Here is a 129648-nt window from a genome sequence, read left to right as displayed (position 1 = left end):
CTTTTTCAATTGGCTGTGGCCTCCATGCACCCTCTCAGTGCTTTGGTCTGCTGGCCTTCTGGTTGAGTTAGTCCAAAGCAGTCTTACTGGCTAACACCATTGGACAAGCTGTCAGCACAACTTATCTCAATAACAACAAGTCTGGTCAGTCCTCCATGCATGATTGACTCCACTCTATCTGTCATATTATCAATGAACTATTACTTATCACTAGCATCAGCCAAATTATGCATAAACTGAAGTACACTCTAGTTAGTTTGCCTTATACCGTTTTCTGTAATCCAGAGCAACAAATACATTTGAAAATACATTTTTCAAATACATTTGAAAATACCTCATGAGTGATGATGGCCAAATTGGGTGCTGCAAGGATTAAACCTGTAAGTGGCCTTTGCGTTACAGGATGGTTTCTCCCACCACTAAAGCCACTCTGTCAGTTTTTCCTGTATGGGACAAACACGCTGAAGCTGTTGTGTACATCAGTGTTGCAGTCATGCGTGATTTAAGTTAAGCCCCACCGCTGTCAGATCTCTTCTGTTCTCCACAATAGCCAATGCGTAACATATGATCTGTATGAAGAAAAGCTGAACCACGTTGCCTGAACATTCTCAGCATTTCACATCTGTTGTTGGTTTCTGGAATGTGCAGGATTAACCTGTCCTGTACAACTATGATCCATACACTTTCGGTGCCCATGCTAATTCATTTCTTCTTCGATTGCAATTTGTGCAAAAGTCCTCCACTCTATCATCACTCTGTTTGGGCATCTGCATAATCCCCCTACCCCCTCACCCATCCTCCCCAACCAAATAGCATCACCGCCTCAAAGCCTCCCCCCTCACCCTCACAACCGCTCTAACGGCAATCTCTTGTCAACAGGGACAAATATTGACTTGTTCAGTAGCCCGATTTCTGCCAGGTTTAGAACCCCCCCCCCCCTCTCAGTCTCTATACCACCGTCACTACCGCTAAACAGTAATTATGTCCAACAGAGCTCATTACTGTTATATCAAAGAATCCCTCAGAAGAGTCACTCATTGGTAATGACCCCATTATTCATTGAACATGTGGGCGGTTGGCCCTGCCTCCTGTGGATAGATAAACCCGTCCAGATTCCAGAGGTAGGCCTACTGGTAATATTGGCTGCAATGCTGTTGAGGCAGAACTGACGATGGTACAGACAGTATTGTTTTTGTCGACCATTCCTCTCTGAAATCGTCTGAAGTATAGAGTTAGGTTCTTTTTTTAAGGACAAGTGTCCCTTAACTTGCTTTGATAACACCAGTCTGTTGTCATCTTATTTATTTTTCCACATTTTCTAACATTAAAACCTGAATTTTGATGAGAAACATTCTCAACCATCCAAAGGTAGACAGAGACCTATTGTGCCAGAAGGTAATAGGCAGGTCCAGGTGAGTTTTCAATACACACTCTTCCTGGGTGACTGACTGTTGGTTTGCATAATCCGGTTACAGTCTGGATGGTGGTTGTGAATGAATAGAGATTAGAGATCTATTAGTCTCTAGGTGTAAACCAAATGCAAGGCATTCATACCAAAGCTCTGGCCCCTCTGGGTGATCTTTATCACAGAAATAACAGGATGGAGCAATTAAACGCTCTCCAGTGAAACTGATGTAAACATGCTCCATGATGAATAAAAAGGGGCAAGACACTGCTGCAAATTGTTGTGAATTTCTAGAGCCACGTACAGACCTTTTCATAAATATTGAAATGGAGTTAGAGTTGCAACGCATTATTCTCACAATCCTATTTTCCCCCCAAACCTTGATAAATGCTTTTGAGATGTTTAAAACAACCTATGTTTTCATTTGTTTTTATTTGACTTGCTTTCTCTCTCTCTCTCTCACCCACACACACGAGAAACATACACATTTGGGTTCATAGAACACATCTTTAATACAGTAGTTAGTTACAACATTTTCATAAAAATAAAATATATACATCACACAGAAACAATTATTTAGTTCATTTCTTACTTTTAGTGTCAGGGCTACATTGTGAATCCCCCCCATCAGCCACCCACTCACCCCCAATCCCTTCTACTTCCCCGACAACATTTGTCAACAGCCATCTGCCTGTCTGCCCTCGTCTCCTCCACAAACTATATAATTAAGCTGCAACACCTTTACTCTTACACCCCCCCTCCCTCGCTCCCCAGCACCTCTACCTCACAAACAAGCTTAAGGAAGATACAGCCATTCACACAAGCAAGGCAGATCTTTTTTTGGGTGTATTTTTTAATCTGTTATTTAACAAGTGCTTCCAAAACAAAACAATAGATTTGAAAAAAAGCTATGGTATGAAAATACTGTACAACTTTATGGTTTACCCAGTGTAAACAGATTTACAGTTACGGTAATACAGGACCAATATGTGTCATCAACTCACAATTAAAAAATATGCATGTGTGTGGTTACAAACATAGTTCTGGTCACCCATAGTCCATCATAGTTCAAAGATAAGGTTTTGCAGAGTACATTTGAGGGGGTGAAAAGCAACCAAGGAGCTCAGCCAGCTGGCTCCCGGTTCAAAGTCCAGCAATTTGAGTCACACACGCAGAGCTCCCACCCATCTCATAGCTACATCAGCAATAAAGGAAAACATAAACAAACTCACAACGGTGAGCAGTGACATTTCATAGTTCATCATCTCATCATTCATGTCTTATCAGCTACACATAAAGTCTGTATTTTTTGTGTCTTTTAAATGTTCCAATAGTGCGAGAGACAGAAACCGTCCAGCGGGCTCTTACTCCACCTATCTCCACCATCCACTCCTACACCTTGGTGGCCAGAGACTGTATCTCTGACTTCTGAGTCTGGGCGCTGAGCGTGGATGAAATGGAGCTCATCTGACCATGCATTGCTTTCTTCAGGTTGAGCAGGCACAGACATTGGGAACGAAAGCGCAGGTCAAAGAAAGCATACAAGAATGGGTTGAGGCAGCTGTTGACGTAGGCCAAGCAGGTGGCGTAGGGGTGGGCGAGCAGGAGGAAGCGAAGGAACATGCAGGAGCTGGGGGCCAGATCGAGGTAGGACAGAGCATCCATGCTCTTCAGCACGTGAAAGGGTGTCCAGCAGAAGGCAAACACCACCACCAGGGTGGTGATGATCTTCAGCAGACGCTTCTTCTTCTGGTCCTCCTTGCGCAGGTTGTTGAAGTGGCGGGTGACAGTGCAGCCGATGAAGCAGTAGAAGATGGTCATTGCCAGGAAAGGCATCAGGAAGCCCAGGGCAGAGGAGGAGAGGCTGAGCCCTGCGATCCACCAGTACTCATGCCTCCGGTTCATAGTGACCAGACTGAAGTCCATGGCGCACATTGTGCGGTTGCTGTTTGGATCTGTGATCGTGGTGCGAAACAACAGCGTGGGCACAGCGAGCAGTCCAGACAGGAGCCAAATCGCTCCCAATGAGGCCAGCATGGTCCCCCTTGAACGAAGCCTGGTGCTGGACAGAGAGTGGACGATCGCCAGGTATCGGTCAAAGCTCAGGCAGGTGAGGCAGAACACACTGGCATACATGTTCACCAGAACAACGTAACTGCTGATCTTGCACAGAGCAATGCCAAAAGGCCAGTGGTAGCCCAGGGCGGTATACACGGCCCACAGAGGTAGGGTAATAACAAAGGTAAGATCAGCCAGAGCCAGGTTGCCAATGTAGACGTCTGCTGCCCTACGCTTGGATTTGGACCTCCAGACAGTGAAGATGACAACGCCGTTGCCTGAGAGGCCCAGGATGAAGATGAGCATGTAGAGAACAGGGATGAGGGAGTAGGAAGGTTCCCACTCAGAGAAGTCACATACAGTCTCGTTGTCGTCATAGTATTCATAGTTATCATATTCCATAGTTGTGGCTTCCATTGCTGGAGTTGAGTTGTAGCAGAAAAGGCACAACAAGCAGTTTCCTTTGTTTTCAGAGTAAAATCCCAAGGCTTCAGTTGTCCACGAGAAGAAGCAAACCAAATATCAGTGCAAACCGAGACTACAAAGCTGTTACAGTTGTGAGTTTTAATGGATTTACGTTGAGAGCACAGAATGCATGTGAGAGTGAGGACTGGTCGCTGCTGCCTGCCTTTTTAAACTCGGCCCTCCACACCCCCTAGTCCCCTCCCAGGACGACCCCCTCCCCCATTAAAACACTTTTGGTCTCACATCCCCCTCCTCCTCCTCCTCCTCTCTCACCTCTTTAGCACACACCATGGCTCACTGGCAGTGGCTGCTGGGATGACATACAGTCATGCAATAGCCGGCCCTATATGCTGTTCAGACCCTACCCACTGACTGACTGTATAATATACAGTTAGTCAGTCAGTATTATTTGCTGTCAATAGGCTCACATCAATCTAATGTCTAATTCAACCGTAGCTGAGTTGGCAACTAATTTATTTTTTGTCAAATAAGTTTTTTATTGAGAACAGGTTATAAATTGCTACACAAACATTATGATATGGTATACATTTGTTCTTTTATGGAAAACAAAAAAGAGGAACGGAAAAAAAGACAGGTTGGCAACTAATTTTGATACACCTTCTGAAAATCATCTGAAAAATATTTTTTTCTATTTTTTTATTATCACGTAAATATATTAATGTATTAATTTGTCAATCATTTAGGTAGATTTACAAGCAGATTTGCATTGCTGTACAATCATAAAAAGGTGTTAATGGTGCAAACTATACAATCTGCAGTGTGTTGTTCCACACTTTTTGTGTGTGTTCACTGTGTTGTGGAGGAGCTATACATTCAACTCTGTGTTGTGTTTTACACTTAAAAAAGCCAATGAAAGAAAATATTTAATATATTGGCCTGAAAAAAGATAACAATTGGCCTACATCAACAGTGAACTTTCAAACTGGTTCATGATTAGATTAATGTAAATGCTTGCTCAGGGGATGTGTGAAATCAATTGTCAAGTATGGGATTAATTTCCATGATAAAGGGACAAGCAAACAAACAGGTTTAAACAAAAACAAAAGGAAACTTGCATCGGTCATGTCTTTGTGAGGGACCTTACTTTACTGCTTATTGCTTAATGCTTATTCAAAGTTTATTCAGAGCTGACGCCTTAAGGCTTGCCGCTTGAGCATGCTGTTTTACAGGATAGACTCCTACCTCATTTCAATTTAGGCTATTTAAGACGTAGGCTATATTATTTACCGTAGAGGATTCTTTGTTTCGGTGAACATAATACGAGCTCAAAACAAGACAATTAACAAGACAATAAAGAGGAAATAAAACGTATTAGGCCTAGTTAAAGCTCCTCTGAATTGGCGACGGCAGTCGTGTGAGCTTGAGGTGATCAACAACAACTGAAACCATTAACCCCACACACTTTCAACCCTCCAGCAACCTTTTGATCACTGGATCAAGTTTCATAAATCCTTGTAGATAAAAAGGTGTTTGTATAGGCCCTACTTCAAATAATCTTGAATAGTTTGTTATGATAAATTATAGTTTACTTTGCACACATCATTTGGTAATTTGATTTGGCTATGCTTTCTTCACGCCACTTACCTAGCAGTTATAACCACTAATTTACCACAAGGAAATATAGCCTATATTTTTCATTTGCCATCACATAAGTTAAGTAGCGATTCACACTGTTTTCGTCTTTACCTAATGATTGATTTGTGGTGATTTATAGCTACATTTGTTTTCAGGATAATGAACGAGGGAAAGGCAACATTTCAAACAATTTGGAATAGGCTAGTGATTAGTGAATTACGATTATCTCATGATTGAGTAGGCCTATGTCTACTTTCAAATATACTGACACAAGGCAATTTATCTGCAATGAAGTGTGGAAAGGTAAAATTCTAAACGTGCCTCCTAGTGGTGACAGTGGGGAGTTGCTCAAATTAATTCCAGCAGTCACTGTGCTGTGTAAAGCTTGCTGAAAAAGCAGAGGTCTAGACCAGCCTAGTTCTGTGTGTGTGTGTGTGTGTGTGTGTGTGTGTGTGTGTGTGTGTGTGTGTGTGTGTGTGTGTGTGTGTGTGTGTGTGTGTGTGTGCGTGCGTGTGCGTGTGCGTGCGTGTGCGTGCGTGCGCGTGCTCGTGCAAGTGTATAACCACTCTAGTCACTCTGGACTTTTGAGTCCAGTGGTGGACAAAGTACTCTTTCCCAATACTTCTGCTTGACCCAGTGTCATCTATGTAAGCATATTGATATCCATGATACGATGCCATCAACAGCTGTATCAGAGAGACTGAACGTCTGTGCGCAACGATATGAGATACATGCTCTGCTCCTGTTCATTTTGTTCTTAACCTCGTTTTCATATCTGCTATAGGCACGTCATGTGTCCGCTGTCAGGGACCACTCCCTCATGAGTCTCTATCTAAACCAAAGGGGTGGTGGGTGAATATCAGCTGAGTCACACATGGCATGCAGAGAACATAATTATGTCAACACCAGGCCACATTGTACATACATTCTAGTTTATTAGACACAGAGAAATATATAGTATTGACAGCGGACACATGACGTGCCTATAGCAGATATGAAAACGAGGATAAGAACAAAATGAACAGGAGCAGAGCATGTATCTCATATCGTTGCGCACAGACGTTCAGTCTCTCTGATACAGCTGTTGATGGCATCGTATCATGGATATCAATATTATCTATCAATATTATATAGTACAAATTTGATTGAGTAACTTTCAATCAAATTTGTATTTGAGTTAAAGTACTGGTGTACTTGCTATATATAATTGTGATCGAGCAGATCTGAAATGTTGTTAATTACTGTCCACCACTGCTTAATTCTGAAGTACAACGTAGAGACCGCAGAAGAAGTTATTTCTCTAAGTAGAATAATGTTTCTCTCACTATCTCTCTCTCTCTCTCTCTCTCTCTCACACACACACACACACACACACACACACACACACACACACACACACACACACACACACACACACACACACACACACACACACACACACACACACACACACACACACACACACACACACGCACACACAGTGTACACACACACACACACACACGCACACGCACACACAGTGTACACACACACACACACACACACACACACACACACACACACACACACACACACACACACACACACACACACACACACACACACACACACACACACACACACACACACACACACACACACACACACACACACACACACACACACACACACCAGGTGGGTTGTGCCTCTATCTCAATCCCTATGGAGCGGATTGGGTGCCTGCTGCTTCGGAGCCCAGTATCCACAAGACAAATAACTTCACAAATTTAAAAAATAAAGGAGTGTAGATAAGAAACAGATGGCCAGATTACACCGTCTTTTAAGAGACCTCTTTTCTTATAACATTGCCTATAGTGGTTGCCAAGAGAAAATAATGCAGATGCATGCGTATAATAGTGCGTAGATGTGTGGGAAATGTCTTTGTAATCTTGTAATGCCTCATGTTAATTGTTCAAGTGTTATGTGTAGATTGAACACTGATGCAAATTTCACAATATTAATGTGAAGTCGATCCTCCATTTGTTGATTTTACAGTAAGATGCTGAGCATTTCTGACTGTCACTGATGAGTGTGAAAAGCAACAGTATAGGCTATATAAATTATAATCCCATGCCTGCTGTAGAGTCATTTGTATTGTTTGACGATTTTAATGTTATTTCTTTTTGTGGCTTTCACCTTTATTTTTATATTTTTTATAGAGGGACAGACAGTAGGCTCACAGGAAATGGGGAGAGAGATGGGGGAGTGACATGCAGTGAAGGCCGCCTGGACCACTGAGCCATGGCCCAGGCCTGTTTGACGATTTTAGTCTAAATAATAATAATAATTATTGTAACTCTCAGAGTAAAATCATCATCGATTTTACTGTGTGGCAGTGCTTTTGATCTTGCGTTGGAAATGACCCTGCTGTTGTAATATGACTGCTTCTACCGTTATGTCACTGTGGCCCCTAATGCTTGGAAACCTCAGTGAAACTGACCGAAACCAGCACCATGTTACGGTAATCCAATCACATATGTCAACCAATTTTCAGCTGAAGCATATCAGAGATGACATTACTCTGGTAGTGATACATACATACATATGGAATGCAGTTGCAGCAGTGTTTACATCTCTGCTGGCCTGGTATGCACAAAATGCAGCCCTCTAATTTAAATTATGGGTGTCATATGTTTGGCAGCTATAACTATCATATGCTTTGCACAGCTGGAGTTTTTTATTTATTTGCCCAATGCATCTGTAAGGCAGGGGACGGTGTAATTTGTGAGTTATGGCACACGGTTCCCTAGAGTCCATAACATAGGGAACCATAGTCATGTGTTATGGACACATGTCAGCCCTAGTATTGCCGAGGACTGACTGGAGGAGGAGATAAGTGTCTGAGAGTGTAATCTGTGACCTGGGAGGCTGTTTGAAGTGTAAAACCGCCGGCTACGCAGAGATTTTCCTACTTGATTTGTGGTCTAAATGCAGGGGTCTCCGGGCCCAACAAATCACGCCCAGGCGCACAGGGTCCAAGGGCCTCAAGGGGGGTCACAGCCGGGTGTCACCTGAGTCAGCCTAGGGACAAGGTTAATATGTCAGTTCAGTCTGACAGCTCATGCAGTTGTGGATAACAACCCTAAAGTTCAAAAACATCACAGGACACTCTTAAAATTATATGCATCTTATATGTTAGTCTGGAACAACTAATGGATACAACATCTGTAATATGTGTAGATTATTCTATAAATTAGCCTATCACTTTCACTTACCATCTCATACCTTTTGGTGGTGTTGGTATAATTTTTATCCTGGGTAGCCCAAGAGGAAAATAAAACCCCATTTGTTGCACTACTGAGCAGAAAAGGACAGAACCGTCACTTGCATGGAACCCCTCACCATGGCAGTGTTAATGATTTGACCGACCACTTGACCCAAACCATACCGCAGCTTTTTCAGCACCATTCACGGTCTATGTTTTTGGAGCAACTTTTAAACACGAGATGTCACCTGACGTCACCTAATCCTATCTCCCATTGTAGCCAGGAGATGTCAGGACAAGACAGTTTGGTGTGTAGAGGCTTTTCAGCCCTAATCCTAACCTGTGCTGAACTACAGCATCTGACCTTTCACATCAGGTTGCTAGGCACCGACTCTGCTGTCTCAGACAGCATCACACTGCAGTGCCGTGGAGCCGAAGACACACCGTCAGCCCCAAATGTGTGAGGAGCAGATCACCTGCTGGGCAGATTGATAACTGGCCGAGGGTCTGTGTGTCTCATGCATGCTGAGGTGAAGAGGTGTGTTTCGTATTTCATACATAATATGACAGCACACATTTTAAGTTATTGGTTGTCAAAGTGATAATAATTGTCCTGGCTACTCTGTATTTATTTATTTTGTTTGTTTTAGAAAAAGTAAAAATAAAGAAAATAATGTTTGACAAAAATGAAAAACAAGATCAAAGTTTGCCTTGTATTGTACCATTGAGCCTGAAATCACCATGTCTTTTAATACTGTTTAATATCCTGAGGACGTTGAATGCCTAATAATTAGCCATTCAAACATGAAGTCACGATGTTTCCCACAGCTGTCCTGTCTTGATATGACCTCACCTCAGCATTGAATTGAAAAGAGAACCGCACCTTACATTAAAAAAAAATGGCTGGGTCGATAAGGTTGGCCCATTGTTGTAGACCTTAATGAGCAAATACACTGCTATTAAAGCGACCATATTTTGGCATACGCTTTTCACTACTAGGCCTACTGAAGTAATTTTTTTCTTTATCTTGTTTTTAAAATACTGTGTGGTTAGATAGATATATATATTGCTTGATATCACTTAACCAACCACAAAAGTATATCTTTTTATGTAACCAGCTTCAAGTTGAACTAAATAATAACCAGGCATTTACATTATTTATTTTTTAGTTATGTATCATTTTGAATGGGATATTATAACTTTGACAAACTTTTAAATCAATATTCATCATTCCATGAAGACTTTTATGGCAATTGAGTTGTGAAGTCCATAAAAGTGACGATTTTCCCTGGGTGACTGAAAAAGAGCACAGAATTTATCTGCAGTAGGCCTTAGGCAGACTGTCTGCATCTCACAGACAAAGGCTGCAGCTGTGCATATCAAAACCTAAACAAAGGGTGGCCAGAGCAAAACTTAAGATGTTCCCAAGAACATTATTGTTGTTGCCACGAGAAACAAAGTTTTGTTTGTTTATTTATCACTTATCTACCTTCCTTATTGCATGTCTGTCCCCGGGGCCGGCAATTACCCCAAAACACACATGCACACACACGCACACACACGTACACACACACACACACACACACACACACACACACACACACACACACACACACACACACACACACACACACACACACACACACACACACACACACACACACACACACACACACACACACACACACACACACACACACACACACACAGTCGCACACACGTACATGCACACACATGTATCTGAGATTCTGAATAGAACCCTAGCTCCCATCGCCTCTAAAGGGTTCTTTACCCTTAGAGGGTGTGCTTTTTTTATAACACCACATTTGTGGCCCTGTATCCAGGAAAATAAATATGGGAAAACACCATTTAATATATCCACATGGAGGCAGCTGTCTCGCTGTATACTACAGCATCCTTGTTGTGTCCATGCCTCCAGAAGCTATGTCAGGAACAGGGGGGTCACAAGGTGTTTCCCCTCTTCTTACTCACCCCCGCACCCCATCCTATGTCCACTATGCTCCCTGTCAATGGACAAAACAGCAGGCCCCCACAGGATGTGCTATAATAGGACAGTTTGTCTTCTCCAACTGAGATACTTCTGTCAAACTTTTTGTTTTATAGCTGCTTAAGGTAAGCTATTTGTCTAAGAGACAGGATGATTGGCTGGTAACATAAATATTGTTCTTTTTGCAAGAATACATAAATAGCATCGGTTGTTTTTAGAGTGCAGTAAAAATAGGTCAAATCTGTGCCTACATAGATAATATGTCATGTGGAAGATTCTCCCGCCATTTCATTTTTGAGTGGTGCAACAACCACTCCAAAGAACAGCAATGTCCCTATGTCACTATGTGACTATGTCCCAATGCAGAGTACCAGTAGGGGCAAACGTGGCGCTGTTGTGCCAGAAACAGAGAGAGAGAAAGAGAGGGGCAATGTATCAAGATAAAGTCTGCAGGAGAGTAAATGTATGGAAATATCTGCACAGTGGAAAGCTGAGGAAGGAAACCTCAACTAAAATACAGGAAACAATACACAGGAGAAAAACGAAGAAAGAGAAGAGAAAAGGCAGATGAAAGAGGAGGTAGAAAGCAGTTAAACCTCCCACCCTTTAAGAGGAATAGACTGATGAGAGGCCAGTGGTTGGCAGTGTAATAGTGGGGATAATGACAGGGATTAGGAGAAGGACACTGCTGGCTTCCATGGGTCCTAGACCTCTCTCGTCCCAGGAGACCTGTGGGAATCTGACTCCATTTGGCTCAAAATATCCTGACAAAACAAAACCTTGTGGCTCAATTAGGAGCAAAATAAGTCTCTCCCTCCACACTCACAATTCCATCAATTCATTCTGAGGCCCCAGCATGCTTTCGATAGTCTTAGTTATTTGACAGTGTGGATATGATGACAAAAACAAAATGGTTGGCCAAAATGATTTGTTGCACAATGTTTTATACCGGTATACACTATATATATATATATATATATATATATATATATATACATCGTAGGGATGTGTTGTGAGCTGGCAATTTCTTCTTATTCTAATCTAAAAAGGCATTTTCTGCCTTTATTGATAGTAAAAGAGACAGGAAACGGGTAGCAAAGAGAGTAGCAAATGGTTCAGCCGGCCCGGGAATCAAACCAGGGACTCAGGCAGTCTTTACATCCCATAACCATTCAGCGATTGTTGTCAACCGTTAAATCTGCTATTTTCACTACTTTTGCACAAAACTGCCATATGACGAAGTAGACTAACTATTTATACAGTACTTACTGTACTGTACTTACATAAAAAGATGAACTATGGAAATAAAAGGTTTCTGCCCAACATCGACAATATGACGACAAAAAAGTAAAGGTATGACAACTAAGTAAATTGCAAAAAAATACATGTACTGCTCTAAATCTGTCTTAAAATAATATTGCTCTGTCTCAAGAGCATTTGGTCCATTCTTAACTGTTAGACCCAAAGAGAGGTGACAGGAAATGTCTGTTGATCCCATAATCAGCAAGTGTGCCATTCCCTCTCACACTGGTCCCAGTGTGGCTTTCCCCTGTTTTCTTTTACACCAGCCCATATAGGGTAGCCCTGCAATGAGGAGCCACAGAGGAAACCCAAACAGTGGTCCATGCAAAAACCAGGTGCTTTTCAGACTTTCAGCAAACATCTGACCGGAACTCCAGTCTGTCATGTGATACTCTGCTTGGATGGGAATGAGGTCCCTGGCACTGAGAAAAACCAGGATGGAATTATTGGTGAGCAAATACCAAATAGTCAAAAGCACAAACTAGTTTCAATCTGAGACAACCAATATATTTTAAGTTTTCAACTTTCAAAAGCAATTGTTTTGCAGAGAAAAGTCACATGCATGTTGTCAAAACATATTGAAGAAAGCATAATATGTCTATGGGAGAATTAAAGCATGTGCAATTTTATGGCATTTGAACAAACTGCTGACCAGAACTGGAACATTGCCAGTGAAAACCTAAAGGACCCCTCTATAAAACTTGCCAAAATGAGAGGTGTGTTGTTGTGTCCCACGCTATGGCATGCCAGAAATATCTTAGACCATTTATTTATATCTCACGAGACGGCTTGTCAAAATGACAACTACTACTGCTGTTTCTGGAGGGCTTGTGTAACATTTTAGCTCTTGTTTTAGTTTGGTGTGTGACACTGTTTTCTCAAGGGTTGAAAAAAGCCCTTTCACGTATACGAGCAGCCATGTTTATTCACCATATGGGTACACTTAAGAATACAGTGCCAACTGCTGCTAAATGTAGTTGAGCCTACGGCAGGTCTATTGGCCTGTCCGGTCCCCCCACGGTGAGCTCTGACTGGGACAAGATATTCTAGCTGTTTGAATGACAGGTGGCCCGCTAGACGATGCAGGTACCAAAACCATGCTTGTTGATATTCTACTATTAGAGTTTTATGGTTGCTATTAACCTTCCCTCCGAACTTATGGAAATGCCTGAAAGCATTCCAGCCCCGTCTGACCTCCGACCCCTGAAATGGTATCCTACAGCCCGCTTTTCTTTGTTCTCTGCCTGCCGCACGTGAGAAAATAAAATTATCTACTGTTCGTCTTATAGCTCCTGTTTCCTCAATTTATTGTCCAAACAGTTCTCTCTTATTATTCTATCTACAGTATGTGTGACTTCTCTCTGTCGATTTGTAATGCTACAAAGTTCTGGGAATTTAAGCTTATTCTGTTGCCAAGCTGAAAAAATATTATTTCACATGTATGTTTCATAATATGCTCAAAAATAATACTAATACTTTGGCACATTGTGGGGAATATACAGTACACGCACGCACGCACGCACGTACGCACGCACGCACGCACGCACACATACACAGTGTACAGTAGCTATATGAGAAGATTTAATATTTACCTTTTCTAAAAACAGTGAAATACTATAAATAAATAAATATGCCGTACACCGTAGGCTATACTGTATATATATATATACATACTGTTTATAGCTGTATGTTCAGCACCAGCAGAATTTTGTGAAGATGTCAATGTAAATAGTGAGACATTCAACAACAGTGTCATGGTCTCAGCCCTGCATGGCTGTGTGGTTGTGTGGGTCCCATCTGTCAGCTGCTTGACAGACAGCAACAAACTGTAAATCAGTCAGTTCTGAGGCCAGGCCAGCCCTCTCAGAGCAAACAAACCGTGGGGAGTGTGTGTATTCGCCGTGACTGTCCATTGTTCACTTCCTTTACCCATGTCATCCGCTCCTAACAGTAGGCTACATAACCATTAGGTAGATCAAGTCACTTAAAGTCGAAAGTCTGTATATGCCCATCACAAAGTTTACTGAGGACCAAAGACATTTACTCAAATGAAAATAAACATTACACATTTTAAGATGAGGGCAGACAATTGCACGTGTGTGTGCGTGCGTGTGTGTGTGTGTGTGTGTGTGTGTGTGTGTGTGTGTGTGTGTGTGTGTGTGTGCATGTGCGCACGTGTGTGTGTGTGCGTGCGTGTGTACATATGGACACATGCATGCACATGTGGGTGCCTTGACCATCCATCCGTTTACAGGCTGTTCAGATTCTAACCAATAAACTGGTCTAAACACTATCTGGTGCTATTCTGAGGCTGTCTGGACTATCACCTCAGTCTGCAACCAGAGGTCTCCTTTAAAAACTGACAACTGCTTTAAGCAGCCAAACAATAAAATCAATTACAGGCGCCTTTACACTTGGTTGACAACTTTGATGTGCAATCACAAGGCGAGGGGTGGGTAGGAGAGGAAGGAAAAAACACGTCCTCTAATTGTTTCTGCATCTGTTTTGGTGTTGCTATTGGCCAGAGAGTCTGAAAACAAAATTGAGTGGTTCTTGACATCCAGGGTTGTCAACTAGTACAGGGGAGGGCATGAATAATTTAAAAAACAAGCACACACGTCTTGCATATTACAGTTTCCACTCAGCCTATTTCCCTTTAATCAAGAACGCCCACACAGTGCCTGAGAGCCGGAGCAGAACTATCAGCCTTCTCCTTGTCTGTCCGTCTCTGCCTCTCGGTGCATATTATAGTCTACACCACACCTCAGATAAATAGAAGGTTTTCCTCTCAGCGACGCAGCTAACAATTGCATTAAACTCATTGGTCATTACCCTTTTTTTCGATTATTATCATGCAATCTGGCTGGACTACTTTCATCACCCTCTGGAGGACATAGCAGAACAGGCACAGGGGGATAGGGTTGGGTCTACAGGGATTGGGCACTGTGTTTTGAGTAGTAGCAGCGCCTGGCTTGAGCGTGTCAGTGAGACGAGGCCAACTGGTAGTGGAACGTGGCCTTCCCATTATACTCGTACTTCAGGGTTCTAAAAGAGGAAGCGGGACACTGTTAAAACACAAAAGGCCCAGATGTGAGGCCCCATGAAAACACATCTCCCTGTCTCCCCAGCGTTGAATGCTGACAAATTGGCCTTTAACGATGCCAAAACAGACACAAAGTCGATGTCAAAGCCATGTGTCAGTCTTCTGAGCCCGTGTGCGAAGGTTAACAACCTCCAATAAGAGCGCAGACTCTGAAAAAATATTTGGACAAAGCCATGTACTATTTCAGCTTCCCAAATGAGGTCCTTCCTTCGCATGCCCTGCACTCAGCACATGGTATAGTAGCACTTAATTGAATTCAACAGATTGAAAGATAGAAAATGAGGTCGTTAGTGTAGAAACTTTCATGAAACTTTCAATGAAGTGGAAAGCTCTGCATGGACCCCGTGAGAGCAATTCATTCTCAGATATTATGAGCATAGTAACTATATTACGAGATATTTGTTACCTTTGTCAAATTATAGTTAACACTGGATTTGCGAGGAGAGATACAAAAGGATCAGGCTGTAACTTATGTCATATTCACATTCAAATTAGTACATTACTGACTTATGACTTATGAGGATGCCTTAACATTTTAGAGATTTTTTCACAGCATCAGAGCTCTTCTTACAGTATCAGAGCTCTTCTTACAGGCTTGGCTTTCAGGGTGGTCACGATCTTGCCTTATGTCTTGGCTGGCTGAGGCCAATGCAGGTTTCCGTGCAGAGCTCAGTGTTTCCATGCCACTGCCATTCAGCTATGATCTAGCTGTCCTAACAGCTGCGCAACACACCCTGCACCCACTCACTGCCCATCCATTAGTTTGATCCACTGCTAACCTCTATTAAAAAAATCACACCCGTGTGAAGTGAGGAGCGCTCTAATAAATTATTGACCTTATACCAACCTTGAAACATACCGTAGTTACGTCACCAAAAATGGTGGTCCCTTATTGGCCAAGGGTTTACACCGACATATCGACAGACATACCGACAGCCGATTTGCTCAGACACATATGACGTAAATTCTCCATTCATTGTCAATGGCATTTAATGTTTGTGTTAAGACAGAATCTACACTATACTGTAGCTGTTTACAGCTGTAGCTGTTTGTAGCTGAGGGGCTAGCGCCCCTCAAAAATAACCTCCTCATCATTTTAGACAGTTAGCAATCAATCAATCAATCAATCAATCAATCAATCAATCAATCAATCAATCAATGTATCTCCTCTCAGCTGTCCTTCCAAATGTGGTTGTTCAATAGTCATCAGCCGTCAGTAGATTAATCTTTTTTTTTTTTTAAGATTTATTTATTGATAATGCAGATATTTACAACAATGAATTACAGAATCATGATTTTTTTTTTTTTTTTTTTAAACAAGACAAGACAAACTCAAAAAAGACAAATCAGTAGATTAATCTACCGGTAGTTGCGAATCTTGCGATGTCAACCATAAATACCGAAACTGTGAACCTATGGTTATGGTAAAATTGGTAAAATCCAGAGTGTTACAAAACTAACAGCTTTACTGCTTGTGTAGGAATATGGCTTGCATGTGGGAGGAATGGTGGGTAGATGAGAGCAGGTTGAGGTTATCTATACAGAATGTAATGTACAGTAGTGTACTGAATCATTAAAGATCAGGATGGTGATGGCGATCCATGGAGTTGTTAACCCAACTCACTCACTGGCAGCAGAACTGCCCAGTGAGTTGATGGACTGGAGACAGATCATTTGATCCTGTTCACCCGGCCCCATCCCTTTGTGGATAAGATGTTATGCAAGCATCTGTTCCATATGACTCCAATGCTGCTGCTGAGCCATCTAATAGACCCATCTTGAAGTAAGATATCTTCTCCATTCCAGTACAGAATTGATATTAGCTCTCTCAGTTCTGACAATGCAACGTGTTGAGAGGTTGTAGACCGGCTATTTTCGGCAAGCCCTATTTCGCCAGAAGCCAGTGCCTTACACCATATCCCTAAACTTCTTTGCCTTTTTTACTGTTTTGAAAAACATTTTAAAATTGTTCAACTAGCCGATCTACAATGACACGTTATGATCTTGTAGATTGGCTATTTGAACAGGAAGGGCCCTAGTATAGAGCCCTGGGGGAATCCGGTCAATAGCAGTGGTTCTCAACCAGTGGTCCGGGGACCATCAGTGTCAGTGGTTTCATATATATATATATATATATATATATATATATATATATATATATATATATATATATATATATATAGGGTCATGAATCACCAGGATATTGGATGGCTTGATTCTAGGTTTAAAATAATTTATATAAATATGGCCGATTTTTCAGTGTAACCAGAAAACCACGCCCACTGATGCTATGCCCTTACGGTAGCCACGCCCCCTCCTCACTGAGTCCACACACAGCTGCTGCAAACAGACAGGGAAATAAACAACTTATAACTTGTAACTTTGCACCTCATGGAAGTTGAGTAGAGTAGTCTGGGAAGTGAAAACGGCTCAGTCACAAGTGTGTGACAGTTTGACAGAGAAGTTAATTAATCTTCATAGCAAAGTAAGCAAACTGATAGCTTGGTCGTTTTGTTTTTGTTCTGCAGGTGAGTTAGCTATAATAGCTAAGCATTAACGTGCGCGTGCGTACGTGCGCGCGTGTGTATGTGTATGTGTGTGAGTGAGAGTGAGAGCCGAGTGAGGGTGAAATGAACAAAGGTGTTTGAAGTGCTCTCTGTGCATGGGTCCATTTATAGAATAAACACCGAATACAGACACAATGTTTTGTTTGGCAGAGCACCAAATCCTCGTATGAAACTTAATTCTTAACTCTTTACCAATGCTGGTTTTCAGTGGTTTAATTGAAAGTGATATTAATTGAACCAGGTGTTACAACCTGAATTGCACATCTAGTTTTCTATCTCTCAATTTATTTCAAACTCTGCCTGGTCCATAGTAGCTCAGTTTAAGGCTATGGACCAGAGCTATTTCAAGTCAAGACATATCCTAGACCTAGAATGCCTGTGATCATTTAATTATACTTCGTAAATTTTCATACTGTACATACTGTATGTAACCACAAGAGCCGTTCTAGGGCTAGACATATCCTAGTCCAGGCATGTGACATGTCCAAAGTCCCCACAGCTTCCTTCCTAAAAATGTATTATTTATCCGATAAAAAACTAACATTATGTATACATACTAGGGCTGCACGATGTGGACAAAATTCCATATCTCTGTATGTATGCCGACATATTTTGCGATATCGATACGATATACGATATTACCGTTAAAAATAAATGTCATATTCTATATAGTGTTGCAACATTGAACACTAAACATTATTTATATCAATCACGATATATCAATGATATATCGAAATATTGACGATATATTGAGTTTTGCCCTTTTTCGATATTACGCATGTTCATATACCTCGATAACGATACGATAACGATATATTGTATAGCCTTAATACATACACCTATCTATGTATATTATGCTGTGTATGTTGTGACAGGATATAATATAGGCTATATCTTCTGTATGCTATAATTGCTATTAGGCTGTATATGTTGTAACCAGAAGGATGCAGTATAGGCTATGTTTGTCTGCTGTTGCTAGTGAGTTTGACAGGGTACAGTGTACAGTATCTGTGTCTCTTGGTCAGCTCACTTTCTTTATTTCTACCTTATTTACTTACCGTATACTCAACGCTTATGGTGTCTCTCTCAGCTTGCTCCACACACAGGTACACGAGCCAGGGCGATGACCCCAGACTCTCTCCCAAGCTCAGCTTCTTCTCAGCCCCGAGTCCATTCTCCTGTGGAGTCCATTCTGTGAATGCTGAAGCATAGAGCCTGACCACTGCACTACACCAGAGTGCTATACATGTGCAGTGCCAGTACACAACATCCAAAGGCCTGAATGAGAGAAGATGCCAGCCAGGAGAATGAGGCTGGTCAGTGCCATAGATACTGGGAGGAAAGTAGTCTGACCAGCTAGCCAGATGTATGGAGGATGGAGATGATTGGAGATGCCGCTGGAGGGCTCATCATGAACTAGAGTGATCTCTCTATCCACTGGTTCCAAAGTTTGACCCTGGCGTCACTTACACAACTTATGAAGTCAAGTAGAAGATGGCTCAAGGTAGGAACTTTTTTGAGGGCCTCCTATGCCCAGCTTTGTGTGTTTGTGTGTACCCCATAGCGATGATTTGATTGACTGAGCAATGTGTGTATCCCATAGCGATGAATTGATTGACTGAGCAATGTGTGTATCCCATAGCGATGATTTGATTGGCTGAGCACGGAATTGAGGATAAAAAGTGAGGACAGAACTAAGTGAGGATGCCAATTGTGATTGGCCAAAATGTGATGATGTATGATGACTTATGTTAAGAGCGCCCCTCACTTCACACAAGTGTGATCCCCCCCCCCCCCTCTTTGCTGCTGCTGCTTGTGTATGCTGTGCACGTACCGGTATACTAGTGTGATTCAAGCTGACCCAATGATTGGGTGGCAATGAAACATGTTCAGTGACTGTTTCTGGCTCTGAAATTGAATGTTGATGTGAATCTGCACTCTGTATGCTGTGTTGTATCTGCTGTTGAAGGTTATGTGAGTTGTAACAGGACAGTAACATCTGGCTCTTATGCAGATCAGTTCAATCCTATGAGTGAATTTGCTATTTCCTTTTGGTTCGAGCTAGATGTTGTGTTGTGTTGTGTTGTGTTGTAACTTGTGTTGTGTTGTGGTTGCTCAGGTTCGTGACAGGGTGGCTGAATTGGTTCATGACTGGCATTCTGGCAAAGAATGTCTCTATGTAGGCCTTTTCTTTCTTTCGAGCCAGCCAAATCTATGGACTTTAATGTTTGTTTAGGGTGCTAACTCTAAGGCCTGACTCACACCTTCACAACAGATTGATGTATAGCTGATGCATGAGACTGGTGCAAGCTTGCAATGCATTTCCAATGGGAGTCACATGGTTTGACACAACATTTTTGTTGTATGAGGGGGAGGGGGGCAGTAGAAACACAGCCGAAAGCCATACAACAAAAATGTCCCAGCCTAAACTTTGAGAGACACATTAACACCTAGTTCATGCATTCTTTTTTTATCATGTGAGAAATATCTATGAACATATCATTTTGGGATTTTAAAGATTCCAAAATCACCATACATGATTTTGTTTCTTGACTAATGAATTGATGTTTTACATGCCTTAAGCAAAAACACTCAATAGGCTCCAAATTATACAGAACGCTGTGGGAAATTTTACTGATTACTTTTAAGGCACTTAGATTAGCCTGGCCCATAATTACAGTTTTGAGTTAAACCCCTTTATATAAGCCTGTGTGCAGCCTGGGGCCCTTGGGTGGGAAACTGCTAGTTGTTCCATCCTGAGTTAAAGACAAAGGGTGACAGGGCCTTGGCTGTCAGTGTCAGGGCTCGGGAACAAACTGGCAGAGGAGCTTAGGCTTGCTAAATCGGTGTCTTCTTTTAAGTCACTTCTTAAAATGTAGTTGTATAGAAAAAGGCCTTCCCAAGATTGAAATTGACTATAATTTTATCATTTGATTATCTTTATGTCTTACTGTACTTTATTGTGCCTCTGCATAAATCTAGCCATCTGTTCACCTCACTATCAAGGACCCCACCACAACTCAGAATGCTTTTAGTCACGCTTCTGAAGGCATTGTTGCCGCAACGCGTACATGATTTATTTTTAAATTCTAGCCATGCATTACAATTAAATGCTTTAAAAAATGTCCACAAGCCAATCAAGTTTGTCACCCATTTGTACCAAAGAACACCTTGTTGGGGATTTTTACTCTGCAAAAACAGATCCATTCCTTTCTCTATTTTACAACTCAGAATGTGTTTACGGAGTTTATTAAAGAAGAAAAGAAAGAAAAATGAATGAAACAAAACAAATGGAAGGCGAGAGACTTTGTCTGAGTCCTCGATGAACTGACTTGGGGAAGTTTAAGAGGGAGGAAAGAGTATATAGTAATGGGAGAGTAGCAGCATGGGATTTTAGAGGGCTAGGACGGTGTGACCCTGTTCCTGAACTCCTGCTAGGAGGACTCCAATAAGAAAGGTGTGTGTGTGTGTGTGTGTGTGTGTGTGTGTGAGAGTGTGAGCGAGCACTACATTTCCTGTGCATGCATGCGGTAGGCCACAAAAGTACGTCTTCTAATCTTGTTCACATTATTATTATTCTTTTTTTTTTATGTTCTGTTTATTCTTTTTTCGTGTAGAAGTGTAGAAGTGAATTGAGAAATACAAACAGAGTAACAAATACAAAGAACAAAACAACACAAATCAAGACAACCAAAGAACAGTTCACATTATGTTTTATACTGTTCCCAAATTTGGAGTCACACATCATGTCACACATCATGTTCATCAGGGACGATGTCCCTGTTGAACAGGGCTGAAACCTTGCTTAATATGGACTCATATACATCATATATGTCATATATACATGACTGACGTCATAATAGATTTTTCTTCTGTTTTATTGAAAGCACTGTTTAACGTTGTTCCGATAAGTGCTCTATAAATAATCTTTATTATCATCACATTCCACCACTGATTCCTTGAGTTTCAAAGAATGCATATTCATATAATAAATCGGTGTCCCGCTGTAAAAGAGCTCTGAAGTGAGAGTGTTTACATTATGCCGTAGGCCCCCAGTCAGCCTTCCTGTGCTCTCAAAGAGGACTCCTCCAACAGACAATGCCCAAACAGGAAAAACACTCCATATTGCCCATCACCGGGCTTTGCCAATATTCAGTGCATAGGATGGACGTGTGTACTGGGGCCAAGGTGGTGGTCTCCTGGCTCAGCCCTTCCTGCCTTTGTTGGTTTTTGTTTAGGGTGGTACCCCGTCATCAATGAGGGGTGCCCTTGAGCATGATTGCGATCCTTGCTCTACAGGTTCCTCCCGATAGATCTGACTATACATTAGAGGGGCCTCTTACAGTTCAAGGATTTCATTTGTAAATCGGCCAAAAAATAAATATCACAAGTATCGTGGAAAGTGGAAACCTTTTCTTTTGATCGAAAATAAAGTAGTGATAATAAACACGTCCTGAGATGCACATTCTTCTCATTTCTGCAGTTTTCACCCTGACAAATCCAACATAGTCCCAACGTAGTCCCCTGACAGGGAAACGAATATAATCATAATAATAATAATAATAATAATAATAATGATGAAATGTGAGTTTCTTGACTGAATTTTTCTAATTCTGGAAAACATCCTGGGGGTGTGGGCTGTACGGGATTAGGACTCAAGGGCGAGTCCACACCTGCTCTCTGTCATTCTATGCTTTCCTGTCCTCTATCCACTAAAGCCTGATATATTTGCAAACTATGGCAACAGGATTAATTTCAAAGAACTGGATATACTTACGGTAATAATCTTTCCTTAAAGGGACATATTGTGTGCTATATAGTGGACATATAATTGAAAACCATCTTGAAACTTTTGCCATAGTCATCCTGAAGTATTACAAGCCCCCCTCCCTCACACCTGTGCGCAACAATCACTGCATGGGAAGAGGGCAGAAGGTCAGGACAGCAAGATCAAGGTCAGAGACTTTGAGAAGAGGAGAAAGAAACAGGTTCCTTTTAGAGATCACTGCTTGAACCAGGAATGGCAAGGGACAGGCTTTTACGGGCCCAAAGCCAAACAACTCTCTGCATTCCAAAATTAAAAAAAAAAGCAGAGTGGAGCAGCGTGATTGTTCAATTTCAAAAGCAGTGCAAATAGTGGCTCATCACCTTGCTCATGCCAACATGCAGGAGGGAATTAGGGGGATTTGTCTCTCAGGAGAATGTCTCACCTGTCAAAGGTAGAAAAGCCCTTCGGCCAGGATACAAGGCCCGTAACACAATGTGACGAGACAGATGCTTCCTAATCCTATACAAACACAGAGGTAGAAAAAAAACCTGAGGAAAAAAACAAAAGAAACACGCTTATGATGCTTTCAGGGGATCATTCACACATCACCCATTCCAGACGAATTATTGTCATCCACCACCAATCTTTTGCCGGTCATGGAATATGCATGATGTCTGCTTGTACTTATTTTGTCTTTCATGGTCTGAGGATTGCAAAATCTGGGTACCATTTAATACATTATCTGTACCCCTAAAGGTTTGCTTCTGAATGTATTATGTACAGTAGCAAAAAATAGCTATAGTCTAAAGCAGGGTTAGGCAACCTTAGGCACGGGTGCCAACATTGGCACAGCAGAGGGTGGTCACTGGCACACTGGCACAAGTGTGAGAGAGATGATTTTTCTTTTAAATTTAAATGTATATAAAAATGTTTAAAGTTAAATTAAGTCCACTCACATCTGTATACAAATTACATCCTGCACATAATTCTACATTCATTTAAACTCACATTCATTGAACTCTGACTGGGGAGACAGTGGTACAGATACAAATTTAGTCTAAAACTCATACATGCTGATGTGAAAGAAAAAAAATTAAAGAAGGAGAAAAATTTAAGGTTGCTATGTGTGTATGAACAATCATGGGATGGAATAATTTGAATGTGGTGTCATAATTAAACGTAATGTCGATATGGCACGCTCACTATCGAGAAAATAAAGACACGGCACTTCATGTCGAAAAGGTTGCAGACCCCTGGTCTAAAGAACCTGGAAAGTTATACCGGCTTCATTCACTATCTTCCCTGCATCCATGATTCCATATCCTTATTCAACTCTCTAGTCTAGTGTTTCTCAAATGGGGGCACTAGTACCCCTAGGGGTTCTTTGGGGTACTCCTAGGTATTGTCTGTCCTGATGAAGGTCAGAAGGTCTAATGACCGAAACGTCAAATAAAGAGCAACATCTATTGGCGAGTTTCTGACAGTGTGCGGGTCATTCAGACTCCAGAGATCCCCTTTTGAGTACTCTTTTTATATTGCTATTGTTGGTTATGAACAGATGTAGTCCTTGTTCGTAAAATCAGTTCAATCATGATAACTATCACACGTTTGAAATTTCCTTTATAATGCCATAATTTTCAATTCAACCAATCGCAGATGTGTTGCCAGAGCTGTAGCTTGTTGCATGAAGTTTTGACCTGACCACAAATACTCAAAAATAAAAATAAAAGCCAAAACCAACGAACATCTGGAAAATAGAACATTCAACTGAAAGAAAAGAAAGGAAAAGGCTAACACGGAAACATCCCAAATGGGTCAATATCAGGACGAATATTTTGTGGTGGTGAAGTGGTTGTAGTGGTGTCTAGTCTATCTGTTTGTTGGTTGGTAGGACATTACACAAGGACCTATTTAAAAATGAACAACGTAATTTATTTTACAAAGAAAGCAGTGGGAAAAGCAACAGACCACATTTCCCAACATGATTTTCTTTAAAAATAAGTAATGGAGTTTTGCTTCCATTCCAGTCAACAGGCCATGGGGCTACTGTATTGTTCCATAAAGTCATTTGGCAGCAGGCCCTGTTGTGTGTAAATCATGTCCTAGTTGGCAAACTGCAGACATTCTGCTGATTTTCTTTGTTGAAATGAAGGAGAATCCAATTGTTTTTGCCTCTCCCTGCCCCCCGGCCTGTCCGCTCTCTCCACTGTGGCTATCAGTGGGTCTCTGGAGAAGGGCTGGCTTCCGCAGACGTGATGGGGAGATGTTTCCTGTGGCAGGTCTGTCTGCTGCTGATTAGAGTCCCTCCATCAGCTAGCTAGACCTCCACTGAGTACAGAGAGGAGGAGGGTGAGGTCGGAGCGGTCAGGGTTCCCTCTTACAGTGGTGGAAAAAGTACTCAATTGTTTTACTTAAGTAAAAGTATCGATACTGCAATGTAGAACTAGTCAAAGTCTGGAATTCAAATTGTTCTTGAGTAAAAGTACAAAAGTATTGGTATCAAAAGGTACTTAAAGTACTACAAGTAGAAAGTACTTACTGTTATGCTGAATGTCTCATTTTAAGTTTTCAAATGTATATATTTTTGGGGAAAATAGCAGATCTACAAGCTCACAATGCGTCGCATTGTGAGCTTGCAGATCGGCTATTTTCAAATGGCCGAAATGTATACAGGGTTGAAGTGATTACTGTATGTTTTGTCATAATAATCAAAATCTACAAAGTAACTAGTAACTAGTTAGTTTTCAAATAATTGGAAAAGTACAATATTTGGATCTGAGATGTAGTGGAAAGTAAAAGTACTGGCAATTGGAAATACTCATGTAAAGTACAAATATCTCAAAATTGTACTTAAGTAAATGCATTTAGTTCCACAACTGCAGAGAAGGAGGGTGAGGTCGGAGTGGTCGGAGTGGCTGTAAGCGTGCATGCTCACAGACACATGTACACAACTACACATGATGAGGCAGCATTTATATATATATGTTTCCGTGGCCTTGATCTGATACGATCATATAAGCAAAACTATAAAGCTCAGTGGCTATAATAAGATAACCTACATATTACTTATTTTAAGTAGCCTATGTTTGCATATAGTTTTATACATGGACACATATCAGCAGTGTCGATTACTACATGAAGGGTATAGCTTTCAAGGCGTCACAATAAATCAGTCAAATGACGATGCTATAGGACTTTTTCCAGTTGATTTGTTGTGATTTATGTTACATTGTTATATGTAATGTTACAGTCTAGAGAGGTTTCCTCCAGGGTCACACAAATCTCAAGGGTCCCTTTTTCCAATAACCGCTCATCAACACTGCCATATAGAAACTGATGGTTGCAGTACACTAGCAAGCTTTCTCTCTCTATGGGTCTATATATGCCACCCTTGGGTATTGCACCCACAATGACAGGATGATGACCGCATGCTCTAAAAAAGGCCCCTATATGTGTCTACTCTGCACCCCTTCGCTAAAGGGTTAGTTAGGTCTTTTCTCCATAGTTGCCATCTCTGGGAGCCATGTAAACAGGAGGTAGAGAAATAACCTCCCTACCCAGGCAGAGGAAACCACACAGGGGCCTAGAGGCTGAATGGTCAGCCGGTCAATTGGTCTGGTCACACAGCAAAGCTATTGAGTCTGAGAAAATGTGTTGCTGCTACTGTCCATTGTGTGAAACTGTGTTTGTAGAAAGCTGTCTGAGATGCATGAGCATGACCTTCTGCTGTTGACTCGGCCGGCTAGGGGAATTGTCGATGTTAAAAGAAAAGAAGGGAACATATGTTGACCAGCCACAAAAGAGAAGAGCAAAACCTTGAGTTGGGGGCAATGACTTTAATTTGACTTGTTTAAAGTGTTTAAAAAGGAAGACTCGGAACTCACTTTTTCCACTCTGTACAAAGCTTTATTAACAACGTTTCATTCCTCCCAGATCTTCCTGAAACGTATTTAATAAAGGTTTGTAATTTGTATGGAGCTGAAAAAGTGAGTTGTTAAAATAGCGTTTTACAGTTTGGCTCAGCACCAACATATAGGGGATGTGCGTGGAAACTGCTCACAGCACAAAAAATTAAGACGGCTCACAATATGGACCATCAACCATCAGGCTGTTATATCATCAGTTCCTTCAGCCACATGAAGTGGGAATTCAAGGCCTCCCTCCATAAACCCAATGGTGATAAATAACCAAATATCGAGCAGGCTCCTTATACTTAAAGGAATGTCTCACATATTGCATTATTCCCATTGCTCTCCTTTTCCGCTTATAATCTCAACACAAACCTCAATCCATTAAATCAAACTTAATCATTCTACATCCATGTTTATTTTTGAGGGGCGCTAAATTCCCATTGACAACTAGAAAAAGTGCCCTTCCGGGCACAGGTCTCCACCAGGTTATCCACAGATCCGTGCAGTTAGAGGTAAAAACACTTTTTGGCCAGTTATAGCGCCACCTTGAGGCTGAGTTGAAATTGTTCATGTGGCATTTCGTCCTCGGCCTAGTGGGAATGTGGGTGCACACTTTCACGGAAATCACGCGATGTGTTCATGATTTGCAGCATTTTGTTTGAAACTGAGCACTCCTGTGAACTTTGGAAGCCAATCTTAACCAATCAGGATGGAGTCTGATAAATCTGAAAGACCTGTTTCGTTGAATGGCTCTAGAGAGACTGTGTACCAATTTGCGTGATGTTTGGACAAAATCTGTAGGTGTACTGTGCAAAAACTGTTTTGCACAAAGCACAAAGCGGCCTCCTGGTGGCGCTATAACAGGCCGTTCTGGAAAGTTTGGGGCAGAGGTTCATCGTTGGCATCCAGGGAGTGTGTGTGCAAAATATGGCATCGACCGGGTTAACGGTGGCCGAGATTAGCTGTTCACGGACACACACACACACGGACACACACACACACACGCGGACGGACGGAGTGCAAAACATACTCTCCCCACATGCCTTCGGCCTGGTGGAGACAATTAATGGAGAATTTATGTCATATGTGTCTGAGCAAATCAGTATTTTTGTCCTACACAAAGAATAGAGAATAGTGTCTGAGCAAATAGACATGTTATGTCATGATGATGTAGGCCTACCATGATAAGAGCGCCCCTCACTTCATACGGGTGTGATATTTATTTATTTTTCATGAACCTCAATGTTGACTGTACATAACTTTCCACCTTTTCCCAATTATTTTATATAGAGCAATTATGTTTCACTGTTAGAGCTTTTTATTAATGACACGTCAGGAGAAGGAACTGAGAGAGAGAGAGAGTTATGGTCAATTATGTCTCAGGGCCCCTTCTGGGTATGTGGTTGTATGGAAGTTACATTCCTGAGAGAGCAGAAAGTGTCACTACTGACCATACCCACCTCTACTAGTCAGACTCAGGATATCTAACCTTAGGTTCACTGGGACAATGCCTGGGTCAATAGGTCTACACTGCAATCACTACAGGCAATGCATTCCATTACTCTGAGTTGACCCTTGCCCTTTGAGAGGGTTTCTAAATAAGATCAATGAAGGGAGTAGTGCTGCACAATTAATCGAAACAAGATCGAGATCTAGATTCAGACACCTATGAGATCTCGGGCTATATCTTGCACCACCCCTTAACCCTTATCCCTAAACGTAATTTGTTCAAATAGCTGATCTACAAGCTCACAACGTGTAGATGTCTAGATCGGCTAGTTGAAGTATTTTAAAATATTAAAATAGTAAAAAATGACAAATTAGTTTAGGGATAAGGGATAAGGGTGGCGCAAGATGGAGCTGAATCTGGAGATGAAGATTTCTAAATTTGAATCGTGCAGCACTATTTGGCTGTCCAGTTCATTTTAATTACTCTTATGTTTTTGCTACAAGAGAATGACTTTAGGAGTTTAAGTAAAGCACTTTGATGTTGTCTGTTTAAAGCCACAGTAGTTGGCTCCAGGTGCCACATTTTGAATGTAGTTGTACAGCAACTACAGACTAAAGACGATACATATTTTCATGGAAAAAAGAGAATCGTGATCTACATTTTTGTGGAGGATTCACATTTGAGAAGAATCGTGCAGCACTAGAAGGGAGGCAGAGACGATCCAATAGAAAACTGCCAAAACATCGGTTAGCTGCGAAGAGGGAGGATGAGATTATTTATATTACGTTTTTTTTATTTTTTTTATTATTCGATTTGATCATTATTCATCTTGAACAAATAAAACATTGTACAGAACACTCCATACATCATCAGCTCAAGAAAGCAGGGTTTTAACCAGATTGAACAAACCCATGAACCATATTTTGATGTTCAACTTCTTTCAATGTCATTCATGATCATTCTGTGGTCTGCATCTCTAAATATACGTATTGTCATCTCTGCAGCAAGTCTGTCTCACCATGGCTGGAAACGTTATTGTACCGATCCATTCATTTCGATAGATGTTGGATACTCAAAATGAGTGACACCATACCATTCATTCTACGAATACGTATGTGTATATCATCTCTGCAGACCATTATGCACAATGCATACTCGTACTGTACATGGAGTCTTGGTCAGTAAGGCTCTGTGAGCAGAACTTCCTTTTCTGTATCAATACAGTAGCCTGCACGGTCAGTATTTTACTGCTGCAACTGATGACGCTGGCACATTGGTACATCCACAAAAAAGTGCCAAAAGTTAATGTCTAGCAGCTTATCTACATCCAGTTTTTTGGATTAATTGCTAACTCTGCATACCGTACAGACAAAGCCAGCCAGTCCTTCCTCAGCCTTGGGCCAGTTGATTACAGTTTCCCCTCTGGCAGGAATTCAACCAGATATGGGTCAGTTTCAGTACATACTCTGCTGGGCAGGGCAGTGAGTGACCCCACACACTGAGGCAGCTCTGCAACTTTAGACTAGCTGTAAGTAAGCTGTGAGTAATTGAGAACAGCAATGACAGAAAGTGGGCATCAGAAAAGAGAGTTTTCAGGTCTGGCAGAGAGCAGAACGAAGAGCATGGGGTCTTCCCCGTCACATTGTAAAGCCAACGGGCAAGGAAGTGAGGCGCAGGCTCAGAAAGATTCATGGGTAATACATTTCAGAGGAAGGATTACACCATAAACAATGTAAGTGGGGGATATTGTGGATGAACACGCAGCACTTGGCCCCAGACAGGGACAGTGCTGTTAATAGCCTGGCTACTGCTGCTGCTGTTATTGTTTGAGAGAGAGGCAGCGCCGGGCAGGCTCCTCTGTAGATCTGATACATTAAAGTCTCAGAGGCAGAGGCAAGAGATTTCCTTCTGCAGCACAGCTGCTGCCTATCTACTGTCATTAGTAAGGGCCTCTGAAGTCACAGCCAGCTGCCCCTACAGATCAAATCTGTATAGCTTTCCATGCTGCCCATACTAGCACACATTGGACTGCACAACAATGGAATAAATGCACCGTTACATTGCAATCTCTTTTTGATATGAACTTTTAATGTTTGTTTAGAGCACTTTAAACAAACATTACCAGGTGCCCCTCACTTCACACAGGTGTGATTTGTATTTAACTTTACTGGTCTGGAGTAGTCCCAATTTTCAGTACTTTTACTTTTACTCCATCCACTACAGCTATTTGAAAACTTTAGTTACTTTGTAGATTTTGCCATAGTCTATATACATTTCCGCCATTTGAAAATTGCCTATCTACAAGCTCACTATGACACATTGCGAGCTTGTAGATCTGTTATTTTCTGTTTTTAACATTTTATACTTCATCGTTGACATTGACATTCAACGTGTGACACTGTTGAATGTACAATCCATATATGGGCATGTCTGCATGCGTAATGACAACTTAATAAAAACGTTAACATTAACAACAGGCTAGCAGCAGGCACGCTTATCTTTTGTCCTTTGTAGTGTTGAATACTAATCTTATTTATTATACTTTTACGTGCATCATTGTCAAGAGGACAGCACCTTCAAGACGAGGACGTGTGAATGAACTCACCATCTGTCCCTGCTGCATGTTGTCCCTTTTACCGTCACTACTGCTCAGTTGTTCTACTGACAGATACACAGATATCTACATGGTCAGATCTGATCAGATCAGACAAATACATTAAATACACTGTTAGATAGCCTACAATCTCATCCGAACTTGAACGAGATTGCTCCTGACAAAATGGCAATGAAGGACACGTTGTTCCACGCAGCTGGGGACCTGAAGAAGGACGCCCACGTCCCGGACTTCGACACGTACAAGGAACTCTACGCCAAGTCCATTGACAGCCCCGACGACTTCTGGGGAGACATCGCCAAGGACTTCTTCTGGAAGACGAGGCACACGGGCCGTGTGCTGGACCACAACTTTGACGTGACCAAGGGAGAGGTCTTTGTCAAGTGCATGGAGGGAGCCCGCACCAACATCTGCTACAACGTCCTGGACCGCAATGTCCACCACAGGAACCTGGGGGACAAAGTGGCCTTCTACTGGGAAGGAAACGAGCCGGGAGACGAACTGACGGTCACCTACGGAGAGCTGCTCCACAGGGTCTGCCGCTTCGCCAACGTCCTGAAGTCGCAGGGCGTGAAGAAGGGAGACCGCGTGTCCATCTACATGCCCATGGTGGTGGAACTGGCGGTGGCCATGCTGGCGTGCGCCCGCATCGGTGCCGTGCACTCCATAGTGTTTGCCGGCTTCTCCGCCGAGTCTCTGTGCGAAAGGATCACAGACTCCCGGTGTTCACTGCTGATCACCGCCGACAGTTTCTATCGAGGAGAGAAGCTGATCACCTTGAAGCTGATAGCTGATGAAGCGCTGCGGAAGTGCAAAGACAAGGGTTTCCCGGTGCAGAGGTGCATCATGTTGAAGCACCTCTCCAAAGATCCAGAGGAGATTCCACAGGGCTCCCAATCCCCCCTGCTCGCCAAGAGATCTCGCCCAGATCTGCAGGTTCCGTGGAACCCAGAGGTGGACCTGTGCTGGCGCTCCCTGGTTGCAGAGGCATCAGATGAGTGTGAGCCAGAGTGGTGTGACTCTGAAGACCCTCTATTCATCCTCTACACCAGCGGCTCCACCGGAAAACCCAAGGGCGTGCTCCACACGGTCAGCGGCTACATGCTCTACACGGCCACCACCTTCAAGCTGGTCTTTGACCACCAGCCTGACGACGTCTACTGGTGCACGGCCGACATCGGCTGGATCACCGGTCACTCCTACGTAGCCTACGGCCCGCTGGCCAACGGGGCCACCAGCGTCATGTTCGAGGGCCTGCCCAGCTACCCTGACGTGAGTCGCATGTGGGCGATCGTGGACAAATACCGCGTGAGCAAGCTCTACACCACTCCCACCGCCATCAGAATGCTGATGAAGTATGGCAGCGATCCCGTGCGCAAGTACAAACGTGAGTCTCTGAAGGTGCTGGGCACGGTGGGAGAGCCCATCAACCCCGAGGCGTGGCAGTGGTACCGCACCGTGGTGGGAGACGGCCGGTGCCCCATAGTGGACACCTTCTGGCAGACGGAAACCGGCGGACACGTGCTGACCCCTCTGCCCGCCGCGACGCCCACCAAGCCGGGCTCGGCCACTTTCCCGTTCTTCGGCGTGGTGCCCGCCGTCCTGAGCGAGTCGGGGGAGGAGCTGGAGGGCGCCAGCGAGGGTCACCTGGCGTTCAAGCGGCCGTGGCCCGGCATAGCGAGAACCGTGTACGGGGACCACGACAGGTTCGAGGCCACCTACTTCAGGAGGTTCCCCGGCTACTATCTCACCGGGGATGGCTGCCGCCGGGACGAGGACGGCTACTACTGGATCACGGGGCGGACGGACGACATGCTGAACGTGTCGGGTCACCTGCTCAGCACGGCCGAGGTGGAGTCTGCGCTGGTGGAGCACGAGAGCGTGGCGGAGGCGGCGGTGGTTGGCAAGCCCCACCCGGTCAAAGGAGAGAGCCTGTACTGCTTCGTGACGCTCACTGAGGGCGCGGCCTACGACGCCGCGCTGGAGGCGGAGCTGAAGAGGCGGGTGAGGGAGAGGATCGGCGCCATCGCCACGCCGGACCACATCCAGAGCGCAAAGGGCCTGCCCAAGACGAGGTCGGGGAAGATCATGCGCCGGGTGCTGCGGAAGATCGTGTGCGGTGAGCGGGACCTGGGGGACGTCTCCACGCTGGCCGACTCCTCCGTGGTGGAGCAGCTCTTCCAGTGCTGCTCCACCTGCACTTGACGACACGGTCACCGCGGGGCCACAGTGGCCACCAGGGGGGGGGGGGGAGCTGTTGACATGTTCGATATCCGCTCTTGTTGATCCCCCCTCCAGCTCCACTCCCCCCGTCCCCGTTGCTCGTCTATTTGTACAACCTTCACTACACTCAACAGCAAAAGAAAAATCACACTTGTGTGAAGTGAGGGGCGCCTGGTAATGTTTGTTTAAAGTGCTCTAAACAGACATTAGAACTAGTCCATAGACATGGCTGCCACGCTCCAGGCAAAAGGTGCTCTGAACAAACATTAGAAGCCATAGACATGGCGTAATTCCGAAAGCCAGACGTTGGAAGGGCTAGCGCCCCTCAAAAAAAGATGCATTGTATCTTGTTGCGAGTCCGAAACACTTTTGCCATGAAAATCCATCATGTACAGCAACTATGTTTCAAAACAGGTACGTTTAAAAATGTACTTAAGCATTGGATTTTTAATTAACAATAATAACAATAATAACTAGAACTGCACTCTGTCGAGTGCATACTTGCTTGTTGCACACTAGTAGGCCATAAATGGCCAACTAGTGCGCAAGCAGAGCGCGCAAGTCCTTTCGACCGCTGTAAACTGTCAAATCTCAGTATCTCTGTGAAGGAACGTTTGAAATGTATAATTTTTAGATGTAACTATTTGCTACCTACCTACTTTATGCATATAATCACCTAGTATTATTAAGTATGATTCAAGTTTCTATCTATATAAGTTTGGGTGAAGAGCTAGTCATACATATACACACCACGTACTCAGGCACAACTTGCTATTTTATTTTTACTGATTATGTATATAGTATACGTATGACTAGCTCTAAATGATGACGTAAGAGATATGGTCATTTGTGGTCGTTTGGTCCCAGCAAAGCAGGCATATACTATATAGGCATATACTATATATAGTATATATATAGTATATAGGCATATACTATATACGTATACATATATACTATATAGAGTGTGTAGTTGTAAGTTGATTAGCGGTATACTGTGGTTACTTTGCGCCAAAAACCGTGACAGCTGTCCCGCCATTTGATGTTTATGCAAGAAAACAGCAAATCTGTGCCTGGTTTGATGGGACCAAACGACCCCAAATGACCATATTTCTTACGTCATCATTAAGAGCTAGTCATACATATACACACCACGTACTCTGGTCCCAGCAGATCAGGCACAATTTTCTATTTTATTTTTACTGATTATGTATATAGTATACGTACAGTATGACTAGCTGTAAATGATGACGTAAGAAATATATATAGTATATAGGCATATACTATATACGTATACATATATACTATATAGAGTGTGTAGTTGTAAGTTGATTACCGGTATACTGTGGTTACTTTGCGCCAAAAACTGTGACAGCTGTCCCGCCATTTGATGTTTATGCAAGAAAACAGCAAATCAGTGCCTGGTTTGCTGGGACCAAACGACCACAAATGACCATATTTCTTATGTCATCATTAAGAGCTAGTCATACATATACACACCACGTACTCTGGTCCCAGCAGATCAGGCACAATTTGCTATTTTATTTTTTACTGATTATGTATATAGTATACGTATGACTAGCTCTAAATGATGACGTAAGAAATATATATAATATAGTATATAGGCATATACTATATACGTATACATATATACTCTATACTCTATACTGTATAAAGTGTGTAGTTGTAAGTTGATTAGCGGTATACTGTGGTTACTTTGCGCCAAAAACCGTGACAGCTGTCCCGCCATTTGATGTTTATGAAAAAAAACAGCAAATCTGTGCCTGGTTTGCTGGGACCAAATTACCACAAATGACCATATTTCTTACGTCATCATTAAGAGCTAGTCATACATATACACACCACGTACTCTGGTCCCAGCAGATCAGGCACAATTTGCTATTTTATTTTTTACTGATTATGTATATAGTATACGTATGACTAGCTCTAAATGATGACGTAAGAAATATGGTCATTTGTGGTAATTTGGTCCCAGCAAAACAGGCACAGATTTGATGTTTTTCTGCATAAACATCGAATGGCGGGACAGCTGTCACGGCGGAAGAGACCGGGCAAAAACATTACTTGCGCGCTCTGCTTACAATTTACAATTTACAATTTAGGCATTTAGCAGACGCTCTTAATCCAGAGCGACTTACATTTAAGCAAGAACAAAAGCATGGGAATACATCACATAAAAGCATTTATCAATATCATGAAACATGCGTAAGCTAAGAAAGTAACAGTGGAATATCTATATAATGAAACTATACATACACTATACATATTTACTACTATGCTATACACATGGCGTGCTATGACTATATACAATACAATTATAGTGCTGTCTACATAACATGCTATAAGTCTGTTTGCGCAAGTAATAATAGAAAAACTCATTCCGAGTTCTGCATCAACCTTTTTTGAGGGGCGCTAGCCCCTCCAACGCCTGGCTTTATGTGTGCCCCCCGTGACATCATGTTGCAGCCAAGTCTATGGACCTTTTACTATGACGTAGCGTGTGTCACCCAAAGGCGCCCCTTACTTCACACGAGTATGACTTTTGAGGGGCGATAGCTTTTAGCGTGTTTACAAACACAAACATTAAATGCCATTGACAATGAATGGACAATTTATTGTGTAACGCAAACATCGAAGATGAAAGTGAAGACACAAATTCTGATTGGCCGGAATGAGAAGATGTATGATGACGTACAATGATAAGAGCAACCCTTACTTACTTTGAGGGGCTATATACAGCTTTTGTCCCCACACGTCTCAATGTTTGCCATTGACAATGAAAGGAGAAATTGGAAATTTGAATATTGAAATCAGTAAGCCAATGCAAAACATCTGAAGGTCTCGCAGCTGTTCCATCCCACCACAATCAGTGCTTGTATGACGCTCATTATTCATAAATATGACTTTCATGCACTCGTTCAGTTGTTTACTCGTCTTGCACACTGGCTGTGATGCAACACTTCTCTACACACCCTATTTCACCCTGAGGAAAATTTCACGTCTCATTCCATTTTGGATTTGTGTCTGGCGTGGAATGTCCATAGATCCGCCAAATTCCACAGCTAATGAGGATCATAGGGCTGAAAATAGGGAGGGAGATGCATGGACTTGCTAAATAGTGAAAGTCTTATCAGATAAATAACACCAGAGGGCCAATCGTTAAACAACACAATATGCCACCAACACTGAAATATGCGGTTGCAGTGAAGTTCATTTGTTATGATGTGATGAAAGACTCCATATGTTGTGTAGAACTTCCCAGAAGTACAATGTAAGGGTCTCTACGGTTCACTTCACTGGTTCAGTTAACGAGCAGCATGAATATATTAAAGCTCATGCCGATTTGTTCCGCTGCATTTCATCAACGACTGTTAATTTAGCATTGTATGCCCAAGGCTTGCTGTCTGCCACTTGTGGGGGAAAACATCTCATCTTTCTAAAAATAAGTAGAATACCTTCACATTTTAATTTACCCTGAGGATTTACTGTGTGTCTACAAATTCTATTTAGACATCCCAAGTTTGATGTTTCAGGGAGAAAGGTCAATTAATACTGAACATCAGCCCCTCAATTCCTCAATTTTTTTGTGGCGTGGGTTGTCAGATTGTATGTATTCTTCCATACAGTACACTGAGAGACAGTCAAGTCCAGTGAAGGCTCATATAAAGCTGGGGAAAGCCAGTGGTGTGACCCGACGCTGGCCTTCCTCACCCAAACCCAATGGGAATAAGCTTCAGCGGCAGGACACACAGGCTGACATGACAGCTCCTGCTGGGAGAGTGCGGCAGGGGAGTTGGGGGGGAAAGGGGGGGGGGGGGGGGAAAGTCAGTTCTAATCCCCCTCCTGACCCAGGCTGGCACACCCAGGACCCAGCCTGCTGGACTCAACATTCCTGCACATTACGGCACTGCAGGAGCCCCTGCTAGGCCAGAGGAAGGACACCCACTGATACCACAGAGAGGAGAGGGAGACGGAGAAGGGAGAGAGAGAGAAAGGTGGATAAAAATGGCCAGGACTCATTTGTGGGTTGCAGACACATTTTATGGGTCCCTTTTTTGTTTCTTACATTTTGTTTTTAATTATTATTATATTTTCAAATAACATTCCCAAAAAAGCAAACATTATCATGAATTGAAACAAATTCAATGATCTTTTCCCCAGTAATTTCATGAATAGATAAAAGACAAACCAAAGAAATTAGAAAACAAATGTTTAAGAAGTAGTGAAAATAGCAGATCTACAAGCTCACACTGCGGAGCGAAGCCCCAGGCAAATGTATAATTTCTCTTTTGGGTCTTAAACTAAAAGGTTTGGGAACCACTGATAGATAATGCGGTATGGTGAATAATACCATGACAAATTATCTATTTATGCACACATTAGCCCTATTTTATTCATAATGACAATGTCATGGGATAATTGCAAAAATCTCAGATCTACAAACTTGTGAGCTTGTACAGTGTATCTGCAAATTCGCCTTTGTTTAATGTCTGGAATCTTTTGAAAATGTACAAACATTTTCAACTATAATTTCATGTCCACAACAGGGACATCAGGGTTAAAGTGGTTAACGTACTAACTCCTCTAATCCAACTCTAGCCTATACTCACTTTTTATTTGTGAGCCCGCAGAAGTTGGACATGCAGTGGCGTGTTTGGCTTGACGTGTCAGTGTGTGGCCCCACGCATGTGCACGTACGTACATGCAGAGCTGAGGATGTTGCCTTTGGGGCACAATACCCACGGCGCATTCTGGAGGGCTCAGAGGAGATGGAGAGACGAGGGTAAAGAGCTCAGAGGCTCCCTGAAAGTAATTATCCTGGCATGCGGATAAAGTCACGCACAAGCACGCACGCACGCACGCACGCACGCACGCACGCACGCACGCACGCACGCACGCACGCACGCACGCACGCACGCACGCACGCACGCACACACACACACACACACACACACACACACACACACACACACACACACACACACACACACACACACACACACACACACACACACACACACACACACACACACACACACACACACACATCGTGGTCAGTTAGCGGTTGCAGGACCTGGCTGACTCCCCGAGCTCTGGCTCTCCAAACACACCCTCTTCCTGTTTTCATAAGGAGAACACAGGAGCAGCAACATGCACAGTGAAGCCTAGGACTCATCTTCACCCTTCACCTTAGGGGCGAGGATGAGGAGTGGATCACACAGAGCCCCAGGATGGACCCCCTGAGAAGTGGTTGACTGTCGGTGTCCCGGCCGGGCGCTGCCTCTCGTGTTTCTTGATGCCTTTTCCTCGTCTGCTTGACACCAGGTGTCTCCTGTCCGGGGCAGTTCTTGACGCCAGCCCCTATACCGTAGGTGTCCCCTGTCCGGGGCACTTCTTGGTCCTGGCTGTCGACGGCCCTGTAACTGTTGTGGCCCGGTGCGCCCTGCATGTGCTCCACCATTGACTTGTCTGCAGCATCTGCTGTTCTGTCATGCAAGCCTTTTGTTTTCTGCATCTATTTTCCCCGTGCATGATTCAATTTGCAGTGTGACATTGTGATGTAGTAATCAATGTGCTTGTGCCTAACATAATGATTTAATACATGTGACAATGACACGCAACATTATAGACGCGAGTCATCTCCATGTGTGGTTATGTTTGCAGCTCGATCTGAGTCCTGTTGACTTCCATTAAAATGTAATATTTCAAAATATAGATCATGGCAAACACACAAGTATGCACACACACACATGTATGCACGCAATCAAGACGGCTACCGGCTAGCCTCTTTCAGAACCATGTCGTAAGAATACGTGGTTTGGCATGTGAATCTATGAGCAGGACAATATTTTGTAGCATGTTATTCCATTTTAATTGTTTCCCCCTGCTTATTTCAATCATTATGGAGACAAGTGATGGGCATGCACAGAGTGTACAGCCTGAATTATGAGTCTCACACATTAATATAGGCAAAGGCTAAGCTGAGTCAATATATTCCTTAACCACATTAAAGTAACCAGAAGAAAACATGCCCAGGAGAGAAACCACAGGCTTCTATCCACAGGCATGAGGCGTGCAGAAAGACAGCAGCAACGACAAACATCAAAGTTTTTCCAAAGCAAGGGAGTTAGGGGAAAGTACTGGGACATAATTAGCAGCAACATCAATAGCAGAAGGCTCCAAAAGTCTATGCACATGCACATATAAGGAGTGTCCTTGCTAAATGAGATAAATTATGACACCCACCCACTCAAAATGATTTCTAACTCACACACTGTGGGCAACCGCTATTTACAGTGCAGCAAACAGAAAGGCTTTTAGCTTTGATTTAAAATAACTGATAGTTGTAGCAGACCTGCAGTTTTCTGGGAGTTTATTACTGATATGTTTCACATGTATCTCTCCTATAAAATATGAGAAGTGAAGAGAGAGAGAGAGAGAGAGTGGCCATACTTCAAAAGTCCTTCCTGTGGGATGCAGCAGTGTTTCATCTCTGTGTGCCATCATCTCACAGAGATCACTCTTTGCTGAACGTTATTAGCTAACACTTCTGTACACATTGCATTAGTCATGGTGTGTAATGAATGAGTATATAGTAATTTATGGTACTAGACCTTGAGAAAAGCGAGCACTATTGTCTTGGGTGTGCGTGTGCGTGTGCATGAGTGTGTGCATGAGTGTGTGTGTGTGTGTGTGTGTGTGTGTGTGTGTGTGTGTGTGTGTGTGTGTGTCCGCGTGTCCGCGCGCGCGCATGTTTGAGTACAAGTATAAGCATGCGCACGTGTGTGTTCATTTTAGGGCCTTGTTTTACGGTACAAGGTTCAAGGTTGTCTTTATTTGTCTCCCTTGGGAGAAATTTGTCTTGGAGACAGAGTCACAGCTGCACACAAATAACAGACATGTTCACATACGAAAAGGAAAAACACCATGAAACACCCATATACACAAAACAGAGATATTGCACACATTCCCTTGAAAAAGTGCAACTAGTCAAAAAAGTGCTTTTGGCAAACCCTGAATCTCTGAGTCATTAAAGTGCATTCGGCAATCTCTGATTGAGCATTTTGATTGACAGGGGAACAAAAGAGTGTTTAAATCTAGTATACACACCCCGTGGAGTTCTATACCTCCTACCGGATGGCATTAGCTCGTACTCTCGGTACAATACATGCAAGGGGTCAGATACAATATTCCGAGCTGCTTGTTCAAAGATGGCCTGGGGAGTGATGAGGGGGGGGGGGGGGGGGGGGTGGACATGCCCATGATCTTCCCAGCCATGTTTGCTAGACTACTTATTTGAGATTTGTAGTTCACAGTTAGATTGCCAAACCAGCTGGACATACCGTATTTTAGGATTGACTCTATACTAGCTCTGTAAAAGGTCAACATGATATTTACACTGACTCCAAAAAGCCTAAGTCTTCTGAAAAAGTGTAGACGCTGGTGTATCTTAGAACACAGTGTTGTAACATGCGTGTGCCAGCTCAGGTCCTCGTCGATCTGTACTCCCAGGTATTTATACGAGGGGACCTGTTTGATGTTATGGTCATGGACACTAATCATACTGTGGTCTGAGAGTCTGGAGTCGATAAAAAGTAATCTGGCGTATGCTACCTTACTTTCCAGGTGTTTCAAAGTGAGATGCATCGCATGTACTGCGTTTCTTAGAATATGCAAATTGATTCGGAGTTCCTCTGTCAGGATCCTCTCCAGTGCTTTTACTACATTAGATGTTATAGCCACAGGCCTATAATCGGTATTCTCTAGTGGACATGCTTTCTTCGGGATTGGGACTATCACTGATTTTCTCCAAATCTCAGGCACTGTATGTGAGTCTAGTGACTCACATACAGATTTGGAGAAAATCAGTGATGGTCCCAATCCTGAAGAAAGCATACAATGAGAAGCTGTAATGAGAACCAATACAATGAGAAGCTGTACATTAAGGCTACAAACAGATGACTAATCGTATGACTGCAGTTCACTAGTGGACTGTGTGAGACAGGGCGCTCCTGTCGTCACACCATGTAGATTCCTGGTTCCTATGACTTCCTGAGGGCCCCTGGACCTTCAGAACAGCTTCCACAAGCACTCATAATTGCACCCTCATCCCCCTCAGTATCTCAAAGCACGCATACCGGACACACTTTATGGACGCTTAGTGTGACGCAATTCACATGGAGGGAATATTTCATTGCAAATCACTAGAGAGATCCTGACGTGCTGTGAATAGACTGAAAAAGTATGTTAGCATCGTCAGATATAACTACCTCTATAACATATAGATCTTAACGGCATGAATAATTCTTATTCTCATAAATACGTGCGTGTGGTTATGGGTGTGTGTGTGTGTGTGTGTGGGTGTCACTGAACGGGCATGTTCAAACCCTCTTTTACTTACAAAGCCAGGCTGTGACTTTTTCATCTAGAACAGAGGTGAGGATCGAGGGCCTCCTGGTTCAACCATGGCAACCTCTCCCATGACATCAGAGCGATAGCTGAGACAAGGTCCGGGGGAGGAGAGGGGTGGAGGCCTAGCTGGACCATTTCCACAACACCATCTGTATGCAGGCCTCCGTCACACACGGCACTGACACACGTGTGCAACAGTCGCCCCTTGGATCCATGCAGCAACCAACACTGGATTATTCATACTTGAATAAGCTACTGTATTTTACACGTGCCGGTCAATGTATGACCACGGAACGAGCGCTAATGCTAGCCGATGAGATTTTGCCGAAACGGTCAGAGTTCATGTTGATATAACTATAAGCGAGATTTATAACTGTTAAAGATAGTTAACTGTGGCCAATTTAGTAAATCCCCCCTAGGATCAGATATCACCACAGCTCAATATAATTATAGATGCTTTTTCCCTCCCTGAACTGAATCTTTTATGTAACTCACCCAGACTCAAACAAGTGGCTATAACAAACTGAAAAAAGTTGTTATTATTAATAACAACCAATGCTTGTTCAGAAATAGGACAAATAGTTGAGAGACGTCTCCTTATAAAGGCACTCTACTCAGCTTTAGCTTTATTTTCAATATTGTCTCTGTCCAGACTCTAGCCAAAGTCTGTTACAATAATGACTGAGTTGTACCTGATGCCAAAAAGACCACAGCCCTTGTCACGTTCCTCTCCTACATTACTGGCATTGGCAGCATAGCTACTCCTGGGTGGCAAATTCTCAGCACGATATAATCATTTACAGTAGTCCAGAATTAGACCCTTGGCCTGTAAGATGTCTGTCACCTGTTCTTCACACAGCCCAACATCTCTACTACAGTAGTTCTCATTCTCCACCCACTCTTCCTGTGTGTGCCTGCCTATGTCTTTCCTCTTTGATCAATAATTCTGAGGCCACCACCAGTGGGGCCAATATGTGTGCCTGAGGGCCTCATTGTTGCATAATTACAGGCCTACTCTTCTTTAAGTGAACCAATGCCTGTGTGATTGTGATTAAGTGTCAGCTGGGCTCTGCTTTGGCCCTTTCAACTGGAACCAACAGCTTGCCAACACAGTCCAGGCCAAACAAAGCTCTTTTTTCAGTGCGTTTTTGGTTGGAACACTTTGCAAATGTAAAAGCGACTGGTTGTGATGTCTTTGTTGGATGGGGTTTCAAACAAACTGAAGGCAACCTGACTGAGCACCTAATTTGTGATGAAATTGAGTGCACCTGTGACATCTGGAGAGGCTGAAGCTGAATCCCATATGTGGCTCCATCCTGCAGGGCCAGAGCAGCGGAACATCAGTACAATAGGCCCAATACAATCATGAGAATCCCAGTCAGTGAGGACACGCAATGTGACCTAAGGCCATTGTTTCGTTTGAGCAAGGTGAAGGATCGTGTGGCATAATAGCATCTTCATAGCGGGTGTGTGTGTGTGTGTGTGTGTGTGTGTGTGTGTGTGTGTGTGTGTGTGTGTGTGTGTGTGTGCATGTGTGTGTGTGCATGTGTGTGCGTGTGTGTGTGTGTGACTGTGTGTGTGTGTGTGTGTGTGTGTGTGTGTGTGTGTGTGTGTGTGTGTGTGTGTGTGTGTGTGTGTGTGTGACTGTGTGTGTGTGTGTGTGTGTGTGTGTGTGTGAGTGTGTGTGTGTGTGTGTGTGTGTGTGTGTGTGTGTGTGTGTGTGTGTGTGTGTGTGTGTGTGTGTGTGTGTGTGTGTGTGTGTGTGTGCGTGTGCGTGCGTGCGTGCGCGCGCATATGTGTGTGCGTGCGTGTGTACTGGATACTGTGTTTAAGTACATATTGTGCAACATTTAGTGGATTTGATATAGGCTCAAAGTACAGATCCCGACATCCCTCTCCCTTCCTGTGATAACCAAGGTTGCACATTTTGTGTTTGATTTACGGGGCCTAGGAGTAAATCAGTTCAAGATGGTAGCCCAGCCTTGAGCCATATAGCCTAGAAATACAGGCTATGATAATGTGGATGGAGCAGCCATTTTTCCTAAGGGAGCACTCACAGGAAACACCTTCTCCTTTATTATCTTTCCTGCTGTTATCGCTGGCAGCCCCTGCTCGCTCTCTCCTGTCCTTGCTAATCTCCTCGGCAGGCGCGGCAGGCGTGGCCCGCACGCCATCCCAGTGTATAGCTCTGCTTTCTCAGGGCCCCTAACCCCTCAGACTCCCACCTATGCCTTAAGTCAGCAGTTCCCTCATGTAACCTCACCAAACACCTTTCAACCAAATGTACAGGGTTAATTAAATGAAAAAGATAAAGATTTGAAAACACAGAAGTAGTTGTTGCGAACTCAGCTGATAAAATCAACGCATGTCCTCTGGTTGACACTCCTTTTAATCAGAAACGAATGAAAAGCCTGTGTCCAATAACACGACTGAGGGCCACAATAAAAGATCCTGGTAGCTTCATTCATTCATGGCCATGTTTCTCCACGATTGACAATTAGCACATTCCGCTCATGTACAGCAATCATGATCATATGTCTATCTGTGGTAAGGCTTGATGAGGCCTGGCTCAGACATTATAATTGTGGTTGAGTTTGGGTGACAACAGGGCACATATGCAATCATGGTTATACATGGACCGTAAGGAGATTAATGATACGGTGCAACGGACGGATATAAATGCATGCACGAACCCCAACATTAACTAATGCTCAAGATCCAGATGTGCCGTTGCAATGCTGTAATTTCAGCGACTCAAATTACAGTCCAGTACCTCTCTGTCTTTAGCAGAGCTGTTCATTTTCATTACAGAACCGCTCAAACTCAAAGGGTAATTGTTTGCATCGTTATTCAACCCTAACCTTCTCTGAACCATCATCTCCACTGGCCATCTTTCAACATGTGACACAAAGGGATGACTATGTTGTTCTTAGAATTAATTTATAAACATTCTCATGTCAGGCTTGTGCATGTATCTAGGATTAGTAGTTTAAAGACTTTATGAATGACCTGCAGCTGAACTCTTCCGTTGAGGCCTTTATACCCACAATGCAACCTGAGTGAGAAGGGGCATAACAGAATTAATCAAGAATCACAGCCCGCTGCGAGGGGTGGTAATCCAACATAAACCAACAATATTTTGGGGGGCGAGATCCAGCCTTGTGGGCTAAAACTAAAAAGCTCCAAGCTGTTTCTCTCCCGGTTGGCAGTGCATGCTCTGCACCACGGCGGTGTGTTAACAAGTCTTCCTACAAGGCCCCGATCCGCCTTCCATCACACGCCACGAGGCTCTGAAGACACAACACCGTTAGTGTTGATACACGAGCTGCTCTCACATCCCTTATGGCGCACTCTAAACTCTAAATCACACACTCAAGTCTCTTCTCTTTCCATGGGAAACAAATCCGCTTTGTTTTGTTCCTTCTCTGCAGCTATACCCTGCTCCAGTGCTCGACCCGCTTCCCCACGTTACTGTACTCCAGGGCCATCGCTTTAAGAGGGGGCCCCATCAGCACTGCTGAACATCAAAACGGCTGCTTAGTTTTTTTATGGGTCCTGCTCTGAGGAAAGAGCACCCTGCAATGCTCAGGTTTCTCCTCATCTGGTCTCCATAACGACAGGTTATGGAGGAGGAGGTGAGGGAGGTGTATCCAGTACTCAAGAAGAAACAATATTGTCTGTTTTAACGAGAGAGTATCATTCCCCTTAAAAAAATAAAAAAGACAAAAAAAAGCTAGAACCATTTGATTGATTGATTGAAATATTTATTAACAGTTTGTAGAATTTACAGTACATTTTAAGCACAAACTCAATACAAAGACTGTCAACTGTGAGTGGACGACCCAATTAAGCATTACACTTGTTTACAACAGGGTCCACATTGTTCAATTCATCAAAACATTTAAAGACATACAAACATTTAGAGACATACAAATAGACATTTCTATGTAGCTAAAGTACAGAACAGGAATTCATCATATGGAAAGCAAAAAAGGGAAAAGATACAATATACAGTGAGGGAAAATGGGGGGGGGGGGATTCAGATTTTACAGAGGCCAGTTTCGAATTGCAGCCATCCGTAGGTGCCCTTTGAGAGCGGTTTTGAAGGAGTCAAGGGATTCACATGTCTTAATGACTGTTGGTAGGGCGTTCCACATTTTGGTGGCATAGGAGCGAAAAGAATTTAGTCCCTTGTTTGTGCCGAATCTGGGTTGTACATGGTTTGTTGCACTCCCTCTGGTGTTGTGGGTGTGGACTTCGTTTACATTAAGGAAGTATTTAGACAGGTACATGGGTATCTTGGTGGTGTATCGAATCTTGTGGACCAGACCCATTGCAAGATGCTGTACTCTGTCGTCGACCCTAAGCCATCCCAGCCTGTCAAAGTGGGCAGGGGTGAGGTGGGTTCGGGGGGTGAGGCCAAGTAGGAGCCTGACCAGTTTGTTTTGGGAGGTCTGGAGCCTTGTTTTAAGGGCCTTTGAGGTGCTGTGGTACCAAGAGGTGCATGCATAGTCAAAGAAACCTTGTACGAGGGCTCCTGTTAAGGTCTTCAAGGTGTTTTTGCTGACCAGTGAGGAGATCCTGTAAAGGAATCTTGTTCTTTGATTGACTTTTTTGATTACGTTGGTGGCCATTTTATCACCGGAAAGATTGGCCTCCAGGATGGAACCTAGGTAGGTAATTTGATCTTTTCGTGTGATAATATTGTCACCCACTCTAACCAAGAAGCCATCTGCCTTGCTGAGATTACTATTTGATCCGAAGAGGATTGGATTCAGTTTTTTAATAATGATCTAGTCATGGGGTATCTGCTGATGCTAGTAGATCAGTGGGACTGCATGCATCAGAGCGAACATCCAATGGTGACCCAGAAGGGGACATGGGGCCCAGTCGGAGCCGCCTGTTGGTCAGAGAACTCACCAAAAGATCACAGACTCAATACACACAGCTGACGTGCTCATCAATAGGCAATACAACAACAACAACAACAACAACAACCACAGCCTGCTCACTTATTGCAGGTCAGTTTGGATTTGGACACTAAAGTCTAGAGCAGTGGTAACCAACCTTTTCAAGCCCAAGAGCCCATTTTATTCCCAATTGTAAGCCAAGATCTACCACTAAAACGTGTTAGAAAAAACACTTGTTTTTTTGCTATTTCTGACAGGCTCAATGCATGTGCACACATCCACACAAAGACTAAAGCTTAAATAAGAATAAAAACGTATAGTAAGTTATATTATCAATGTCAAATAATATTAAAGGACCTATAACATAGAATTAAACTTTTTCCATTTCTTTTCTGTTTTTGGAGCTCCCATATGTGTTTTCTATCCCCACAAATAACCAATTTTGAACAATCAGGCTTTCATATCATATCAGGTGCTTTAATAGAAATTGCTCTCAGGAACAGCTCAACTGATTTTGGCCTCATCGTGATGTCATCAATGTCACCCTACTTTGTATAATTTCCACTTTGTTTACAATGTCCACCATTGTCGATTTTCCAAGCTGGCATGGAATGGAAACAACCTGGTTTTATCTAGCATCAGTATTATAATGACTCAAATATTAAATAATCTGCATCTGCACCCCCACCACCTCAGGACATTGTGGTACTGCAGCTAAAACTGCTTTCAAAGTCCAGAAAGAAATGACAAGGCCTGGTTATATCAGTGGTGATTGAGGCTCAAAACCATTAGAAATAACTTTGAGGGACATAGACAATATATTAAATATTAAAAGCCATTTTAGAAAGTATGTTATTTGCGCTTTAAGACAAATGTATTAGAAATAAAAAATATTAGGACAAAAATACAAATAAACTTCTTTGTTAAGTTTTTTTTTAATAAAAAAAAATGCAAAGGACATGAATTGCTTTTACAGCACAATATTTTGTTTCCCATTTCAATGAATATTCACATATTTGTAAAGTTTGAACGCCAACTTTTAACCAAACGTGGGAGAAACACTGTGCACGGCTGCACGCACAAATAAAGAGTGCACTCGCGCACGCACATGACGGATTATTATCGATCAAAACAATCCTTAGCGTCGCTTACAAAAGCATGTTACAAAATCACCGACCTGGATTGATAAATATCAGTGGTCCATCCATTGTGTGACCTGATTAACGAGCAACGGTAGGCAGCCGAGTAAGTTAACAGCTAATAGTAAATTAATAGTCTACCGTAGCTGTGTGTCAGATGTTCTGTCTGAAGTAGTCAAAGCCAAGGAGAATGTTACAATTTAATTCACAATCGAGCATCTTGCCCTGCATCGAATATCACATGATGGAACAGCAGGATAAAAACGGATAGTCTGTCTATCATCCATGCATCCATGAGCTAAGCGTCAAGCCCTGTCTAGGACCCACTTCCTTCAAAACTGTGGCTTTCTTGTTCAATAGTTAGAATCTTCAACTCTCACTGTGTCATGTTTTGACAGCGGCACTAAACATTTTGACAATTTGTCATAGTGATATTTATCCAGCCAGGTCGGTGATTACTATATCATTCATGCTGTGCAACACGCTAAGGATTGTTTTGATCGATAATAATCCGTCATGTGCGAGTGCCGAGTGCACTCTTTATTTGTGCGTGCAGCCGTGCAGTGTTAAAAGTTGGCGTTCGAACTTTACAAATAATAATATTCAACGTGTCGGGGACGCTATCATGCTGCGTTCACTCTGATGCTCTCATTGCTCTGTGTGCTGCCTGCGAGGGGAACAACAGACAGCACATGAGCACAGAGTGCTAAAAGGGGGAGGGCCGAGGGCGGTGCGGTGGAAGCAAGGGGAACAGATCTTCAAGCTGAAATGCATCGAGCCTCTATACGTTGTTAGCTTGTAGATCTGCTCTTTTTTTGCGAACGACATTCTGCTGTGTATTGCTGCCCGTCACTTCGGGATCGACTTGAAAGGTTCCCGCGAGCTACTGGTAGCTCGCGAGCCCCTGGTTGGTTACCCCTGGTCTAGAGTATAGTATCTCATCTGATTACTTTGGTGAGACAGACACACACACGCACACGCACACACACACACACACACACACACACACACACACACACGCACACACACACACACACACACACACACACACACACACACACACACACACACACACACACACGCACACGCACACGCACACGCACACACACACACACATATATACACACACACACACACACACACACACACACACACACACACACACACACACACACACACACATTCAAAGAATTATAACATTAGGCCTGTCAGCACTAGTGACATGGCACAGTTAACAGATTATCTGTCTGCCTAGAAAGCCAGGCAGGGGGGATCTACAGGCACACCTAAGCCCATCCGTCATCAGTAGATTGCTTCGGGGGCCCACCAAGATTGACAACTTGCTCCACTGTATGAGATCCAACCATGAAAGCGTTACCAGGCACAGTCAGCCTCATCTGATCGAGGACACTCTAGTCTAGGACAGTGATTCCCAATTATTTTGGTCGAGACCCAGAAGACAAATGTAATGTCTCCCCGGGACTCAAACTAGTGAATAGCAGATCTACGACGTGTCACAAAAATGTGACGCGGTGTAAGCTTGTAGATCGGCTATTTTCACTACTTCTGAATTCATTTTATATTTTGTTTTTATTTTTACATTTATGGAATTTCTTTTGAAAGTGTCTTTTTCATTTCTGAAAATGTTTGATTTTTTGCGTTGAAATTTTGGAAAATTGTAAACAGAAACTAAAAGGGAAATTGACTGGTCGCGACCCATAACAATGGCTCCAACATTGGCCCACTGTTTTAGCCTGGAAACCAGACAAATCTACCACTGTTTGGGAACCAGTGCTCTAGAGACAACGCTTGTGATTCCACCAGACACGTTTCAGATGCATCCCAGAAGCAGCGAGTGCATGCATGTATGTGCTTCACTAAAAATATAGTCTGCATAACGTCCATGGAAAGCAATCAAATATAGGCTGCCGCTGCTACAGTGACAAAAATTGTCATTTTGACATCATCCACCATTATAATATCTAACCTTAAAGAAAAAACTCATTACACAGCTCAGGCTCAGCTAGTTACAATGGTAACATGAAGACTCGCCACTTTTACCCGGGGCGACTCTCCTTCACATTCTGGCGAGTTTCCTTCACTTCATTGAGAGAGTGTAGGCAAGCGTACCACAGCTCAGTGGACATTAAATATAGGCTACCATGTTTGATAAGTCATATAAAAACATTACTTACACCCAAATGAAAATATAAACTTCACAGATTATAGATCACTTGGAATTATAACAATCTGTTGAGTATTGCCTGAATAATGCCACTAGTGAAATCCCAACTTTTATCGATGTGCCATTGCGCTGAGATCCTTGTGGAGCCTGGCGGTGTACCTATACTTGTGAGGACCTGCTTGGATTCACATGGTGAGTGCGCGCACCGAAAATTCAAAGATCTGCAATGAAACTAGGCCTATAGATTTATTTTGGCGATGCGGAGAACTGATTTTGCCGTTGCCAGCGATATCTTTTTTTTTTCTTGTCTGAAGACTGACCTGTTCCATCACTGTGAACTCCCATGCAGAGCAGCTCCTACAGACCCAGACCAAATCTCTACTGAAAACACACCTTTTCTCTTTGGCATTTAATTGCACCTGATCGTATTATTGTACTTATGTAGCCTATACTATTTGCCTGTGTTTTGTTTTTAATTATGTTCTTTTTGTGCGCCGATGGTGATGCTCCACTTGTAGGCCTACAGCACTTTGGTCAGCTTCTATTGTTTTAAATGTGCTATATAAATAAAGTTTGATTTAGGCCTATATTGGAGCAGGTGCTGGCAAATAACTAATTACTGTAATGCCATGCAGTGAAGTTGCGCAAATGTCAACTCAATTAGCAAGCGGAGCTGCTCTCATGCACTCTGCACTGTCTGCAGCACAATGACTGCAGATCTCTTCTTAAAGTTGACTTATTATGGTTTACTTTCAACCATAAACCATATTATGATTGACAAACCTTGGATTATAATTCTTCATCGACCAACAGCGCATGCAGCATGACTATGAGGTAATTTAACTATGTGGGATTTCTCCATCGGCATCGAATCGCTCGGAATCGAGTCGTCTTCACTTTCGGGACGAGATTTCTGTTTTTTTGGCGAGTCTTCTTCACTTTCCGGGGCGAGATCTCTCTGAGACTCGGGTCGAGTCTTCCGGTATTCGTTACAATAAATCATTGAAATGCCACGTACGTCTTGGTGTGAAATCTATTCAGATGTAAGATCATGTTAATGAATCACAATAAATTCATGTCGTTCATGATTGATTCAGATAAGGAATCAAAGTGGTCAAAAATACTTTTGAGAAGAGTTTTTGCATAAATCCCGAAGCCAAGAGAGAGAACCGTCTGTCTATGGAGAGTTGTTGACAGCTTGAGTCATCAAAGACTCTTTACTGCTACCGAATCTCACAAAAACCCCAAACAATGGCAGGAAGGGGCCATGAGTCTTCAGGAGATGAGCCTCACACAAACATCTCCAAGCAGGATTCATTAGACTGGCGCTGAGGTCGCGGGGGTCATCCACTTCCTGTTTTTACCTCCCAGCATAGCAGCAAGGGCCTGCGTGTGCCAACACCACTAATGACTCAAAATAAGCACAACTGTGTTTCTTGCAATCATTCAGTGCTCTATTATGCTACAATGGAAGTGATGTAGTACAGTCATCAATGGGTCTAAATGCGTCCGTTGGCAAGAACATCAGCTTACCATTACTGGCAATCAGAAATAATGCCAGTGACTGTGTGGCCTCATCCATGAGCACAATGGTTTAAGTGCCTCCCAACACAGAGGACATCCTCCCCATATGGTTGGGGGAGCCTGGCTCCACTACTAATCTGCTCCCACTGTTTATAAAATAAACAGGCCCCCAAACGCTCACCCACTGGCTGCCCAGTTCCCCCTCCTCCTGCACCCATCTATAATGCATCTGGATGACCTTTGACCCGGGCTGTTTGAACTACACTTCCTGTCCAGTGCACCGTGGATATGATCGATGCCAATTTCTGCACTGTAAGCATTATTTTGTTGTGCAGAGGAAGAGGGGATTATATATTCGTAGCCCCATTGAGGTGGTATACGTGTGGCATTCAGGAGACAAATATTAAATGGTTATTATTCTTTGATTAAGTTTAAGAACCACAGCATCAACTATTAAACACAGGCATTCTTTATAGGGCCTAAATGGAAACAAGGACTTTATTTTGGTGCTCTCCCTTTTCGACTAAGTGTTTGACTGTACTCTGTTGCTGTTTTTTTTACATTTCTGTCTAATACACTATTCCATCAATCAATTCTTGTGAAAAAGCACACAAAAACCTAAATGTATGTAGGTACAATTGCATTTTGATAGATGAAAAAATGAAAATCTTATGCCAACAAGGTACAGTGATACTACTTCAAAAGAAGCTTGGCTGTTTCAAACAGACAATCCCCCCCATACACACACACACACATGCACTACCCACCCCCATCCAATACCCACCCACCCACCCCCTCTCTCTGGGAGCCCCCCAAGCCCGCTAGTCCCAGCGATGGCCAAATGAGACGAGATAAGCCCATGGTCAGCCTCCATCAACACACTTGCTTTGGCAAAGCGAGTAGAGTTACAGACAGGCTCTCCTCTGGGGATCGGTGGGAGTGGGAGTAAGGCTGGGGTCTGGGGTGGGAGTGGGAGCAAGGCTGGGGTCTGGGGGTTGCTCAGACTCGGGAGGTTGCTAATCTGCCTCTAGTCGGCCCACTGATGCCCACCATCTGTGTGTGTAACTCATCACCCACTGACCAGGAACCTCCACAGGCACATACACAAGTAAACAAACACCCAGAGAGAGCCATTTAACAGCTAATTCTTTACCTGGCTTATTTAATTACTGACTGTCACCACCATCTAAAAAACTGAGGAGCGTGTGGGGTAAGCTTTTTAGAAATAGGGGTAGTAGTGTGAAACCGGCCATGAATAACGTGGAAATTGGTGAACAATTACTTCATGTCTTCTCATCAGGGAAATATGTCAGCCAATCGGAATGGAAAATCAAAATCCAAGTTAAGTGGATAAACTGAGGAGCTGGAGGAGTCACTGAGTCGACTCTTTGACAGAGTTCACAGGTGACAGGAGAATGCAGGCTTTTATGCTTGCGGTTCATTTACTTGACAAGCCTTCACAGTCATAATGGCACACGCCTCTGGCACTTACTGAGCTCAGGGATGCGGTGGGTTAAGAGGTCAGAAGGATGGGTGTAGGGGACAACTGTTTGAGATTAAACGAAATGCCTCAGCACTCCTCCAGGAGTATGACAACCTATAGAAGGGGCACGCAGGTGTGTAGTGCTAACCCCCATTTTACCCCACCACACGCCCATCTCTTTCAGCTGAATATCCTACTATGCTTAACAGCAACCTTGACGATTAGAAGACCATTAGCTATGCTTCACTTGCATTCTCACTTGCTTCTCACCCACATCCTTAAACTCTCACTTCACACAGCGAGGCCTCATTTCTTAAAAGTATATACACTGAGTGGCAAGCTGAGTTGAGCACACAACTAAATCGTATTACCCCTCTTAAATCTGCCGCTGCAGGGGCGATTGTCCACTGGGAGTAACCGGATTTACACTAGTGTATACATTTTGTACTTTGGTAATGCGCCCATGGGATTTCTGCTTGTTATTCAGAGTTAAATTTACCAGCTGCTAAGTACACCTACTAACCACAACCGTGGGCCATATATGGAAGCACAATTATGATACCATGGAAACATGCAACAGGTGCCAAAACTGTAGTTACAGTGTCCTGACAAACCTCTGTGTGTAGTTGACCCTTCAGGCACAGCTCAGCATTAGACTGAAAACATTAGCAGACATGATAATAATAACATTATTAAACAGTAGTCTCTGTGTGGCATGGGTAAAAATAGCTTACACGAACCAGAGCATAGAGAATATTTACACACACCATGTCTGGGGAGACAGAGCTGACCTGCTTCCACTCAAGTTGATGTGGTGATGGAGAATGCAGACTGCAATAAATGACACTGACAATTCACATTTTACATGGAATAACACTGTATACTCAATGGAGATTAAAAGAGACAAAATTATCTTTGCTGTCAAAGATCTGGCTCTGTGAGGTAAGAATAATGTCATGCATATGGTCACGAGAGGAAAACACAAACGTGCGGAGCTCCCCTTTCACAGTGAACGATGAAAACTTCACTCTGAGAGAAAACAGAGGGCTGATTCAATTATCATCCCCAGATTGGACACGGGGATCCCCCACGCCTGACCTGTCTTCCACAAAGACTAATGTTTTCCCTCGGTGCAATAAATAACATTTTTTTTGCTTGCCGCCTGCCATGAAAAGCTCACCTGCACAGACGATTACAAGGTCTGACCTCAGATTCATTACCACAAACCTTTTAATTTGACCTGAGCCAACCTGTCATGCTCCATCAAACGTGGGAATTGGATACGTCTGAAACATAGGCGCCCTTTGCTTTTTGCACTATGCCACCCCCCCCTCCCCCTATCGCACACAACACATTGAGCCTGGGAGCAGAGGGAAAGTCACCCGCATCCCATGAATCAACCACTGTGACAGGGTTGGTCCGTTGGGTCGGGGATCACACGGGCGATCACAAGTCTCTCTATTTTTCCAGCACCCCCCGTCTCTATTAGTCGAGGAGATGAGAAAAGGAGGGGTGGTGCTCTTTTGGGCATATATTTCCGTTGATGGAGAGATAAATCAGATCATCTCTCGAGTAAGGAAGAGAGCACAGAGGGAGCCTTCTTGGTGGCTCCCCTTTGAGATGTAAATGACACGGTGGCACTGAAAGAGGGCCAGGTGTCCAGTGCAGAGAGAAGGAGAGCGTGACGGTGCATGCATTCCTAGCAGACCTAGACCATTAACTGTTGCTGTGCCTCGTGTAGGCAAACATCACACCCCATAATGGTCCATAATGGCCCTGGTGGAATGTCAGTCAACAGCAGTGTGTTTATGATTAAAGGTGGCTTACTAAATATGACAAGGGATTATTTACTGTAGTTAATTTGTATCATAATCATCACACCTACATATGGTCTACCTGGTTGTAGGATGTAACATGATACATCACATACTAAAATATACATTCTTATTATTCTTTTACATTTCATTATTTTTATTCTATTCTACGTCAGTTATGTAGGATACTTTTATCCTTATTCATATTAGTTCTATCCCTCTATTGTTATACCTGCACCTATTTTTCTTGCTTTAATACTGACTGATTGATTAATTGAAGAATTTATTAACAGATTGGAGAATTACAGTACATTTCAAGCACAACTCAATACAAAACTGTTAACTGTGGACGACGCCATAAGCATTACACTTGTTTACAATAGGGTCCACCATGTTCAATTCATCATAACATTTAGAGACGTACAAATAAACACTTCTATATAGTCAAAAACAGGAAATCATCATAGAGGAGGTCAAAAGGGGAGAAAAACATATACAGTGAGGGGAAAAAGGGGTGGGTGGGGGATTCAGATTTTACGGGGGCCAGTTTCCAATGGCAGCCGACTGTGATGACCCATAAGGGACCAAATACGTGTGTCGATTACAAAACTATCTCCATATAATATGCTACCAGGTCATAACAGTGCAAAGACTAAATGAATTACCTAGCATTTACCTATAGCTAGCAAGTAATTAGTTCTAAACAATAACATTCACCTGTGACCTGAGGCCAATTGCACCACTCAAAATACGTTACGAGACTTTACTAAGGTCATGGAGGTACCAATTTGAACTCTTTAAGCCCAAAGCAGGATCAGGATGTGGTGTCCAACCCAATTAAGTCACACCTTCAGGTGGGAAAAATAGGCATTTGTCAATTCAAGCACTAAATTAAGAAAAGAAAGCAACCTGTAATTAGTTTAGACGGAAATTGGACCATTTATGACACCGTGGTTGTATTAAGAGAATTGATCACACCAAAGATTGGGGCTAAAAAGGAGTAAGGACAGAGGTCAAAATGTTTTCATCAAGAGTGGATTTGTTTTTTTACACTAAATTAAGTAAGGAACGACTGCATCTTGCCACCTACTGATGGAAATGGGTACTAAACATGGATAATACATGACTAAGTTAGAACATGAAGGCAGCTGGATGTCATGTTCATCTAAATTTTATATAAATTATTCAGAAATAAATTGTAATAAATGTATGGATTAAATGTACATTAGTTAAAATAAACAGACGGAAGTACAAGTTTTGATCAAATCTTTTATTTATACAATGCAAACCAACATCTGTGGATTATTTCCTTTGACAGTTCTTCGTGGTCTCTCCAGCTACTGTGTTATGTTATCTGAAAAAAGTAATGACCAATCTTAATCTAAAATAATCAAAAAATAGAACTGCAAAAAGTTATTACCAAAAGTCCCTGTATTCCCAAGGAACAAAGTTGCACTTTTCACCCTAGTGTTACAATTATCTGAAATATATTGTCCAACAAGGATAGACTTTAGAAATGTCCCCCCTGCAGTTCATGTAAGTGATCAATAAAATGAGTTTTTTGTTTGGAAAATAAATTTCATTACAAAAAAACAAAAAAACATTATTTTACATGTCATAACTACTGTACACTGAGCATTAAATTAAAGCAGAATATTGGCCAGACTGGAGGTGTGTGAAACAAGCAACTAAAAAGTTATGATAGTAAAAAAAAATGAATCACGCATTATTGCATTATTTATGTTAAGTGTACCTGTACATGCACTATGCAGCAGTAGATTTTAGTGGAATGATATACACAAACACACACTAACATAAAGCTTGTGCGCATAGGTCAATATCCCTCCCGATCGTTTGCCATAATGAGATCAAATATGCAACCGACTTGTAAATGTTCAGTTCCCTGAAGTCCATAAAACACCCTTGAATGGACTGGGGTCAAAAGATTGTCCATCGTATTCTGAAAGCAAGGAAGCCTCAGAGTGCCATCGAGCCTCGATATAGATACAAAACGAATTAACTGAATAGGAAAAGCCCAAACATAATCCCCAAAAGCTTCAACAATGAAGTCCCCTCAGTTTGTACAAATGTAGCAGAAACATATGCATGGTTCATACAGTGGTAATACATCATATTAAAATGACATTGATCCATGTTGGCTTTGGGAATCCTAGCAAAAATATAAACACCACGAAAGACTTGGCTACAACTTAATGTTTGAGCAATAACAGGACTAAGGCCAGCACCGTCAGCTTGTCTGCTAGCATTCACCTACTTCCAGAGATGTCAAAGTAATTCCGTGCACAAATACATACTATAAACTAGAACAGAGTTGCATTTGTCAACGAATCAGCTTCTCAGACAGATTCGCTTTTAAGAAGGCAGGAATGTGTCATATAGTGACAAGTGAGGAATGCCTAGTCTTTCTCCTTTACATTTGCCACACAGCAAGCAAGTTATTTCTGCTCTTAAAGTGGATGGAAGCACCTGGCACACAGAGGACTGGAGTTTTAAGGACTTTTGGCTGTCCCATTTATCCCATGGGGTGTTTATGACTGAATATGAATATATGCAAGGCATTACAAAATCACAAGTCATGTTTTATACTGTCTGGTAAATAAATACTGGTGGGGGTACATGACCGAGGAACAAATGTAGTGCAAGACATCATGGCACTACACATCAATTACATTTTCAGGCCAATTAATTCAGGAAGCATAATGTTCCAACTGTACAAACTATTTAATGACTGACTTGTATAAAAAGGTTCATCGTCTGGGGAAAGTTTAGAATGAAGTTCACATTCAATTTATTGTACGATAATGAAATAAAATGTAATCCTAAAATAAACTGACATCAAACGAAATGAAATAAGAGCAAAATGTTATTTCTTTCTGAGAAGGTTCCCTAGGTCGGGAAGCAGAGGGTAGGCAAGGCTGCCCTCTAGTGGATAAAACAGCTTTAGTACAATAACATGTTAAGACATAGTGACTAGAGTAGTCTTAAAATGGAAATTTGACAAAGCATTTGTAGCAGCGTTTAAAGCAGAAATTCACTGGTAGACATTACATAGCTGAAAGCATTGTGTTAGAATCAAGCAGACCTTTAGAAAAATAAGATTATCGTGTGGCATTAGTGCTCCTTAAGCAAGATGTCCAAAAGAAGACTGACATCAACTCCCAATGACTCAGTAACATGTCTCCATTGCATATTGAATACTAAGACTTATGGTGTGAATAAAGCATCAGGAACTAACATCATTACACACACATGGTGTCAGCATCCAAAGTAGGTTAAACGCATAGCATTGATGCTTTAGTAGTGTTTACCCAAAGTGTTTTAGGCAAAAATGGTGTCTGAAAACAACACACATAGTAATATCCAAATGTCACATACTGGGTTGTGAAAGCTGGCCATCAGAGACCTTGGCATGATTGGCTGGTTGCTGGTGCTTTGTTTCAAACATACAGTTCCACACTTTGCCCCCCTAGAGGGACTTACAGGTACGTGTCCTGCTCTGTGCTGCTGAGGCTCTGTGTGGATTTCCGGAGGGGAGACTCTTTGACAACAGACAGGTCTTTAGGTGGTGGTTGCTCCTCAGGAGGCGAGTCTGTGATCGTCCCAGGCAAAGGCTGTGGCTGGAACTGGGGTTGAGGCTGGGACTCAGGGGGCTGGGGTTGAGGCTGGGGGGACTCAGGCTGTAGCTGGGTCAGGGGGGTCTGAAGTTGAGGCTGGGTGGACTCAGGCTGTAGTTGGGTCAGGGGGGTCTGAAGTTGAGGCTGGGTGGACTCAGGCTGTAGTTGGGTCTGGGGGGTCTGAAGTTGAGGCTGGGTGGACTCAGGGTGTAGCTGGGTCTGGGGGGTCTGAAGTTGAGGCTGGGTGGACTCAGGCTGTAGCTGGGTCTGGGGGGGCTGAGGTTGAGACTGGGGGGACTCAGGCTGTAGCTGGGTCTGAAGTTGAGGCTGGGGGGACTCAGGCTGTAGCTGGGTCTGAAGTTGAGGCTGGGGGGACTCAGGCTGTAGCTGGGTCTGGGGGGTCTGAAGTTGAGGCTGGGTGGACTCAGGCTGTAGTTGGGTCTGGGGGGGCTGAGGTTGTGGCTGGGTGGACTCAGGCTGTAGCTGGGTCTGGGGGGGCTGAGGTTGAGGCGGGGTGGACTCAGGCTGTAGCTGGGTGGCTTGAGGCTGAGATTGTGGGGGTTGAGGCTGAGGCTGAGGCTCAGACGGAGCAGGTTGAGGCTGTAGCTGGGTCTCGGGGGGTTCAGGCTGTGCCTGGGAGAGGGGGGGTTGAGGCTGTGGCTGTGGTTGAGGCTCGGACAGGAGGGGTTGAAGCTGTGGCTGGGACTGTGGTTGAGGCTGGGACAGGGGGGGCTGAGGCTGGGGAATAGGCTGAGACTGGAGCTGGGGAGAAGGATCGAGTTGGGGAAGAGAATGCATTTGGAGAAGAGGCTGAGGAACCTCATGGGTAACTGGGGGCTGTACTGATGGATCTCTAGGTAGTTGCCGAGGGTCAGTAGAAAGTGGGTAAGGATTGGGGATCTCCTCAATGGGTTTAGCAGATTTCTTCATGCTCTTTTTCTTCTTGCTCTTCTCCTCCTTGGTCTTGTCCCCCTTCTTGAGCCGAGGGGAGGGGAGTGGAGGTAGTGAGGGGGCCTCCACCACGATGGTTGGGTTCTGCCTCAGGTCCTGCCGGCGAGGCGGTTCAGCCAACATGATAGCCCTGGCACCGTGCATTCGGGGAGGTGCTTTGAAATTCAGCTCGCCCCGGTTCTTCTTCCAGCGCTTCAGTTGGCTGTAATGCTCTCTCTCGACGTCTCGGGCCGACACTGGTACCTCCAGAACCTACACCAGGAGCAGAGCGCATAACTGTAGATAGATATAAACATATCTGGACATGACATAAACCCTGTATCCACTAAGCACTAACCAATTCCATTGTAGGTGGTCATCGCTGTTGCTAAGTAACTACTTAAACATGTTGGACAAATGGTACGTTTTCTCCTAAAAGTTTAACTAAATTCAACTGGAGGATGAATTATACTATCTTCACAGCACTGTCACAGAGACAGAGCACCATTCCCATTTTAATGACAAATGGAAACAAAAGCTTCCTGGTGGACTTCACATATGAATAAATTGAACAATAGAAAACATTCCCAAGATGGACAGCCCTTTCTGGAAAAAGAAACTCAGTACACTTTAAACATTTCTCCTAATCTGAACGTGGTCAGTAAATGCCAAAGGGCCTGGGGCTTGTGTAGATACTGTACATGGCCCCTCCCAGTAAGAATTGCCTTTCCAATAAGGGACTCTATTGTCCGTCTGGACAGACACTCCATACAAAGCCTTGCACAGGAACCAGCCACTGCCCAGCAACTATTCTGTTCAATTGGACTATCATTTTTTAACTTGTGCTCCAAGACCCTCCTCTATTCCCCCACTCTCTGAATGTCTGTACGGCTATTGTTCTAGAGGGAAACACCATGTCATATCATTAGGTGGCATGAGGCTCATTGATTACATCATAAGATAAGGCATCAATGGAGGCAGTCGGTCAGCTTCAAGAGGCCAGGATTGGTTAACCCATTTAGACCTGAGGCCGAAGTTTTCAGAAAATTGTATAAAAGAAAATTATACACTGGCTATTAAAAAATAGCAGATATACAAGCTCACAGCACATCACGTTGTGCCACACTGAGACACCTGCTATTTTTGAACAAATTTGGAAATCTAAACAATGTTTGGAACATTTTGAATAATTTATTATATATTATTATTACATTTTTTACACAATTCTTCTTTTCTGGGGGTTCCTGGAACAAGGATCAGATGGGGGTCCATGGCCAAATATTCTGTATATCAACTTGGGGGTCCTTGACCAATAGTTTTCAGCCAAAATGGCTGACTTCCCCTTGTATTGATTATCACACAGCTGTTCTTACCTCCCGAACAAGGAAGCCCTCTTGCATGTATCGTGGCTCTATGGCCCTGAGTAGCTCCATAGTTTCATACTGGCCCTGACATGCCTTAAGCTTCTCACGAGTCCCCAGCATTGTCTTGAGCAGCACCAGACCCACACGGACGATTATCTTCACTCCTAAGTGGTGGAGAGTACACAAAAATCAGTATTAGTCTGAGAGTACAATTAACAATTTGAATTTGCTATTACTAGACTCGAACCATAGACTGTAAAAAATATGGACAAAGCGTTCCCCGGGTCTAACATGAACGTAAAATGAAGCCTGTAATAATATGCTAATTCCTGATGTAAGTCGCCATCTTTGGTACCAGCTGGCCATTGGCTGGCTCCGTTTTGTATACCAGCTGGTCATTGGCTGCCCAGACAACGAGGCGGGACTTCCCCCCTTCTTCTCCGTTGGTTTTTATTTTGACTCGAGTGGGAGGGGAATCCCGATCATAGACTGTAATGGTAGCCACGCCCCTCAGAACATACGAGATGGTTTTTTTTCTTTATGGTCATTTTTTTAATTAATGGGACCATAATTTTCCAAAAAGAATATTATGACATTAGAAATGAGACTTTAAACTAGTGACTGGAAGAAGAAAGTATTCATGACCATGTTTATTAAGGTAATACAGTCTAGGTGAAGTTGGGCCAAAATACATGGGCCTCTATGGAGCTATGGGGCTTTTTGGGTCCGGTCCAGCGCCACAACAGGCCATTATATGAACTACCGATTTCAAATGAGGCTTCACGAAATATCTGGCTGACTGCCCCCCTGACTCGAACACTGAGAATGTAGCCGAGCTAGCTGTGCAGAACTCGGGCCACTGAATTTGAAAGCGAGATGTTTAAAGCATGTCTAATAACTACTTTAGTTCAAGCTTGCATGAGAATGAATAAATATTATTATAAATATATTATAATTGTAAATGAAGATACATTGTCTGAATTCATGTTTTGTGAAGTAAGTCTGTGTTACTGCAATAGAGAACTGTACAGAAACCGCTGTCACATTCAGGTTTCACTTGTTTAGCGATTCTTCTTACTTCAGTGGAGGCCCAGAAAGCAAAAATGTGTTGATTTTATAATTTAAAGTTACAATCAAGTCTGTTATGTCTCCTCCTCCCACTGGAAAAGTAATTGCAAAAATGTCTGAAGTACAATAAAGATGTTTCAAATTACTTACTTATTTTGTCAACCAGTAGGCGTCCTACCTGACACACTATCTGACACCTGACACACTATCCGGTCAGCTACCAGTGCACCACATAATTCAAGTTCAAAGTTTCTTTAACTGCTCAGTGTTCACCAAGTCACCTTAACTTCGTAAAACTGCAAAGTTGTAGCAGATATTGTTTCCTCCTTACCATCGCAGAGGATCATGTCCCAGACCCGCAGCACAGAGGCCCAAGGCAGGGTTCTAGAGAAGGCACACATGAACCACTCTGTCATGTAGAGAATGGGGTCAATCTTGTGCTTCTCCAGATGACGGTAGGCTAGTGGGGAGATGCGCCGTAGTAGGGCATACAGGATCTCTCCATCCAATTGTATAGCTTCCTAAAAAGGGGGACAAGTGGACAAATCTTAATACTGAAGACAGAAAGACATTTAATGCACTGTGTAATTCATACACTCATACACTAATTAATTAATTCAAATCTAATTAATTAAGTTCTAGCTTGTACATGGCCAGTTTCACCTACTGGCAGTTAAATATACCCAGTAGTTTTGCTGCTAGATGCTCAAGTGTTCTGGTGCAACCAGCCTTCTCACTAAAGGACTTTTCCTCCCTACCCTCGAACACACTTACTTACAATACATGCTGTCTGCTGCCTCCAATAAGCTCTGCCCATCAAAAGGTTATGTTTGGTTTAGGGACATGGTTGAGGTTATGTTTACGTTAGGTTAGGGACATCTTTTAAAACTCTTCTCAAAACATACTTGTTCAGAAAAGCATTCCCCCCTAGCCCCGTTGAATGTTTGTTCACTGAACTCTGTCGGTATTTTTATTTTTATCCATTACATTGTTGTTGTTTTTATATTGTATCTTTGAATATGCTTTCTGCTGTGGGTTCTTGATTTGCTGTGGTGCATCCGTTTGGATGCGTTTGATTTTCCTGTGAATTTGTTGTGCAGCACTTTGTGACTTTGTCCAGAAAAGTACTATATAAATAAAGTTATTATTATTATTATTGAGGTTAAGGTTTTGTTTACGATAGGTTTAGGGACATGGTTGAGGAACTTGAGGTTAGTTAGGGTAATAGCTTTATGCCTCGCACATACAGCATCGTCATATAGGCCCTCATTTATCAACCGTGCGTACGCCATAATATGGGTGCACGCCGAAATTACCGAAATTTTCGGCATTTACCATTTCCGCCAAAGCTTGAAATTGAACTTGAGTAGGACAAAAAGTCACGTCTGGTCGGGAGCTGTCGAACGCTTTGTCCTCACCAGTTTTTCTGCGTAGAACAGCGGAGCAGCATTGTTTGACCAGCCGAGAGGCTGTCACAGGCATCTAAACATATGTTTTCACTCCTAAAATGTATAAAACTAATAATACATGTGACAAAAATATATTTTGTAAAGGCATGTCATATGAAATTGGTAGGATATTTCCAAGTGTGCAAGCAATTAAAATCCCCCCCCCCCCCTCCTCCTGCTTAACTTCCATGACATGGATCGAGAGGCATTTGCATAGCTGCAGCTATAGCTCTTCTTTTCGCAGATAAGCCTGGGACCGAGGCTATGCTATAGTCAAGTCTACCAACCAACGGGTAGCCTATGGCTACGGCAATCTACAGCCATGTCTTTCTCGCGTTACGTCTCGTCCTTTTAATTAAGGAAACCTGACGCTCGAATGCCAAATGTGCCGTGCCGGCGTGCCAGCCAGCGCAAGTGCAGGGGAATCGAGTGGACCGCATCGGAGATAGGCTAACCCAGCCAGCCCACCAGTGCCAGTGCCATGTACATGAGGCTGGTTTAGGCAGCACATTAATATAATTGACAGTTGACAATGTCACACTAGCCCAGCCACTGCAGCGACTCGCGAGGCAATCTAAATAGATTGTCCATAAACGTGCATGGTCAGTGGTCACGGTGTCATGGACGGACCACCACAAGAGACAGACAGGACAGGAGGGAGGAGATGCACCTAAAACAGCAGCGTGTGTACGCGCCTATTTAATTCATGGTTCGCAGGTTCAGGTTTTCGTTCACTAATATATTTTGTTGTATATTAAATGAATGAAGACTTTTTTTTTTTTTTTTTTTTTTTAAGATATTTTTTTGCGGCTTACGCCTTTTATTGATTTTTGAAGGGACAGACAGTAGGCCGACAGGAAACGGGAGAGAGATGGGGGGACGACATGCAGCAAAGGCCGTGTCGGGTCCGGGAGTCGAACCCGCGGCACACCGCGACTGGACCACCAGTCCGGTGCCCAGACCGTTACGCCACGGCCTGGGCCATGAATGAAGACTTTAATAATTTAATATAGGCTACAACAGTAGCCTACAACTTACAACACACAGCAGGCGCGTAGCGTGGATCAAATGATTGACTGGGAAAATTAGCATGGCCGTTAGGTGTGAAGTGTGGACGGTTTGGGGGACCATTTAAAACAAAGGTGGCTTGCATGCTGTGGTTTACTAACCAGAAAGGCAAGCGAGGTGAGAGGAGAAACAGACAGCGTAGGCCTACAGCTTTATTTAATTCATGCAGGTGTTCGTTCTTTATATATTAAAATACAATAACACACCAGTTGGGCTTGCAAGTTGCGTGTGCGTGCACCTGTGTGTGTGTGTGTGTGTGTATGAGAGGGGGGGTGAGGCGGGCAGAAAGGGGAAACTTTTTCATTTTCTTTTTCCATTGTGTAACTATGGTTACCATGCGTTGTTTGGTCGTATTGCAGAACGTTCATGTCGCAAAAACGAGGGTGAGGCTTGATTTCATAGGGCGTGCCAGATAGATTTCAGCCGTCACATTTATTAACGTCGGAACGAAATTAAGGAAGGATCAGCTGTTTGCCGTGGCGACGTGGGTGTACTACGAAACCTGCACTAGAATCTTTGGCAGATTTTACACTTGATTGATAAATGAGGGCCATAGTCTGTCATCAAATCAGATCACTGTGCAGTTCACACTACACATGACAATACTCTGTCTTGAAATCTGGTGTCTTAAGTCATTGTGGTTTCCTGAATGCGGTATCAAACGGACGGTATCACACTACCAAGAGAGTTCACCAGGATGCGATATTCCGGTAGTACATAAACAACACGCAGACCTGCAATATTCTTTTAATTGTTTTTATTCAACTACATTTTAATGTCTTTTCAACCTATATTTATTGATTATTGTCTTTCAAGTTTACATATCAAATGCAAGAATCAAAATCACCAAAAGGTAGCACATCGCAAATTTAAATTAAATGGAGAACAAAGTACCTTATTGGCACACACCAATAAAGTTAACACTTACTTGCCAAGAGCCTTCATCAGAGGCTCTGATCTGTCTGCACAACCACTGGACTTGCAGCCCAATTTTTGGACAAAAGAGCTTAAAAGAATAATTCACTCCCAATAGACCGTGCGGTAAGCCCCGCCCGCTCGCTCAAGCTGCCTCGATACCGTTGTTAAGCAGGACAAACATCAGCGATCCTCCATTGAGGACCGTGTTATTTCGGCATTTTTCCGAAGAGGAATAGAAGCATTCATATCACCAACATTCATACTATAATAATGCCATGGTGAAACGTTGCTGTTGGGCGTCCTGCAACAGTGCTTAATAAGTACCCAGAACGTTTGGGGCATTTCTTTTTATTCCTTTTTCCGTGGGTGCGCACATGCACATGTCAATGTTTACGTTCTGGAGGTGGAGGACGCGGCGGTCACTCATTCACCCTCCCTGCTACTAAATCATACTATTAACGTCAACTTTAACTAAACAATGTTTAAATCAATCGTCTAATAAACAACTAACAACTTACATTGGAGCAAATGGTGTGCTTTGTAACTTTCTAATCTCCACGCTCAGTTGCTTGTGTTGGTCGGAAGGCAGCCACATAACTTCACCCACAGGCTCCAGCCTCCAGTCACGTTCCCTCCCACTGCGGTTCAGAAAAAGAACGCTGCTTACCATTTTCTGCACATTGTATCCAAAAAGTGAAGTTCCGATATTGGTCTAAACTATTTTGAATTTAGGAATGGCAAAGAAAATAGTTTAGACCATTAGCGGACCTTCACTTTTTGGATGCAGAAGGGGGTAAGCAGCGTTCTTTTTTTTCTGAACCGCAGTGGGAGGGGACGTGACTGGAGCCTGTGGTTGAAGTTATGTGGCTGCCGTCCAACACAAGCAACTAGAAAGTTACAAAGCACACAATTTGCTCCAAGGTAAGTTGTTTGTTGTTTATTAGACGATTGATTTAACCATTGTTTAGTAAAGGTTGACGTTAATACCAGTATGATAGTAGCAGGGAGGGTTTACGAGTGACGCCACCGCCGCTTCCTCATCTAGAATGTAAACATTGTGCGCACCCACGGGAAAGGAATAAAAAGAAAATTCCCCAAATGTTCTGGGTGCCCAACAGGAACGTTTCACCATGGCGTTATTATAGTATGAATGTTGTTGATATGAATGCTTCTATTCCTCTTCGGAAAAACGCCGACATAACACGGTCCTCAATGGAGGATCGCTGATGTTTGTCCTGCTTAACAACGGTATCGAGGCAGCTGAGCGAGCGGGCAGGGCTTACCGCACAGTCTATTATGTGTTTCACCTGACTAGCAAAGTCAGGTGAGATAATTGGCGCAAAGCCAGACTATCTTGTCAAAATGTTGGTTTCCTGAATCTTTTTAAACATGTTTTTGCATCGTGACTAAAGAGTTATGAGCCTTCCTCATTCAACATTAGAATCTGCTGTGGTCAGCACTTCATCAACGCTGGTGTAAGCTCCCACCCCTGTGTTTGCGAGATAATTGGCGCTAAAATCTTGTACTGTGAACTCTGCATAGGGGAAGTGCTGCCTGGGTTTCTCAGGGCAAAAAACTCCCTCCTGCAGCCTTCTCACCAATTGCATGGGAGCTTATAGTTTACAGTAAAGATTTTGTGTTCCCTCAATGCAGTTTTATTTTATGCAGTAACACTGCATAATAGTCCCTTTAATTAATATATTGTGCAGCAGGCGTCCTGCCGTAGGTGTCCTACTCGTCCCTGGCAACGATCCAGAAACAGAAAGCTTTCTTTGCAAGCTTTAGGTGCAATCGAGACCATTTTATTTTCCTCACCTGTTCTAGACCAACAGCGCACGTGTTTCAGCTCAAGCCCAACACACACCGGGTGCGCAGTGACGCGGCACAGGGCCTGGAAAATAGAACAGTGGTGTATCGGAGTGTCAGGCGAGGCGTCAGCGCGCGTCGGACGCCGCTGATGTGGGATAGGTTCAATTTTCATTGAAAATAACGGACCCGGCTGTTTTGACGCGCGGCGTTCGCAGACGGTGTGTGAAGCCCTTGAAACAGCCTTTATCGGCGTTGTTCCAAGATAATTATAAGATTAATTGAGAGCACATCATCACTACAGGTTGTAAAGCACTCAAGCTCGTCATACTGGGTTCAATGCAGCTTTCTACTAAACTTTGGAACCCCCCACCCCCAGTGATGATCTTGTGGTATTGACAATAACACCTGCCAAAGCTATCCCATATGTGTGTAATAAAAGTGATTAAATCTTACCAGGCCAGGACTATAGTATCCAGGAAGATATTTCTCACAAATCTGGACCAGACCCCAGAAGGCATCCTGTGGAAGAAGAAAAGAACCCACAGATGATGTCAGTGAAACATAGCAGAATAACTCAGTTTATGGGATATTTCTTTCCTGTGTGTTCACATACTGTGTAGATGTCAATGACATGCAACAATGGGAATTTAAACTTGGTTTAAACAGCAGATGGCCTAATGCCCTTGACATGGAAAAAGGTTGAGAATCACTGTGGTAATCCAAGTGCTACCTCAGCAGGCATGTGCATGAGCAGCACAGCAGCAATGGGAGCCTGAGCCTGGCAGTAGCCCTCCTCTGGTCTGTACAGAGTGTAGGCCTTAAGAACACGAAACAGGTCCTGCTGCCTGTGTGGGGGAAAGAACACACGCAAACAAAACGAATGATGTCATGCAGGACTTTGCCATAGACTCTGTGTGGGATAAAGACAGATCACAACTGACCCGTGGCCTCCTCGTGACACAAACATCTCATGGAAAGGAAACTGTCGATGCAGGTCCTTCTCTATCACATCCACCCACTTGGGGTCTCCCGCCTGGTTATCTAGCTCCTGAGAAAACACATGGAGAAGTTACTTGTTGAAGTATTAAAGTGACGTTGATATACAAACCACGGGGAAAATGAGTTTCTTTAGAAATTATTTTAATTCTAAATTACTGCATAAGAAACAGTGTAACACTGACGTGATATGGCATGTGAATTTCCACCACTGTACAATGGTTTCAACACAGCCATCTTTTTACAGTACATTGAGCAAATCAGAGTAGTGATAGTACACAAACAGTGCTGTAAGGGGGAAGTGAGAATGGCAGTTGTTTTCTTACTGACCTGAAACTTCCCTTGGTTCTGCTCCCTCTTAACTTTGCCCCCTGACAGGTAGAGCCAGGCACGGCCTCGCAGCGCAGGAGGGATCCCTTTCTGGCAACGCAGTCTCACCTGAGACACCAAATGACAAACGCAACACACAAGCTCAATGAGTTCAAAACTGTAGTAAAACATATTTTCTGCATCCTCTCCAGGGAGATTTTGTTCTTTACCAATCACTTCTAACCATTGTTATAAGTTGTTCTAACAACCATATATCTTTTCTGACAATTGTATTCATTACTATGAGTGGCTTGTGATAATAAGAAAACTTTTAAAATGACTTGTCAATCACTGTTCTGTCAAATGGGGGGACACGTAGATGTAGGGTAGTAATACTTTAAGATGTTATTTTATAATAACATCTGAGGTTTGATACGATTTTTCTTCAGTTTTATTATTACGTTTATTATTATTTAGTCAGTGGAAAAATGTGTTGGAGCCTGGATTTCAAGTAAATCAGTCATCTTAACTCTACTAAACTTAAACACTATTTAAACAGAAGCAAATGTAATATTATTTTATTTATTGTAATTTATGTTTACATGTGCAGCAAGAGAAACTCCTTGTACATCTTCTGCCTGGTGAATAAAACCTCTGGTTCTGATCACGTACAACTGTATCTGCATCAACACCAGCCTTATCATATTCCCCTGGTGTAGAGACCTCAGTGCAATTATACATCACAACCATCTCCATGGAATTAGTTCTGTAGAATAAACTTTTCCCTGCAGCACTTTGTTACGGTCTGGAATAAAAGAGGAACTCTGACCTCATCAATGCCCACGCCCTGAACTAATGTGAAGAGCACCACCCTGCTACCATGGTGACCCAGGTTTCACAAGTTTACTTCATGAGCAGCCTGGAGGAACCGCACTTATAATAACCTTGGATTCCGCCTTTTGGACTCTTTTAGTTTGTTTCCTCTCATCCTCTGACATAATACTGGCACTATTCCATAAGGAGATCACGTCATCCCGGCTGTACTATGTCATGCGAGAACAGAGCCCTACTAGCACAGCAGGCACAGGGGTGAAAAAAGCCATTTCACATTACAAACGGAATGTTTATTGAAGCGGCTAGATCAGTATACCACAATGTTACCACTTTACCAGCATACAGTATGCATCTGAAAAACCTCAATTAATGCTTAATAGTGGCTTGAAAGTTGAAGTTCAACTGAAAAGTTTGTATTTTGTTTTCTGTACTCCTATGCCTTTAAGGGGAGTGTGTGCTCCTTGGAAACTAGAGACCATCTTGTGATGGGATCACACCAACCAATTCGGTGCAATGGAACACATGACACAAGAGAAGTGAATTTGGTCAAAAGGCGAGCGCTACCAAATGTATTCAACATACCTAACAATCCTCGCTTGGTGGTCAATCTATGTTAGTATAATTGACATAATGTGTTTTGCTGCTCGACCACACCGATCTTTGAACTCAGCCCTCATCAGAAATAGACAATAGCAAAGTTTCATGACTGCATCTTCAACGGTTGTGAAAACTAACAAGGTGCTCATAAAATGCAATGGAAATTGGTCACTGCACTGCACACTGAACTTTCAAATGCTGTTTTTCTCCCAGTGTATAGGAAGAATGCTTAGGATTTGTATCGTGGCCTCTCGCCCTTGAAATATATAATCCTTGGTTTCTGTTGTGTGTAAACAATAATAGCAATTCAAACCAGTTGTCCTCAAAACCACAGTTGCTGTCATAATACTGGAGGGAGCGCTCTGATCATGGCAGCACAGGCTGCTCGTGCACGCACAGCTTTAGCCCATCAAGCCTAATTTATGCTCCATCCCTCAAAAGGTGTCACATGTGTTGTGCAGAGAACGGCCGAGACTAGCACACCTCTGACAACGGTCACATCAGTGACGTGATGTGAGCTTGTATATGAGCTGTTCTCTGCGAGCAATACTGTTGCGCGATGAAGTATATGTCTCACTAGGGTGTGCGGCACCTCACTAGCCAACACTGAAGAGTAGGTTTAATGGACTGTCTGAACCCAGCAGTCGCCAAAACAACAGGTTTGGGGATCCGTTGGGAATTGAAATGATTACATGAAACAGTCACCATGCATCCATTCTCAATGTTTGTAAACAAATAATTGGTCTATAAAACAGGCATTGAGATATGACTGCTGTGAGGACAGACTACACGCTAACAACATCCCGTATTAAGCCCCAGAGCTCTAATTTAGTGTTGTGCAGCCACACCCAGACACTCAGACTGTCAATTTGTATGTGTGGGGTGACTTCAGATAAAGGAATGGGTCATGTCATGCCCTGGCTGGTGCTGACTCATGGAAATGAGTTGAAGTCAGCGTTCAATGCTTAGCTGAGATCCATTTGCACAAGAACCAGCTAGACAAGTATGGATTCAAACACTCCACATGTGCATGCATGCATACACATCAAGCCTTGTACAAACAAACACTGTGGGTTTTCTATTTGCATTGTCTATTATTAGTTAGGATTGGTGGTACTATGATACATACACAATTATATTAAGACACCAATAAACAGATATGTAACGTGGGGTTGATTACTGTAATCAGAAGGCTTTTCCAAATGCTCCACTATTATCCACATGGCAGGTACCACCCAAGGTACAAAAATAAATCCCTGGGCCTTTTGCTCTGACCTTGCTGTGTCTTTTGATCATCCACTTGTCCCAGTGGCTGAGCATGTCAAGCCATTTAATCTCCCTCTGCCTCAGTACTGCTGGAGGAACGTCCTGGGCCCTGGAGAGATAATACAGACGCCATTTCAATTTGAAAATGCTGTGTACACCAAACAAAAGAACACTTATGTTGTTTATTCAGTGGGAGGGGGGGGGGTGACTGCACAAACTATTCATACATTTATTTGACCATCACTCTGCTGAACTGTCATCTCTGCTCAAAAATTAGGCCACAAGGCTGTCGCACCCCACCTACTTGGATGTGTGTGCAAGACAGGACAAGAAGAGTTATTGAGAAATGCCAGCATTTTCATTGGCTTGTGTAAGGCTGTCACAATACTTTAAAATTAACTTGCGCAAAAAACAGCAGGGCTCATTCATAGGTTTGCTTTGATGATATTGAAAAATCACAAACTAATCACAAAAATTGGCTTCGGCCAATGCAAACGTTATTGCCTATTTAAATTCAAAGAGCTATAGTAAGGATGGGCCCATGACATGAAGTAATTTAAGTTTGTTACAATTAATGTTATAAGCAGATTCACAAAGTCCCTGAATACTAAATGGAAAAGAAAATGTATGGGTAGCCTAACCTATATTACAACTGAAGCCCATTTCTCAACTAAGATATATAATTATATGATCAGCAAAAGCCTGTAATTGTAGTGTATGAGAAGTCTTCAAAGTGAGTTTTTTTTTCTTTTACTTGGGAGTCGGGACAACCCTCTTTCTTTTAATGAGGCAGTCTACATTATGGATCTGTCTTGTGCACTAAGAATCTAGCTCCAGCTTTGCATAAGCTTAAAGAATGATGGCTTTTGGTAATTGCCATACAAGCTGAAACGAAACCCTGAGTGTGTGACTACCTATAATGCCATAAGAGGCTCTCTAGTTGTGGGGCACCAAAGCAGTGAGTGGCCTGAGGCCTGCCAAAACTCCAGAAAACAGGAAGCTCCTAGCAAGGCCAGTGCTTAAAGTTGGCACAACTTTCAGTCATTTCTTCCACTCTTTCTTTCAGCATTGCACTGCAGGCCCTGAGCAAAGAAGAAAGGGAAGCTTTCTTCTTCAGTCTTACTGTAAGTGGCCTTTGAAGCAATGAATGAATACATTCGTATGAATGAATGAATGCATAATGATTGTGACAATGCAACTTGTATTTGGTTTTCTTTGCTTTGACACATCTTGCCCAGATTAAAGAGGAATTATTTATGTTTACATAACATGACAAGTTGACAACCATTTCAAAAGAGAAGATCATTGATTTTTTTTTTGGCCATTTAAAAAAAAAAGGATGAATATCTATGTGTCTCAGAATTACATTTGACAGTAGACCTGATACAGGACCATTGGTAGCACAGGTTGTCATCAATAGACTGAGTAGGGCTAATTTGACAGCAATACATGCACTGGATTCAGAAACCTGTGTCACAGAAGGAATCCGGCTTTTAATGGAAGGTGTTTACGTTCCCAGCCTTGTATACACTTCTTATCATGACATGAATGAAAGGTCAAACACGGGCATATATATATATAAACAATAAGCAATGTGCCACGCAGCGTTTAGGAGACATTGGAAATGAAGGACAAAACGTCAATGCCTCAGTATGGAGATACAGCGAGGTGACACAAGTGAGAGTTGGCTTTAAAAACGTTGAGGTAGTAATAATGTATGCACTACCATGCATAATATATACAGTTGAGTACCATATAGTACACACAGGCAAGGCAATCACTGCTTTGCAGAGTTGTTGTAGCGAACTTACGATTCTTCTGAGTACTTCTGAGCCCCGCCGATGAATCCATATTTATCAGTGTGTCTGTCACTAGTGAATCCGTTGATCTCCGAGTCGGATCCCAGGGAACTTTCATCATCCATATGACTGCTGCTTATAGTCCTTATGCTCCTGGTATCGACCGAATCACGACGGCCGTTCTCGATTTTGGCCATGGTAAAGTTAGGCGAGTATCTATCTGGTTAACCTGGCTAATGTCAGCTAGCTTTTGCTGGCTGCTGACAGCTGAAAGTCAACAACTATTTTTCCGTCTTTAAAGTCGACTCGAATGCCATGTTTTTTTTATTATGTTTTTTTTTCTTCGACGCTAATCAATCTGCAACTTGACCTGCCAACTTACATTTAGCTTATAACGAACAACCCATTAAACATAACGCTCAAGATGACGGGTAACAGTTTACCCAAATATGAGGTACGTACGAGTACGAAACGCAGGGCTCGTCAGCTAGCTGGCTAACTTTGCTGCTAAAGTCATGAGTTAACGTTAGCTAGCTAGCTAACGTGTCGTTAGCTAATCTTGTCAAACCGATCCAGTATTATGTCGTCTTTTATTGTCAGCAAGCTAACGACACATGATCAACTAGTTAACACATCAACCAGTCCAGACATTCCCTACCAACTACTTTACCAAGCTAACGCTAGCTTGATTCGCTGTCATGTCATTCCGAGACGGGCTGGACCTTTTTAATACATCCATAGGACTGTACAGATTTAAGTGTTATACAGAACTTGGCAACCCATCGAATACCGTGACTCCAGATGTCGTTTATTCGCCCGGGGAAAGACAGTGTGGTTGTCACTTGTCAGGCTCAAGTCTGAACTCCCATGAAAATGTGATGCGATGCCATTATGCCAATGTACATAAACACCTTTTATATATAGTAATTTTCTATTTAAATTAAACTACAGTCGTAGGAGGCTTGTATAGAATTTAACCTATGTTTTTTTTAATACCTGATGCAATTACACTTGTGGCAGTTAGTTGAGATGTTCATCTCGACATGATTTTATCATGTCTTTCTAGTCTACTCTCATCTTCAACTCACTGTCATAAAACACTGGCGAACATTAAGGTCACAGAGATCAACAGGTCACCAATTCCGTCGTAACTTCACTGTCGACGCGTTAAACCAGAGTTGGTACAGTACACCCATCCTCCTTGGGATTGGTTACACTCTAAGACCACAAGAAGGAGACAACGTATCTAGTATCTACCAAGCCCAATGATCTACTGTACACACGTTCATCTTTATAACCGTTAGCATTTGCCGTGAATATCACTGTAGATACGTTGCCTCCTTGTGGTCGAGTCGAGGGAATGCAGCCCTGCATTCATTAGTCGACATTAACAGTTTCCAAGTGAAGTCAATATGCCCCTATACACGTGATTAAGAAACAAAACGTGTTAATGCAAAGTCTAGCATTCCTTTATTAGATTTTACAATCATTCTAGATTTCTACATACTCTTGCAGCAGCTAATCAGTACTGGACGTCAAGAATACGGTAGTACAACCAAGGCTCTCAGCTTTACTTACAATTGACAGTTTCTCAATTTTATCATTACAATAGTAATGTTTAGAATATAGTGTGTTGTATCCAGAATTGCTGTCTCAAAATGGTGTATACTGTACATACAATTTAAACAATACAATTTTTAACATTACTGACAAATATACTTAATACATAAAGGTGAGGGTAATAAATGACACACCCACATGTAAAAATGTATTGCAGATAGAGGAACATTTTAGGAGAAACGTTTTTCTTGACGAATGGCTCACTTCTTTCTTCCACCTCTCTCTTTCAGTGCCAGGTGAATGACCGAACCGTTGCTCATATTATAATAAGCCAGAGAGTTGGAATCTTTGATAAACATGCCCTAAAATGAGGAAAAGTATTCATATTATTGCCTACATCCATCCACAATCATAACATGTGAAACATACCACATATTCCAAAAAAATGAATACCTCATACTGCAACTTCTGTTTTCCTGCTGCCATACCAGTGGCCTCGTGGATTTTGACTTTGATAACAGACACCTATTGAGAAGTGGAGAAGAATTTGCACATAATAAGTAACTGCAGGTGCACTCAGTTAGATTTGACAGATGCAGGAGAGAATTAGAACAACAAACAGGTGCATACCTGATCTGTAAGCGGGACAGTGAAATTGAGTAATTGTCCACTCAGCTTCCATTCCGTCTTGTCCTGCATGTTGGGGACCTGCACTTTAACCGCCACAGGACCCTGGAGATAAAAGAACAGTAAACAAAAAAACATTGGCATTTTGAGCATCTACAGAGTACCCTAAAACAGTATTTCATCATGAAGCCCAGAGATCGCCAGAGGTCGTTGATCGGGTTCCAAGGAGTCCACACACAGTTAAAATGAACCAACAAGTCTGCGTAACTCAGAGTCGGAGTGCACAAATGTAACCATTTGGTTCCTTTTGTACAGTAACACTGTCAGAGTTAAATTAACAGATTTTACAGTGTAGCGTGGGTTCCAGAGACACATAATCATATCAAATACTAATGCATTTCAAACTGGTCCTCAAAATAAATAAAAAGAAAGAAGGTTCAGAATCACTGCCCTAAAAAGCAAGGATTGGCGGGACCCTGGTATCAGCCATTTGACACAGACTTTTGGAAATTCTATGACAAACCTTGTTTCTGCGTAGGAACTCTTCTTCTGGCATTAGATTATCCTCCGTCTTCATCTTCTTGTTGGCTGGCTCATCATCACGAGGCGGGGGTGGATGGGACGGAGGTGCAGGAGCAGCTGGTGGTTGTGGTTGTGGAGGAGCTGGGACAAATGCTGGGGGGAGGGCGATTTAAATGAAAATTACAGCAACTAATTACCATAAGCTTTGAGTAGAATATACAATTACTGTATAATTAATTGTTTTCTCACCAGTTGGGACCACCATAGGTGGTGGTCTGGGGGCCATGAGGTGAGAAGCATTTGGAGGCATGGGTACCACATTGATGCGGGGTGCATGCATCATGGGAGGCATGGATGCTAGAACCTGCCCAGGGGACAATCGCACTACAGGTGCCATTTGTGGCCTTTGAAGCACAGGCACAGCAGACAGGAGAGTGGTCCGCACTGGAGGTGGCATCTGTTGACAGAGCACATTAAGGAGTTAGAGATGACATGCAGTTGCTGTTGGCTAAATATAAGTTATGGACATTTGGTCCTTTAAGATTAGAAACTTACAGAGTGAGGTGGGCGCGGCATTGTATTCATAGGTTTAGGCATATTGGGTGCCGACATAGGTAGGTGGTGAAGGTCACTGGGCTTGCTTGGGCCAATCTTCTCCTTTGTGTCGTCCTCCCCCACCAGGCCCTTGGCTTTGTGGATGGCTTCAATCTGCTCCTGCAATGTGATGTTTGCCTGTGCTGCCTGCTGGGTACGGGCCATGCTACCAGAGTGGCCGTCCCAGGTCACCTGAAGAGACAAGTTCATACAAACTTTACACAACAGTATTTATCATCATTATAAACTAGGGTTGAATTAATGAACGATTGAAAATAGCAGCTCTACAAGCTCACACCGTTCCCCTTTTTTGTATAGTGCAAGTATAATACAGCTTATTCAGTTAATTAAATATCTGTTTCGATATATTTTCGGCTAATTGCCCAGCCCTACTATAAATTCCAAAAATCATTACCTCACCTAATGGCATTTCCTAACAAAAAGAATGAACTCTCCATTGCCGCACTCACCTTCTCCTCAGGCTTCTGTATCTCCTCTTCTCCAATCTTCTTACCAATGGCCGTCTCCTCTACACCAAAGATATCAGTACGCCTCTCAGCCAGCTGTTTCAGGCTGCTTTCGATATCCAGGCCAGGGGCATAAACTTCATCCTCGATCTGCCTCTCTCTGATGCTGCGGTCCCTTTGTTCCAGCCAGCGGGGATCCAGCAGACCAATGCGCATGTGCTCCTGCATCTTACTGGCAGGGATCTTCTCACCAGTAATGGGTGAGACCAGGTACTCTTCTGGAGTACCAACTGTAGGCTGAGGCTTGGAGGCTGTGGAAAAAGCAATAGACTACACATTTCAGGAAAGTGTGGCAATATAACTCTGGACATGCTATTAGTGTTTCTTCCAGGTGGTTACCTTTGGGGTCGTAGTCTTTACGAATGATAACCTGGTCTGGAGTTGGGGGCAACGGGGGTGGCATGGGGTTGTCTGGAGGCAATGGCGCCTTTATGCCCTCATCCTCGTCATCAGATCCCTTGGAAAAGCAATCATGATTGAGTCTCATTATATTGCAAAAGCAACCAAACCAATAACTTTGTTGCTAGATCTGGATGTTAGGTGCATTCGAATATTTTTCCGTCTACTCACCTCATCCATGTCTTGCACCTGCGTGTCCTGGTCTGAGGGCTGGGGGGGTTGGACTTCAGTCCTAGGCTCTTCCCGCTCATCATCCTCATCCTCACTTTCAACCTCCATTTCCACCTCCTCACTCTCTCCAAACTTCTCATAGCGCTCTTGGATTAGGATGCGGGCACCAAGCTCCTCTGGTGTGGTAGGCGGTGGGAAGTGGCCTGTGGAAACACCAACAACGATTAACATGTTGTATGCATTTTGTTACATACTGCTCGGCTGTGGAAAGAGAGATAGTAAACATAGGTATCTTTGTCCATTTCACATAATGCACCTACCTTGCTCATTGGGTTGGAAGTCCACCGTCTCCACCACAACAAAGTCATGCCAATCAATTTGGGCGTATGCCACACGTTCTTTCTCTCGCTCCTCTTCCTCCTTCTTCCTTTCACGCTCCTGAAACTTGGCCCACTCGACACGGTACCTCACCTGGTAGCACCGTTAACATGTACAATTAACATGAGCAATTAACATTAACCTACATAAACTCACAGTGAACAAATTCTTTATGAAAAGACGGCAATTACCTGGTCCATCACCTCTCTTGGATTTTCAGATTCTCTCTTCAGCTTCATCAGCAGGCCTTTGGGAGGGATCAAGATCTACAATGTAGAAGGTAAAATCCAAATGAGTGAGACTATTAATTACATTATTACAACACATCTACTTAGAGAATTAAATAGATATTGGGATGGCTACCTTGGTGTACTGCTCCACCAGCTTGGTGAAGTAGTTGAAGAGGCTGTGCTGTGGCCGCAGGAAGTCAAACTGGTAGTTCCTCTGTTCCTTCTGCATGAGCTGAGTTAGAAACTGCCGGCCATTACGAGAAACAAATTGGGCAGTGAGCTTGACAACGTCAAGGTCAAATGCTGAGATTGACGGAGGATCAGCGATGAACTCAAACTCCGGTGGTGGCTCTTTGGGAATCACAGTCTCGTGAATCACCTGAGACTGCACCTATAGACAGTGAGAGAAACAGCTTGTGTGAACTGATGACATCATAAAACAATCAACTATCAGAATGAACTGTATTTTCTAGAGTTGTTCCATTCAATGCAAAAAAAAGGTAGGAGCACACACAAAGTAGGGAGGTGCTGAACACGGGAGACAAACTTTAAAATAGAAAGCACAGCTCGTTGTCACGATGCCAAAAAACCATATGCTTCAGGGTACAGTTGTTCCGTTACCAGTACACTATCGGAAAAGCCTGGTAATGTCTAAAAAGCTGGCATCGGTCTATTACTCTATGCCATTCCGATACCACATAATTTATCACATGATATTTCATTTAAAGTCATCAATTATTTTGTAGTTGCTTTGAATGCCTCAGTTGATTTTCAACAGCTACTTTTATACTCTTATGGTGCCATTTACATTATTATTTTACTAACTTGTAGCTGCACTACATTTTAGATTCATTCATCAGTGGTTCTCAAACTGTTTAATTTCCAGAACACCCATAACTCGTGTACAAATGGAAACAAATGCGAGTCCCTAGACCCCACTTTGAAATCCATTGTCAATAGTATAAAATACTACTCAATTTGGACTAGTTGTCTGAGTTAGGACAACCAGTGGTGTCCGGTGAGAACTTAACCGGGATGTCTAAATCTCTGACAACACGATATCTGGATTGTAAGACCAGATATTGTCTCGTATGGAAGGCGTTGGGAGTCTCTCGCGAGGAGCGTAGTAAATAAATCTTTCTGGTTTTTAAATTATACACACTCGACCGGTACGCAAGTTATGGGTATCGGAATCATCTCTACATACTCTACCTTTTGATTGAGCTGCTGGGACTGCTGCAGGGCCTGTTGCTGCATAACCTTGGGCACAGCTGCAGACGGTTCCTGTCCCTTTCCCTCTTTAAACTCATTAACCTTATGGCGGTAGTAGGCATGGTACGGGTCGTTGGGGTTGAGGAAGTTGAATTTCGGATTGTTGATTTCATTCTGACGAATCCTTGCCTCAAACTCAGGGCCGTTCCTAGAAAAAGGAAAAGGCGTTAACATCCTTTATACTTTGGCAAATATTGTTCTTCATTGAAGTGTCGCTACCTTGAAAGTATTTCTTTTAATTATTATTAACAAGTTTGACAACCTAGGTATACGTTTGGCATGCTCATGCAGACACAAGAAATGAATTAAGCTCCAGTTGCAACATTTTACACACTTAATACATACAGAAACCAACCTGGCAACAAAGCTGGCAGTCTTGTCAACAATATTTCTGACCTCAGGAGGTGGATAGATTATACCAACAATGGGTTTGGTGGCTGGTGTTTCCTCTACTGGTGGTTCATCGCCCTGTTGACATGAATACATTCACTAAAAGATGCAGGAGGATTCCTAGACTATTTAGCGGCACCACAAATTGGAGCAAAAACAAATCTTTAGCTTATAAGAGACATCTTGTATTTGACCCTTAAGTCAAATGGACATATAGCCTTGCCCTTGTCACAAAGTAAAAAAAAAAAAATTAACTTAACTACCCATTCATTGCATAATAGCTGGCATGGTATTTTGAAAAACATTTCCACTCACATTAGTGGAAGGAATGAGCTAATCGCTAATGGCGGCTAGTAACTTTTAACGTTGTTTTTACCATTTCTTTCTGCAGGTTATGTACATACACGGCCCCTGTCAATGTCACATTACGGATCCTAATGCTGGGATCTGATCATTAGTGTACTACTATCTCCTTACAGTAGGATAGGTTGGTAATAATGGTTAGTAAACGTTACCTTGATGTTCGGCTCCGGTTGAACAATTTGAACAGGCCCAGGCGGCATGGCTGAGTTTTTCGGATATCTTGGGACTGTCTATGAAAATGTAGTAAGTAGTAAATGAATACGAACTATACGTTGATTCGTATTGTTGATATATCAACGATATCGTGATTAGCCAAAGGTCTAAAGTTGCTCATTTATAGTACTTACTTAATCGTCGGGGTTTCGTCAACCTCAGTCACAATGGAGGTATATTACTTCCGGGTCCCACTCTCCCACTCACGCAAGGTCTTCTAACCGCTAAGCATTATGGTACTTGCTGTTCTTAGTGGCGGTTGCTTTGGAGATGCAGTATCAACAAGTAATACAGAAAGCTTCCCTGCCGTGTATGTGTTCATCATCATAACACTTTACTTCATTACTATCAGATTACTAGGACACGGTGCCGTTTAGTGCCTAAGGCCAGACAACAAGCAGATAACCAAACTATCTTAAAATGAGTCAGTTTTTAGGCCACCAGGATTGTGTTGAAAGTCTGAGAAGAGATCTCATTGACCTCCAAGGTGCTATTCTCGACGTGTTCTCCAGGACCGGACCTGTCCGCTGTCCCTCCTGGAAGTTCCCCGACAAGCTCTCCTGTAATCTCGATTTGGTATCACTGCTAGAACAGTATGACTTTGCTGACGGGGAGGATGAATTCAACCAGCATTCCCATAGTGTCTTGTTGGAGCTGGTTATTGACAGGTAATGTGTGGAACCACATTATTATATTTTTAGGGTATATATTTTTTAAACCATAGGCCTATTTAATGACTAAAACTTTCCTTTTCATTTGCTTTGAACAAGGCTATTGCTTCTTCTACAAAGTTTCAATGTTTATGCTGAGCAGCTGAGGGGACAGAGGAGAGAACTCACGCAGCAAAAAGGATGTGTATCAATCGGTCTTGTGGTCAGACAATATTGGAGCAACTTAGTTCAGCTTGTTAACCTAAAGGTAGTTTTACTAATTCCTTCAAGTACAGATTATAAATAGTAGTATTTGACATGTCAGCCCATAGTCTTATGGACATTCTCAATTGTGTCATTTTCTTGTATCTATCAGGGGACTTGCACAGATATTCGAAAGAACATCAAAACAAGGAGAATTGTTTGTGAAGAAAAAACAACAGCACCTTCTGCTATGAGCTCAAGGATTGATCTTGACACACCTTGCCCATCCTTATCGTCCTCAACAAGTTCACTTTCATTTGTGCCACAACCTCGTGTTGCTTTTCAATCTCCCTGTCCCAGTTCCACTGTTCCACGCAGCCCCTCTTTTATCTCCAGTGATACCCGTAGTGTGAGCTGCCAAACAGTGGAGTCTTCCCTTGTCCCCTGTGACGCCTGTGATCGGGTGCAATCTGTTCTGAGGCAGACTGGGGATGCTTTGGTAGATCTGTGTCGGAGTGAAGGTCTGCCCTCGTCCTTGCAGCCTCTCTTAATGGCTGTAGAGGATACACTGGAACTGGGCCACCTGACGGCAGGCGACGTGGCACAGTGGGCCAAAGAGCAGCGCAGAGACATGGGTCGGCTGGGAAAGCATCTACAAGAAGTGAGGGGGACAGTGAAGCCTTTAAGAGACGGACTAGCAGCAGCCGAGAGACAGCGAGAAGGGTTCAAGTCTCAGCTGGAGAGAGTGCAGAAGGAATTGAAGCAGGAAACAGAAAAGCACTGCGCAAGCATGCACCAGCTGGAGAACACACTGCAGGAGGCACACAGGGCCTTGAAAGAAACAGAGAGGAGGTTTCAAGAGGAACGGGAGCAGTTGAAAAAAGGTGATGTTCCATCACATGAACAGTAAAATCTTTAGTGTTAATAATCAAGGATTATCAAGGATCCCAGGCCCCTCCATCAAGGACAGTTTTTGCTACCATTTGCCTAGAAGTACCGTAGCCTCAAGGCGAGGACCAACAGGCAACTAGATTTAGAACAATAGACACCAAAGAAGGAATGACGCATGCACGCGTGCGCGCGCACACACACACACGCGCACGCGCGCGCGCGCACACACACACACACACACACACACACACACACACACACACACACGCGCACACACAAATAGAGGAAGCATGAATGTTCATACAACCTCACATAAACATTCCATTTGATTAAGGCAGGACTTATATCACACACACCAACTACTATATTACTCAGCCACCTGACATTATATTTTGTACACATGAACATACATACAAACAGAAAATCGTACATACACAACACAATGATGAGGAGCTGAAACCAATGAACACAGAAATCTGGAATCTCTTCGATCTTAACACTGAAGGTGTACAAATTGACCCGTGAATGCTCATTTGTACACTTTCTGGGATTTTACTGTGGTGGAATGCCTATGTTTTACTAATTATACTATTATATATTTTGGATGTCACAGGAACATTGTCTTTGGAGGAAAGCACCTCCAGACTGAAAAAGGAGCTAGCTTTACAACATGAAACATTACATGCACTTGGTAAGGACTGAACCATTCTATGCCCATGTTTAGGAGTTGTAATACTTATATCCCAGTAATAATTATTTATTATTATTATTATATCTATTTAAATTGTGTCTTTTAACCTGATCCTTCATAAACATATAGACACTGCATTAACTTGGTAGCGTTTATTTCATTGTAGAAAATGAGAATATAGATCTGCAGAAGAAAGTGGAGACCTTACGTGTAGAAGAAGAGGCCCGTCACAAACTAGAGGAAAGGACAGAGATGTTGAAGACTCAAATCTCTCAAATTCAACTCCGTCTTGACAAAGAAAGTGCCAAGTACAAAAGTGTTTGTCGTCAACTAGAGGTCAGTTAAGTGTGATGATGTATTAGTGGTTAAAGTGAGAAAAAAGAAACAGCAATTACATACAGCCTGTGTCCAGTCCATGCAGGTCAAACAGAAGGCTATGATAGAGAGAGTGGATGCTCTTGACCAAGAGTGTGAAGATTTGCAGAGGCAGTTGTCAAAGAGCGAGGAGATGCAGGCAAACCTACAGGTTGATCTGAAGAATGTCTCAGAGCAGAAGGAGCATCTTCAGGCACAGTTCAACCGACATCAGGTACAGTTTGACTACCGTACTACTTCAATTAAAACAAATGTTATTATGTAACACATAAATAAAATAGAATATTTAAAGAGAAAATTGGAAACCAATGCATAGGATAGGGGATACAATCGGCAGCATAAAATGCATACCCGTATGTGCAATAGGGAATGCAAGGCTGACGTCACGGTAGGCTGTCACGCCTACCGGTGTCATTTTGATTGTGATGGCCTACAAGCCCTACATATTAGATCTGCATTAAGTGTATACAGTTGGTGTTTGAGTGTTTAGTGCATAGTGCGAGAGCTCTTTCAGTTCGCCAAAATGGGATTTATTAAGCCTACTTAGTACTTAGTAGAGTACTTGTTGTGTGAACAAGTAGGCTTCTCACCATAAACATAAAAATCCATCTTTGCCCACTACTAGTATTTGTTACCTTCAAGTGTGCTAATACTACACATATTAATATACATTTACAAATATATATATTATATATATCTTTATATATCATCATCATCATCATCATCATCATCATACTATAATTCTAACAATGTCTGTCTGTCTGTGTGTCTGTCACTGTGACTGCCGTAGCTCCTTACTGCCTGCACCAATCACTCCCACTTTTCACACAGGCATTAACCATATGAATATGGAGGGCTTTTTTCGATTTGACACATTAATGATTATTAATGAATTTATTAGTCAATTACAAACGCACCCGGGCGCAGTACCCCCCACGGCCACAAGGGGGGGCAAATATCTCACAACGGGTAAGGGCTAGTCTTTATAATTTCTTATTTAATTTATTATCAGTTATCGGTCTTGAGAAGCAGGATGTTATCAATATCGTTTAAAAAAAGTAATGGTGATGGGCCATGGTGGTCTGCTGGCCCTGCAATATGATACTTTTACTTTTAGTACTTTAAGTACATTTTGATGCCGATACTTTTGTACTTTTACTCAAGTACATTTTCAATTCTGTACTTTTACTTGTAACAGAGTGATTCTAAATTGCAGTATTGGTACTTTTACTTAAGTAAAACAATTGAGTACTTTTTCCACCACTGTATGCCTATCCGTTGGCTAGGTATAGTAGTGACTCATCACAATCAAAATGGCGCACCCCCCGAATTTGTACACAAAAGGTGCGAGGTTTGCAAGCCCTATTAGTCACTTTATTTTCTGATAACCTACATGGGATTCATCTATGTGAGGATTTATTTTAAACAAATCTAATTATTAAAAAGAACCATTATTATAATAATTTCAACACATTTCATTTTCAGACAAATAGACAAACTGGTCAAAGATGTGTTCCAGCTGTTTGGATAAAATCACGGCTAGACATGTTTTATTGGTTTCTTAAAACTTGGTCCTTTCTGTTTTCCCCATGGTTTACGATATATTCTTCCTGTATAGCACTGTTGGAAACAAATATTTAGCACAAAGTTGTTATTTGTGGTTATGGATTGGTAAATGCACATACTGTAAAAGCCACAATACCCGTGACTGTAAAAGCCACAATACCCTTGAGGATGTTCTTCACTGTGACTAAAGCATTGAGCTACATGGACTAAAGGCGGAAATTATAGCCTACTTCATCATATGATGATCACAGGGCCACAATGGAAAAAGTCGTAAATAAAGTATTCAATCAATCAATCCATTTTTTATTGATTGATTGATTCTCCTAACTATTAGGAGAAGTGGGTGCTATTGATACAGCACCTGAGGAGCAGCTATGGCTAAAACATTATTTCTCAATGACAGCCATTTACTACTTTTGCCCCTAGGACTTGTGCTCTGAGTTCCAGAAGGAGAAGCTAAAACTGGAGAGTCGTGAAAGTGAACTACAGAACACTGTATCCCAGCTGAAGCTAGAAATGCAGGATTTAACCCAGAGGCAGAGACTACTGGTGGCCTTCCCAGAGCTCCATCCACTGCCTCAGGCACAACCACAGAGTATGGATCTGTTAGCTTTATTGAATTATGTTAAATCAGCTGGTATTTCCTGTATGTGTACATAAATATTTGCTTTACAATTTACAATTTAGGCATTTAACAGACACTCTTAATCCAGAGCTTTGTATTGCCAGTTTTGCCACCTTTGGTAAATATGAAGCAAGAGGATGTGAGGATGTGTTTATGATGTTCACCTTTCTCAGCATTTGATATGTGTGTTGTTTAACTCACTGGTACTAAGGTCGTGAGGACCTCAGAGATCCTTGAGGGTGTTACAGGAGGGTCCCCAGCAAAATGAGGAAACACTTGAGCCATATTTGACTCTTTGTCTATTGATCGAAAATAGCCAATCTACAAACACAATGCTTTCCTAATGTTATAACATTTCCTTGACTTTTGGTTTTAATCCCCACTGTATTTTCTAATGCAAATTCTTTTCAGTAAATTCTTTTCATAAATGGAGTAGAACTCCAAATACACCTTTAATATTTTATAATAACAGCATAGCTCCCATGTGCATCTCAGACTTCATGTGGCCTTTCTGTGACTGTCAGACATCTTTCTATATATGACTCTGGGCAAGGATTCAGCCTGGTCTGACTAGCATTCATTTCCATAACAAAATCATATAGATAATAGAGATACTAACTCTGCCTACTGGCAGTGTGCACAAGTCATATGGTGCTGATCAGCCCAGCAGTTTGTGAGCCCTGGACAGACAAACTAAAACACTACAATCTCACAGACCCATTCGAAGACTTCTTGCATATTCAGATCCATACTGTAAAATATCCATGTCACATGGAGAAGACCCAGATTCAATGTGTCATATTGAGAAAATATACAGTATATGAAAGGTGTATATTCAGAGCACAGTGCATTGGTTCTATCACTTCTATGCCTCCTTTTTATACACATTTTTCTCTAAACAGAACAGTACTTCAATTGAATGTGCATACTGTGACTACAGTTCAAGTAATCTCAAATTTTATGTTACCATAAATTAAATTGCTATATACTGTAAAATAATAAGCTTTACTGGTATTATAACATCATGATATGCATCTTCACCAGGTACAGGTAATTTGCTCTTAGATATGGAGCAGCAACTGCAGGCGAATAACATTCGAATCAGGCTTCTGCAGCGAGAAAACTCCACCCTGCACAACAGCCTTGTCAAACTAAGAGAACAAGGCCAACATGATATCACCAAGGTATGATAGATGATAATTTACTTAAAATGTCTGCTGTTGTGGGAAGGGTTTACTGGAACCACATACAAAACAGTGTTGTGTTTTGAACATGGTAGACATAGTCACAATGTGCAGGTGAAACAATAACATGCTTTATTTAATATACACATTTCATACACAGGACATTTCACCTGAGCGGAAATGGAACCATTCCCTGACAGAGGAACAGCAGGATCACACCTCACAAACACAATGCAGTCCATTGTATGTCAACAGACATTAATTTGGTGCAATAAACGTAACTTGTCAACCTGATTATATATATATAGACTGTATTCCTTCTATATTATACCTTGTTTTCTCTGTTGTACCACAGGCAGAGCAGTACTGCAGTACAGCTGAAGCATGGTGTAACGAGAATGGGAGCACGCAGAGAAGAAAGTGATGCTGAATGTATTGGGCCATGGGATCGAGTGTCAACCGCTAACTCCTCCCTATGCAGTACGGTCTCTCCCGCGTCCGTGACGGTCCACCATCAAACCCTCCACCTCAACCTGGAGACTAGTGCTGAAAAAACCTACGCCAAACTACGACAGGCCTCCCTGGCCCGCTCCAGAGGCATCCGCCAGAGGAGGAAATTAACCTAAAAATCTTAAGTTATTATTCTCTATTGCACAACGGACGTACCATTCATTGTATAGTATAAATTAGAATAGAATCCAGAGTGGTTTGAACTCTTGAGTGCAAAAAATGACACTGCTTTTGTAATATGGTTTATAAAGCAATAAATTAACATTGTTTATTAGTATATTGTTTATTCATCCAATTTATTTAATGTATCCAGCCAAGTCTTTCCAAAAACTGGTTTTTAGAAGACATTTTTAGAATCGGCCTCAGGTCTTAATGGGTTAAGATGCTGTGAACATGATATGCATGTTGACTGTTATTACGAAGAGTCATCCTGCGTGGCAGGTGAGTCACATGACTCTTTGTGAGTGGGTAGTTTGTACAACCTTGAATATCTCAGACAATGCCACGGCGGCAGATGTGTATCCTAGGCCTCCAGGAACACTCACTGTGACGAGCACGGGGAGTTCCCATGGCAACAAGTGATCAGGGCATTCAAGCTGTGTCTTTTCTAGTCCCAGCAGACAGGGAAATCTGTCCCAATTACTTTTTAAAGATCCACCTACGGTAGATCAAGATCACACTGTGGCTCACCGGGAATCGTGCTTGAAGATGCCTTCTATTTTTCTAAAAGTCCTTTGCCCGCCGCCAATCGTTATTAATAATGTTCTTCAACAGTAATTTGAGATGCCATGAGATTGGTTCTGTAATTTGAACCAAGTCAAGAGCCAGGGGCTCACCATCTGTAGAAGCAGACCAATACAAATACACGTCCTTTTAATGCACATCTAATTTTGAGGTGATTGAATTTGATCCATGTCCTTACAATACACTAATCCCCAGTGTTAATAAATATTTGAATAGCCTACCTGATCTGTCATTTAATTTACTTCATGACTAGGTCAAATTAGTCTTAAATCTTCTCATTCAGTCCTATAAATGCAAGTTACTGTGTCCATGTTTGTATATGCATGTAAATAGGTGTATGTGCCATTGTGCCACCTTTTCAGCTTTGGCAACCAGTTGGTCCCTTGGCCTTCGGTGGGGTAGTCACTGAGTCATCACACTGTGTACCGAGACACTGATACGAGGCCAAGCTGAGTGAAATTCCTTTTTTCACTTGGACCTCTCAGGCATGGTCTGGTAAAGACCTATGTCCGGACAGACCCTATAGTTAGCAAGGATGACTGACTCTGCTTTACTTTTCTGAGCAAGATGGCTGATTTTTATGTGTTTTTCCTGCCTTCCTCTCTAGGTGAAAGTCCCTAATTTATGCTGATGTCCACCCATATGCAGTTATGCACACCCTGCCATCTATTCCAAATTCAGCATGATCTGATTCGGTTTCTTTGAGGTAATACTCTTACCAAGTGTGGATGCTGCTTCAAAACATTTATTATCAACACAGTTTTTGCATTTATACAACAGAAAAGACAAATATTTTTGAATGTGCAAGTACAGAGTTTGATATTATTCAGAAGTAAGAAAAGAATCAGAGAACATAATATACCTGTGCTTACTAGAATACAAATAACAGACAGTAATTCAAAGAGGTGAGAGAATGTTCAGCTTGCTAAATGCACCACAGTGTGAACACCCATCACATGCCCTTCACATCGAAAATAGAACTGATGCAAAAATTACATACACAAAAAGTAGAATTCTCAAAGTTGTACAAAACTCCAACTCCAGTGTCACGTACATTCTATTCCATAGTTTCTATACAGTTTTATTTATTTGTGTAGTACAGTCCTCTATGAGTTTGTTATTAAATACTGAAGTGAACACATCTCTGAACACCACAAAAAGTAACAACTTAAAACCTTGAGTCTATATTCACATGGCAGCCATTTTCATGACATAAGAGCAAAATAGCCACTGTGTGAATATGGTCCGTTCTGGAAAGCTTTGGAAATCATTATGCATTGGTTAAAATATCTTTAAGGCCATTGGTTTCTGATGCATCATATACAAACATACATTTATAGTGAAAAACATGTTGAGTCTTTTTTCTTCTTCTTTCATGTAAAACGTGAAGGTGAGCAGTGCTAAAATAGTGGTATAATGTTGATAAATACAGCTAATGACAGAGTAGAGCTCATTTTAGCTGCTGATGTTCACCATTTTGGGCCAGGAGTACAATCTCTACGACTGTGATATAATAATCTTGCACAGTGACACATGTGCATCTCAGTAATCTAGGTCATGCTCTACTGACCAATGACAGCAAATCTGACAGATTACAGCATTAACAACAACCCATTCCTATCTGCCCAACATTTTACCCTGTTCAGATGCAATAGGTTTGTGCTTGCCTTATATTTCCAGGAATGTAAATATTTATTGGGTTATTATAACATAGAATCTAGAAAATATTTCCTCAATAATCCATGTGCTTTTATATTTAAATTCATGCCAAAAAGGAGAGACGGAGAGTGGTTGGTATCCTAAGTGTGGGAAACCTCTTGCAGAAGTGCAAGATCTGTGACCCACAAATGAAGGGGGTCATGGGACGAGAATTAGGGGGATTATGTGAAGGGTTGAAAGACCTGCTCACTCATCTAATAGCTGAACGCAAATTAGTGTTGTATGTAGATTATAGAGCTAACAAACATGCAGGACCCAGTACTCAAGACAACATGACAAAGGCATGCAATGAGACAACTAAGAACCGATAATACAATTATCTGTGAGAGGTAAAAACTATAAACAAATAATAGAAAAATAAATACACAATTTTCCATATTTTATCAAATTTGTCAGCAGCTACTATCGGCAAGACCATGTGGACACCAACAGAGAGAGAGAGAGAGAGAGAGAGAGTTGGACTGAGAGTCTAAGAGGATCCACATGACCAGAGCCTGTAGTTTCTCCTGAGGATTTGGGACCGTGAGAGTTTGAGATGAAGTACACGATGCATGATGTCATGTGCACATCTTGCACATGAGTGAGCAAGTCTGAGGTCTCATTGGTGGTTGACATAGGAAGGAATCATGCAACAAATTGAATGATACAGCAGTGTACTGAGCAAGTGATTTGAGGGGAGATGAAGTAGGATGCCACACCCTTTATTAAAAAATAAAGTTTGGTGGAAAAGCTACAGTATAGAACAGTACGCCTCTGTCCCACCCACCATTTCCTGGTTAAATTGTAATAATTGTGATATACTTGAGTGAAGGTACAGTTTAAAGCACCATGTGCCTTGCAAACACACTTGGTTTTATAGAAACCTGTAGGAGATGAACTAGAATTGGTTACATCACTGGCAGGAGTGTAAGAATAGTGCTGGCTTGACAGGATATACCACTTATTTGCTGCCAGGCGATAAAGGGATGGTAATAAAGCTCTCTATGTTCCAATATCACAAGATACACACAAGTATGCTTCACTAGACAGACAGAGCATCCTGGCCTGTGGTGTGCTTACATTTGCAGAGCAAGAGATAGAGCCTTGTTGTGGCAGTACACATGTCAGGCCAAAGGAATGAGATGAAGACAGCAGTAGCAGACAAGGCAGGAGCAGACAATATAACATTGGCCCACTGTAACAATGACATCATCTCTTTCCCATCTGCTCCTCAGCTGTTGTGGCAGTGGAGGGGCTGATGTGGTGGGCAGAGTTGTCCACCTGTCCATCTGGCTGGACGGATTGCACTGTTTCTACCAGACTGCCACTTGGTAGCACCACATACCTGGCAGCCAGGTCCTTGGGCGCAAGCTCCCGTAAGCCTTCCTTACTGTGCCAGATCCCATAACCAAAATACACGCACAAGCCTAGAAAAAAGACATAAACAGTCAGGACAACAAGTCTTATGTCTGTTGCAATAGACAATCTAAACTTCCACATTTCCGAATTGTAATCTTGTTGACAGCTGTGGGACGTAAATTTAAATAACCCAAGGTATGTGGTTATACATTTCTCAAGGGAAAAGGTTTCAAAGCCCTGTCAGGTTTAATAAGAGAGTGCAGCTTGTTAACTGGCAGCAGGCAGACAGGTGTGTTTAAATGGTTTACTGGTACAGACAATGCTAAGCTCATACAACAAATCACATTTTCCCATGGACCCTCTTTACTGACTACATTCAGGACATTAACATAATCATTTGTCCACATCATCAAATGGGTATATTTTCTACAATTAGTCCACAGCTTGTTTAACATGATGATGTAAACACATCATTTATAGAATATTACCAGAATTAGAACAGCGATATCATCATCTTATCTTTCCAGACTCCATTTTGTGACAAATTAAAATATTTTGAGAAGCTAAGCTAAGTATTTCACATACCTCTGTAGGTAATACTTTTGTCGCTTGTGTAATTTTCCCTTAATCCATTGTAAGCAATTAGATGTGTATATTTTGAGCTTCAATAGTTTTGTTAACTTAACATGATTTGTACCCATCCCAGGTGACCTTGAAGTATGTTGTCTTTCGCGCTACATAATCTGTATCAGAGCAAGCTGGTGCTCTTACCTATGACGATCCATACGGAGAAACGAATCCAGGTGAGGACGCTCAGTTTTAGCATGAGGAACACATTAATGAGAATACTCAAAGCAGGAATCAATGGGACCAACGGCACCTAGAAGATGCAGAAACAGAAAACATTCATCATCTTATTTTGTGTTAACAATTGCCCTCAACTGAATGCATATGGCATATGGCTAAGCAGAAGGAACTTCCTTTTCACTGGATGTTGCCTTTATAGAAGATAATATTGGTCCAGTCTGAGCAAACACAGATGTCTGGCTCTCTGATGTGACTCAGACACAGATTTTATTCGCGTGTGAGTGAATGAGAGAAAGAAACAGAGAGGGAAGGAAGATAATCAAAGTTTAGTGACCAATGTGTCTTGTAAGAGCACATATAACTCCTTCCCATAGCTGGCCCAGGTTCGAATCCGACCTAAGGCTCTTTGCGGCATGTCACCCCCTCTATCTCCCACCAGTACTATATCTCTCATAGTCTCTATAAAGTAGATATGCCAAAAGAATAATAAAAAAGGTGTCTTGTGTCTCAGCCTTATTGCTGAGTAATAACATAGTTCTATTTTTTGTGGCCACTCAGAGCCATAACATCACTATCATATGCTACATGAGTGTATATAGCATTGATGGTCCCAATGACTGCTAACTGATGGTGTTGGCATCATGCTAACAGGCCATACTACAAAACATGCTTCTCACATCTAGAAGAGAGGCAACCTTCAGTATAGATACTGAAAAAGCTAGAAAACATGCAGGCTTATATTGAACACTTGGTTGCCAAGCATAACCAACCGCATTATTCTTTTTAGCAATGTCATGGAGTTTACTGTTGGTCCCTAAACAGCTCTACTGGATAATTTGGGGGTTATGTGGCTTTTTCAAGTGCAATAATATGAGAGCATTGCTCATTCATTTTCCAATCAGTCAAACCAGTTTAGGTACTCTCCATATGCAGTCCATATTCTTCCTCATGGTAAATATGAACTACAAACATTTTTCAATTTGGAACTCTTAAAGTTACAAATTGATACATTAGGATGTAGGAGGATTTTACTGTGTAGGTATGGAATCAATCGACCTCTCCACGTGTAATTATCACTCTACACAGCTGTATTTGTAAAATGTCTGATGAACTCACCTGGAACGTTTTATTATTGGTTTGAGGTTCGTGGACCCATATGAGCATGAGGCTGAGGATGTAAGCTGAGCTAAACACCACCAGTAAGAGCACGAAGCTCCATACTGGCAGGTGTAGCTGGTTGGTTCCAAATATCAGAACAGAACAGAGGGATACAGAGCTCACCATCAGAGCTAGAACACAGAAGGCCACCACCTCCCCTGGCTCAAAGTCCCCAAAAACCCTGCCCAGGTAAGGTTCCCAGCGGGCCCTCAACTGCCCCACCCCACGCCGCTCTATCGTTTTCTTCTGCCTTTCCACCAACTGGAGTTTATCAGAGAAAGACTCATATTCCTTCAGCTCCCCACTGTCCTCAGTTATGTTCTGAGATTCCGATGCAGCGAGAGATGGCTGGGGGTTGGGAGACGTGGAGGAGGTCCCCATAGAGGTGACTTTCTCCGGCTGGAAGCGAAGCACGATAACACTGGCCGCCACAAAGGTGTAGGCCAGGAGAGTGCCAATGGACAGGAACTGGACCAGTGCTTCCAGATCAAAGACAAGAGCCATGGTCGCCATGAGCACTCCAAACACAAGAATAGCATTGACGGGTACTTTGGAGACAGGGTTGACTTTAGCAAACACAGAGAAGAACAGTCCATCGTCTGCCATAGCATATACGATCCGAGGGAGGGAGAAGAGATTACAGAGCAGTACTGTGTTCATGGCTGGAGATGGGAAACAAAGAGTTATCATTAGAACATGCAAATGATGAACATACATTTTATAGTCAAACGTGTTCACTATAATATAGTGTCATAGCATGACACAAGCTATTCTCGTAGCATGATTACACCATAATATACTTAAAAAAGGCCCTCAGGACAAATATGAAGCAATACAAAGTCAAATGATGTTTGATCATTACTATTATTATTATCTAACCTCGCTGTGTATGATCTATGTGTAATGTACTGCTCTACACTGCTGCATTGTGTTGCATAATGTTTACTGTGTGTCAATATGCACACATTTCCATACACTGTATTTGGCAAATTGAATTTTGAATTGATATGTTCTGTCGTTTACAGATAGGGACACGTCACACTCACCACAAATGGAACCAATTGCCACAATAATTCCAGCCCAACTGTATCCCCGGCGAAAGAAAGCATCTGAGAGAGCCGAGTTGGGGTCCAGTGTGTGCCAGGGCACAATGAGGGTGAGCACTGTGGAAACCAGGATGTAGGCTGTCGTTGCTAGGCCAAGGGAGATTGCAGTGGCTATGGGGATGGCTTTCTGGGGGTTCTTGGCCTCCTCACTTGAGGACGCGATCACATCAAAGCCCACAAATGCATAGAAACAGGTCGCTGAGCCTGCCATTATACCGGAAAACCCAAAAGGGGCAAAGCCTCCTTCTTTTGCGCTCCAGTTGGCAGGTTCAGCCAGTATAAAGCCAAAGATTAAGATGAAGCATATGACCACCATACTAATGGTGGAGAAGATGTGGTTAAGGTAAGATGAAACTTGAACTCCAAACGATATGAAAAAGCTGGCTACTATTAGAATCCCTGCTGCCAGCAGGTCTGGATAATGGGCCAGGAAGGGCACATTCCATCGCATAACGTGTGTCTCAGTGAAGTTCTGGATGGCATGATTAAAAATGGAATCCAAATAACCACTCCACGCACGTGCCACAGCGGCCCCACCAATCATGTTCTCTAGAATCACATTCCAGCCAATGAGAAAGGCCCAGATCTCCCCTACAGACACATAGGTAAACATGTAGGCAGAACCTGTTTTGGGAATGCGTGCTCCAAACTCTGCGTAACAGAAGGCAGCCAATAGGGATGCAATGCCTGCAAACAAGAAGGATATGACGACAGCAGGTCCCGTTATGTCTTTTGCCACAGTGCCTGTCAGGACATAAAGCCCAGAGCCCACCATGCCGCCAACACCCAGCATCGTCAGGTCTAAAGTTCCGAGGCAACGCTTCAGAGACGTGGCCATCATGTCCTCGTCTAGAGTCTTGAGTCTGTTCAACCTCTGGCAGAGGCGCACCGCTGGGACACAGCCAGTTGTACAGGTTGCCATGGCTACAGAGTGACACACAGCAGCTGGGCAGGATGGTGTCACAATGTTCAAATTGGGTCCATCGTTCCTTTTCTGTTAAAGCCGACCTGCAAAACAGAGCACACATAAATTAGCCAAATAACTGCCATATATCACCAGTGGAAAACAACTGCAGGTGTATGTAGGATACTTTGGTAATTAAGTTTGATTAACAAATCAAACTACATCAAATCAAAAGCTAATTCAAATCCAATCTACACAGTTAAATATTAGCAGGTAGGGGTCCTGCGCAGCCTATAATTAAACAAAACACTTGAACATGGCTGTGGACAGTGACAGTGACACGTGGGCTTTTGGTTTACCGGTAGGTCTACATGTTGGTCTCTTTTATCAAACCTATGCTGTGGTCAGTCTTGCACTGGGCATCAGCCTGACATTATCCCTACCTAAAAAAACAACAACAAAAAACGTCTCCTTCCATTAACTCAGCAGCCTTAACTATTTCCCTAATTCAATAATGCCACTTTTCAGAGAATAAATACACTATTTCCATAATTTACCTAAACGTCCCTACGCTTGGTTGTATTTTTTATGACAGCACTTTCTACAATAGCCTATTGTCTGCATCCATTCTGTTCATAATAGACTCTATTAGGCCGAATTTGTGGGACTTAGCTGAAGCTCGTCTGTCTATACCAACCATATATAGGCCTACTGTAAAAGACATTTGTTCACTTTGGCTTTTGGCAACTAGTTTTTTTTTTTTTTTTTTTGTCTTGTTAAGCGTCCTTGGGTTTCTTGAAAGGCGCTATATAAATCCAAGTTATTATTATTATTACTGTAGGCTCTAATCGCACAAACTCAGGACATGCACGCCATCGTAATTGACGGGAAAGATGAGCAAATATACAAAAAGAGCCTACAGTGAAAGGCTGTAGCATTTGCGTTATTTAATAACTCATTCGTCTGTATGGAGACGGAGTAGCCTCCTCCCAGGCCTGTTTATCAGGTAGCAGGACAATACTGCTGAACAGCAGATCATCCTGGTCTTTGGGATGTAACATCCGATAACAGCGCTTGCATGGTGGGCATATGGCGTAGAGTAGACCGTAGACCTACATGATGCCTTGATGAAAATTACGTAATGCTTTATTCCCATCTTGAAATAAAATCATCGCCGCAAAATAAACGGACAGATAGGCTACATGTATAGGCTGTATACAAATGTTCTCTTTGAAGTAGGTCCTATAATAAAACAGAGAGGACGGCGGCCATATGATGCGCCGGTTGTTATTATTAATTTAAAACAATAAAACAATAGAAACGGGCGTACATATAGGATACTTTTACTTCATCGCGTTTACGTCCCATACCCTTAAAATGATGCTTTACAAATAAGTCATTTTAATTTTGAATGGATTTTACTTTAGTATAGTTGGGATTCTTTGATGTAAAAGCCAACCAGTAGCCTAACAAATAACGTCAATGCAATTACAATAAATGAAATAAAGTACCGTTATTGTTGAAAGTCATTCATTCGTATTGCAGGTCCAGTATCATTAGATTGACCGGGGGGACATCCACATCGTCTGATACAGCAGAAGGTGCAACTACACCACGTCCACGACCCAACGAACATGGGAGTCAGTCGAGCAGGTTCTTAAAGGTACAGTACCTTTCCTTTTTTTTAATCATCATTCAAAAGAATCATGCAGCCAGGGCAGGCGCCTATAGGCAACGCCCCTTCTTTGGGAATTGGAACGCCTTTTCAAATTATCATACATACATTTAACAAACCCACGATGTTTCTTGTGTAACGGCCTACTTTTAATTCGGTACCCTTCACAGAATTGGCAGTGGCAACGATCAGAATTTGAAAGTGTATGCATTGCATTTTTATCCATTTCAGCTATAGTTTATTGGCAGAACACAAGCAAAAGATGGATTTTTTTTGCTATTTTCTATTCTGACCTGCATTTGACTGTGTGAGATGGGTACATTTGTAATTTCAGCCATTAAAACCCTAAAAGTATAACAAATTATTTGATAACTATTCATTAGTACTACTTCAATTATTGCATGGAATAACAATTTATAACATGAGTGTATGTGTACACTATATATTTTTTTTTTATTCTAGTTTTTAACCTAACTAGTTTTCTAATAAAATTGTTTTTACCTCTGTTCTGTAAAGCGACTTTGGGTAACCTGAAAAGCGCTATATAAATTGTATATATTATTATATCTGAGTTTATTCAGAAATTAGATATACATAAATCAAATGTATGTGTTAACATTCCCACTCTCACTGATGAGAGATTTATAGTTGGAGATGTATGGGAGACAGAGACAGATAGAGGCTGGGGTGGCATGAAACAATACAGCCAATGATTTGCATGTTAATTGTCAAACCCAATGAATGGTGCAAATTAACATTAATGGCTGGGGCAGACCACATGGGGCCCTTAGGACAGCCCTAAAGATCAGTGTAGGCTTGCTTGCAGGCCAGGGACCTCTGACCTGGGAAGCCATGTAAAATGGCAGAAATCCCCCAATCAAGGATAAATTACATCAAGGAGTCCTCAAGATGTTTACAACATCAAGGAAACTCCTGCAGAATCGAGGAGGGCTGGCAGCCCTTCGTATTTATTATGAAAATCATGTTTCCTCTTATTGCAATATAATACCAATACCTGCCAATACTGCTGATCAGAAATGGAGCAATTTGCTTAACAATTCCTAAACAACTCTGCTGAAGAATTTCCTTGTTGGGAAGTTACAGAATCTTTCTACAGAACAGCTCACCCACTGTGTTGACTTATATAGCAAAGAACGTCTGTAGGGAACTAACAAAAAACAACCTTCTGCTGAAGGACTTGAATTAATACAAGGAATCAATTAAACATTAAAAAATAAATACAAAAATAAATAAAATAAAAACAAAAATCAGCAAGTTGTCGTGCTCCAAGTGTTGCTTTCTTAGGAGTGCAGCACAACTCCACCAGTCAGGGCAGGAGAAGCCCAAGCCACATTAGCCAGTTAGTGGAATGTCCATTCTGTTTCCTTTTACTTCCGTGCCGCTTGACATGTCCCTCAAGATATTGACTGTGTCTCCTTCTGTTGAAGCTTGAGGATCAGCTCAAGTAGATTCATTTGCATTGTCAACTCCTAAAATCAAACAAACATGACACATCAGAACCATTACAGTTTAAGACATCTATCGCCATCTGCTGGACATTTGTCTGTATCACAAAGCGAAAGCACATTTTTATGACACCTACAGTAGGAGTAATTAAGTTTAATAAACCACACACACACACACACACACACACACACACACACACACAAGTTGGAATGGAAATTGCTTGTGGTGAGGTTTGTTTTCTTAAACTTTTGTTTTAAATGGCTGACCTGAGGATTGGTGGTAATGAAGAAACCAGGAACCCCAGCTTTCTCCAAGGTGTTCTGCTGGTCTAACACCTTTTGGTCCATTTCTGCCACAATCTTCTTATCCATCATTTTTTGCTCTTCTCTCACGCGGTTTTCTAGAGGCTGGTAGGAGCGGAGGACAACACACAACCTTTTCAACCATTTACATGGCACTTTACTATCATACATAAATGAACAGGTGGCTAAAAGAACATGAAAAAGGAGTTACAAAATGTGTTGAGAAAAGACCTGTAAGAATAACTTTGTTTTCTAATACCGATGTCTTCAGCAGGTTTTGCTGAAGGACATCTTGGCCCAAACACATCCCCTAAAAGTCTGAAGGTTCATTGTTCCAAAATTACGCAAGCACGGGGGCAGCGCATGTTCGCCAACCTTAATGCATGTTCAGACTAACGGGACTTCGGATCTATGGGCAGTCCCCACTGCAGCAAGGGATATGAGCACACCTTGTGGTTTGGACTCTAAAAAATGCGATGTTGGTCCTGTGACTGTGAGTAGCATAGAGTCAAAGCATAATGATCACGGTGCAATCCTCCAAATCTTTGAATGACAGGACAGATCTATCTTGGGACATTTTGGCAGCTGGGAAAAGTGAGATTATGAGAGAAAGCACTGCAAAAGGCTTGACAACGCTGAGGAAGACACATTTGGTGATATGTTGGTGAAAAGGACATTTATTGAGTGCTGGCTGTTTTATCTTTTTCATAAAAGTGATTATGCCAGTGATTTGCATTCAGGTTTCTTGATATTGGATGCTAGTGAATCTGTACACAGCTAAGCACAGACAGAGCTCACTTTATGTAGTAATTATTAAATGAAATGAGCACATTAATAAATAAGACACCCCCACTGTCTTACCTTAGCTGTTTGGAACCTCATATCTACACTTTAGTTCCGAGAATAGGTTCCATGTCAGGATATCCCTGCATCGGTAGAACGGGGATGGAGCCATCCAAAAACAGTGGCAAAAACCCTTCTCGCAGTATTGTTTCCAAAAAGTGAAGGTGATTGCTGGCTAGCTACAGATGATACATTTAGGATTATTTTAGATAGGGGTGAAACATCCGCTTACAAAGCATGAAATCAGCCTATACCATGTTTTCCCTATGCAATCTCACAGAAGCAGTACAGCGCATGCGGACGGGGGGTTGACTGACTAGTCAACCTAATATGCAATTTAAGGCTAATTGTTGTTTCTGGCAGTTGTTTCACCCCTATGTTTCACCGGACCCCTATCAAAAAACGTTACATGCCTATCCTAAGTGTATCATCTGTAGCTAGCCAGAAATACTTTTACTTTTTGGAAACGACACTGCGAAAAGGGTTTTCGGCTCAACCTCTACCGATGCAGGGATATCCGGACACCTCTTCTCTGAGCTAAAGCGTAGATACGAGGTTCCAAACGACACCAGTCTTACCTCAACCTCTGCTTGTTGATTTGATTTGAGAATTGCAAGGTTGTGAGACTTGCAAACGAGCAGGGCCTCTTTGTGCTTCCGTGACAAATCTTGCTTGAGTGCTGAACATAAAACAAAACACAGGATACGATTATGATGAATTGAACATGGTGGACCCTATGTGTAATGCTTTTAGTGTCATCCACAGTTAACAGTCTTTGTATTGAGTTGAAATGTACTGTAATTCTCCAAACTGTTAATAAACTCTTCAATCACCACCTCACAACAGCCACAGCCCAAGTTTCTAAACGTTGTATATAAAAGTGCACAAACCTTGATGTTCACCATGTAGTTTTTGTCTCTGATTGTACAAATTTCTTTCTGTAAGATGTTGAATGTCCAGAAGTCCCTGGACTATTTCATAAACAGTGCCATCTATAAGTGCCAAGGCCAGGTCACTGAGGTTGTAGGAGAGGCGTTGCTGGAAGGAGCTACCACCACACACAAATGCATTCAAATAAAATATTATGTTGAGTTCACACTTTCAAAGCCATATTTTTTAAAATTAATAAATTATTGCTATATAGAAACTGGGCAGTAATGCAGTATGAAAAAAGGACCTGGGAAGATCTTTGACAAGGGTTTGCAGTTCGGACAATAAGTAGTAGTGTCTCTCCTGCTGTTTGGTAGAATCTCCGTGGCCGTCGCTTACTCCTGGATGATACACCTCCATCATCTTTACGAAGGCCAAACCAAAGGTAACCGAGTAATGACTACGTTTACATCTACGGTATCATTTGACTGCATGTAAACAACAGCCTAAAAGAGAATTCCAGACGCCCTTCTCGGCCCACCTTTGATCAGTAAATGACTAACATTGTGGTGATGATCAAACCAATAAGCCTTTTAAACAAGTTAGTTAGAAATGAAACAATCGATATTGTTCATGGTCCAATAATCTTAATACAACTTTACTTCGCTGCAAGCAAAGCAAATCCATTGTATTTGTATTTTGTAAACCATAACGCGCGTCAAGTCGAAAAAGACTGCGCATTTGACTTCCGGTTAGTGGAATTCTAAATAAAAGCTCTAACGCACTCTCTCGCTACATATATATTATTACGATACCACGACCGGAAGTCAAACCGTCCATTATTTGAGTTTAGTTTTATTTACTTGCCACAGTCTTAATGGACCCCAAATTGGTGTCCCTTTAGATGCCTGCCCTTATCTAAAGGGTTTTCATTTGGCAAACAGACGTCTTATTGCATGATCGACATGGAGAAATACGTCATGATGTTTTCTTTCATTGTATACGTTTGCCGTTTGGTCTTCATCTTCAACACTGACATTTCCTTCCGCGCAAACTAAAGACGCAGTACCATAATATATTCGCCAGATGGCGTAAACCTTCAATCAGTCAAGAGACGCCCGTCAGTCAGTGTGGAAGATGCAAATATTAGTGATAAATATAACACGGGAAATACAAGTAGGCTTACCCTTACCGTACGTTACAATGGGATGCAAATTAAGAGGCTCGCGTTGAGCAGACAAGAGTTAACAGGAGAGTTGAAGAAAATATATAAATGTAATTAACTTTTTTTTAAAGAATGTCAATGTATATATAATACATAATCATTTATTTAATCAGTTAATGCATTTTGGCCACTTTGGAAGAGAGAACTACATTGATAAAGCCCTAGAGAATTAACCCTCGCCTATAACTCACTCGGCTGTCACCCACCACTGGACTGACTCTTGCGCACGACTGGTGGGCTGCCTGTGCGCCGTCACGCGTTGGAGGTGCCATGAGATGAAGAAAACTCAATTGCGGAGGAGGAGAGGAGCACTATTTTAAGGACCGCGGATGGACAGACAAGAGGAATTATTGGATTAATAGCGTCCTCGATTAAAATGGCCAAAAATACATCTCTTTATTTTCGTATTGTCGAGGGCAGGAGCCTCCCAGCCAAAGACGTGTAAGTCAATTTAACTGCCACTCCACTGAATTCTTACACCGCCGCCTAATAATATACAGTGTATCAGTATAGCTATCAAGTAATTAGATGCAAATGTTTAGACTACATTTTAACTAAGGTTGGGTTTTCTAATTGTAGCTTGCTCTATTATGAAGTCCAAGCCAAGCTTAATAATAAGTTCTGTCTCAAAGACATTCTTTGAATAAATAGCCTATATGGCACATTTTAGTAGCCTATAATGTGTATAGGCTAATGCTGTCATTTTTTATCTTCCCCTCAAGCTCTGGAACCAGTGATCCGTACTGCATCGTAAAAGTTGACAATGAAGTTGTGGTCAGGTGAATTGCGCTGCATCTTTTAAGTGCTTGTGGTGTATTTCCATACTAGACTAGTTATAATAGACATTACATATGTGATATGCTGCTTGTGTGATATATGGGTAATGGTTGCTTATTCTAGCTGGGAACACAGCGCAGTATACTATATAGGAGAGGAGCATATTGCAGCGGAGGAGTTGGTAATTTATGCTAGAAGGGGGTTCTCTTTAGAGCTCTCCTTCTGTCTCCTTCTGTCACTGGAAGGTCATTTTGACCTTTTGACCTCCTAAAAGATTGGATCCAAAAAGATTGGATATTGACTGCAGCTGTGTTCTGACTGCATGTGCTCACTCAAGTGTGTGTGTGTGTGTGTGTGTGTGTGTGTGTGTGTGTGTGTGTGTGTGTGTGTGTGTGTGTGTGTGTGTGTGTTCTTTTGTTTGTTTTATTGATTTTATACTTTACACCAGTTTGCAAAAAACAGTAGGCCTACAGAAGTCCAGTTCCATACAAAAGGATGCTAAAAGGATTAAACCCAAGAAAGCACAATGACATGTTGAGATTAGATTAGATTATAAATGCAGCCACAGGCCTAGCATACTACTGAAAACACTGTATGTAAATATCCCCCTGCTGTAGAATGTCAAGTCTCATCCTTTTCTCAAATATGCTCACAGTAGTCCGGCAGTCGAGGTGGACGGGTGGGAAATTTGGTATATAGTCTTTTTTGGGGGGCCTAAAATATTGTCTAGTATACATATATTCATGAATCCACTTGCGGCTCTCGGTATTGGGCAATTTGTTTTATAGGGGTTTCTTGTGACCCCTCTTTAACATCCTACGGCAGGCAAGAATGTAAAACTTTCTTTCAAACTAGGGGGTTTTCATGATTCTGAATCCATTCCAAGCATTAGTTTAGCACAAAATACACTCCTTGGGCTAATAACAGCCATAGCCACTTGCCCAAAATGTGCTGACCTCATCACATTTTGTGCTGACCTCATCAAATGTCATGACGTCTATGGCCGTTTTTAGTGTTTTTTATGCAAAACTAATGCTTGGAATGGATTCAGAATCATGAAAACCCCCTAGTTTGACATGTCACATGCTACTTAAAGCATAAGGAAAGTTTGACATTTTTGACAATTTTGCCTGACATAGGATGTTAATGAAAAAACAAATTGCCCAATAGTGACAGCCGGTCAGCTAGTGGATTCATGAATGTATGTATATAGACAATATGTTAGGCCAATAAAAAAGCCCATACCAAATTTCCCACTGTAAACAAAAGAAGCCTGTCGGCTGCCGGTGACAGTGACAGTCCAACATAACAGTATGGTGTAACCGTGTGAGTAGTATAGTATAGTATAGTATAGTATAGTATAGTATAGTATAGTATAGTATAGTATAGTATAGTATAGTATAGTTTAGTTTGGTGTACAGTACAGTACAGTACAGTACAGTACAGTACAGTACAGTACAGTACAGTACAGTACAGTACAGTACAGTACAGTACAGTACAGTACAGTACAGTACAGTACAGTACAGTACAGTACAGTACAGTACAGTACAGTGTTGAGTCAGTGAGCTGTGCCCCATTGAATTGAAAGGGTATAGGTTGGGGTTTGAGTATGCTAGTATAGGGTAATTCATGGAAGAGTGGGCACCTGAGAACCCAGCCATTTAAAAATATATATTTTATTTACTTTTTTGGTATAAATGTGGGGCCAAATACAAATATAGAATAATTTGTAATGACATTTAAGGCCTAACTTAACCTAATATTTATGCATATTTATTTGCGACAAAGTTCAAGGGTAAATCTGATATTGAAGTAACATACATCTTAAAATCATATACTTTACATTATTTCTGACTGTTTTCCAAACCATATATAATATATATTTTTACATTTAGGAAAAATAGCCAATATAACATTGACATGTCCAAAATGTTTAGGTGCCCACTCGTCCTGTTTCCGAGTAGAGTAGGCTACGTGTGATCAGGCTTGTGTTCACAAAGTGAGCCCCTCGAACCAAGAGAACCTGATATGGGACTGGCCTTTAAGATACCCACAGGTAACCATGGAGAGGGTGCATAAATTATTGCGGGGAGCTCCCATTGTACAAGCAGAGAATATTGGAGGGCAGGGCCTCTATGGGAGGAGTAGGTGTAATTTCAGAGTTGTTCAGTTTGAATACAGTTTTGTCACCTGAAGAAGTGAACACTGCCTGCTTAAATCATTCCGTAATTGGGTTCCATGAATGCCACCTTAAAGCAATATAGCCTATTGGCTTTTGATTTAGCCATATATCAAAGCAAAGCTTGATATATCTTTTAACCAAAGAGCTTATTTTTTTTATTTTTTTTATTTTTTTTTGCTTTTCTGCCTTTATTGACAGTATCAAGTGAAGATGGACAGTAAAGAGGGGGAGACATGCAGCAAAGGTTGTCATGAACGGGGCTCGAACAAGCAATGCGCTGTCAGGCCAATGCCTATATGTGGCATGCGCCTGGACCACTTGGCCAGAGCTTAGTCATTTAGATATTTAGCTTCTTAGTTAGTTTGTTAGTTCATTGTTTGGTTAGTATGGTTTATTTGAATGTGGATGGATACAAATGCGCATTGATGAATTGAAATAGACATTCACCAGATGTGTTTTACACAAATTGTTAATTCCCATCCCTATGAATGGCTTGGGGCGGCAGTGGTTCAGAGGTAGAGTGGCTGGTAGATCGGACCGCGAGGTTCCCAGTTCGATCCCGGGCTCCCACAGAGTTAGTGTCGAAGTGACCTTGAGCAAGACTCTGAACTCCTAATTGCTCCCGATGTGCAGGTTGGTGCCTTGCATGGTTTCCTCCATCATTGGTGACTGCGTATGAATGTGTGCACATGGGTTATCATGTAATGCACAATCTATTTAAAGCACTTTGGATAAAAGATGAAATTTCTTTCAAATATTGGGCATTAAATTATTACATTATACAGTCAACGTATCCGTATCAATAGATTATTATTTTGGAGTTTAACCAGGTCAGTTCAATGACTTCTGTTACAGGCCTGGTTGAGGGAAAATGGAGCACTGATGACCCATGTTGTTTAGTTGTAGTAGTAGTCCTAAATCCTTAACAGCATTGTGTGTTTATGTGGTCATTTAACCACATTAACACTGTTTTCAAACATTTTCCAAATTTTGTCCTACTGTATGCGGTGCATGTTTGTTGTTTCTAGCATTAGCATTTGTGATATTGTGCCAGATTAAGACTATCACCATATCAACCATGATTGTTAGGAATTGTCTTGGAATGTTCAGGATTAAGAGAGACCACACAGGTACGCACACTCACATCTACACTGTACAACCCACTTGTACCTGAACCCACACTCTCATATACTGTAATAGAGTACACTATTTCACAATCAATCAGTCAAACACAAAACAACATGATAAATAAAGTTGGACCATTATTTTACAGGACTGCTACAGTGTGGAAGAACCTGGATCCATTCTGGGGAGAAGAGTACACACTACACCTCCCAATGGGATTCCATTCCCTCTCTGTTTATGTCATGGATGAGGACACCATTGGGTAACATTTCCCCCTACGCTGTCTCAAAACCATGTCATATTAAACCATTTATCTTTTCTTATGAAGGATTGATGGCAGCGTCATTAGTCATCAGTGTTTCGCGGCCATGAATTGTGAACTGAAATATTGTGCTAAAATCTGTACAGTCTGAATGTTTTGGAAATCCTCCCATGCTTTGGATAAACAAACCTCATCACGTAGATGGTTGTCCAATCTTGGTAATTAATGGCTATTTCTTTGGCCTCTTCTCCTGAGCAACAGCAGTCATACCAGTCTCTATAAATTCACCCTGCTAAACTGCAGTATGAATGATTAATAATAGGTTTTATTGACACTCTTATTATGTATGTATTAAGTATAGAGTAAGCTTCTATTAGTCCTATACAATAATTGCAATTACCAATGCACACAATATTTCCGTGATTTAAAAAAAATGAACAAAATGCCTTTGATTTTGATTTTGTCAGTTGAAAACCTTTCTGGAGTGCATGAAATAATAATCTTATCTTTATCTTTGCTGCAGACATGATGATGTTATGGGGAAGATATGTCTGAGCAAAGAAGCCATTGGGTCTCAAGCTAAAGGTAGGAAAACACCAAACTGCCTATGTGTACCAGTGTAAAGGGAGTATGGTGAGGGGTAAGAGGTTAAATAAAGAGCCATGTGAAAGGTCTTACTGGTCACGGACATGCCTTTTTTAGGCTTCCATCTTGCTGGGAATGTTAATGTGTTCTAAGGCCATGGCTTGATTGATCTGATTGTGATTGATTTCATCAACCAACTAGGCTAGAGACACTGATGGAATGATGAGTCTTTCAAATTCCAATAACAGACTCTTCTCTTCTCTTCTCTTCTCTTCTCTTCTCTTCTCTTCTCTTCTCTTCTCTTCTCTTCTCTTCTCTTCTCTTCTCTTCTCTTCTCTTCTCTTCTCTTCTCTTCTCTTCTCTTCTCTTCTCTTCTCTTCTCTTCTCTTCTCTTCTCAAATTTTGAAGCAGTTATATGATCTTACGTACATAGTAACATTAATGGTAATAAACCAGAAAAAGGTTTTAGTCGCCGGTATTTATATACAACCCAGGCATATGTCTTGCAGTGAGTTATTCTAGGTTTGTGCTGGCTAGCATGACGCCATGACCAGACAGCTGTGACAAAATAAGAGCAACATGCAAAAGAGATTTATTTTTTATTTATTTTTAGAGACAGGAAATTCTATTATCTCAACATTATAAAAAAACAAACAAATTAAAGCACCAGATTGAGTTGTTCCTTAGAATGACTAAAACCAGTAACAGACTGAAACAAGATTAAAAGTTTCATAGTTTGATAAAAATCTGTTGCTAAAACAGATTGAGGACAGCAAACATGGGCACATTATACTGTTGAGTTTTCAAATGACCTTGCTCAATACACTTGAATATATCACCTATATGTTCTATGATCTTTGTATTCACATACTCGACAGGTTTCTTTGTTTGCTCCTGAACGTCCCACTTTAAAGACAAATATCATTAATGCTAATTCTGTCATCTTTATTTCTCCAGGAATAGACAACTGGTTAAACCTGACCAGGGTGGACCCTGATGACGAGGTTCAAGGAGAGATCCACCTGTGCCTGGAGGTGGTGAAAGATGCCCAGCGGATCTGTCTGCGTTGTCAAGTCATTGAGGCCAGGTACTACATGTTCTTCTATCATGTCCAGTGCTATGTATTCATCCATGTAGCCCAGGCATTCCATTACATCACAATTTGCACTCTACTGGCCCTGGTGTTATGACAGCAAAGATTGTGAGTGTAAAGTTTCTCATATGGTCAATAAAGCTTTAAAGTTGGAGTGCCACGATTGTCAAGGGTTCAGCCTCCAGGAAGAAACCCTAAATTCTTGTTTTCTTCAGAGTCCACCTGTTGAATTGACTGGCCAATAAACAACACTGAGTCATTCATATGTTACACAATAGAATCTGTGAATCAGGGGTGGCTTGTATAAAAAGAAACAGGGCATGACAGTGACCAAAAGAACACTGCTGAATTTCTGCAATGACTGTAAAAGTCTTGGTGAGGGAATTGGTTCCTCACTTGTACCAAGTGTTGAGAATGCCTTCATTCTAAACACACACACACACACACACACACACACACACACACACACACACACACACACACACACACACACACACACACACACACACACACACACACACACACACACACACACACACACACACACACACACACACACACACATGCAAACACCTACCTGCAAAATACGTACTTTATACCACTATCAATACATTTCAATTCATACAGAGAATGGCCTGGGGTGACAAATAAATAACAAATGATTCACCTTCGCAATGTTTTGCGGCTCAGGGCTCACTGCCAAAAAACAATAAAAATGCAGACTATGAATTGCATTTCTCGGTTACACAGACAGACCTAGGTTACTTCCCATGACAATTATGAACATGTTCTCTGCCTCAAACACCAGAAGACATTCATTCACTTGATATGGTGCATGCATAACGTGTTTTGACTATTCTCGCATTATGGGCTGTCCACACTACAATAATTATAACTATGAGCATATCATTCACCACTGCCGTCGTTATAGTTGTGGTGTGGACCCACGCCATCCTCTTGAGCTATAATGGTTTATATTTCTTTATAGTGACAGTATAGTGCTTAGAGTGGGTGGCCCTTTAGTCCTATTTAGGCCTATTATTTATTATATACAGTATTTTTCATTCAGATGGAATACTGCGCTAAATTATGGTTTCGTTTCATTTTGTTCACCAATGTTTGACCTTAAAAGTGAATAGCCGCTTCCAATAGAGACGGCAATGTCATCACTATCTCTGTCCTCACATTATGGCTCCTCCTGCTGTCTCTGCGTTTTAGTGCTCTCAGTGCCCCATCTGTCTGTCCCAAGACAGTCTCTGTAGCTCTCTGACGAGGTGCTAATTAGTGTGTCAAACAGGGCTTATGTCTGTTATTCAAACGTTAATTCATTGTGCGATGAGTGTGACTTAAGGTTGAAATAATGAGGTCAAAACACATGGGAGGATTTGTCACCTTGCAGAACCTAATTAAATGTCGTGAACCGGTAATTTGAGAAGTTCTTTTTTAGCATCACAGTGATAACAAGTGATATAGTAAGTGCTGTTGACGTTTTCTTTTTATCACATCACAGAGATTTAGCGCCAAGAGACATCTCTGGAACCTCAGACCCATTTGCCAAAGTCATCTTCAACAACCACAGCGCTGAGACTTCGGTGAGCTCTATACCATGTGCCTGCTTGTATGAGGTTCTTTAAAAAAATAATATATATATTATGCCTTTATTGATAGTACAGTAGTCAGACAGGAAATGGGGAGAGAGAGTTGGGGAGTGACACGCAGCAATGGCCATCGGGATTGGGACTCGAACTCGCGGCTCGCTGTTGTATGCTGAATAGAACCAGAAGTGCAAGGTTTCACTCTATAATAGCTGACCAATTTGTCAATATGATACCTTGAAAAACCCCAGAAGTGATACAATTATTATAAATAATAATTAATAATTAATAATTAATAATTAATAATTAATAATTAATAATTAATAATTAATAATTAATAATTAATAATTAATAATTAATAATTAATATTACATAAATAACTTTGGTCTTCCAAATACAGTATATTATAGACCAAAGTATGCTGAAGTTTTTGACTTGCAATCCCTTTTTCATCAAGATCATTAAGAAAACCCGGTTCCCTCACTGGGGAGAGACTCTGGAACTAGACCTCGAGCCAAGGGAGCTCAGTGAAGATGGGACAGTTACTTTAGAAGTCTGGGACTGGGACTTGGTGGGCAAGAATGATTTCCTGGGAAAGGTAAAGATTTATGAATCTCTGCAATCCACCTCTGCAGCGGATAAAATCGTCTGCATTTGTGGATATTAGTGAACATTTTCAACAGAGACATTCAGCGCTCCCATTGTGGTTATTGGTTTGGCACTTTGGGGTGCTTGTTGTTTCCTCCCATAGGTGGAAATTCCTTTTGCTTGCTTGCACAAGACACCTCTGTTGCAAGGCTGGTTTCGTTTGCTACCCTTGGGAAACAATGATGATGATGCTGGGTAAGGATTATGGTGTGCATGTTTGGTGTGTGTGTGTGTGTGTGTGTGTGTGTGTGTGTGTGTGTGTGTGTGTGTGTGTGTGTGCGTGCGTGCGTGCGTGCGTGCGTGCGTGCTTGAAATAGATGAATAGATAATCAATAGATACTGTAGATGTGAGAGAGAGAGAGAGAGAGAGACATAGAGAGAAATGTGTTTTTTATGTAATGAAAGTTGTTTTTAGGGTCATAACAAGGTCTCTGTTGACATGTGTTCTCTTCTTGGAGATAATTTTAGAAGTATGGGGGCTGAGATTACAGCAGCGACACACAGCGTCAATGTGAAGCTAACCTCACATGTTTGTTACAGAATGACTCACAGCTTTATGGGGGAGTTTATTTAAGTAATGACAAAGCTGGGGTAAGGCCTGAAATAGAATAGGACCACCATCCTACACTCTACACATTTACTAAGCCACCCACTGACTTGACATTTATGGTGCTTTCATTGCTGCTAATTATCAGACGATTATGAGTGTCTCACTTTACAATGATATGATAATATCATGATAATGATTTGAGGTATAGTTTCGAATCAGAAATTTCCCTCATCTTAAAGTGAAACAGTAGCTACAAACTACAATCTTGGACGTATTTTAATAAAGAAAACTAATCTGTATGGTATAATATGATAATCAAAGGTAGGGTAAGTGATATTTATTTTGTTAAAATAAATGTTTAAAGGTCTGTTGACAAAAAATCGGAACTTAACTAAGCCAAAGTAACTAGCGGCAGCACTGGAAATGAAAGATAACTAAACTAAAAAAACGAACAAAAAAAACATTGCATGGATGTTTGACATCGCATGGATGTCATCCAGCATGGAGCTGGTGGCTCCTCAAAATAAGACCTTGTGGCTGAAAAGCGTGGCGTGACAGACCTAACCTCGAACTTAACCTCGGCAGGGAAGATTAAATGATGTTAAAATGTAGTAAACAGTAAAATGTAATGAACACTAAACAGAAACGGCCCTCATTTTCAGGTCGGGATAAGAATGTTATCCAATCAGGAGAGAGAACTCTCACAGGATACAGATAAACAAATGAAATTGGAAGTGATGACACAAAGAAATGAACATAAACATTTGGAACTCTAACACTTTAAATTGTAAGCTGATAAATGGGTACTCTCTCCTGATTAGCTGGAATTGGCAACCCACCAGAAAATGTATTTTCTGTTTATTTAAAGAGCCGGAGAGACTGGGAGTCGTGGAGACCCCAGTTACTGAACAAACACTCTATAGCAATGATTACTATACCTGCATTCCAGAGACACAGAAGACTGCTCAGTGTTAAGGCTCTAATATTTAGAGAATGTTGAAAATCATTAAGAATGCACAAAGGTTTTCCTGGAGCTCATTTGATTTGACAAACATCTATTGCCTTTCAACTTCAACTTCAAAGTACTTTATTTTTCATTTCGGAAAAGCTATAAAACTTTAAAAAAAAACTACTTTTAAGAGAAAAACTAATATTTAAAAGCATAATCTTAAATATAATAATATAAATATATATTATTAAAATCCATATGGAACAATCTATATAAATCTAACAGAGAATGACTATTATTTAATGTTAATGTACGTGTGAGCTGTACATACTGCATGTGTAGCCTAGAAGTTGTTGGACATACTGTACTGTAGATAGTTCTACAGTTCAAGTGAGCAGATACGTTTAATGTTTGAGTGAAAAATCTTGTGAGCTTCCATACCATAAAAAGGAGCTGGACATCAGTGTGTGAAAAAACAGATGAAGGGACAGGCCTCATTACGTCCCTGTCTCTTCACAGGGGGAAACTGGGCGCGTTGCGTCTGAAGGTGCGTCTGGTGGAGGACTGTATCCTGCCCTCCATGTACTACCAGCCTCTCATTGACCTGCTGGTTGAGTCAGTCATCTCGCCCGCGGAGGTCAGTATCACTGCTCTCCTGACATTAATTACTGTTAACATACCAGCGACCCCCGGGGACCCACACACGGTAACTCTGTAATTTCTCGACCGTTTCGGACGCAGGGCGGCTCGCCGGAACCGGGCCGGCACCCTGGCGTTCCTGTGGGTCTGGAAGTTTCGGGGACCCTCCGGGGATACCCACACAGAGTTGCACCACTTACTTCACACGGGTGTGATTTTTATTTTTAGTCAGTCTGCCATGTCAACATTCATTTTAATGGACATACCAGTACCTCATAAAACATTCCAACTTATTTTGATTGTCCAAAAATATAAGTTTTCCCTTCTTTTGTAATATTTTCTTACATTGTTAATGATCATTAGACTATAACCCAGCAATACGCAATAACCACCAGACTCACTCCCCAGTCAGAGTTCAGAGTTTTAATGAATGTAGAATTATGTGCAGGATGTCATTGGTATACATACAAATGTTATGGGGCTTCATTTATTTGACTACAAAAATCCTGTCTCTCACACTTATGCCAGTGTGCCAGTGATCACCCTCCTTAGTGCCAATGTTGGCACCGGTGCCAAAGGTTGCCTACCTTCATATCTAGAGATATGTTATAATGCAGTCAGTGCACATACTGAATTCTATTTCAGCAGAGATTCTTCACTTTCCATAATCACAGTGAGATTTGAGCTCACATCTATCTCCTCTCAGCATGCTGCTGATGCATTTGCCATAAAGCACTCATATAAAAATAGCTAGTTTGTCAGGGTTGTAATGTACCCCCACACAAATACAGTACGCACATGAAAATATTAGTATAAGGACAGTATAAAATGTAGAAACCCGAAAAGCTAAACAGTCTAGACTCAGTTTGACATTTGTATAATTAAATATGGAATTATGGATGATAATGATTAATAACTAAGATCTAAGTAGTGCCTTTGATCATGATTGTTGTTACAAGTACAGTTGCTCTGAGGTACTTGTATTTCTCGATTCTCACTGGAGGTCCCCCTTGTCAGCGTGCTAAGTGAATGTTGATATATACTGTAGTTTTCCCACCCTCTCTGCAGGTAGACGACAGTAGCCCACTGACTATGTTGGAAGAGGTGACGACTGTTGAGAGCCGCCAGGATGTGGCCATGACCCTGGTGAAGATCTACCTGGGCCAGGGCCTAGCAGTGCCATTTCTGGATTACCTCAACACCCGGGAGGTCAACCACACTAGTAAGACTCACTCACTAATGGCTTGTTTAAACGGTAGCCTAATAGCTTTTTTCTTGGAAAAATGCTTTGTGAAACCATAAAACCTTCCAGTAAAATACTAGTTTTTCTTTGTTTTATGAATTATGACTCAGTGACAAACTGTTTTAAAACAGCTATGATTACACAATATACATTATACATTATGCGAAACATCTATGTTCATATGAGTCAGTGTTAATGAGTGGGAGGACCCCATACAAATCTTCTATTGTTTCTACACTCCACAATCTCTACCCACTGCTGGTATTTCAGAGTTCAGCATCACAGCCATATGTAGACAGTCCACGCCTATTGGTACTATATTTACCAGACCAATGTTCAGATCAGTGTGCCACACTGATCTGAACATTGGGTGTGGAGTGGAGGAAACAAACTTAATACCACACTGAGTGTGGTATTAAGTTTGTTTCCTCCACACCACTGTTCCGTGGTTTTAGTAGTTCTTGGTGTACTTTGAGATAAGAAGTATCGTGCCTAAGTTTCCATAGCAACTCCACATGATCCAAACAGGTGCTGGATCATGAGATCAGAATAGATGCTGGTAACAAGCCATTAATTAACAAGACATTAATCTGGGGCATGGTGTAACAAAAAAACACTAAAAGAATATATCTAAACTTGCAGCCCTGTATCCATAAAACGGATACTGCTCTGACATGGAACTAAAGCACAACTTTTCCCACATGCTCTGACCTTTAAAGCCATATCCAGACCATATCACCATGGTTACATCAGTTGCTATACATCCCATCAGATAAGATAATATAAGACAGGACAGCACAGCATGTTGTTCTTACAATATACAACATAGAATATATAAAATTCAACACCATACGCCGTCACAAGTGCTTGCATAGTGCCAGGTAAAGGGAAATACAAGAGAACCCACAGAAGCATGTCTAAATTATTGTTCCTGTACTGTACTGAACTGTTGTGTTTTCCGACAAATCTGTGTATTGAACAAGCCAAGGGACCATTGTGTGCCTTAATATAGATCTTCATGCTTAACGGCACAAAGGACAGTCTGTAAGTCTATTGGATCAGTTGTCCCCACAGGGAAGATTCATTTACCATTACCCCTGCTGCTAAACCTTCCCACAATCTCCAAGTGAATGGGGTTTGAGTGGTTTGTCCTTGATAGCGTCCAGCTTCCTTGCATCTCCTCCTCCACCCCGACCAGGGAAACCCCAGCGAGGTAGCCAGCTTTCCTGACCAGCCTGTTCAGGTTACTCGTGTCCCCGACATTAATGTAACACCCCAACCAGCATTCAATCGCAATTATGGACTGGTAGAACGAACATCTGCAGCATCGTGTTACACACATCGAAGGACCTCAGCCTCAGGCGGTGTCTGTCCAGTCCAGTTGTTCGTTCAGGTACACTCCCACGTTCTCCACAACCTCCCTAGAGAACAGACGGACAACCTTGGTTCTATCATCTTATCCTGATTATCCCCTTCCCATTTACTTCCTTCTCAACCTGTACATGCCATATATCTCATGTTTAGAGAAATGTCATGTTGTTATTGTTTTGTGATTGTTATTATTTTATATCAATTGTTGTTGCTGTTCTGGATTGTTGTTCATGTCATGATTGTGTGTGAGTGTATGGGACCCTCTTCGGTGAGGTCCTTTTGGACAAGATGCTTGGCTGTACATTGTGCCGTTTGCATTTGCGTGTTGTCTAATAGAATATTCAATCAATCAATCAATCAGTTTCATCTATCAGTATGTAAGCGTTTAGTTAAATTAGCAGCAGCTTAGGTCAGTGAAGGTTTTTCTTGTTTCAGCAGCTACATAAATACATTGCCAACCAAACAAAATAAATGTATACATGAGACTAATTGGCTAACAAAATGAACGCATTGATACATAAAGTTTTAAACAGCTTATTTGTCTATATAATATAATGCTCTTTAACTCTCCTCTTAACAGCTGATCCAAACACCTTGTTTCGCTCCAACTCCCTTGCCTCCAAAGCCATGGAACAGTTCATGAAGGTGGGTGGCCGTGTCAACTTTGTCAAGCATTTAATTTCATCATGTTACTGCACATGGTTGGTTGATTTGTGTCTTATCATTTAATATCTTGGTTCAACATTCCTTTTATAGACTGCAAATCATAATATTCAACAAATTATGGAAGAGTTTTTACATGACCTCTGCCAGGTGGAGATTTGCATTCACCCCTGTCTGTGTGTCTGTCTTTCCACAGTTAATCTAGCAAATTACTAGATATTTATTGTGCAGTTCAAATCAGTGAATTTATAATCGCAGAGCAACCATCCCTTCAGGCTATGGATCTAATGGGAATTAGCCAATCGGGCTCCTGTCCGTCCAGCTTATGGGATCTAATACTAACTAGTGCTCCGTCCCACTGGCTTATGGGATATGCCAGTACCAGCCACTAGGTCACTGTATATTTGTGTACAGTACTTTAATGCATTTCACTGCTGTTTTGTATTTCAACGTGAAGCACATTGAGTTTGCACCTGCATAAAAGAAAAATATATGACATGTAATCCTAGGGCCTGTACTCGCAGTCACTTTGCATGTTGAATTTCAGTGTGACAGTGAATAGATGGAACTGTGGATCTAGTCCTAAACATGTTGTGTCACTGTTTCACTGCCAGGCTGTCGGCATGCTTTACCTGCACGAGGTTCTGAAACCCATCATCAACCGCGTCTTTGAGGAGAGGAAGTACATTGAGCTGGATCCATGTAAGATCGAAATGAACCGCTCCAGCTCCAGGTAAAAAGAAAAACACGTTGGACCAGAGGCAGTCCCAGTTATTTTCTTTCACCAATGTCTTATCTTGTACCAACGGAAAGGAAAGCCTCTGCCTTTAGAGGAAGACATCAGTGTAAAGAAATGAAAATGAAAAAAAAGAAGAAGAGAATGTAAAAAATGGGGAGATGGTGGTTGCCAGGCAACTAGAGTGAGCCCCCTGAGATGCATATCTCTGACACACAGGGATATCCAGGATCTAACATGTACTATTTCTACAGTATCTGACTGGCAATATGTGTTCTGTTGTCTCCACACTCCTCACATAACTCTTTTCCCCAACAACTTCACTTGCCGCTCACCTTTGTTTTCCCCTCCTCATAGTTTAATCGTTTTGCAGCTATTGTTTGAAATACCATTTTGTTGTGTGTATAGGCATTATCAGTCACATGCTGACAATGACATGCCATGATCATAATAATCATGGCAGGTCTGAGGTCTTGCACTTTTCAGCTGTTGTTTCATAACTGGGACATTTTCTATCAAGGCATGCAATTATATACATTTAATTGGTGGTCTGTGTTTTTTTCGGTTGAAAAAATGATTCTCTGATCAAACTTCTTTGATCAATGTTCTGAAAATCTTGATGGTTTTAAAGTGACCAGTGATTTCCTAGTAAAATCTTCCATTTACTGACAAAATAATGACTGTTGGCATTCAGAAATCTCAAAGTGAGAGTAAAATGGAATCCATTATGAAAATAAACAACCATTGTTGACACCTCTTAATATTTAATTTAGCATCATATACTACACAGTCCAGTAGTACAATTAATATGAAAAGTAATTACTCTTTGCATGTAGTTACTATATGCTTTACTACTATTTAGAGTTTGGATACAGGCGCAGATCTTATGTGGACTCCATTGACGTCAGAATTCTCAGAATTCACAGTAGAGTCACAGACAGTGAAACTGCAGTGCATTTCTCTGTCTCTGTGTCTGTTTCTGTGAAGGCGGATATCATTTAAGGGCGCCGTGTCTGAGGCCGAGGTGCGGGAGAGCAGCATGGAGATGCTGCAGGGCTATCTGTCCAGCATCATCGAGTCCATCGTGGCCTCAGTGCTCCAGTGTCCTCCTGTCATGAGGGTGGCCTTCAAACAGCTGCACAAGCGGGTGGAGGAGCAATTCACTGACCCTGACAATGAGGTCAGTACTGGGGCTGGATTTCTGCATTTCTGTTCCAGTCATGGTTTTGGGCAGAAAGTAACATTACATTTAGTAAGTACTGTACTTAACCCATTCTGACCTGAGATCAGATTCATACGGAGGTTTCCACTGGACACACACTGGTCTGATTAACCCATTCTGACCTGAGATCAGATTCTAAAAAAAATGTCAGTCGTTCTTCGATAAAAAAAAAAAGCAGATCTACAAGCTCATATCGCGCCACCGAGTGGCGCGATACGAGCTTGTAGATCTGCTATTTTTCAATAGCTAAAGCATAACATGATGCCAACACCAAAATGGGTGCCCGGTCAGAATGGGTTAAGTACAATTTTGAGGTATTTGTACTTTACTTGAGTATTTCCAATTTCCAATACTTTTACTTCTACTCTACTACATCTCAGATCCAAATATTACTTACTTAAATAAATACGTACTATTACTACATTACTACTATTTACTTGACAGCTTTAGTTACTAGTTATTTTGTACATTTTGATTATTATTATAAAACATACATTAACAACTTCAGTCCTAAATACATTTCGGACAATTCAAAATAGCCAATCTGCAAGCTCACAAGCGAAGCGAAGCATTGTGAGGTGATTTTTGAGGGGATACAGCTTTTGTCCACACATTGTCTCATATTTGCCATTGGCAATGAAAGGAGAAATTAGGTCATATGTAGACGAGCAAATCTGCTAATAATCACATAGATTCAGTTGTTAGTTCATGAGATGATGTATGATGAATGATGATGTACAGTATAATGATAAGAGCGCCCCTCACTTCACACGGGTGTGATTTTGACCTATAATAGAGAAGTACTAGATAGTGATATCATTGCAGAATATTTTCTTTTTTCCTATTCATTCACTTCCTTCCTTGTGTATCACATTTTGTTTTAACAGGACGTGAAGTATCTGGCAATCAGTGGGTTCCTTTTCCTGCGTTTCTTTGCTCCTGCCATTCTCACACCAAAACTGTTCCACCTGAGGGACCAGCATGCAGACACACGCACCAGCAGGACATTACTGCTACTGGCCAAGGTACGATGCATGCTATTAACACATGCATTCATGCATGCATGCACGCACACTCGCATGTATGCATGCACACAGGAAACAGTCCACTTCTTCAGTACAGCACTGATTCAATATATTTATCAAGCATCTCAAAATCACTCCTAGGAATCTCTCTGATAGTTTGACTGGGACTAAACATACTCTTGCCTCAGAGTAGGCCATAAGAGGTATTCAAATACCATAAGAGGTATTAAAATACAAAAAATACATTTGAAAGTGCAGTTTTAATACTATATGTAAATACTATTATATTAAAATATATAATAATATAAATATAATTATATGTTTATTGCAATTACTTATTGGTGAATATTTAAGATGGGGGTAGGAGTAAATAAGTTTTTACTTCTTCCTACTCCTTTTTGAACTTCAGGTGCAAGACCAATGATCACATTGTTGTCATTATAATTTTCTTATTTCATTCAAAAAATAAATATACATGCATTGTGGTTATATATATATATTGTTTTTTTTTAATTATTATCTTATTTGACTGTTTTACCTGAAGGTTTCAAAATAAAGATAATCAAATCAAATCAAATAAAAAAAAATAACAGTTCAATTAAAATCATTTCAACATTTTGGTAAGAAAGTTATTATTTGGTTATATCAAATTAAAAGAACATTCCACCTTTGCACGTACCTCTAAAATATAACATCTACTTCTTAGCCTAAATATAGAATATATAGTATAGTATATAGTAAATATAGAATTAGCGATATCTTAAACATGTCATTTCACACAAGGAAGGGAAGACCCTTTCCTTCCATAATTATGTACGTATACAGTATTGTTCCCTGCTGCTGTGTTGTGGTAACTGTCCATGGTACCGAAGTCCTGTTGCCATGGGTCCCCTACACACAGACAGGGAACAGTCTATTTTTATCTGTGCTGTGACCACACTGTGGTTCAAAGGAGAGCATCAGAGGAGCGTATATGGAAGGACTTCCTTCTCGCCCATGGTGTGGGCTGGACAAAGGGGCTCACAGCATGCCTGGCCCCGGGGGGGAGGCCTTTTGATCTGAAACTTTGAGAGAGATAGACAAAATTGAAGCAAACAGTCCACTGGCACTCAAATATGGAGTTCACACCAATGCAAAGTAATCATTATCATTGTCAGTTTGTAACAGCAGATCTATATGGTCTACTAGCCAATGAACTTAAAGAAGATACTTGGATCACTTTGATTCACTTCAATGCAAGTGACCAGTGACAAACGGATATTGGGATGAGGAGGGTCTATGCAGTAACCTTTCCCATGCACACCATAACGGTTTGACTCTGAAGATGAAGCGGTGTTAGTCCTTTCCTTTGTTTGTTTGCACCTTATTAAAGCATTGAACTCCCCGTCTTCCGTAATCTGAAGACTCACCTTTTCAGACTCAACCTTAACCCGTAGCACTTGCCGTAGCACTTGCCCTAGCCTTGACGACCTTGCAGGCTTTAATATGCAAATGTGTCATGTAGACAGATGCCAGGTCATTATTGACCTGGTATCCTATAGAGTTTATAGTTTCAATGTACTACAGATTATTGATTTTCTTTGGATATTCTACTGATAAAAGGTTCTTGGTTTACTTGTGGTCCTAGGTGACTATTTCTATGCATTTTATGTTTTACCTCGTGTTGTCCTTGCTTACTGTATTAAGCTCTGAATTAAGAGCGTCTGCTAAATGCCTAAATTGTAAATTGTATTCCCACTGCAAATGCAGAGTTTGTGTGTCAAAGACTTTGTGAAAGCAGTTGTTGGTTCCTTTGTGGTTGGCAGGCGTTACAGAGTGTGGGGAACCTGGGTGTGCAGCTGGGTCATGGAAAGGAACAGTGGATGACACCCCTCCATCCCATCATCCTTTGCAGCGTAGCCAAAGTCAAAGACTTTCTGGACAAGCTCATCGACGTAGATCACAACAGTGGTAAGCTACATGGATGGAAAGGAGAGGGAGTATTTTCTGAAACTGAGACTGAAAATGCCGGGTGGAACCGGCTACCTTCCGATTCCTAGACAGCCTCTCTCTGCCCACTCATACTGTGCATCACCAAACTGAACGCTAACCGGAAAGTTCGGAGGTTGCAGCCATGGAGCTTAGCTGTGGCCTCACTCACCACCTGTCAGTGTATAATAGCTGCCAGGTGTTAGCATGATTACACTGTCACTCCTGTCATTAGTGGAATAACATGGAACAATAGCCCAGTGGTGAAATATTAATAACCCAAGTGGAGGCATGGTAAAAGGGTATAGGCACCAGGGCTGGCAGGGTGTTGGAGTGAGTAGTCGTTTCTGCATATACACGCCAGAGAGGTTGTCCTGTGCCTTTCTTACTGCCATGTGTCAGTGAGTCTATTGTCATGAATCATCTCAGCTCTCTGAAATATCGTGTTCCAGTCTCCTTGTGCCATCACACACACACCCACGGTTCTCTCTGTTCCAGTCTTCTTGTGCCATCACACACACACCCACGGTTGTCTCTGAAAGGCCAGTTTGACATTTAATGCTGGATTTGTTATGCAGGACTGGTTGTTTGTTATTCTGGGTATTTCAAAGGTATCCTTGATCTGATGAGGCAGCATCAATTGTGAATGATAAAAGTAACAGTGTAAGAAAAAGTCCATGCGTTGCAATTTAACAGTGCAACAGTCAGTATGCTGTTTGTTTATTATCACGTTAGCACTGTTACAGCTCCATCTTGTGTTTACATCGATAAACGTCATTGTATAAGACGATTGTGGCGCTAAGATGACATACGTATTGTACACCATTTAAAAAAGATCACACTTACTATTAGATAATGATTGATAACGCAGCATTAAATCAAATTATAACAGCTAATAATTTACAGTTTATAATAAGAAATTGTCTCAATGCTTTTCACTATTTTTGAAAGAGCTATCTATTATGGCTGAAAATAGGGAGTCAATAGAGTCTATGTGATTAAAATCCTCTGTATGAATGTCTGCTGCAGTGACTGAGGTCCCTCAGAGAGCTGTGTTCCTGCCTTCAGTCACGTTGAAGGAAGCCTACCTCCATAAACACAAGGCCAGCTCCCAGCTCCTATCCCGCTTTGCCTTTAAGAAGCGTTACTTCTGGCTAACCAGTGAGACTCTGTCCTACGCAAAGACCCCTGACTGGCAGGTAAGACCACTGATAAGACAAGCTGTTGAGAACTGTCTGGTGTTGTGACAGGGAATGCTAAATTAATCCTAGCCTCTGTGACAGTGAGTCATTTCACTTACACGGCTGGGAGGTTTCTCTATCCAACCAAGTATTTAAAACATAATTATTTTTGGCCTAGTTGTAGTTGTTTCCATTTGTAAAAGAAAAACAATAACAACAAAGTTATTTCTTCGACAAAAAATGCGAATTATTTGACTGCCTGTTATGTAAACCCAAGGTGGACGAGGAAACTAAAAATTACTCATCTATTATTATTGAGTAATAATGTCTATGTCCTTCGATTTTACTTGTGTGTGCGCATGCATGCGTGTGTGTGCAAGTGTGTGCTTGTGTTTCAAGGGTGAGGGACTCTTCAAATAGCTTTTGATCATCATCTTGCCATTTCAAGGAAACATTTTAATCATCCTTAACACAGTTAATTTGTTTAAATGTATTTGTTCTCGTCCTTGTAAGAACATCATTAGGGGAGAAGATATTACCATGAGGTGTTGAGCATTGTGATAATGAGAGTGAGAGAGATGCAGTGTAAATGAGACAGAGACAGACAGACGGACGAACGGACGGACGGACGGACGGACGGACGGGGTTAGGCTGGCCAAAGCTAGTCTGTCCAGTAAAAGCTTTCTCTCTTTGAGCCCATCCTTCCTTTGTGTGACTGGCATAAAGGCTAGCTTCATTGAAGGCTGTGGATATTCATACTAACATTGCAAATCAGACTGCAGACAATATCCTGGTCTGATCCTCCAGTCTCAGTGAGGCGGGGCTCCCTGTGCAAGTGGCTGATTTACACTTTAAAGTAGCCTTATTCTGCCATGCGGGCTCTGCGGGCTCCCAACAACCATGCCTCCTCCACGGAGGCATTAACACTAGAATCCTCAGTGTTCATTTAATTCAGAGTGTACACGATGTTGCATTTTGTACACTCTTGAAGTTACAAACTAATTAACAAATTAACAGTTTGTGTTCCTCAAACCTATGCTTTTGCAAAATCGTTGCACATTGTTATAGCTGTTCAATTAATTTGCTCTGGACACATACTGTAGTATAGGCTAAACAAAAATTATTATTAATATATGTTTTATACATGTATATATAGCATGGTTGAGCATGGTTTTGGCTCAAACCTTCGTCTTAAAACCACCTAATGCACTTGAAATTTGCAGTGTTATTTTGTCAGTGTTGTTTATACTCTTCTTGACCCTTGATCTTCTTGACTTGTGTGTGCGTGCATGCGTACGTGCGTGCGTGTGTGCGTGCGTGCTGTGTGCATGCAACGTGTGTGCGTGTCTTCATTTGAATGGTTGCAGGTGCGCTCCTCCATCCCTATTCAGTGCGTGTGTGCGGTGGAGAGGGTGGATGAGAACGCTTTTCAGCAACAGAATGTGATGCAGGTCGTCACCCAGGACAACGACGGACAGCTGCACACAATGTACATCCAATGCAAGGTATCCTTCTATACTGACACTGTGCCTGGCCCTCTGCGGTCTGCACAGATATTTATTTGGGGCGGCCGTAGCCAAATGGGTAAGGAGGCTGTCCGGGAATTGGAAGGTCGCCGGTTTGACCCTTGGCTCACCCAGCTTGCGTGTTGAAGTGTTCCTATTCCTAAGCAAGACACTTAGCCCCTAACAGCTCCCCTCCGTGCACTCATCTGAGCAGCCATCTGCTGGGTGAATGCAGAAAAGCTAGTTCCCCTCCCCACCACCAGTAACCATTAAAATCGTCCTTTGGCATCATGTATTTGTTTATTTTAATATATATACGGTATACTTAGTATATGCTGTACATACTGTTTTGTCACGGAAGTCTAACTTTTTCTTCATCGAGTGCCTTGTTTTCAGTTGACTACCGGCATGCACACTTAAGCCTCTCCAATTGATCCAGAATGCCGCAGCTTGCTTGGTCTTCAACCAGCCACAATTCTTTGTTTTGAATGTGGATATTTTAACACTTTTTAAAGTGCAATATTTATTAATTTAGGCACGGTTCTGGAAATATTCCCTTAAAAAAATATAAATCGATGACATCGATTTATATAGGCATTCCCCACAACCAAATGAGAGATATTGTTGTGATTGATGGAGTCGCAATATATTACATGAATACAAAATACAACATTTAACTTTGAGACATAAAAAATAAAGATTTCTTTTGGATCATACATTTATCATAGCCTACCAGTATTTAAAAAGATATATATCAATCGTACTCATGGGTAGAGTCAGTGTCTTTGAGCAAGACTCTGAACCCCTAATTGCTCCCGATGTGCAGGTTGGTGCCTTGCATGGTTTCCTCCGGCAGCGGTGTGTGAATGTGTGAATGTAATGCACAATCTCTGTACAGTGCCTTGGAGAAAGACGCTATGTAAATGCACGATTATACCAATCTAACTTGGCTATAGATAGAGCGTGTATCATTTTGTGACATGCTTGTATTTGTAGAACGTGAATGAGCTGAACCAGTGGCTGTCAGCAGTCAGGAAGGCCAGCATCGATAATGAACGGATGCTGCCCTCCTTCCACCCTGGGGCTCATCGCAGTGGCAAATGGACCTGCTGCCTGCAGGCAGAGCGCACTGGTGAGGCTGGGGAATTATTATTACACACCAGTAACTCAACTGGACATTTGACTTGACACTGACAGTGGTCGAACAAGTACTCACATTCTTTACTTAACCCATTCTGACCTGAGATCAGATTCATACGAGGTTTTCCACTGGACACACACTGGTCTGATGAACCCATTCTGACCTGAGATCAGATTAAAAAAATGTCAGTCGTTCTTCGATTTTTCAAAAATGGCAGACCTACAAGCTCGTATCGCGCCACTCGGTGGCGCGATATGAGCTTGTAGATCTGCTATTTTTCAATAGCTAAAGCATAACGTGATGCTAACACCAAAATGGGTTCCCGCGCAAAATGGGTTAAGTAAAAGTATCAATACTTCAATGTAGAAATACTCTGTTACAAGTAAAAGTCCGGAATTCAAAATGTACTTTACTACGTAAAAGTAAGTATTGTCATTAAAATGTACATAAAGTACCAAAAGTAAAAGTACTCATTGTGCATAATGTCCCATTTTAAGTTTTCAAATCATTTGAAAATAGCAGATCTACAAGCTCACAGCGCATTGTGAGCTTGTAGATTGGCTATTATCAAATGGACTAAATCTATAGGGCTGAAGTGGTTAATGTATGTTTTGTAATAATATTCTAAGTAACTATAAAGCTTTCAAATAAATGTAGTGGAGTTAAAGAATAATATTTGGATCCGAGAAGTAAGAGTATTGTAAATTGTAAATACTCAAGTAAAGTGCAAATACTCAAAACTGTACTTAAGGTACAGTACCTAAGTAAATGTACTTAGTTACTTTCCACCACTGGGAATTATTACACACCAGTAACTCAACTGGACATTTGGGTAACCGAACATTTGACAGTTGCAATGATATTGTCCAGCTCTCAACAGCAAAAGCACACATACTGTTGTACTGTGCACTTGTCGGCAAAGAGTTGGTAGCAGATGTTGTCAGATGCTCGCTGGAGGCAAAAACCTTTTTATAGGATCCTGATATTTGTGCACTGTAACCTAGCCTTGAATGACATCATCATTCGACCATTTATCCTTCATGTGGCTTGTGTTCAGCTGTGATTGGATAATATTCCTCCTTAGAACTCCTTTATTCCTTTTTTTCCATCCCTATCTTTACCCTGTATTGTAGCACGTTGAGATTTATTTTAAATGTAAAGTGCAATATAAATAAAATGTATTATTTAATCATTATTTATGGTAAAACTTTACAAATTGTCTACAGGAAATGCATAACATTTACCATTACTGGTCCATTACTTGGTAATCTTGACTCTAATCTTCTTCTTGCTTCATGACAAGTCAAAAATCATCTGCACATAATCACAACTTGAACGATGAAAGTGATTGTGATTCTTTACTCATTTTCAGGGTGCAGTCGAACCCACTCCGCCGTGACCTTGGGAGACTGGAGTGACCCACTAGATCCAGATGTAGAGACTCAGACCATCTACAAGCAGCTCATCCAGGGCAGAGACAAACTCAGGTTGTAGTGAGAGATAAGAGATAGACTCCCCTACAAAGAATGACCGTAGTTGTTTGTTAAGCGTTGACAATGGTTACAGACACCTATATAGTTTATAGCTGAGTAATATATAAACATATAAGTATTGCTAGGAATCATCTTCATTACTGTTGACATTTTTTTAAATCGGTTAGAAGTTACAACTCTTGTTTGCTTTTTTAGAGCAGTGTAGCAGGATGTAGTTAGCTTACTTGACACTAGAGGTCTCTGTTGCAACACAGAGATGTGCCATTCTGCTGCATGATGTTTCCTGACACTACAGACAGAGCTTCAAGTCGATATCAATCTAATCTTTTAACAGCAAGAAATATGCATAACAATCCTGCCCTTACACATTTGAACCATTATTCAGGTTCCAGATAGTGTTCTGACTGTAATCTTAAGATTTATGTTCTTTCTTTACCGATAACTGTAGGAATAAATATCTGGAGCTGCCAGATCCTGACATGGCTATAGAGGAAGAGAAGAGAATCAATTCTGCCATACATCTAGGTGAGCCACCAGCTGCTGTAAGAGGATTAAAGGCAGAAATAGAAGAGAATACCTTTTGGGAACTATAATAGGCAATAGCCTCTGTCTGTCTGTCTGTCTGTCTGTCTGTCTGTCTGTCTGTCTGTCTGTCTGTCTGTCTGTCTGTCTGTCTGTCTGTCTGTCTGTCTGTCTGTCTGTCTGTCTGTCTCTGTCTGTCTGTCTGTCTGTCTGTCTGTCTGTCTGTCTGTCTCTGTCTGTCTGTCTGTCTGTCTGTCTGTCTGTCTGTCTGTCTGTCTGTCTGTCTTTCTGTCTGTCTGTCTGTCTGTCTGTCTGTCTGTCTGTCTGTCTGTCTGTCTGTGTCTGTCTGTCTGTCTCTGTCTGTCTGTCTGTCTGTCTGTCTGTCTGTCTGTCTGTCTGTCTGTCTGTCTGTCTGTCTGTCTGTCTGTATTGTAAATTATTATTATTATTATTATAAATCATACATTAGCATCATGAACTGAAATGTATACTATCTTACAGTAGGCTATATATATATTATATACTGTGTGTGTGTGTGTGTGTGTGTGTGTGTGTGTGTGTGTGTGTGTGTGTGTGTGTGTATAAACCTGCATTTTAAGTGACCATCGATTGTTGTTACTTGCGCAAGCAGAGCGCGCAAGTAATGTGATCGGCCTGGTCCATTTGTCGTGACAGCCGTTCCGCCATTTCAGGACCCCCCCAGAAAAACATCAAATCTGTGCCCGTATTGCTGGACCAATGATGACGAAATGACCATATTTCTTACGTCATCATTTAGAGCTAGTCATACATACTCAACTAGTCATACACATACGTGTATGACTAGCTCTAAATGATGACGTAAGAAATATGGTCATTTCGTCATCATTGGTCCAGCAATACGGGCACAGATTTGATGTTTTTCTGGGGGGGTCCTGAAATGGCGGAACGGCTGTCACGGTTTTTGGACCAGGCCGATCACAGAATACCGCTAATCAACTTACAACTACACACTTTATACAGTATAGAGTATAGAGTATATATGTATACATATATAGTATATGCCTATATACTATATATATACTATATATATTTCTTACGTCATCATTTAGCTCTAAATGATGACGTAAGAAATATGGTCATTTCGTCATCATTGGTCCAGCAATACGGGCACAGATTTGATGTTTTTCTGGGGGGGTCCTGAAATGGCGGAACGGCTGTCACGGTTTTTGGACCAGGCCGATCACAGAATACCGCTAATCAACTTACAACTACACACTTTATACAGTATAGAGTATAGAGTATAGAGTATATATGTATACATATATAGTATATGCCTATATACTATATATATACTATATATATTTCTTACGTCATCATTTAGAGCTAGTCATACGTATACTTTATACATAATCAATAAAAAATAATTTACCAAATTGTGCCTGATCTGCTGGGACCAGAGTACGTGGTGTGTATGTAAGAAATATGGTCATTTCGTCATCATTGGTCCAGCAATCCGGGCACAGATTTGATGTATAACTAGCTCTAAATGATACACACCACGTACTCTGGTCCCAGCAGATCAGGCACAATTTGGTACATGCGCGCTCTGCTTGCGCACTAGTTGGCCATTTATGGCCTACTAGTGTGCAACAAGCAAGTATGCACTCGACAGAGTGCAGTTCTAGTTATTCATAGTTCTAAACCTTTCATGTGGACACACCTGTATCTGACTGTATCTGACCACTGGATGCTTCTCCCTGTCCCAGACGGAGCCGAGTCCAGTGTCCAGCTGCTCAAACCCAGTCAGACTGTTGCCGCACGCCTGCTAGGTGTAATCAAAGATCTGGAGAAGGCCCATGCCAGCTTCCAGTGCAGGGAGAGAGAGGAAGCTACCAGTCTTATTCTGACACCGTAGAATCTAGTGGTTCCCAAACTGTTCAGGTCAAGACCCAAAAGAGCCAAATTTAGACGTTTGCCCACATTGCGAACTTGTAGATCGGCTATTTTCACTACTTCGTAATTATTTGTATTTATTTTTCTTAGATTTGTTTGTTTTAAAATGTATACAATTATTTACATTTCTTTAATAATATAGATTGTTTTTAAAAGGTACTCGAGTCGTGACCCATAACAATTGGTCCGTGACACAATTGGTCCGTGACACAAATGGTTCCCGACCCAGTACTAGATTCTAGGGCCTAGAATCATACCGGTCCTGGGAACAAGCTTTAGGATCCACACTTGGACCATAAAGCCAAATTTATACCTAAGAATTAACAACAGATTTTCGGTGAGCAACACCGTGCTGCAACAATGTATATATCATCCTTAAGGAAGGCACAGTGTTCTCTTTTAATGTAATTAAATAGAAGGGATTCACATCATGAGAGTCCTTCCAGTCCTTGAAGGATGTGTCTGAAAAATGGTGTGTTCTTTGAGTGTACCGCCATCTATCAGTGGAGACACTCAGTGGAGGTACTTCGGAGGTGAAAAAAGTATTGCTGAATGTTTTTTTCTGGTCGGATTTGATTTATTTTTGATGTACCTGTAACAAGCAAACATCCTGCAAGTCCTGCATCCGCTTGTTGTGAAATGTGAAACAGAAAGAATGAAGCTTTTTATATATTTTTTAGATATTATACAGGAATTTGGTCAAAAATATTTTATGCAACCAGTTTGTTGTAGTGCAATCTACAGTACCTGAATGTATGCCATTTTGATATTGCTTTTATTGACGTTTATTGATGTTTTGTATTGAAATAGTGGTCTATTAATTTGCCACTACAGCCACAATGTAGCAATGACGATATGTGCATAGGTCATGTTACTGTGTATATATCCTGGGTGATACCTTCGTAAATGTTTTTTTCTTTTTAATAATGGACCACATGCCATGATATTATTTAGCCTGTAATGGAGGCTATATTTAATAGTTAAACATTGTTTTAGTTGTTGCCATGGGCTTTTTATATAAAGAGTTAATGCTTTTGTTTGGTGCTATTGCCCGTGGGTTTCAACATGTAATTTTGGTTCTAAAGAAATATTTTACAGTAAGCCAACTGACAATTCTGTTGCAACTGAGGAAATACTGTTTACTGTAGGCATTCTGACATTGCTATGGGTAATATTTACCTGATAGGAATAACACCCCTATGTGTACAAGATTTACCAAGTTTATAATAATACAGAGCATGTACCAATTACCAAACAGATGCTTTTTTAATACTTTACATTTATGTTTATACTGAGATACTAGTGCCATTAAAATGGGCTTAGAAAGTATATTGTAAGTTGGAGATGCCAAACTGTTATTCTTTTCATTGTAGAATCTGAATTTTTCTTTTTTTAGCTATCACCATATTAGTCTTCTTCTTCTTCTTATTAGGATGTGTGCTTGTAAAGTCACATACTGTACAAAAGAACATTTCACCATCTTTCAAAGATAGATCGCCTCTACATAATAAAATCCTCAGCGTTAATGTATCCAAATTTAATATACTTAAATACTTGTGAGTGTGTACAATGGACCCAATGGACCCTTTTGGTTACATTTGTACACTGAGAGTTTAATTCAGAGAATTTCCCTGCGTAGCTGACTGGGATAGGGGTTATCTCAATCACAATCATAATCGACAATATTGATCTAACCAACACCATTTTACTTACTGTTGTTTTTACTGTAGAGGATGTCCAATGAGGTATTAGTAACTAAGGAACACACATCCTTACTGCCTTATGTGAACGTTTATATTGGAGACAGATATAATGACAATCAATATATCATAGCCATTAGCCGATGGAATATTGTATTAAGTGTGTTCCAAATATCACTTAATTGCTTGGCCATCCACTTATTTTAGAACACATACCGTAGGGTTGTATTTCTCCACTTAAAACTGAAGCAAACATTGATCGGTTTGTGAACGTTTGATTGTCTGAATGAAGGCTGATATTGTGAAAGAAAGAAATGCCTGTGCTTTACTTTGCCTTACTACGGATGGCTTGTTCAAAGTGGATTGTTACTGTGAACACTGTTATTCAGTAAATTCTTGTATCCGCTCAAATCTGTCTTGTGTTGATGTCTTCCTCTATATATATATGTGTGTGTGTGTGTGTGTGTGTGTGTGTGTGGGGGGGGGGGGGGTATGTATATTGTCACTGTTCATGTTTTGCTCATTGCATGCCTGTCAGTAGCACGCACTGGTTAGGTAGGGTATGGACAAACAAAACAAACAAATCCCCTGTATATCTCTGTTCGGCCATCAAACTTAAATAGGTGGAAGCACAGCTGAGCACTGCCACTAATTGGGCCAAACCAACTCCTGTCTGTGGATAGGGAGGATTATTTGTCACAGAGGGACACTGGACTCTAAAAGAGGACCTTAGAAGACTATAGACTTGAGAAAGAAAAGATCTACAAGCTTAAATTAATTGAAATGTGTTTTGTGCCAAACACAAGCAGATGTGACATGTTGTGGATCATGTTAACCCCTATCAATTTGTCCTGTCAGGTGGGAGGGGCCATGGGGGGTATATAGCTGCAGAGAATTGTTATTCCAGTCTGCTGTCTGCTGGTGTTGGACAAGGTGGTGTCTCTGAGGAGGTGACGTTTTGATTCATTTTTATAACTATGGTTGAAAAATGCATTTTTGCATTGATTTATTATAATGGTGTTTGATTTGCTTTATATTAAAAGGCCTGATTTATAATACTCATAATACATTATATAATGGTGGTTGATTTGATGATTGATTACTTTATCTTTATTTAATTTATGTATATAATATGTACTTGTGTTTGAATACATTTTGTTTTCTATTACAGATATTTCAGTCTCCTGTGTATTTTGTT

At 41.8% G+C, this 129648-nt stretch overlaps 8 protein-coding genes across 9 annotated transcripts; 3 read left to right on the top strand and 5 right to left on the bottom strand.

Moving 5' to 3' along the window:
• Positions 1 to 2179: 2179 nt before the first annotated feature.
• aplnra (apelin receptor a) lies at positions 2180 to 4055 on the bottom strand. The gene has a single exon (XM_083784685.1). The coding sequence runs from the start codon at positions 3878 to 3880 to the stop codon at positions 2798 to 2800; it is 1083 nt and encodes a 360-aa protein (XP_083640811.1). The 5' UTR covers positions 3881 to 4055; the 3' UTR covers positions 2180 to 2797.
• A 26598-nt stretch (positions 4056 to 30653) lies between these two features.
• LOC310871878 (acetyl-coenzyme A synthetase, cytoplasmic-like) lies at positions 30654 to 32696 on the top strand (the record flags this gene model as incomplete). Its single annotated transcript, XM_083783515.1, has 1 exon — positions 30654 to 32696. Exon 1 carries the CDS (start codon positions 30657 to 30659, stop codon positions 32694 to 32696), a length of 2040 nt encoding a protein of 679 aa, XP_083639641.1. The 5' UTR covers positions 30654 to 30656.
• Positions 32697 to 55913: 23217 nt separating this feature from the next.
• LOC310872499 (uncharacterized protein) lies at positions 55914 to 72972 on the bottom strand. The gene is made up of 9 exons (XM_083784410.1): positions 72253 to 72972; positions 70451 to 70550; positions 67766 to 67873; positions 67381 to 67487; positions 67170 to 67284; positions 66893 to 66958; positions 61528 to 61717; positions 60138 to 60292; positions 55914 to 59037 (listed from the first exon to the last, which is right to left on the bottom strand). The coding sequence occupies exons 1-9, from the start codon at positions 72435 to 72437 to the stop codon at positions 57697 to 57699; spliced, it is 2367 nt and encodes a 788-aa protein (XP_083640536.1). The 5' UTR covers positions 72438 to 72972; the 3' UTR covers positions 55914 to 57696.
• Positions 72973 to 73693: 721 nt separating this feature from the next.
• On the bottom strand, positions 73694 to 79679 carry sf3a1 (splicing factor 3a, subunit 1). 2 transcript variants are annotated; one of them, XM_083783776.1, is made up of 16 exons: positions 79621 to 79679; positions 79426 to 79503; positions 78876 to 78988; positions 78461 to 78668; positions 77382 to 77639; positions 77210 to 77284; positions 76961 to 77111; positions 76641 to 76843; positions 76410 to 76527; positions 76014 to 76321; positions 75505 to 75735; positions 75199 to 75406; positions 74951 to 75102; positions 74431 to 74532; positions 74254 to 74325; positions 73694 to 74162 (listed from the first exon to the last, which is right to left on the bottom strand). In XM_083783776.1, exons 2-16 carry the CDS (start codon positions 79471 to 79473, stop codon positions 74061 to 74063), a joined length of 2349 nt encoding a protein of 782 aa, XP_083639902.1. In that variant the 5' UTR covers positions 79474 to 79503; positions 79621 to 79679; the 3' UTR covers positions 73694 to 74060. The 2 variants fall into 2 exon arrangements, with proteins under 2 accessions (XP_083639902.1, XP_083639903.1); XM_083783777.1 differs by having other exon boundaries at positions 79426 to 79653.
• A 227-nt stretch (positions 79680 to 79906) lies between these two features.
• ccdc157 (coiled-coil domain containing 157) lies at positions 79907 to 86340 on the top strand (the record flags this gene model as incomplete). Its single annotated transcript, XM_083783514.1, has 10 exons — positions 79907 to 80154; positions 80257 to 80442; positions 80701 to 81224; positions 81845 to 81922; positions 82089 to 82258; positions 82335 to 82511; positions 84290 to 84458; positions 85533 to 85672; positions 85833 to 85915; positions 86028 to 86340. The coding sequence occupies 10 exons, from the start codon at positions 79907 to 79909 to the stop codon at positions 86296 to 86298; spliced, it is 2046 nt and encodes a 681-aa protein (XP_083639640.1). The 3' UTR covers positions 86299 to 86340.
• Positions 86341 to 87653: 1313 nt separating this feature from the next.
• Positions 87654 to 95666, bottom strand: slc7a4 (solute carrier family 7 member 4). Its single transcript, XM_083784069.1, has 5 exons — positions 95470 to 95666; positions 92995 to 94062; positions 91907 to 92610; positions 90755 to 90863; positions 87654 to 90051 (listed from the first exon to the last, which is right to left on the bottom strand). The coding sequence occupies exons 2-5, from the start codon at positions 93974 to 93976 to the stop codon at positions 89834 to 89836; spliced, it is 2013 nt and encodes a 670-aa protein (XP_083640195.1). The 5' UTR covers positions 93977 to 94062; positions 95470 to 95666; the 3' UTR covers positions 87654 to 89833.
• Positions 95667 to 95883: 217 nt separating this feature from the next.
• Positions 95884 to 99822, bottom strand: dgcr6 (DiGeorge syndrome critical region gene 6). The gene is made up of 5 exons (XM_083783250.1): positions 99423 to 99822; positions 99136 to 99293; positions 98824 to 98924; positions 97367 to 97507; positions 95884 to 97123 (listed from the first exon to the last, which is right to left on the bottom strand). The coding sequence occupies exons 1-5, from the start codon at positions 99536 to 99538 to the stop codon at positions 97049 to 97051; spliced, it is 591 nt and encodes a 196-aa protein (XP_083639376.1). The 5' UTR covers positions 99539 to 99822; the 3' UTR covers positions 95884 to 97048.
• An 894-nt stretch (positions 99823 to 100716) lies between these two features.
• Positions 100717 to 126739, top strand: rasal1 (RAS protein activator like 1; the record flags this gene model as incomplete). Its single annotated transcript, XM_083783775.1, has 21 exons — positions 100717 to 100781; positions 101063 to 101119; positions 104573 to 104686; positions 105210 to 105271; positions 106229 to 106358; positions 107875 to 107956; positions 108417 to 108557; positions 108711 to 108802; positions 110626 to 110747; positions 111818 to 111967; positions 113940 to 114004; positions 114637 to 114755; positions 115746 to 115938; positions 116868 to 117005; positions 118811 to 118955; positions 120003 to 120172; positions 121522 to 121659; positions 122656 to 122791; positions 124173 to 124287; positions 124742 to 124818; positions 126564 to 126739. The coding sequence occupies 21 exons, from the start codon at positions 100717 to 100719 to the stop codon at positions 126710 to 126712; spliced, it is 2460 nt and encodes an 819-aa protein (XP_083639901.1). The 3' UTR covers positions 126713 to 126739.
• Between the last annotated feature and the right edge of the window lie 2909 nt (positions 126740 to 129648).

Source organism: Protomyctophum parallelum, assembly GCF_964188405.1.
Source record: "Protomyctophum parallelum genome assembly, chromosome: 15".
In the NCBI taxonomy this organism is placed as follows: domain Eukaryota; kingdom Metazoa; phylum Chordata; class Actinopteri; order Myctophiformes; family Myctophidae; genus Protomyctophum; species Protomyctophum parallelum.
Note: the sequence above shows the minus strand (reverse complement) of the source record. Positions and strands in the feature narration are given on the sequence as shown.

Bases quoted from the DNA above. Each gene is read 5' to 3' on its own strand.
- dgcr6 (XM_083783250.1), bottom strand. From the start codon at position 99,538: ATGATGGAGGTGTATCATCCAGGAGTAAGCGACGGCCACGGAGATTCT. The intron at 99,294-99,422 runs GTCCTTTTTTCA...GTGTGGTGGTAG, and splicing joins CTTGTCAAAGATCTTCCCAG to CTCCTTCCAGCAACGCCTCT. The intron at 97,508-98,823 runs GTAAGACTGGTG...CGCTCCTACCAG, and splicing joins ATCAACAAGCAGAGGTTGAG to CCTCTAGAAAACCGCGTGAG.
- aplnra (XM_083784685.1), bottom strand. From the start codon at position 3,880: ATGGAAGCCACAACTATGGAATATGATAACTATGAATACTATGACGAC.
- LOC310872499 (XM_083784410.1), bottom strand. From the start codon at position 72,437: ATGGCCAAAATCGAGAACGGCCGTCGTGATTCGGTCGATACCAGGAGC. The intron at 67,874-70,450 runs GTCAGAGCAAAA...TTGGTGTCTCAG, and splicing joins TGATCAAAAGACACAGCAAG to GTGAGACTGCGTTGCCAGAA. The intron at 61,718-66,892 runs GTAAGATTTAAT...CCCCCTTTTTAG, and splicing joins GATACTATAGTCCTGGCCTG to GAAGCTATACAATTGGATGG.
- slc7a4 (XM_083784069.1), bottom strand. From the start codon at position 93,976: ATGGCAACCTGTACAACTGGCTGTGTCCCAGCGGTGCGCCTCTGCCAG. The intron at 92,611-92,994 runs GTGAGTGTGACG...TCCCATCTCCAG, and splicing joins GGCAATTGGTTCCATTTGTG to CCATGAACACAGTACTGCTC. The intron at 90,864-91,906 runs GTGAGTTCATCA...TGCATCTTCTAG, and splicing joins CCAATAATAAAACGTTCCAG to GTGCCGTTGGTCCCATTGAT.
- sf3a1 (XM_083783776.1), bottom strand. From the start codon at position 79,473: ATGCCGCCTGGGCCTGTTCAAATTGTTCAACCGGAGCCGAACATCAAG. The intron at 76,322-76,409 runs GTAACCACCTGG...CTTTTTCCACAG, and splicing joins TAAAGACTACGACCCCAAAG to CCTCCAAGCCTCAGCCTACA. The intron at 75,103-75,198 runs GTGAGAAAACAA...CCCTCCCCCCAG, and splicing joins ACCTATGGTGGTCCCAACTG to CATTTGTCCCAGCTCCTCCA.